At 34.4% G+C, this 144,179-nt stretch overlaps 5 protein-coding genes, 2 long non-coding RNA genes and 1 pseudogene across 7 annotated transcripts; 3 read left to right on the forward strand and 5 right to left on the reverse strand.

Annotated features, from left to right (window-relative positions):
• Positions 1–22,845: 22,845 nt before the first annotated feature.
• Positions 22,846–24,753, reverse strand: LOC120173876 (fructose-1,6-bisphosphatase class 1-like). Its single transcript, XM_039180923.1, has 3 exons — positions 24,349–24,753; positions 23,654–24,050; positions 22,846–23,282 (listed from the first exon to the last, which is right to left on the reverse strand). The coding sequence occupies exons 1-3, from the start codon at positions 24,751–24,753 to the stop codon at positions 22,882–22,884; spliced, it is 1,203 nt and encodes a 400-aa protein (XP_039036854.1). The 3' UTR covers positions 22,846–22,881.
• Positions 24,754–36,878: 12,125 nt separating this feature from the next.
• LOC120173877 lies at positions 36,879–38,508 on the forward strand (annotated as a pseudogene).
• A 153-nt stretch (positions 38,509–38,661) lies between these two features.
• LOC120173878 lies at positions 38,662–40,671 on the reverse strand. Its single transcript, XR_005521101.1, has 4 exons — positions 40,562–40,671; positions 39,471–39,643; positions 39,147–39,269; positions 38,662–38,765 (listed from the first exon to the last, which is right to left on the reverse strand). It is a non-coding gene; the product is annotated as an uncharacterized LOC120173878 (long non-coding RNA).
• Positions 40,566–44,802, forward strand: LOC120173879. The gene is made up of 3 exons (XR_005521102.1): positions 40,566–40,697; positions 44,661–44,663; positions 44,792–44,802. It is a non-coding gene; the product is annotated as an uncharacterized LOC120173879 (long non-coding RNA).
• Positions 44,803–66,485: 21,683 nt separating this feature from the next.
• LOC120173847 (transformer-2 protein homolog beta-like) lies at positions 66,486–66,876 on the forward strand. Its single transcript, XM_039180904.1, has 2 exons — positions 66,486–66,490; positions 66,552–66,876. Exons 1-2 carry the CDS (start codon positions 66,486–66,488, stop codon positions 66,874–66,876), a joined length of 330 nt encoding a protein of 109 aa, XP_039036835.1.
• Positions 66,877–88,974: 22,098 nt separating this feature from the next.
• Positions 88,975–94,341, reverse strand: LOC120173829 (MADS-box protein JOINTLESS-like). The gene is made up of 9 exons (XM_039180896.1): positions 94,064–94,341; positions 93,560–93,765; positions 91,922–92,003; positions 90,795–90,856; positions 90,439–90,538; positions 90,314–90,355; positions 89,908–89,946; positions 89,265–89,404; positions 88,975–89,159 (listed from the first exon to the last, which is right to left on the reverse strand). Exons 2-9 carry the CDS (start codon positions 93,739–93,741, stop codon positions 89,141–89,143), a joined length of 666 nt encoding a protein of 221 aa, XP_039036827.1. The 5' UTR covers positions 93,742–93,765; positions 94,064–94,341; the 3' UTR covers positions 88,975–89,140.
• A 20,358-nt stretch (positions 94,342–114,699) lies between these two features.
• LOC120173849 (prophenin and tritrpticin precursor-like) lies at positions 114,700–115,008 on the reverse strand. Its single transcript, XM_039180905.1, has one exon. The coding sequence runs from the start codon at positions 115,006–115,008 to the stop codon at positions 114,700–114,702; it is 309 nt and encodes a 102-aa protein (XP_039036836.1).
• A 24,416-nt stretch (positions 115,009–139,424) lies between these two features.
• On the reverse strand, positions 139,425–143,548 carry LOC120173832 (splicing factor 3B subunit 1-like). The gene is given in 4 exon segments (XM_039180898.1): positions 139,425–142,194; positions 142,197–142,385; positions 142,388–143,367; positions 143,474–143,548. Coding segments are annotated over 3 exon segments (3,801 nt in total). The 5' UTR covers positions 143,355–143,367; positions 143,474–143,548; the 3' UTR covers positions 139,425–139,549.
• Between the last annotated feature and the right edge of the window lie 631 nt (positions 143,549–144,179).

Consider the following 144,179-nt stretch of genomic DNA (forward strand, 5'->3'; position numbering starts at 1 on the left):
TGTGGAGGGTATTTTGGTGGAATGAGAATAACATCAAAAGTGCTTCAGTCTGGATTTTATTGGCCAACCCAGTTCAAAGATGCGCATGAATTCTACAAATCATGTGATAGATGTCAACGAACAAGAAACATCCCGAAACGACATGAGATGCCATGGAAAAATATTCTGGAAATCAAACTTTTCGACGTATAGGGAATAGATTTCATAGGACCTTTCACATCATCATTCGGATATTTGTATATTCTCCTAGCAGTGGATTATGTATCAAAATGAGTGGAATCCATCGCAACACCTAAAAATGATTCCAAGACGGTGCTAAAGTTTTTGCACAAAAATATATTCACCCGCTTTGGAACACCACGAGCTATAATTAGAGATGAAGGCACACATTTTGACAATAGATTGATTGCCAAGACACTGAAACTTTATGGAGTACGACATAGGATCGCTATGGCGTATCACCCATAGACGAATAGACAAGCCGAAGTTTCTAACCGGGAGATTAAGTAGATCCTTCAAAACGTGGTCAATCCGAATTGAAAAAACTGGTCGCCGAAACTAGATGAAGCACTATGGGCTTATCGAACGACATTTAAGACACCACTGGGAATGTCCCTGTTCAAACTGGTCTACGGAAAGGAATGTCATCTACCGGTTGAACTTGAACATAAAGCCTACTAGGCCATCAAAAAGATAAACATGGATGCTCAACTTCCTGGAGAAAGAAGACTCTTGGAGGTGAACGAGATGGATGAATTTAGAGCACATGCATACGAGAATGCCTGCCTTTACAAAGAGAAAACAAAACGATGACATGATAGAAAAATATTGCTGAGGCAATTTTATCTTGGGCAACAAGTACTGCTCTACAATTCACGCCTTAAGTTATTCCCAGGCAAGCTGAAATCAAGATGGTCGGGACCGTTTATCGTTCACCAAGTCTATGACAATGGAGCAATTGAAATTCAAAATCTAAACGACGATTCCATCTTCAAGGTGAACGGGCAGAGACTCAAGGAGTACAAAGGAGCCCCAATCATGTGCGACAAACGACATCATTGACACATGATGCCCAAGAATTTGCTTTATTTAATTGAGCAAAAATTCGTTGCCTAGGCAACGAAAATCTGAATTCTGTACATAAATGTTGAAAACATTTTGATATTTCGATATAACAAATTAAGTTAAATGTATTTTAAATTTTTCAAAAAGATTTTCTAAGTATATTCGATATAATTATTTCGAATATCAAAATATTACACCAAATCTTTCAAATGTCTTTTTTAATCCTTACTCAAGTGTAAAATTAAGTTTTAATCTTAAAATAATTTCAAAACGATTTTACAAAATATTTCGAACCATTTCAAAGCCAAAAATTCCAGATTGCTCAGAGGGATTTGATTCCCCCCAAGGGGGTACCGATTCCCCCTGAATGGTTTGACTCTGAGAATTCCAGTATACTCGGAGGGAACCGATTCCCCCCACTATTCAGCAGTCGAAATATTTGAATTTTACACTTAGGGAACCGATTCCCCTTAAGGGGTACCAATTACCCCACGCTCCAAGCAGAAATATTAATTGTTTTCACACTTAAACGGCTCCAAAAACTTCATTAATGATCCCCAACATTCAGAAGTGATTCAAGGTGTATTTAAGCAAGCTTAGAAGCCATTTATCAACAACAAGAAACAACAAGAAATAGAATCAAGAGAGAATCAAAGAGAAAGCATCAAACCTCAAGTTTGAACATTTCAAGCCTATTTTTCATTCATTATTCATTTTGCTTTCAAGAACACTTATTGTGCTCAATTGTATTCATTCTTGAGTGTTCTTTTCTTTATTCTAGAATTGTGCAAACAATCTGCCTTGTGAGGATTTCCTTGTAAGTTTGTAAATTTGTATTGTTCTCTTTGGGAGAGAGTGTTCTTAAGAATTTGGGGTATAATTCTTGAGGGTTTGTAAGGTTACTCTTTGTCCTCAAAAGAAAGACAAATTAGTGAATTTGTGGAAAATCCTTAGTGTGGATAGCTAAGGTAGTGGACGTAGATTTTGGTTGAGAAAGTCGAACCACTCTAAATCGCTGTGCAATTACTTTCAATTTTCTACTAAAGCTTCCACCAAAATTTTAATTGCCAATTCACCCCCCTCTTGGCCGATTCTGTCAATCGATTAACTCAACAATTGGCATCAGAGCCTAACTCATTTGAAGGTTTAATCACCTCTTGAGTCGATTCGGGAAGAGTTACATCGATAATCAAAGTCATCAATGGCCTCTACTTCAAACTTCGACTCCGGTCTCGATTCGATGCCCATCAACAAGCCTCCTTTCTTTAATGGGGCTAATTATGCCTATTGGAAAAATAGGCTGATATTCTTCATTCAAGCAAGTGACATGGGAGCATGGAATGTCATAGAAGAATGATACTTCAAGCCTCTCACTCATCCAAGATTATGGAGTGAAGGAGAGACAAAAATGTTCCAACTCAACTCCAAAGCCATCCATATCATATTTTGTGCTCTTGGACCAGATGAATACGGAAGAGTTTCATCTTGTACAACCGCCAAAGAAATATGGGACAAACTTCAAGTCACTCATGAAGGCACCGATGAGGTAAAGAAATCTAAAATTAGTATTCTAACGCATAGCTATGAAAATTTCAGGATGAAACCAAATGAAGATATCAAAGCTATGACGGATAGATTCTCAACGATTGTCAATGGTCTCAAATCATATGGAGAGATCATTTCAAATGAAAAGCGTGTGAGGAAGTTAGTCTACTCTCTCCCAAAATCGTGGCAATCAAAGAAGACGACAATCATCGAGTCTAAGGATCTAACGTCATTAACTCTTGAAGAGCTAATCAGTTCACTCCTCATTCATGAAATGATGCTTGAAGATGAGGTGGGCCTTGATAAGATTGAAGAGACGCCAAATGAGAATGAGAAGAAGAAAAACATTGGAGTTGCTCCCAAATCCACAAAGATGAGAGTGTTCGGATGAAGATGACAATGACGAGGAAATGGCATTGTTTGCCAAACGGTTCAAAAATGATGAGACCTTACCGAGGAAGAAATTCAAACGAAATGAAGGTCTCAAAAATGAACCAAAAGAGAAGGACCCGATCATTTGATATGAATGCAAAAAGCTGGGGCATGTCAAATATGATTGCCCATAATTGAAGAGAAATGGTCAATCAAAGAATAAGCACAAGGCTCATGTGGCTATATGGAGCGATGAAGAAGGTTCCGATGAAGAGGAACAAGAAGTAGCAAACTTGTGCTTGATGGCATTCGGGGAAGATTCTAAGGTAACCTCTAACTCATCTGATTTGATGATTTATCCTATGATGAGTTATTAGAGGAATATAATGGGTTGGCTTCGGATTATGAGAAATTGTTTTTAAATATAAAAATGATGTTTCAAAATTGAAAAATGAAAATAAACTCATATCCAAAACCAACAAAGATCTTGAAAGTAAAATCAAAGATTTGCAAATCAAACTAGAAGAGTTTGAAAAAAAATTTTGGATTTGCAAAATTTACTTTCAAAGGTCAATGATGATCATCAAAAGAAAATTGATGATCTTAAAACTTCTTTTGATAAAGTTGGAACAAAACGTTTTGAAAATGGAGAAAATTCAAAATCCAACTTTGTTAGAAAAAGTTTTAAAAACTACAATCATAGAGGTCCCCAAAGAACCTCTAATGGAAAAATCATTAGAAGTATATGGGTTCCTAAAGAGCTCATTACTACTAAAGATAAGGATATCCTACACAAATGGATACCTAAGGGGACTAGGATTTTGGAAACTAATGAATATGGACCCAAAAGAATTTGGGTAGCAAAAATTAGAAATTAATCTATGTTTGTAGTAAAAGGAGCATTGCTACAAGGCACGGGAAACAAATCCAAATTCATGGTACCTTGATAGTGGATGCTCAAGACACATGACCGGAGAAAAAAAATCGGTTCATTGAGCTTAACGCCAAAAATGGAGGAGAAGTGACTTTTGGTGATGATTCAAAAGGTCACATTGAAGGTATTGGTACTATTGGTAATACCTCTTCCATACAAATTAAGAATGTTTTATATGTGAATGGATTAAAGCATAATCTATTGAGTATTAGTCAATTTTGTGATAAAGGATTCAATGTCATGTTTGATATTAATGGTTGTAAAGTCATTGACATTGCATCTAATCAGATTATACTTGTTGGTCATAGAACAGGAAACATGTACATGGTTCATTTAGATTCTACTGATATGACTAATTTGTGCCTAGTTGCTAAGGATGAACATGATAGTTGGTTATGGCATAGGAGACTAGGACATGCTAGTATGAGTGTTTTGCAATGGCTAATTCAAGGTGATTTAGTTCGAGGGTTGCCTAAGCTTAAATTTGATAATGATAAAATCTGTGATGCTTGTGCTAAAGGAAAACAAAAGCGAGTTTCTTTTAAATCCATTAATGACGTACCAACTAGTAGTGTATTACAATTGATCCATATAGATCTTTTTGGGCCAACTAGGACTACTAGCTTGGGTGGAAAACAATATGCATTTGTCTTGGTAGATGACTATTCTAGATATACTTGGGTTATATTCTTAAGTACTAAAGATGAAGCATTAGAAAAATGCATCACATTTTCAAAAGTAATCCAAAACGATAAAGGTTACTCTATAACTAGTGTTAGGAGTGATCATGGCACTGAATTTGAAAATCTTGGATTTACTGAGTTTTGTAATTCTAATGGTATTAGTCACAATTTTTCAGCACCTAGAACCCCTAAACAAAATGGAGTTGTTGAGAGGAAAAATCGAACATTAGAAGAAATGGCTAGAACCATGCTTTGTGAAAATAATTTGCCAAAATAATTTTGGGCGAAAGCCACAAATACCGCTTGTTATATTGTAAATCGAGTAATGATTAGGCCTATTTTAAAGAAAACTCCATATGAAATTTTCAAAAATAAAAAGCCTAACATTTAGCTATTTTCATCCTTTTGGATATAAATGTTTTGTTTTAAACAACGGTAAAGAAAACCTTGGCAAATTTGATGTTAAAAGTGATGAAGGAATTTTTCTGGGTTATTCCGTAAATTCTAAAGCTTATCGAGTATTTAATAAAAGAACTTTAGTTGTAGAAGAGTCTATACATGTTGTTTTCGATTATAATCCCCTTCCAAGGAAGGATTCTTGTGTGAATGATGATGTAGGTGTTATAAATACAAATGACGTTAGAAATGACGTTGGAGAACCATCATCAAAGGAAGAAATGAAAAATGAGGAAACTCATGATCCTCTTGAAAATCCAACCATTGAAGAAATAGAAGTATCTTATCCAAGAGAGTACAACTATGTCAAGGATGGTGAGATTATAGGTGATCCATCCAAAGGGGTAACAACTCGATCTTCTCTTAGAAATATTTGTAATTATGTTGCATTTATTTTATGCATAGAGCCTAAGAATATTAAAGAAGCATTAAATGATGAACATTGGATTATGGCTATGCAAGAAGAATTAAATCAATTTGAGAGAAGTAAAGTATGGACATTAGTTGAAAGGCCTAGTAATAAATCTATTGTAGGTACTAGATGGGTGTTTAGGAATAAGATTGATGAGAGTGGTAATATAGTGAGAAACAAGGCTAGACATGTTGCTTAAGGGTATACTCAAGAAGAGGGCATAGACTATGATGAAACATACGCTCCCATGGCTAGGATGGAAGCAATTAGAATGTTATTAGCATTTGCATGTTTTCATGAATTTAAATTATATCAAATGGATGTTAAAAGTGCATTTTTAAATGGTTTTATAAAGGAAGAAGTGTATGTGGAACAACCTCTAGGTTTTGAAGATTCAAAATTTTTGGATCATGTTCTTAAATTGACAAAAGCGCTTTATGGTTTAAAACAAGCTCCTAGAGCTTGGTATGAAAGATTGTCAAAATTTTTAATTGAAAATGGTTTTTCAAAAGGGAAGGTTGACACTATATTGTTTTTAAAGCATAAAGGTAAGATTTATTAGTAGTTCAAATTTATGTTGATGATATAATATTTGGTTCTACTAATGATGTTTTTGCCAAGAATTTTCTAAGCTAATGCAAAGTGAGTTTGAGATGAGCATGATGTGGGAGCTCTCATTTTTCTTGGGACTCCAAATCAAGCAAAGAAAAGATGGCATCTTCATCAATCAAGCTAAGTACGTCAAAGATATGCTCAAAAAGTTTGAACTGGAAAATGGCAAACCTCACGACACTCCAATGAGCTCTTCAACAAAGCTTGACTTAGATGAAGGAGGTAAATGTGTAGATGTTAAATTATATAAGTCAATGATTGGCTCTTTGCTTTATCTAACTGCAAGTAGACCGGACATTATGTTTAGTGTTTGCTTATGTGCTAGATTTCAATCATGTCCTAAGGAATCACATTTACTAGCTGTTAAGAGAATCTTTAGATACCTTAAGGACACTCCTAGTTTAGAACTTTGGTATCCTAGAGACTAGCTTTAGCTTGCATGCCTTTTCTGATGCAGATTATGGAGGATGCAAATTAGATAGGAAAAACACCTCCGCTACTTTCCAATTCCTTGGAAATATGTTGATTTTTTGGTTTTCAAAGAAACAAAATTGTGTTGCATTATCTACCACTGAAGCCGAATACATTTCAGCTGGTAGTTGTTGTGCACAAGTTTTATGGATGAAACAACAACTTTTTGATTATGGAATTGAAGTAGGTACCATTCCTATCAAGTGTGACAATACTAGTGCTATTTGTCTCACTAAAAATCCCATCCAACACTCTAGAACCAAGCACATTGAAATAAGACATCACTTCATTAGAGACCATGTCGCTAAGGAAGATGTAGTTCTAGAATTTGTTGATACTTTGCACCAATTAGCGGATATCTTTACAAAACCTTTAGACAAGGAAAGATTTTGGACACTTAGGAGAGAATTAGGTTTGACCAACCTATCTTCACTTAGTGTTTAAAATAATTTTAGCACTTTTAAGACTAAATGAAAAACGCTTAGAATAGTAATTTTTGATTGCATTCATTGCTATTAGTTAGGGGGAGTTTATGATTCTTGATGAAAATTAACTTTATGTTCAAATATAGTTTAAAGATTAATTTGATTGTTTGAACATGATTAATTTTCAATATATGAGTTGCCAATACCACTAGAGAAAGTTAATTTAGCATTTTGTGTGTTTAAAATCGGATTTTAGCATTTTGGTATAGAGGGAATCGATACCCTCATGAGGGAACCGAAACCCCCTTTGAAGGGGAACCGATTCCCCCTAGGGGAATCGATACCCCTGGGGTTCTGGTTTTATCGGGCATAACCCTTGTTTTTGCCTCAAATCATCTCTTCACGCCGTTTCTCCCCTCCACTCTCTCAAATCTCCACTTTGCCTCAAAACAACGTTTTTAATCGGAATTCTCTTCAAATATCATCTTCTAAACCTACTAGCATCATTAAAATCGTGCAAACAACATCAAAATCCACTCAATCTCATATTTCAAGGTAAATTTTTCTAAATTCTCTATTTCATTGATTTTGAACATAAGACTAGTTTTAATTAGTTCTAGATAGAAATAGTGACCGGGCATTGATTGTTTAGTGATTAGAAGCTAGATATTACAACTAATTTCATCAAAAACACAAGAATTTTCCAAAATTTTTGAAATTTTTGAAATAAAAAAATTAGTTTTCAAATTATTGTGTTTTGATTGAATTATGTTGTTGTTATGAAAACTATACATATATTGTTTTTCAAAACCTTATTTTTCAATAGTTTTCAAAAACTTTGCCCATTAGGATTGGTTTAGAGAACCTTGAAATATTGTGGACTCAATTGAGTTTTGGGATTGATTGAATTGCATAGATGTGTTTTCTAAATTGCAGGTTATCCATTCTATTCTGACTTTCTAAACCATGTCCAATCCTAAACGTGCTTGGTCATCATCTAGTCGCTCACACCGTCAACCAAATCCACCTCCAAATCCTCCTCATATTCCTGAAATTCCAATTCCAATTCCTAATCCTAATCCTAATATGACTATCCAAAACTCGTGCTTCAATCATCCTGGTCCTAGAAATCATCGGTTTTGGTATTATCAATATTTTGACTCTTACAAAATTAGAGAAGAACGTATCCCTTCTCGTCAAGCTATGTTAGATATCGATTTTAGATATCTTCCTCTTTTACAAGAGTGGAAATTTGATAAACTTTGTGACCTTGAACCTATAGTTTACCATCAACTTGTTCGCATCTTTTACTCTAATGTCATTTGTGTCAAAGACCAAGCTCAAACTGAAATCATAGGAGTTCGTTCCTACCTCATAGGACAATTCTTACATATTAACTCAGCTTACATAGCCAAAGCATTAGGATTAGATAATGATGGTATATCAAATGAAAAACAGGTTTTAGGTTCTCGTTATAAAAGAATGGATAGTGCGAGTGTCTTAGACCTTCATGATCGTTTTCTTCATCTAATGATTTCTTGGTGGTTTCGACCATCCGGAGGTCGTTACTCTACTCTTCGTGCTTTAGATCTTTGGTGGTTACATTGTTTCCAAAACAATATTAAAATAAACCTACCTCAGATTATTTTTGCTGAAATCGTTGAAACCGTAAATCTTGTTCCTAACAAGAAACTCTGTTCATCTATAGTTTACGGTTGCATTCTGAGTAATCTTTTTTTGTAAAGCCGGGCTTAGAGTAGGACTAGATGTCTTCTTTCCTCTAAAGAAACAAATTAATCTTCTTTCCTTAACGAGAGCGGGATGGATAAAGGATAAGGAAACCGGTGAATGGGTTCGATCTTCTGAAAATACTCCTGGAGCTAGTTCTTCACGAGCTCCACGAGAAGCTGACGACGATCCCGAGCTTGAACAATTAATGCGAGACATCGATGAAGATGAAGATGAGCCTGAGCAGCCCGAGGAGCAAGCACAACAAACAAATCAAATGCCTCCATATTTTCAATCTTTTATGGAGACATTCGATTTCCGATATACTACCATAGATTCGCGCTTTACTTCTATAGAGTCTCATTTATCCACAATGGGAGCTCAACAATTGGAAATTCTTCAGGAGATGCGTGCAAAAAATGAAGCAACCAACGCTCGTATTAATGAACTCACTCATGAGATGACCGCTATGCGAGCTCGTTTTCCTCATCCGATCCTCCTACGGATGCTTGATTCTTTGTTTTGCTTTAGTACTTTGAACTTAAAGCTTATTGTTTCAACATTTTGAATATTTTGGAATGTTTGATTTTTGTGGATTGTTAAACTTTGGATTTGTTTGGATGTTTAAATATTTGGTTTAGTTAGATTTATTGCATCATTTACATCATTTTAGCAATATGACCAATTTTGCCATGTCACATTAATTATGAATATTGATTATGAAACTAATGGCTAACGTTTCTCTTGATTGTGATCATAGCAGCTTAAACTATATATATAATCAATTGGCTAAATGATTTCAAAATCTTGTTTAAAATCTTTTACGAGTCTTTTTGATTTAACAAAAAGGGGGAGAAATGTTATTAAAAGTTCTTTGAAGAGTTTTTGAAAAGGAGAAGTGTTAGAGTAAGGGGGAGTAATTTCAAAACTTGATTTCAAAATCTTAAAATTACTAAAATGTTTTGTTATATCAAAAAGGGGGATATTGTTGAAAATATTTTGATATTTCGATATAACAAATTAAGTTAAATGTATTTTAAGATTTTCCAAAAAGATTTTCTAAGTATATTCGATATAATTATTCGAATATCAAAATATTACTCCAAATCTTTCAAATGTCATTTTTAATCCTTACTCAAGTGTAAAATTAAGTTTTAATCTTAAAATAATTTCAAAATGATTTTACAAAATATTTCGAACCATTTTAAAGCCAAAAATTCCATATTGCTCAGAGGGAACCGATTCCCCCCCAAGGAGGTACCGATTCCCCCTGAATGGTTTGGCTCCAAGAATTCCAGTATGCTTGAGGGGGAACCGATTCCCCCCAGGGGGTACCGATTCCCCCCAGGGGGTACCGATTCCCCCCCAGTGTTCAACGGTCAAAATATTTGAATTTTACACTTAGGAAACCAATTCCCCTTAAGGGGTACCAATTCCCCCCACGCTCCAAGCAGAAATATTAATTGTTTTCACACTTAAACGGCTCCAAAAACTTCATTAATGATCCCCAACGTTCAGAAGTGATTGAAGGTGTATTTAAGCAAGCTTAGAAGCCATTGATCAATAACAAGAAACAACAAGCAACTAGAATCAAGAGAGAATCAAAGAGAAAGCATCAAACCTCAAGTTTGAGCATTTCAAGCCTATTTTTCATTCATTATTCATTTTACTTTCAAGAACACTTATTGTGCTCAATTGTATTCATTCTTGAGTGTTATTTTCTTTGTTCTAGAATTGTTCAAACAATCTACCTTGTGAGGATTTCCTTGTAAGTTTGCAAATTAGTATTGTTCTCTTTGGGAGAGAGTGTTCTCAAGAATTTGGGGTATAATTCTTGAGGGTTTGTAAGGTTACTCTTTGTCCTCAAAAGAAAGACAAATTAGTGAATTTGTGGAAAATCCTTAGTGTGGATAGCTAAGGTAGTGGACGTAGACTTTGGTTGAGAAATTCGAACCACTCTAAATCGCTGTGCAATTACTTTCAATTTTCTACAAAAGCTTCCACCAAATTTTTAATTGCCAATTCACCCCCCTCTTGGCCGATTCCGTCAATCGATTAACTCAACAATAAATAAGTTAAGTTGTTTTCTACTGTAATCCATTTTATTTTATTGGTTTTCTTCTTTCTTATTGTAGGCAAGCAAGGAACACGTGGCAGCATGGGGAGTGGAAGCATGCATGAAGAAAATGGCTCTTCGGTACAAGGATTTAGCGGCAAAATAAAAAGGGAAAGAAAACCTTTTCCCCACTTTACGTCCAATCGGATATTTCTCATTTAATGAGAAATCTTTTCCCCACCATGAAAGGACTGAATTACCCCGAAACCACTCATGACTTTCCCAAGAAAAACTACCCAACCTCTTTTTTTTCATCGTGTTTTCCTCTCTCTACAAGCAAGAAAATATTTTCTTTCTCTCAACAACACCTCCCCATCCCCACCACAAAAGTTAGCAAAGCACAATAGTGAGAACAAGGAAAGCCCAGCCCCAACACAAAGCTTCGAACATTTCCAAACAATCGAAGCAGAAGCACGCTTCAAGACCTTCCAGAAATGCCAAGTATATTTGGAAGATGGATTCATTTTTCCAGCCGAGGAAGAGAAGCTATTCGGACCATAGGTGATGGATGTGATAAAGAAACACAACTGGGAGAAGTTTGCCTGCAATCCCAAAGCCGTAGCACCGGTGATGGTACGAGAATTCTATGCCCATCTTGAATACCCATCTAACCACACAGTTTATGTTCGAGGAAAGCTCATTAGATTTTCCCCCTCTGCACTCAACTGATATTTTAAGTTGGGGAAAGTTGAAGAGAAACACAAGAGATTTGTGGCAGAGGTCGATCAAGAAACATACAGTGGCGTACTGCAGGACCTTTGTTTTGAGTGAGCCAAGTTCGAAGGGAGTGCCCCATTAAGGAAAAGAGTTGATCGTCGGGCACTAAAATCGCACATGAAACTATGGAATTACTTTCTCAAAGGCAAGTTGATGTCAACGTCTCACAACACCACTGTCCTCGTGTAGAGATTGATGCTCCTACACTCGATCATTTACGGGAGGAAGATTGACGTTGGATAACTCATTTTTGAGCATATCCATGACTGTGAAAAGGAACCGGGGTAACCTTCTGTTTCCCAACTTGATAACTACATTATGCAAGAAGAAGAAGGATCTTGAGGATCACTTCGAGGATTACATTAAACCAAAGGAGGGCATCACAAAGAAAAAGGTTCCCGAGTTGATGAGTTTCAATGACGAACGACCCAAAGGAAAGTTTAGAGCGAGGAGCAAAATCGATTGCCACGACTAGAATGGCTGTTGTGGTCACGCACACTCAAGAAACACGTGAAAAGATCGGTCGCCTGGAGGACCACATGGAAATTTACTTCGAATATGTCAAGGCTAGGGATATGCAAATCAACGCCTTCTTCAATGACTTGCTCCCGAACTCAAACATCAGACTACCGACCTTCCCCGCTGTCATCCTCAAATACAATACGGGCGAGAGCACATTCAATGCCTCGACATCACATGCACCTCCAGACATTCCCCCAGAAGACCCGTTGATGTGCCACTACTAGCAATGCAAGTACCACCTGTACCAAAGGAAAGCCAAGGCGACACAGAAGAATTCCTCAGCTCATCCTCCTTTTCAACCTCCGAAAGTAGTGATGATACTCCACCCCACTTCTTCTCTGATGAAGATCTTACTCCAACACTGTCACAACCCGAGCATGATCCTACTTAGTCCCCTGTCCATCCAACATCGTCAGTCCCAGTAACAACTACTAGTCCAGTACCAATCCTAGCATAACCGAATCCTACGACCAAGCAATCCACACCAGCACGAGCCTCATCCGCAAGAAGCGCTACAAGAGAACCGCAGGCCGTATACTTCAGCCATCTCCTTCTCAACAGAAGCAGTAGACTCCAGATCCGATAGTCATTCTCCTCCCAAACGATGCCGAATGAGGGCGTCTAGTCAAGCCACCCCACTACAGTGAATCTTTACTTTAGTTTTTTCTCCTCTTTTTCGCATATGCATTTAGAATTATGTAGTTAATTTTCATGCATTAAGGATAATGCATCTTTCATGTTTGGGGAGGTATTGTACCATATTTTGCCATACTTTGTTAGAAAGCAATCGATGTAAATTGGTTGAGAATTTTGGTTGTCATGACATAAGCATGTTGAGATTATTGTTAGGAATGAATTAGGGATGCCCAATGATGAATGCAGAATTTTATTGCCTAAGCCAGAATTATTGTTAAGACTGTCTAAAGAAGAGAACCAACCTTAGGCTTGATTCCTTGAAATTTATAAACACGATTGTAGGATGTTTTTGCTATAGGTAATCTGTAAATTTTTTAGGAAAGAACTTTCTATTTTTCGAGACTGCAAAAATATTCTAAGGGTAAAGTGGAAACTCTCTAGTGTTTAAAAACTTAAAAAACTCAAAAATACAAAGGGACACTCTTCTGTGCAAAGGCATGAATAAGAAAAACTCCAAAACAAATTATGAGTAGCCAAGGCATATTAGTGAATGAAAGTAGTCACAGGATGACTCTGCCTGACTAGCTTGGGGGTGGAAGGTTTGCTCCCTTTCACCTAGAGTGTGGGACGGTACGTGTGATGAGTTGACTCCCCTGAAAAAAAAATGAATAAAGAGAATAAAAGTTGATAAATAACTAGAAGTATAAACTAAGCCTGATGAATAATTTGTTGCCTTGACAAACCATGAGTGCTTACTTTAAGTTTTCAAATTACCTCTATGCATAGACTGGTTACAATCACGCACACACAACAGCAAGGGATCCTGACTAGGGAAGGGAAGTGACTGATATGACTGTCAACATGCCGAGGCCAAACAATTTTTACTAAAGGCTGAAATCTCAAACCAGATGATTTTCTTAATACTGCTTTACCATGACAATTTTAATTCTCTTCTAGCTAGTATCCATTGCTTGAGGACAAGCAAAACTTAAGTTTGGGGGTGTGATAACTCCGTAAAAAGACTTAATTCCTAGTATTTTCACTTACGTTATTGATCTTCTAGACAAAGTATGCATTGCATTTTTAGTTACATTTAGTTGCATATATATTATATTAGATTGTGGTGGATAAGTTTTGCTTAGGGAATATTTATTTGGTTTAACTGATGGTGCTAAAGAGAAATGGTTGTTTGGGTTGTGTTTGTGCATGAATCTTACAGAGGAAGAACATTTCAGTCGTGACGATGAAAATATGCAGAGGCCAACGGAACATATGAGAACGTGAGGAGTAGATTTATCTCGCCAAGGCAAGATTTATTTGAGGAAGTCTGAAGCAAGTGTGGCTGAACTGCCTATGTCACACTCCAGCTGGATGACCTACTTCAAGTACAAGCAAGCCTCAATTATTTTGACAGCCACCTTTCCTTTTTAAGTCCGGGCAATTAATAACGGCTAGTTAAGGAAACTCCAAAAGTAGACAAAGCCCTGGGAGATTTTCCTTATAAATAACCAGCCGTAGCCGCCAAGAAAAAAAGGCAAGGAAGAAGAGAGAAGAGCTTGACCTAAGGCGTAAGCAAGCAACTGTAGTGCTTTCCCACCGTCTACCCACCAACCTTCCTTGGTGTCCTCCATAGCCAGACGATAGCAGAGCAGTGATCAGGCCTCGAGAGAGGGTGATCACCAAGCAGGCGCGGTGCTGATCAGGATTGTCGCGACAGAGCCCCCGGTTTTGGGAGTTATTCTTCCTTTGTTTTTAACTCTTTATCTATTTGGGGTTGTAATTAAACATTTAATCTTGAATGGTCTTTGATAGCACCATGAATGCTTTACTTAGTGTTAAACTTTGTTTTGCTTGAACAATATTTTATGTTTATGAATGATGAAGTATGTTTCACTTATGATTGTTTTGTTCATAGTTTAAATATTTTACCTTAGCACTGTAAGAGCATCGAGAGATAGCCTTGGGTTTTGGTAAAACATGTCTTGGCATTGTAAGAGCATCGAGAGATAGCCTTTTGTCTAGATAAGTGATTCTTAAATTTGAGAGAATTAAAATATATCAACGTGAGCAATGGAATGAATCCGGGATGGTGAAGTTCTAACTTGGCTACCTTAGAGATAAGGAGTGAGTTTCAAACGACTAAAAGGGATAGATGCTAGAGTAGGAGAGACTACGTCTATAGTTAACGTCGAGACGTATTGCCATAGCAACCGTCTAAGAATACCTAGTAATCCTGTCGGACAGTTTTAGTGAGTCATAATAAGTCATTCTAAACTGAAAATATTTGTTGTCAAGACAATGGTTTAGCATAAGTGCTCTGTGACACGTCTGAATATGAGAGGTTGTTTGCATTATATTTAAATCATCAATTGTTTTATTAGTCTGCATATCAATTTTGCCTCAACCAAACTTTTCTGGAATCATTGAATCATTTTCTTAGTTTATTAATATTAGTTCTTAGGATAATACTTAGTAGGACTTAGTTTGTGACATTAGTTCTAGTTGTGGTGAAAATATATTTCTAATTCAATCCTTGTGGAGACGATACTCACTCACTACTATATTACTTGCATCGATTGTGTATGCTTGCACAGATTTGCTTGCCTTAGCATATCATTTACAAGCGATCAATGACTATTGATCTCTGTTGATTATCAATATCTAGGCAAACCATACAAAACGTGATCTGCACAATATGTTTATCAAAAAGCTTTACAGGTGACATAGAGCCTTTTTTCATTCGACATGATTTTAATTATTTATTATTTTTGATAATTTATTTATTCACCTTTGATCGTCATGTATGTCTTTGATCTAAAATAGAGAAAACTTGTTTGAAGAAATGTTACAAGAACTTGACGAGATTGTTTCTAAGAGAAAACGTACTCGAGAAACACTTCGAGTTCTCCAACAGTCATTTAGGTGGGCTTATTTCACTGCATGTCAAGATATCATGATCATTAGAATAGTTCTAGACTTTTAATCTGTTTGATAAAGAGGCCATGAGTTAAACGTCTTTACCCTTTGCATGCATAGCAATAAGTATCGTAATTCACATTTCTCAATGTCTGAATTCATACTAATTTACAGCTTCAACTAACATTTATCGGATTTATTTAATTTCAGTTTCCTAAATAAGGAATATTGGTTTTATTAACTAGGATATTTTGTAAATATGTTACTTCTTGTAATCCTTAACTTTGGGGGATTTATACTAGGTCAAGTATTCCTAGAATCAATCTCTTTCCTAGTTTAGAGTTTCCTAACCTAGGTTTATTAGGTCTATAAGTACCATTGTAAAATTTATATGAATCAATTAATTGAATCATATCACTTTTTGACATGGTATCAAAGTTTTTTAGTGTAATTATGGGATATTTTTCTCTCGATTTTGTTAGTAACCCCATCTTTCTCAACTTACCTTTGAACCAATAAAATCTATTAAAAAATGACATAGCTGGAGGTATTGAAACCAACAACATTGAGGCTACCTCAAAAGTCTCGAGTAATAGAGGAAATCACTCAAATTCAACAAGTGATTTACAAAATATCATGCAGCTTGTAGACTAAATGGACAAAACTACCTAAAGTTATCTCAACTGGTTCGCACGTTCTTTAAGGGGAGAGGAAAATTGAGTCATCTACTCGAAAATGGACCTTAAGAAGGAGATCCTAAGTTCAAAGCTCAGGATGAGCAGGATTCATTAGTGATGTCTTGGCTGTGGAATTCTATGGTGCCCGAAATCAGTGACTTTTGAATGTTCCTTAACACATCCAAAGAGATATGGGAAGCAGTGAAGCAAACATATTCAAAGGTCCGAGATGTTGCACAAATCTATGAAATCAAGAATAAGATTTTATCTACCACATAAGGAAGTCATTCGATCATTGAATATTCCAACCTATTGTAAGGCCTGTGACATGAAATGAATCATTACCAGTGTATCCAAATGTGATGTAGTGAAGATGCATCATTTATTAAAAGATTTGTTGAAAATAATTGAATTTATGATTTTCTTGCGGGACTAAATATTGAGTTTGATGTAGTAAGGGTTCAAATGCTTGGAAATGAGGACCTACTATCACTAAATGATACAATAACAATTATTCAATATGATGAAGGAAGCAGAGGAGTTATGTAGTAAGGTTAACCTTGGTTACAAACTTTGTAAATGAAAAAATGGTTTTGGGGCCTAAAACAGTAAACTAGTGACGACAATAGACAAATTGAATTCCCAAGGCCATTCAACAAAGACTCTTTGGTGCACATATTGCAAAACAAAAACCTCGCCATACTAAGGAGAAATACTGGAAACACCATAGAAGGCCACAAACAACAAATAAATTTTTTTAGCTAAAAATATGCAATCAAAAGGGCAAGGGCAGGCATACACAGTGAAACAGTAGATTGGAGAGAACAATTATCAAGAATCACTTATTAAGTTAAATAGAGTGGAGATTGAGAAGATAAAGAACCTATTGAGATCACTAGAAAAACTACCTTCAACAAGTACTTGCAGTTTAGCTTTTTCAGGTATATCTTCTTCTCAAACTTTTAAAGTCTTGGATATACCCACCAAAAGTTCTTAGATCATTCACTCAGGAGCCACGGACCATATGAACCACTCCTCAGAAAATGTTATCTCATATACACCCTGTCCTAATAATAAAAAAAATTACTATTGCTGATGGTTCGATAATTACAATGGCCGGTAAAGGAGATGTTGTAAGCGAAACCCTCACTCTTAAAAATTTCCTCCATGTTCCAAAGTTGTTTTCTAATTTTTTATCTATCCAGAAAATTACCAAAGATTCTAACTACAATGTGGTTTTTTACCCCACTTGATGTGTTTTTCAGGAACAGGGTACAAAGAGGATGATTGGACATGCTAGGGAAATAAATGGGTTATACTATTTCGAAGAATCTAGTGGGCAAGTTAGTGTTCTAAACTCTTCACCATTATCTTTCCTCTCTGAATCTGTTAAAACCAGTAAAGAGCAAATTTGGTTCTATCACGTTCGCCTTGGCCATTCGTCCTTTAGAGTCTTTAAAATCATGTTTCCTTTATTGTTCAAAGAGTCAAAAGTTGAAAACTTTCATTATGATGTTTGTAAACTTTGAAAACACAAACGTACTTCTTTCCCAACAAACAAAAAAATAATTTCATCTCTTATTACTCTTATTTATAGTGATATATGGGGATCATCCTCTATTCCTAATATTTCTGGGGCTTGGTGTGTTTTATCCTTTATTTATGATTTTGCTCATGTGTCTTGGATATTCCTCCTAAAACAAAAATCTAATGTAAGCTTTACCTTCCAAACTTTCTATAATATGTTCAAGACCCAATTTGGTGATGAAATTAAGATGTTTTGGTCATATAATACCAAAGATAATTTTAATCTATTCCTCTCACCAAACTTCCAAAAAAAGACATCATACATGAATCATCGTGTGTTAGTACACCTCAACAAAACTGTGTAGCCGAAAGAAAAATGGGCATATTTTAGCTATTACAAGAGTTCTCTTATTCTAGAAAAAATGTTCCTAAGCAATATTGGGGGAGGTTGTCCTAATTGCTACTCATATGATAAATAGACTGCCTACAAAGGTCTTTGAGTCACAAAGCCCTATGCAGGCTCTAACAACCTTCTTTCCTAATTTCAATGCCTCAAATAACCTTACCCCCAAAATATTCAGTAATGTGGCCTTTTTCCATGTACATTCTAAAGACAGGGGGAAACTTGATCCACGAGCAATCAAACGTGTCTTTCTCAATTATTCTTCTACCGAAAAGGGATACAAGTGTTGCCATCATCTCATAAAAAAGCACTTTGTATCTGCAGATGTTACTTTTACAAAAGGAGAAAATTACTTTACCCGTCTCTATCTTCAAGGAGAGATCACATTCACAGAAGATAATGATAAAGATATATTCCTCCTTGATTTTTCAGAACCTATAGCATCTAACCATCAACCCCTTATTACACACCAACCCCTTATACCCAATATCAGTAAAGGATTCAGGATACTACTCGCCCTTTACTAGTTTACTCAAGAAGAAAGGCACGGGGGCAAGTTCAATCATCCTCCTTTCCTATACAACCCAAGGGAATTACTGTTGAACCTAATCCCAATAATGACAATACCACTACCACTAAAAATCTTGATTTAAATGATTTTCTCATTGCTATTAAAAAAATAACTATGGCTTGCACAAAACATCCTTTATACTTATTCATGTCATACAAAAACTTATCCCCTAATCATAAAGTCTTTCTTACTAATATAAACTCTATTCCCATTCCCAAAACTGTGAGGCTTTAAATGATGAGAGTTGGAAAAATACCATGAAAGTTGAAATGGAAGCACTTAAGAAGAATAAAACATACAACCTAGTGGAGTTACCCAGAGGAAAGAAATCAGTGGGATGTCGATGGGTGTTCGCAGTGAAGTACAAATCTGATAGTTCTTTGGATAGGTACAAAGTAAGGCTAGTTCTTAAATGGTGCACTCAAATGTATGGAATAGACTACCTCGAAACATTTTCCCCTAAAACAAAGATGAACGCTGTGAAAGTGTTGTTGTCTCTAGCTGATAATTGAGGATGTGTAGCAATTTGACATCAAAAATGCCTTTTTACATGGTGAGCTTGAGGAGGAAGTCTACATGGATGTCCCACCAGGGTTCAGTCCAAATACTAGATAGGTGGTATGTAGGCTAAAGAAGGCTTTATGAAACAATATCGAAAAGCTTGATGTGGAAGGTTTACTAAGGCAATGCTCAAGTTAGGGTATAAACAGAGCCAAGGTGATCATACTTTGTTTTTAAAACACTCGACTTCAGAGGGAGTGACATCCTTGTTAGTTTATACTGACAGGAGATGATTTGGAATGAATGAAAGATTTGAAGAAATGTATAATAAAGAAATTTGAAGTCAAAAATACTTCCTAGGCATCAATATAGCACATAAATGGGAAGGAATCTTCATATCTCAGCAAAAATACATTGTTGACAGAAACATGCAAGTTGGGTTACAAACCAACAGAGGCTCATATATAGGTCAACCATAGACTTGGAGATGCATTAGAAGAAGCAATTGTTGATAAAAGTTCCTATCAGAGGCTAGTGGGAAAACTCATATACTTGGCCAGATATTACCTATGCAGTTAGTGTGGTAAGCCAATTCATGCACAACCCCAAAGAGTCACATCTTAGGGATGTGTACTAGATCCTACAGTACTTAAAGGGCACATTAGGCAAGGGAATCTTATTTAAGAAAGAGGAGAAGCTAGGTCTTGAGGTCTACCTGATCTAGATTATACAGGGTCTAAAGTAGATAGAAGATCAACCTAGGGCTATTGTACTTTATTAGGGGGAACCCTTATGACTTGGAGAAGTAAGAAACAATATGTTGTGGCTAGATCCAATGCAGAAGTTGAATTTAGGGCAATGAGACTTGGAATTTGTGAGTTGTTATGGCTAAAAATTATTTTGGAAGATTTAAAAATCAAGTGGGAAGGTCCAATGAAACTCTATTGTGATAATAAGTCAACCATCAATATTGCCCACAATCCAGCGCAACATGACCGTACAAAACACATTGAAGTTGATAGACATTTTATAAAGGAGAAACTTGACAATGGCATGATTTGTACTCCTTATGTGTCCACTTATGGTCAACTGGCATATATACTTACCAAAAAATTGTGTGTGAAGATTTTTCAGAAGTTAGTGAATAAACTAAGAATGAATGATATCCATTTCCCAACTTGAGGGGGAGTGTCATATTCCAGTTTCCTACATAAGGAATATTTGTTGTATTAACTAGGATATTCTGTAAATATGTTAGTGATTGTAATCCCTAACTTTGAGGTATTTATTCTAGGTCAAATATTCCTAGAATTAGTTTCTTTCTTAGTTTAGAGTTCTCTAACTTAGGCTTATTAGGTCTATAAGAACTAATGTAAAATTTCTATGAATCAATCAATCGAATCTTATCACTCTTTGACATTTTTTAACATATATTGGACGAATTGCCGTTGAAAGTTGAAACATTTGAGAGGGGATACAGTCTGGGTTCTGATACAGCAGGCCGGCCAACGTCATCAATGTATTCTATAATCATTGGCTCAAGTGATTCCTGCACAGCTTCTCCCAAAACCCAAAACCTCGCAAGTCATCTCACTCGGGGGGACTACAGCCACACTTGTATGCCAATGCAGATTCAAACGGAAATGGTCGCAGCTACATGTCAGGCCTCAATTCTACCGTCGATCCGTAAGCCGTTAAAACGTATAATCGTGTAGGTTTCTCCGAGCTTCTTTTATCAGCATGGAGGCGTCATATTCATTTGATTGCTTCGTCCAAACAATGCTAGGGTATGAATAAGTTGGTATTATGTTGCTTATATGCATTTTGTTTCTGGTCCATTCCATATATTTCTCTATTCTACTAGTATAGTATAGTGTTATAATTGGTATTGTTTGTCGCTCATAAAAGCCAGGAATTTCTTTCGCAATGTGTAAACTAACAGAGCCGATATTTGAGTGAATGTAATTCGATCAAGAATGTTACCAATGGAGTTTTCAGTGTAGAAATATTTTTTTCTGTCACCCAATTTGGATGTGATTAAAAAGAAAATTCTAGAATAAATTATCATATATTACGAATGCTACGTATTTAAAAAACTAAAACCCTGCAACCTTTGCACTGGAAGTTTAGTACTATCTACCTAAAGAAATTAAAATTAAATATTTTCACCTTCTCCATTTAAATATTCTAATACAGTTATTAACATTATCGTTGACATCAATATATTATAAATTATCAATAATACACTCATGCAGTCATAACAGCTTAAAATCTAAATCGTTGTTTATTATACTTGGTGATAAGTAAACTAAAGAATTTGTATTTCTTTTTCGAGTTTTCTTTTTGAAGGAGTGGTGAAAACTGTGAATCGGATTGAATTCGCGTAATTTTTTGTGCATTCATTTACTAGTGTTTCTTTTTCAACTTCTTTAATAATTTTCGACTACTCTTTTTCTATTTTGCTATTTCAAATGTGCTCCGAGTTAAAATGAATATTTTTAATGATGCCAACATTACCTTAAAAAAATTAACTGCAGGATTAATCACTAAAATTTGCATTTTGTCTACTCTGTCTCACTAATTAAAAAAAGCATAATATATGATCACATATATTTTTATTTAATTAATAAATTGTCATCATGAGTTAGTTTTCGTTAACAGATTAAGTGAAGTTGCAGTTAATATTTTGGTATAATCACATATTTGATCTCTTTTATTTATATATTTTCTCAATTTAGTCATGCCTTTAATAAATTAAAATAAATTTAATCCTCAATTTGAATGATGTCACGTGTCACCGGTGTCACATGTCACCATTCGGTTGGAGGATTAACTTTATTTTAATTTAATATATTTATTTTACATAATTTAATAGGTAAAGAGTAGGAACCAAATGTGTGTTTATACCAAAATATTTAACTGCCACATCAATTAATGTTAACGGTTGTAAAACCGTGATGACCACATCTTGATTAAATAAAAATGAAAGTGGTCATATCATAATTAAATAAAAACAAAAGTGACCATATATTATGTTTTTTTAAATCAATAAGGAAAAGTAGACAAAACTCAAACATAAGTTATGAATGATATAGTTAGCCCTTAAAAAAAGTTGGCGTGATTCATATAGAAGGCAAAATGGTGTATTTGATGAAGAAAACCAAAGAGTGAAAAAACAGCATTTAAAATAGCTTTAGAAAACTTAGGAGAGCAACCTCTTTCACTGAAGTATTTACCATTCCCTTTTCTCTTACTTTGAATCTGATGAAACCAACTAAACACATACATATACAAATCACTGTCAACAACAAGAAGGGAAAAAACATTCATCGTTAAACCACACATTTTTCACATGTTATCAACGAAGACCAAAACAGTCTTTTATGGTACAAAGCAGATTGCTGTATGCTGATATTCAAACTCCAAAACTACTGAATGTAGACTTTTAAGGATAATTACATGAACCGACAGAGATAACATCCAAGATTCGAAGATGATTTATTTCGTATTTATCATCTTCGGGCTATGATTCTGGGGTAAAAGTATTTAGCAGTGCAAAACAAGTGACAAACTGTTCGAAAGAACAAAGTGATCAAACTTCATACCCAGGGTTTACTTTCTGTTGAACATCTCCATAACTTTCTAGCTCATTTATATCTTCACAGCTACCCAAAAAGAGAGGCAATCTTTGATGCAATTTCACCGGTTGGATCGAAAGAATTCTACTTTTACCATCCGAACCTTTGCCTCCAGCTTGCTCCGCAAGAAAACTGAGAGGATTTGCCTCGTAAACCAGCCGCAAATGATCCCTTGGATTCATTGCTATTCCACCATACAACAGAGTCCTATGGAAATCAGCAACCAACGAACATATATATCGAGCTGAATATTTCATTGGGTATTTGCCTTTTCCTTGTCTCACTGTATCAATATATCGCCTTAGACCTTCAGGCCAATCGAAATACCGCGCATCGTTGACAGAATATATTTGGCCTGCAATCATTGATATAGGCAGTTCACTAATCATCGATTGGATCGAAAGAAATCAATATCACTTTCATACAGTAAAGAGTTCCCACTTAATCAAACTGGTAACGAAGAGTATCACCGGTATGAAATCCAAGGATTCTATGAAATTAATGAAGCAGATATCAGACATATCTCATCTAAAAGATCATTAAGTGGATTGAAAGGAATCAGTATCAGTTTCTTACTCTCAAACAATCTCTTGCTAGCAAACAATAAAGATTTCCCATTTAATCAAACTGCTAATGAAGACCATCACCAGTAAGAAATCCAAACAAATCTCATCTAAATGGATTCATAACAAGAACAATTTAACTGTCAAGACATTGGTACATTACCTCGAGGCGGAATTCTAATGCTTGGATGTGTGAGAATAAAGTCTCCTGTTGTATGATCCAAGGTAAATGCATGTGTCCCTGAGCCAAAGCTAGCGCATGGAATCGTGGCAGAAGAATAGAGGACATAGCCGGCAGCTACGAGCTTCGTCCCCCTTTGTAGCGAATTAAGCAATGCCTTCTCTTCCACGGGTTGATTATTGAGCTCCGTGAGCCGGTTATATACCCCAAAGATTGTTCCAGTAGGAATGGAAGCATCTATATTTCGAGAACCATCGAGGGGATCCAATACCACCACAAAGGGACCATCATCATTGATCCAAATTGGACCATCATCTTCCTCTGATGCCATGACTGAAGCTTTACCTGAATTTCTAAGAGATGACGATATGATTTCATTCTGCAGAAAAAAAAAAGAAAAAAAAAACTAAATTAGCAGATCACAAGACTTTAAGTCCTTTTTCCCTATACAATTGAAAACCAAAATTTTAACTGATTACATTCTTTAAAATCAAACTGTTTCTGTATCAAATTCAATCTCTCACCCTGAAATTACTTGCTCAAGAGTCTTGACAACGCACTAAAACCAGTTGCAATGATTTAATCATTCATAATATTAAAAGTTCATGTAACTTAAACTACTTAAGGGGTAAAAGAGAGCAAAATTTATATTATGAAATTAGCATAGTAAAATATACGGCCACAAGATCAAGCGGCTTCGGCTTATCCCTATCAGAAGAAGCGGCAGCGGTGAGAGCTGAATGTTTGGAGAGAGCAGAATTAAAAGGAGAAGCCACAAGAGCAGCAATTCTCTTGCAAGCAAATTGTATATGGTAAAGCAAAACAACTAAGTCATCTCCCACATCTAGTCCTCCTTTCCCAACAAAATCCATCAGCGAAGAAATACCATTTCCACCATCACCAACAGAAGTCATTTCCATCTGTGCCTTGGCTAAAAACCCAGAAAAAGAAGCCGTTTTTGGTGGGGTGTAAAAGCTCAACCTTTCTCTAAGAAAAAAGTGGGGTTTTGGAGGGAAAGGATGGGAAGTTATATGGAAAAGTGGAGATGGATACGAGATGGTGGGAGACAATAATTGTTGCATATTAGAAGTTGATGAACTGGTAATGGAAAATGGAATAATGAAATCATATCATATTGTTATGAATGGGGTAAAAGAAGAAGAAATAATCGAAGGAATGGTGTTTTTAGAAGCAGAAAGAAAAGATTACAGAAAACGTTCTCATTCATTCATTTCATAACTCCTCTTTCTGTTTACATTGCCTTTATTTACATACAATCATAATAGATTTTGTTATGCCAGTTGTACCTCTCTCTAACCAATTCTGTTATCATAACAGGAATTGGGCTGCTGCTGGGCTTCCTTTGCTCCACCTGTATCTGCTGGACCAGTCTGCTGATTCTGCTGGGTAATTACTTTAATTCCCCTCGTGCTCCTCACGTGCCCTGCTCTCAGGTAATTACTTCCCAATTCTATCTCAATCCCTAACCCTTGATTATTCATTTCCCCCAATTCTCCTTCGATACTCATATCTCGTCCTCTTTCTTCTCCCTCTCGTCTTCCCTCTCCCACTGTGACAATACCCACCCCATCAGATGATCCTTGTCCCCAAGGATCAAACGATGGAAACTGCCCTCGCAGCACTGAATAGTCTTCCCAAGTGTCGTGCATCTCGTCCAGGTTAGTCCACCGAACCAACAACTGTGTAATTGGTTTATTGTGTCGATTAACAATTCTTCTGCCTAATATTTTGTTGGGTTATATCCGAAACTGACCCTCATCATCAATCGTAGGAGGATCTGTGGAAGTTTCTGCATCAGGCCCAACATGCTTCTTCAATAAACTGACATGAAAGACTGGGTGCAACCGCGAAGAATCTGGTAAGTCAAGTTTATTGGCTGCTTCCCCAATTTTTTCAATAATCTTGTAAGGGCCATAAAACCTTGCTGCTAATTTCAAATTTTTCCTCAGGGCGATAGAAGTCTGTCAATACGGCTGTAGTTTCAGGTAAACGAAATCCCCAATCTGAAATACTCTTTCTGATATGTTTTTATCAGCTTTCTGTTTCATTATATTACTTGCTTGTTGTAATTGAATTTTCACCAATTGTCGAATGTCTTCCCTGCTTCTCACTAACTCTGCCACTGCATGTACTTGAGTGTCTGTATACCAAACCATGGTAGGGGGCTTGTATCCATATAGAGCCTGAAAAGGTGTTAGTTTTAAGGCAGTATGGTAGGTAGAATTGTACCACCACTCAGCATGTGGCAACCATTTAGCCCATTGCTTTGGTTGGTAAAAACAAAGCCCTCGGAGGTATTGTTCTAAGCACTGATTTACCCTTTCTGTTTGTCCATCCATTTCAGGATGGTAAGCAGTGCTAAAGAGGGTCTTAGTCCCTAAGAGCTTCATTAGTTCTCTCCAAAAGAGGCTGGTGAAGGTCTTGTCTCTGTCTGAAATGGCCATTTTAGGCTGGCCATGAAGCTTATATATGTGGTCTAAATACAATTTAGCCACCTCAGCTGCTGAGTAAGGGTGTGATAGAGCTAAAAAGTGACTATATTTAGTAAACTTGTCAACCACCACAAGAATACAATTATTACTTAAAGATGTAGGCAAGCCTTCAACAAAATCCATAGTGATAACTTCCCAAGCTTGTTGAGGAATAGGTAATGGCTGTAGCAGTCCTGGTTTAGCAACATGTTACACCTTAGTTTGTTGGCAGACGACACAAATTTTAACATAATTGACCACCATAGCTTTAAGTCTAGGCCAATAAAAGTAAGATTTAATTCTCTGATAAGTTGCTTGACTTCCAGAATGACCCCCATGAGGTGAGTCATGTAATGTCTGAAGAATTTGTAGTCTAATAGATCCAGCCTCCCCAATATAAACTCTATCCTTATATCTAAGGATTCCCTTTGAATATCTCCACTTATTATCAGCAGTAGAATGAACAGCCAATTTAGTGATCCACTAAGTAGCCAATAAATCTTCTTTATAACTAGCCTCCACCTCCTGCACCCAACTTGGAATAATTAGAGTTGTGCCCATGGCCAAACACTTTCCCTGATCCTCCCATTGTCTAGATAATGCATATGCCACCACATTTGATTTCCCTTTTCTATATTGTATAATATAATCCAACCCCAAAAGCTTGGTCAATCCTCTTTTTTGAATTGTAGTGGTCAACTTCTGCTCTAAAAGATACTTTAGAGGTTCATGGTCAGTCTTAATGATAAAAGGATTACCCTCTAAGTAATGTCTCCATTTAGATATTGCTAATAGAATAGCTAAATATTCTCTTTCATAGAGAGAGTAGCATTTCTAGGACTAAGGGCCTTACTAAAAAATGCTATAGGTCTGCCATTTTGAGATAAAACAGCACCTATACCTCCTGAGCTTGCATCTGTCTCTAAGTAAAAATTCTGAGTAAAATCTGGAAGAGCCAAAACAGGAGCAGTGGACATGGCTCTTTTAAGATTTTCAAAAGCAGTCAAAGCTGCAGTAGTCCACTTAAAATTGTCTGCTTTAAGCATTTGTGTCAGTGGCTTGCTTATAGCACCATAATCTTTAATAAATCTTCTATAATAGCCTGTTAATCCCAAAAATCCCCTCAAAGACTTCAAAGATTTAGGGAGAGGCCAATTCTTCATTGCTTCCACCTTACTGGAATCAGTAGCAACCCCTGCTGCTGAAATAATATGTCCCAAGTATTCTACTTGGGTTTGTCCAAAAAAACATTTAGAGAACTTTGCAAACAATTGATTAGCTTGTAACACCTCTAAAACTTGTTGTAAATGAGCAATATGAGCTGCCATAGAACTGTTGTAAACTAAGATGTCATCAAAAAACACCAACACAAATTTTCTAAGGAATGAACTAAATAGTTCATTCATTAATGCCTGAAAAGTAGCTGGGCATTAGTAAAGCCAAAAGGCATCACCTTAAATCCATAGTGGCCTTGATGAGTTCTGAATGCAGTTTTGTGAATATCTGCATCCTTAATTCTGATTTGCCAATACCCTGATCTGAGGTCAATCTTTGAAAAATAAACAACACCATGTAATTCATCTAATAAGTCCTCCACAACAGGAATAAGAAATTTATCCTTAATAGTCATGTTGTTTAGTTGCCTGTAATCCACACAGAACCTCCAAGAGCCATCTTTCTTCTTAATTAGGAGGCATGGAGAAGCAAATGGACTTTTACTAGGCTGAATAATAGAAGAAGATAACATAGTAGCAATCTGTTTTTCCACCTCAGCCTTCTGGTTGTGTGGAAATCTGTAGGGCCTGAGATTGACAGGAATTGAATCAGGTTTAAGGGAAATACCATGGTCATGGTTTCTTACTGGTGGAAGACCTCTTTGCTCCTCAAAAATATCTTTGTAGCTTTCTAGGAGAGACTGAATAGCTGCAGGAATAGGTTTAGAGGCTTCTATCATAGAGAATAATACAATATCTCCCAAAATAACAGAATCTGAAACTGTCATTTTCAATAAAGAAGCTCCTGAAATTTGCTACAAAAATAAAGATGGTTGTTGACCCTGTATAACAATTTGTCCATCTTGGTGAACAAAACTGAGTGTCATTTTGTTGAAGTCCATCAAGATTGGACTAAATAATTTCATCCAATCTACTCCCAATACCATGTCACTCCCTCCCAACTGTAAAAGTCTGAAATCATGAACAAAAGAGTGTCCTTGCATTTTCCATTCAACTCTATTACACCTTGTTGTACTATATAGTTGTTGACCATTAGCTACTGTAATAACCAAAGGATAAGGTGTATTTACCTGTATACCAGCCTCAGCCCACTGTGGCGTTAAAAAACTGTGAGTACTACCACTGTCAATTAGAATATTCAATGGTTTGCCTAGGATACTGCCCTGAATTCTTAAGGTGTTATGACCAATACACCCAGTGATAGCATTCATAGATATTTCTAGGCTCTCTTCCTCCTGTATAACTTGCTGTTCTGAATCAGTAGGTAGAATATCTGAAGGCAGAATAGTATCATCTTCAATCATCATGTTCAGTTGTTTTGTTTTACATTGATGGCCTGGAACAAATTTCTCACCATATTTAAAGCACAAATTGTTTTGTCTTCTGTACTCTATTAAATTCTGTTTTGGTGGCAAAGTGGTTGAATTCTTTTGTGGAATTGGTAACTGAGTTGGCTTAGAAACAGGTAGGGAATTTGGGTAGGGTGGGTTTCTAAAAACTAGCCTCATTCTCTTGCTTTCAAATTCAACAGACAATTCATACAGTTTAGCTTGCCTGTATGATTCAGATAGTGTCTTAGGGTCTAGTTCTTTGACTCTATGTTTAATATCATCCCTTAGTCCACTAATAAACAGAGGGACAAAGAATTCCTCACCTAGTGTAGGATTCTGTAAAAGCATATGAGGCTGTAGTTCTTCAAATCTATCTTGATACTCCTCCACAGACCCTTTCTGTACCACCTTAGTAAACTCTTCCACTATATCAACAAAGGCCTTATCACAAAACCTATGACATAGGTCTGCCTCAAACTCATGCCATGTAACATGATGTTTTTGCATTATGTAGCCATCAAACCAAATTTCTTCTTTACCTGTTAAGTACATTGTAGCTACTTCTACTCTTTGTTCCTCAACAATACTACATAATGAGAAGTATTTAAGGCATTTATGTATCCAACCTCTGGGATTACTACCTTCAAAAAAATGTAACTCGATTTTAGGCCTGTGCAACATAATCCCTGAAGTATTACAAGACCCCCCCTGTGCCTCTTCTATCCATATCTAAACCCACTGTATTGTTCTTAACAACACTATTCTCCCCCACTTGAATATCATTTTTGAAGCTGGTTATGTGAGTAGGCAACTCATTTGGCTTAGATTTTAAAATTCCAGGCTCATCAGGTTTATAAGTAAACCTCTTTTTGTCATTAACCACTGTAACCTGTACAGCATGCTTCCCACTCAAGTTAGATGAATTAGGGGTCTGTACCTGTTCCTCATCAGGTTGATTTTGATCTCCTTTCCGACCCGTCAAAATCCTCAAAAGCTCTTCTACGTACCCTTGATTTGTAGTCATTCTAGACTCCACATCAATGATACGCTCCTCTTGATTCTCCCACCAGTTAGGAATCTTGGTTTCATCCTGAGATTGCTTGACCAAAGCAGTCAAATCTTCCAATTGTTTCTGTAGTGCTACAAATTCTGATGATTCAGTCATGGTCTGGTTTTTCTTTGTCATTACAACATCAATAGCCAGGAAAAATCAGGTTCTCGATACCAATTTGTTATGAATGGGGTAAAATAATAAGAAATAATCGAAGGAATGGGGTTTTTAGAAGCAGAAAGAAAAGATTACAGAAAACGTTCTCATTCATTCATTTTATAACTCCTCTTTCTATTTACATTGCCTTTATTTACATACAATCATAATAGATTCTGTTATGCCAGCTGTACCTCTCTCTAACCAATTCTGTTATCATAACAGGAATTGGGCTGCTGCTGGGCTTCCTTTGCTCCACCTGTATCTGTTGGACCAGTCTGCTGATTCTGCTGGGTAATTACTTTAATTCCCCCCGTGCTCCTCACGTGCCCTGCTCTCAGGTAATTACTTCCCAATTCTATCTCAATCCCTAACCCTTGATTATTCATTTCCCCCAATTCTCCTTCGATACTCATCTCTCGTCCTCCTTCTTCTCCCTCTCGTCTTCCCTCTCCACCATGACACATATCAAAACTTTGAGGATTAAAGATCGAATCTTTCAAAGGAGTTTAAGGATTTTGGTCGGAGAAACGGTGGAATGACAAAAAGGTTTGAAAAATGTCACACCCCAATATGGGGTTAGATTTCTTTAAGTTTAAATATATGAAATGATATGAAGTTAGTTGGCAAATAATTATTTTATCATATCTTTATATTATTAAACAAATTGATGAGGATAAAGTAGGTAAAAGAGGACAAGTTGTTGGGTGGATTAGATTAATAATAATGACATTGTCTGGAACCTTATCGTTACCCTCACCACTCAAAATTCCAGCCTGTACAGCAGCTTCATAAGGAACAACTTCATCGGGGTTAACTTGGATCCTTCTCTACTACCTGAATCAAGATTCGAGTTTGGGCAGCATTGATTTCATTGAAGATGAACATGTTCTACTGTCACAAGTCAAGGTTAGACAAGAATATGAGATTGACCTCACTACTTTTACTGGGCTATACCAATATCGACTAGGGGATGTGGTGGAAGTGAGCGGATTTCACAACAGGACATCAAAGCAGAATTTTATATGCAGGAAAAAGCTAATATGGGTTGTTAACATCGACAAAAACACCGAAAAGAACCTTCAGTTAGTGGTCGAGAGAGGGTTCGAGCTGTTAAGCAATCACCGAGCCGAGTTCGTCGATTTCACGAGCAGTGCCGAAGTCATGCGTAAGCCGGAACAGTAACGAACGTTTTTAATAGTTGACCCAAGATAAGCCTTGTCAATCTCTTTAATCGTCGTCAGGACCATGGAGCAGAAAAAGGTTGAAGAAGATGCAAAGAAAGGAGATGAATCTAAAGGAGAATCTGCTCAATAACCTCAAGAGGTTATCTTGAAAGTTTACATGCACGGTGAAGCTTGTGCTCAAGAGATCAAGAAACATATCAAAAGAATGAAAGAAAGGTGTTGTTCAGACCTCGTGTGGCGTTGGATCTGGATCAGGCACGAGACAAAACAGTGAGATAAGGAATTGAATCAGACTCGCGGAACGATTGACGGACATATTCGTTGATGAAAACGATATGGATTTGTTACTTCAACAGAGCGATAGAGATGATAGGGTTCTTCAATGGTTACAAGCTTTAGATATGCAATTAATCGGCGATTGTTGAACCGATGAGAGGCTAAAACCTTTGTTGAAAGTCAACGTATCAAACGGCATCGCCGAGGATCGATTATTAGCTCATTTGAGTCGGTGCTTTGAGCCATCGGAAATTAGTATACTGGGGAGGTATTCTTGCATTCCATTGGTTTCAGTTTGAGTATGTGATAAAATGAGGAAGGCGAAATTACTAGGTTAGTCATCCAAGTTTGTTAAAAAAAAACTTAATCTTGTCTTTTAGCTTTCGTATTATTATGATTATGGCATAATGGTTTAAATAAGAATAATTTAGTCCATGGTGTTAGTAATTAAATATTATTGGCTCTTCAAGTTTTTAGTTTTGCAAATTGAGTCCCCAAATTATTAATTAGATTCTAATAATTTATTTTTATGGAAAGGAAAATTATTTGAAGTCGTATTTGTACGGTGGATGGTCTGTGTTCATGAGAAAAAGATGGAAGTTAGAAACCAAGTTGGTGAGATTAAATTTAAGAGTCATATTTTGGGTTTTGTTGACGTCCTGAATCTGAATCTGAAGTTTGTTTCGTCAAATTCGAACTCGGTAAGCTATTTTTGACTGATTTATCACCCGATTCGATCCGTTTTTCGGAATTAAGCTCTGTTTTTTTTTGTAATTTCTGTTGATATGCATCTGAGGAATTATTGGAAGTTGATTTCAAGATTGAGGGCGTTCAAATGGAAATTAATGGTCGATCAGTATGACACGAAAATCGAGGTAATACTTTACTACCTCTTTATGCTTTATGGAACATGTTGATATTGGTAAATGCATGAATAAGATAACGTTGGTCACTTTTGTGGAGTTGAATAATTTATTCACTCGATATGAATGTGGTAGAAATTCTATAACTGAATACGGATCGAATGACTAATATAAGAGATTGAGGAATTGTTAGAATTAAATTACAAGTTTGTGATAAGTGATAAAGAAATCAGCCCTGGATTTGTAACTTATATTTTATATCATCAAAGGTTAAATGTTAAAGGTACTTATATGAGAAATTATGAGAATATTTCGATTAGGTAAAATTACGAAATTACCCTAATGTTGGAAAATGACAAGAATTGTCCCTGGAAGTGGATTAGTAAATCTGAAAAGACATATTGATCTGATAAATTTGTTGATGTGCATAAGAAATGTTAGTTTTACTTGGAAATTTTAGATAACCGGTTTTTAACCTCAATAGGGATTTTGCAAGATACTAGAAGTATGTTAAGGAATCATTTCAAGATCAGAGAATGTTCGAGAAAACAACTAACCATATGATCTTTAAATTATAAGTATGCTCGTTAAGAGTTAATACCGAAATCATCTGGTTAAAAAATTACGAAAATGCCCTTGAAATGTAAAAATAGCTCGAGTTGACCCTGAATGAGAAAGTTCTTGGAGGATTTGTACTTAACTCAATGAATTACGTATTTAATTGTTAAGATCCTGTCTTTGTACATAAAATTTATGATAACCTATTGGTAACATCTGAGAAGACAATCGATCTGAAAATCTTCGAGTTAAGAATAAATTATCGAGGGTGCTCTTTTGTAAGAATTATTTGAAAGGTCTGGAATAAATGATAAGTTGGAATTAAATAATAAGACAGAATTGAAGGAAATAATTGAAATACACCAGATCTTTAAAATGATCAGAATACCCCTGTAATGAAAAAGACTCAAGAATATTACCAAGCTCAGGAATGATTGGATATCCTCGAGCTCTGAAAATAATGGAATAAAACTGGGCACCAGAATGACCAAAATACCCTTATGACCTAAAATTAGTAGAAGTGTTGGATTAATTAAAGAATCCAAATAAACATGGATATGGTACTGCTCTTAAAAGTTATGGATCACATATTAGGCCGAGCAATCAATGCTAGTGTATATGTCAGTACCTGAAATGTATAGATGTTACTTGAATGCGTGTTCGTCTTCTCAAGTGTGGTTCAATGATAATTTTGAAAGTACTCAGCTCAACTCAACTCTAGGTTGCATTCGATAATAAGAAATGAATATTTGTTAGACAAATCAACCACGAAGACAAAATTAAATTAAACGGAAGTACAATATATATATGAAATTCAGAAACGTCTGGATTATCTAGAAAGCTCTGAAGTAATCGGGATAGACTTGACTGATAAACGAACTGAGTAACCTCAATGACTGAGGATTAAATAGGTGATTTGATGAGTTTGGGAACACTGTTGAACTTACATGATGAATTATCCTTATGGGTCATAAAACATGAATCAAGTACGTATGTATTTCCTGATATCGTTGAAATATGGAAATGAAATAAAGACTATTGGAAGATCTATTCAGCGATGATTACGAAGATGATTTATGGACAAGAATTTTGGTATTAAAGAGTAAATACTCTGAAAAGGCAATAAATTGACGGGTCAACATGCATTAGTTCAGAGAACTTGTTCAGTTCGAATTGTTCGATAAACCGATCGATTAACATGGATTGTAAATGTCTTGAAGCTTCGTTTCTCCTTTATTAGCTCAAATCACTCTGGGCATTCTGGAACGCTTTCCTGATGCACATGAATCATAGTGAAATTCTAAAGTATCAACTTTAAATGTCTGATTAGATCGGTTAATAATCGATTCTCTCCAATAGGACCTTGTTCTTAGAATCCGATCAAAATGCCTCTGAAAAATACTTGGATCCTCTAGTGTGTTCCCTAATTATTACTGAACTATTTTATTGGTTTTAATATGAGGTACATTGAGTTCTTTGGTTACTATTTTATTGATGCACCAATTTAATGTGATGATTTATGGAATTTATGTCAGGGTGCAATTGAACTTTTAGATTGAATTACAATAGTATAGCTCTGATCAAGCTAATAAACAGAATGGGCCTAATGAGACTCTTGGGGCCCCAAGATACATTAGGTTGGCTTCCCTTGCTGTGTGCTTAGGGTAAGCTATATGGACTTGGACTTACGGGCTTAAGGATACAAGCTATAAAGCTTATCCTTAGGTTGGCTTTCTTTTTGCTGTGTGCTTAGAGTAAGCTATATGGAAAATAGTTTTGGAAATTACTGATGGTGTACAAGAAAAGAGTTTAAACTATGATTTCCAAAAGTTAAATTTCATTATGATTTTATGAGATTTATTGAACTATCATTTGATAAGTGTACCTATTATGATTTTATTATACTGTTGGAACACACTAGACATCCTATTCGATCTCTTGAAAATGTCATACTTTGAAATGTTCCTTATGAACTGAGATTCATGGCTTCTACTCGATGAACTTCTAAGGGAACCCCAAATTATTCTGCAAACTGGTATACGTATGATTCAATAAGGAAAATATATGGCTTTCCATTTATCTACATGTCATGTAGCATCATCTGGTAGTTCTGTATTACTGAGCTTTCCGAAGCTCACTCTATTACTCAACATTGCAGGTTAAAAGAATTATACCAGTGCAGCTATCAACATCAGTAAGGTAGTTCTTCCGGCGTTGCTTGCAGAGAATGGTACATGTGATTAGGGGGCATGTGAATTGTATTTTGTTTTATATTTGAGTTTGAAAAACCTATTTTATTTCTGAATAATAATAAATCATTTATGATTTTACATGTTTTAAGAAAAGTTTTAAATTTTCTGCTATTTTTACAGTGGGTCACTCCGGTGGCCCTAATGTGACACTCCAGATCGGATCGGGCTATCCGCATCGGTCTGAGGGGGTTACAAAAAACGTCAGCTGTGGAGTTACGGTTGTCTTACTTCTTTTTAAGATAACCCTATCCAAATATGTATTAGGTAAAAATTGTGAATAAGTTTTTGAAGTATTATGGGTGAATATTTGTTAGGGTCATCTTATAAAATTTTGAGTTTTTTAATTGATCATTCTTGTTTTATAATTTAAATTTCATCATAAATAGTTTTAAGTCAAATCGAATTGAATTATTTGAATTTTTATTTAAATTTAAAATTTAATGTTAATATAAATGTTCAAATTAACTTTAGGGGTTTAAAGAATATTTCGTTAAAAATAAACATATAATATTAAAAATGTTATCATTTTAGGTGTTCGAACCGTAACCGCCGTTAAATAATTCCGTTAATGATACACCGTTAAATAACTTATTATATTTATAAAAACTCCTAGCTTATCTAAAATTACAAAAAAGAAATCCCCGAAATCTCGGCCCTAACCCTTATTTCTCCCTTTTTTTTGCCGTTGCCTTTCTTATTGTCAATTGTACCATTGGGCCTTGTAGAGTCGTGCAAAGGTCGTGTTTTTCCTTTGATGTCATCAGGTTTAAATCATGATTTGAAGTTCTTCGATGGTTGTTCGTCAAGTGTTGGTTGTCAGGTAGAGTTGTAGTTAGGCTTAGGTCCAATTGATGGAAACAACGACATCAAAGGATGGCGGTCGATATGAGTACAGGGATTAAAATTAAGATTTTTTATTGGGATTCTTTAAGATTTAAGAAGAATTTGAGGGTTTTTTAAATTACATTTTATGTTTTTTTATTTTAAATAAACAATCCTAAAATTATCAGTGTGTCACTTGACGAATTTTTTAACGATGATTATGATTCGGATACCTAAAATGGTAATGTTAGAAACTTTACACTTATTTTTAACGAAAATTCTTTAGACACCTAAAGTTAATTTTGGGTATAATTTGACCACATATTTTTATATTAAGACTAAATTTAATTATAAATATTTATATTATTAAGATACTAATTAATTCAAATTTAAACGATTTTTTATAACCATATACGATATATTTATTTATTTATTTTTATATGTGATATACATATATTATACAAAATTGAAACACTCAAACTTAAACTTGAAAACAATTCACTAATTAATAAATAATTAAATTATTTAAAAAAAATTGAAGCAATCCAAATCGAAATTATTAATATTGAATCAAACTAAAAAAATAATAACTTTCTTGAATTAAATTTTACGCACCTTAAAAAATAAATTAAGAAATTATTTAAGAAGCTATGACCAGATAAAAGTTTGTACAACTCGCAGTAACTTGTAGAAATTTAGAGTAGTTAATTCATCAGCACCTTCTATGTCTTCATTAAACAGGGCTTAATAAAGGATATTCCAACATTTGTTGGTTGATGGCTTGAAGTTTTAAATCGTTGAATGAAGGTGATTAACCATGACCCGAATATTCAACGTCTGTACGTCACTAAAAATGCCATTTTCATTTTCCAAAGTGGAGTTTGAAACTTATTTTTGGACGGATCCGCACCTCTTATCCCAAATGCATCAATAATTGAGACTCTGCTTTAAATATCACAATCCTCCTCTGAAAATTCACTGCTATAGCTGCCTGTGCAAATGGTGTCCCAAACAATTGAGCTTTTGAAGGAGGAGCTGCCTCTGGATCAGGAATTTGTGCTTTTTCCTGAAGATGTTGTTACTGGTCTTGTGCTTGTCGACGTCATCAATGGCTTCTGCACTGTCGGTGCCGGAAACCTGGTAAACCTCTCTCTTAAACTTTACTTTTTGTTTTGGGGGATTTTATAGCAGTCTAATATTTTGGGTTTTAGGCCCCGAGAGAACCCAACAGGCAAATTTCGGGGGATGATCAACGAATCGGCAAGACTGGCAAGACTTTTCTGCGACAAGAAATTGCCGGTTATGGCGTTTCTGGATTCTCATCAGCCTGACAAGCCCGAGGATCCTTATCCTCCTCACTGTATTGCCGGCACCCCTGAATCAAATTTGGTTCCAGGTGCATACATACATATCTACAAGATTACATACATGCATACAAGACACATCATACATGCATGCATACAAGATATATGCTTAATTTCTATTTTGATTATTCAACTATAATTTTTTCAAAATCATCCTAGCTTTACGTTTTTATTTTGTATTGATTATTCGTAGTTAAAAATTAATGGTGATAATGACATCATAATATTTTAATTTTTCAGTCTTATAATACATAGCATCACCATTACCATTAATATTTTAACGATAGTTAACCAAAATAAAATTAAAACATAATATTTGTTGTGAATTTTGAAAAAGAATAATAGTAGATTATCAAAATAATAGTGGATTACCAAATAGGTAGTTTACCCTTAAATTTATGTAATGAACTTCTAAATCAAAATCTAAAAAAAATGCCAGCTTTGCGATGGATAGAAAACGAAACAAACGTGACAATCAGGCGGAAAGATTGCTACGATGGATATTTGGGTTCCATGGAAGCTGATGGTTCGAATGTTTTCGTGGACTGGGTGAAGAACAATCAGATTAAGGCTGTAAGAACTCATTACAGAGAAATCTAGTGGGATTTCAATTGCACCCATGTTTTCAGCTGTGGATATGATGAGTTATTTAAACCATGATTTTGATGGTCACAGATACTGGTAGTCGGGGTGTGCACTGATATATGCGTGCTGGATTTCGTGTGTTCAACGTTATCGGCAAGGAATCGAGGATTCCTGGCTCCTCTCAAGGATGTTATTGTCTATTCACGTGCTTGCGCAACCTTTGACGTTCCCCTTCAGATTGCCAGAAACACCAAAGGGGTTTTGCCTCATCCTCAGGTAATCACATTCATGTTCTTGGGATTTTTAGTTTGGTAAAGCTTTAGATAGAAACTGTAGAAGGGGCCAGATTTATCCTGACTAGATATGAATCGATGTAAACCAAAAATCACTCGAGTGATGCTGTTTTTGTTGTTGCAGGAATTCATGCATCATGTAGGACTTTACATGGCAAAAGAAAGGGGAGCCAGGATTGCAAATGAAGTCTCATTTGGTGCTCCAAAATAAGGCATAAGCTGGTTGTAGCTTTGAGATATATACGCCTAAGTATAAGGTCAAGTAATGTATAACTATGAAGTTCAACATTTACTAATAGCGTGTATTTGTATATGCCCACTTTTGACAGCAAGAGCAAGAGGACTAATGGCAGCAATATAACCTTGTTCCAACTTATCTAAACTAGAATTCACAAATGCAATATAACCTTGTTGAATTTCTAAAACCAAGGACTAGCATGTAAGATAACTCATTTTCGGTTCTTCTCAGATGAATTTCGGGTTTTGAGAGTAGTTCTTTTTTACCTTATTTCCGCTTCTTCTTCCCTGATGCATTTTAGATTTTCAGCAAATTTTGTCAGCCCTTGTCTCAATGCTCCCAGACTAACCCCATTATCAACACATATGCTCGTCACTCCCATCTTTGAAACCTGCCATTATTATTACAGATAATAGTAAATGAAATAAGAACGTAATTCAAGCAGCATTTCCTCGATATCCATAATCTATGTGACTCTAGACTCAAAAGTGATCATGGGATAAGTATGTGCCTTAACACGAATATGCTTTACATAGAACCAGAGGATCGTACCTCATACACCTTTCCTAATAAGCTTCAAACACAAGTGCTTGATCGGAAAAAATGAAGATGTCCAGCAACATAAACCAAGATATAGAAATGGTAGAGAAGGTTCTTACAACCACAATGTATAAAGGTAAAGATCCAAATACCCAATGCCATGAAATACGAAGCAATTGACTAAGTCAAAAAATAGGAGGCAACAAGAGAATGTAGGAAAAACCATTCTTACAGCTTGTATGTTCCTATGCTCATATCGTCAAAAAAAAAGAGCATTGAATTGAAGGGGATCCCAGTCTTTGAATGATTTTTCTGGAAATGATCCGTCTTGTTCTTCCAGCTGGAAAAAAAATTCCTGAATGATTGAACCTAAAATGATCAACCTTCGATTACCATGAACTATCTGTCTTTTCTATTAAAATTGTGTTGAAAAATAAACCTAAAACCAAGTGTCCAACAAACAGCAAAATACCAACTTTGCATACGAACAACTTGTTCTAAACAAGCTCTAATACAGGCCAAGAAAGGCATCCATGAATGGTTCTAACAGGCTCACCTTTGTAACAAACATAGAATCGACGCTCAATTTGTTAAGGAACGCATTTGCTATATCCGGGGTCGGAGATCTAGATGCGATTGCTAAGTTAATCCCCTTGTCCTTGAGTGCAGATAATATGCCTTTAGCATGGGGGGTACAAAGATGGCATTTCAAGTTTGGAGCGACACTCGCTGAAAAATGAACCACATGAACTTACACTGTTAGCAGAAAAATATGCCAAGCCCTAGAACAATAAAAAAGCCAACATAAATTATCATATCATTTCATGTACGTGGGGATGTGCATGAGACCCGAACCCGACGGATTCTGATCCGGTTTTTTTATTTAAATTCAGGTTCAGGTCGTGTTCGGGTTTAGGGTAAAAAAATCCGACCTAATCCAACCCAAAAAAATATATAATTTTACCTTATATATTTAGGAATAATTATAATAATACTCTTTTATATATTATTTTTTTCAATTAAATCACTATTTTTATTGAATAAAAATATTTTTTTATTTCGGGTCGGGTTTTTAAGTTATATATCGGGTCGGGTCAGGTGAAAACTTGTTTTGGTAGGATCGAGTCTCGAGTGGAGGACTCCTTGTTCTCGGGTAGGGTCGGGTGGACCAAAAACCCGACCCATGCCCATCCCTATGTATGGGTTGGGAAATACAGAGCAAGTGCACATAAGCTAAGGTCACAGCCACTAAAGTTTATTTCGATGCAAGGGGGGTTGGACTTGGCGGGTGGTCGCGCCTCAGGTATTTTCTTTGTGTTTTCTGCTGATAGTTTATTTTTCGTAACCTAAAATATTATAAATTCGTCTTTGTTTCGATGGTCTAAGCATCAGTAATTCGTGATAAATCATAGACTGATGAAATGAATAATTGAAAGCAGAATCATGAAAATTAATCCTGTTTCACTAAAAACACCCAGATAGAATTTAATAATCATCTCAACAAGTATAACCATTGTACATTGTTAACCTCAGAAACATATACAAAGCTAAGATCAAATCAATGAAATGAAAAGAATAAAGACAAATATTTTGTGGGTATTCTCATTTGGAAACACAAATCATATAAAGAAAGAAAAGAGAAGAAACCAGTAGAAAGGCCAGAGAGTGTAATCAAGATCGAATACGACCAAACGGGGAAGAAGCTAGAAGATCCCAATAAGCCGCATTGCCTCTTCTTTCACCTTCTCTTCTCCCATTCTATATCGACCTCTGGATATTGAGAGTCGAGTGGTGGACGATCAGCATGGACTAATCATTCTTTCTTTCTTTCTTTTTACTTATTATTTTATCTTAGGTTAAAATGTACTTTGAGTCCTTGTATTTATTGTATATTCGAAATTCAATCCTCATACTTTTATTTTTGAAGAATTTAATCCTTTGCTTTTTACTTCTTTTATATTTCACATGGAAGCAGAGAGTTATACCATTAGTGATGTGATATGATGCGACTAATCCAACCAGAATTTTGGTGAAGAAGCTGATGGAGGGCCTAAAACATTGAAATAGTTTCACTTCTTTTATATGCAACACCTCAATAATGTCATCCAAATGCGTGGGTAAGGTGTTTTCATTTATTTTTAATTGCTTTTGATAATAGTACAATAAAAAGAGAGATTTGTTAAAGAGTTAAGGGTTGAATTTCTTTATAGAAATCATAGCTTGTGATGGATGCTTTTTATGTTTTCTCATTCCTTTATAGAGCATTTGGAGACATGGGCCATGTGGATTGAGGAAAATGTTGATCCTAAACTTTTATTACATAATCTGTCATCTCATTGTTCGAATGATGTACTTAGCTTCTGCCTTAGAAACAGGAGTTCAGGTTGGAACAATTCAGATCCAATGTGCTAAGGAAACGCTTCCGGTGGCAAACATGCTCAAGCTACCAAATGTCAGCACCAACTGTGGGCAAATGCGACTAAGTCCATGAAGCTTCCGGTCATCTTCCTCGAGGTTACGACACTCTCCAAGTATCGAAAAGATGTGTATACATTGATTTATACCATGAGGCAGGGGTAGTTGATAACCACTGGACAGCAGCCCGTCAGAACGACGTATGCAGACTGTATCCATTGGTGCTTATCGAGTTGGCTGATATATGAAATGAGCTCCTATTTTCACATTATATATATATATACACACACACACGCGCGTGCGCATATAAGCATGACAGACATCTCCATTATATGTTTCATTTTCTGACAACTGCATCTATATTTTGACAATAGGCGCACCTTTAAGTCATTCAATACATTGTATAATTTACATTTATCACCAACAATAAATAGAAGAGATTTCTTAACTGAACTTACCCTGCCCTGCAATTTCAGTCAACTCCAGTTGCCATCCAATTTCCGACTTGGACAATCTATTATATACCTACAAAAAAAGACAGACACAACAGGGGAATGAAGATGACAAAACATGATAAGCAACCATCACAAACTATAATTCTATAAAGAAATTCAACCCTTAACTCTAACAAATGTCCATCTTTTTTAATGTACAAAATTACCCTAACTAGAATCACAAACAGAAGATTAATGTTCAAGTTGGAAATTTAGCTATGCATTTGGATTACATAATTGAGAAGTAGCAAGAGCATACCCAAAGATTAAAATAAGTGAAAGTATTTCAATCTTTTAGGCCCTCCACCCCTTCTTCACCATCATTGCCAAATCTTCTTTTGTCACCGTGTCTCATTTCTGCAGCAAAATCAATACTCTGGTTGGATTTATCACATCTCTAATGTTATAACTCTCTACATCCACGTAAAATACATGAACACCCCATTTCTTCACTTTAACTTCTTCCTTACGGTAACTATTTTTGATGTAGAATTCAAATGATGCCTCCTCATAATCATTGTCCATTATAATCATATTATCACTGAACAGAATGAACACATGATCACCCTTGTACTTGTATATTGCTTTCCAAATCTAGGGAACGTGGCACTTGCTTGTGAACTTTTCACCACCGGCGGCTGTCAGTTGGTATTCACATATAAATTCTATGTATCGATTTGCAAGTTTGAGATCAGTCACAAGGCAGATTGCAAAAGCCAAGAATCTTCTCCCACTGCACCCATTTGGGACCATCTTCAAATGTAACCGATAATTTATGCTTCGATCCTCAAACTCGGTTGTTGGAATTTCATTTCCTGGGAAACAACAAAACAATTGATTTTGAAAAGAATCCTTTCTATGCTCCTCTATAGATATCCCTTTCCTCTTGCCCATCTCTGTGCTAGGAGTTGAATTTGAAGCATGGCATTTGCACCAATGTTTTTAACTGAATCTTGATTCAAGCTTCTGCAATTCGAGAATGACATGAAAACTTTTTCTTCTCATGCATCATCGTCAATCAAGTGAAGAAGGGAATGAATTGAAATTATGATCGGTGAGCGATACTTTTTCTAATGGCGTGCACTCATCTGCATCCAAGCACCACAGACATCGTGGGAACCCTGAGAGTGTTTTCATAACATTATCTATTTATTTTGAATCATATAAAAAAGTAAAAAATAAAATACCTGATCATCTTCATTCCAAAGTTCACTATCTATTTATTTTGAATCATATAAAAAAGTAAAAAAAATAAAACACCTGATCATCTTCATTCCAAAGTTCACTACAGCAAAACAGGTTTTTAGTGAAGCTTTTTCAGTCATATAACAACGTTGTTCTGTTCGACCAAATCATAATTTCAACACAATAAGATTTTTTGGATTGAAACTCGGTGATAAAGATTTGAAGGGGTAATCCTCCCAACAAAGATACCTTAACCCATCAGGAAGAGATATACTATCAACTCTGTCTACAAGTAGCCTCTCATTCTCCGACAAAAGCCAAGCATAGAGATGCATAAATCTAAGATTAAGCATGTTCCATTAGAGTAATGTGTAGTTTTATTCCTTCAATTGATTTATTTACCTAACAACAAACTAAAAACAATTTATGAGCATTCCATAAATTCGTCAGTAAATTAATCATTGAAAATGTATTTAAATTAGGAATGGCTTAGACTAACTGCTCGCACCTTTTTATAGACAATAAAGAATGTATGCTTTTTATGAGCAATGAATTAGATATTTAACTAAACCATAAAACATTGGTTATTATATGTATGATAAGTGAAAAAATATTTTCTGAAATAATAAGTAAAAGGGTCAATATTTCATACATAAACTTAAATGATTTTTGCATTGATAATATATCTAGCATACATTCTAATTAAAATCACACAAATATATACAAAAAACAAATATGAATACAATTAACGCGTACTTTATGATATTTGAGTACTTGATTCACGTCTTTGAGACTCCATAACCTACTGCGTTTTTCAGGATCTATAGATTCTTGACGAACAATATCCTTACCCATCTCTTCAAGCATTCATGCATAGAAATTTCTTTCAAGGGTGTGACCTCAAGTAGGTATTCATCAAGCAAGTTGCTTATTGCGCACACAGCCCCCACATACAAGTATTGGAAAACTGAATCAAACATAAAATAAATGGAACAGTAATGAATTTCTTTCTTCACTTTTCTGAACTACAAGTACACTGGTTTTACAGCAGCTTCATAGCTAATCTAACCGTATACCTAACTCTAACTGCTCAGCTAACTGTCTTAACAACACCTCTAACACCTTAACAACTCACGTGCATCTAACTCTTCCAACATTTCCACTACTTCTTCCTCCTGTGTTAACAAGGTAACACACAAACCTTGTCCCTGAATACTTTAAATGCAACTTTAGTCAGAGGCTTTGTGAGACCGTCTGCAACCTGACAGTTGGCCATAACTTAGCTGACACGTAACACTTTAGCATCAACCTTTTCTCTAATAAAGTGAGCATCCATATCCACGTGTTTAGACTGAGCATGGTAAATCGGATTCACACTCATGGCAATGGAGCAGGTATTATCACACCATATAGCTGGCTCTTCACATTGCTTTACACCCAAATTAGCTAGCAACGCACTAACCCAGGTTACTTCAACCGCTGCATTTGCGACACTTCGATATTATGCTTCCATGGTCAACCTCGAAACAATATTCTACTTCCTCGAGCTCCAGATCACAAGACACTTTCCGATGAACATTGTATGACCAGAAATCAACCTACAAGAATTATCCGACGATCTAGAAGACTTATGATCATAGTGGTAACTAGAGTTAGTGGATTTGCTCGAACCCGTACTTAGGGCAACATTCGCACTCATAGGAAACAAATTAAGTTGATCACCAAAGCCAGCTAGTTGCGTTTCTACATCCATTAGCATGGTGTATATTGCATCAAGAGTAAGAGATTCTCGTGTGGTAGTTATAACAGCCACAAACGATTGATACTCACGAGGAAGACCCTTCAATATGCTAGCAACATGCTCAGCCTGTGAAACCATGCTGCCACACGATGCCAAGGCATCACAAGCCTCTTTTACACGAGTAAGATACACCCTCATCGAATCATCACCTTTCTTGAGAAACTGCAACTTATAGTTCAAGCTAATAGCAGTCGTCGTGGATTGATTTCCAAAGAATTGGAACACCGTACTCCAAACCGCCAATGTTGTTTCTATACCCACAAACTGAGACAGGAGTTAAGAACTGATTGTGGAAAGTAACCAGGATACAAGAGCACTGTCTTGAGCCACAAAATCCTTATAAAAATCATTCGGTATGATTTCACCATCATCATTGACCACTGTTTCAGGCGGAGACCTCATCGTACCAGTCAAGAACCTTTCAAGACGATGACTGCGCACCGTCAGCAGAACTTGCTGATTCCAAAGAAGAAAATTTATCTCATCAAGAACTACATTCACCTTTTTATTAGAGAATGCTTTGGCATTTCTTGCAGAGAATTTCACCAACGAAGCAGAACCACCATTCAACATGGCAAACATCAAAAGAACAACAACTTTAGGCAGAAAAGAAACTCTACGCAGCGAGAAAAAAGAAAACTGCCCCAAGAGTTTTAGCGAAAGATACCACATTGGAAAACTGAATCAAACATAGAAGAAATGGAAGAGTAATGAATTTCTTTCTTCACTTTTATGAACTACAAGTACACTGGTTTTATAGCAACTTCACAGCTAATCTAACTGTATACCTAACTTTAACTGCTCAGCTAATCACCTTAACAACACCTCTAACACCTTAACAACTCACGTGCATCTAACTATTCCAACAACAAGCAACTTAAAATTTCTTCACTCTTTCCTGGATTACCCTTTAAAGAAGCATGCTATGTCAATAAATACATTCTTTTTTAATTCATTCGATCCATCAAAACTACTCTTTAAAATATTTGAAATTTTTGGTTGGGTATATTGCTTTAATCTATCCACCTCACTTTACCACTCTTTTCTGGACTTCGTATATAATTTAGAACCCAAGACTTTAAGAGTGGAGTTGGGCATACTCCAAAAACTTGTTCGATAGATCTCGAAAACCAGGAGCAGTGTTCAAAAGCTTAAATGCAAATGTAGAAAAGAGTGAAAGAGAGTCCTTCTCATTTAACTTGTTTACCTCATGTATTTTGTCGGCTCCTCAATTCTTAAGCACTTGTCTATCTTTGGATGTTACAATGATTTTACATCCATCACAAAAATGTTTAACACCCATAACATCTATTTGGTCCGAGTCATTAACATCATCAAGAACAACAAGTACTTTGGTATTTTTGAGCCTCTGTTGGGTTAAAGTGGATACTATAGAGGGGGTGTCTATTCAAATTTTCAACTTTAATAGTTAGGAAAGAAGTTCATTTCGTAAAGATTCTTTTTGCCGGTTTTTATTTTCTCTTTAATATCTTGGAGGAAGTTATAATGACGTTAAAAGGTCGAAGAGATTTCATTATAGACAGCTTCGGTACCACCCATTCCTCAAAGTCCTATTACTCGACTGTCCTCTTGCTTGATCAACTGCAAAATCATCTCTTTTTTTATCATCTATTCCACCTATTTCTTCGGAAACACTTCTAGACTTGCTATTCAACTTTCTTATGACATACTGAACCACATCTTTAATATATTCAGTATCAAATCTGAAAAATAAATTCCAAAAAAATTGATAGTCAAAAGAAGGACAAGTGAAATATAAGAATGATGAAATGTGCATAAGGGTATATAGTTACTTATCGAATTTGCCCCTTTTATATGCCACCCTTTTAATTTGCCGATTTCAACGAAAGCAACTTTCCATCGCTTCACCTTGTCAAGTTAAATTAGAAACCCTAATCTGAGTCACATCTTTAATTTACTTATCGAGTGTGCATAAGGGTATATTTTATCGGATTTATACATTAAAAATTTGGGTCATGTCGGAGTCGAGTGAATAATATATATTTTTTCGAATAGGATCGAGTTCATGTGGAGGATGTATATTTTTAGGTCGGGTCGAGTTGATCAAAAACCCAACTCTAATCGAACCTGTTGACATCCCTAATCTGAGTCTTGATCCAGCTCTAATTTAATAAATGGTTATTATGTTAATATATATATATATATATATATATATATATATGTTAAATTAGAAATAAACAATGATACTCGTTTATATCCATGTTACATGTTCAACCCAACAAGCTCAAGAATTGAATAAGACCCAATGCCCAAACGACCCAAATTAAAGATATAAGCAGAAACCCTAAGAACCTAAGCAAATCAATGCCGTCAAAAGAGATATGAAAATTTCATCTTGATCGTTAGATCTAGGTTCTGTGATCTAACAGTACATGGTCTCCATCATCAAGATTATAGTTTGAGTGAAACCCTAACGGAAGCACCGCCAACATGTCATAGCAGTTGGATCCAACAAACAATCCAACGGTTCAGATCCATCTAAAAGGAGTGACCATTAATTTGCCCCGCGTTTGATATACGCACAGTCGATCAAGCTTCCTCCACATTGTACTAAATTACGGCCAAACATCGTAACGTTTTTTTAAGTTACCGCGATGCAATATCGGCGTAATACAATAAGAGAACCGCATCATAATTGTTGCAGTAAAAAACCGTTAATAACACCACAACACGCTATAAATTGCGTCGCAACGCCGCAACAAACTTTAAGTTATCTGAAATATAAAATTACATAGATAAATTATTATAATTTTAATTCTTAAAATTGGATTATAAATATATATCATTAATAATATCGTAATAGTTATGTTTAAAATTAGTTATTTATATTTGAATTAATTAAATTATTTATTTTGGTGGTAAACTGTAAGATATATAATTTTTATATTTGTAGTTATGTATTTTTTTTTCTTTTAAAGTTATGTAAAATGAACATTTTTATGTTACAATATAAAAAAAAATTGATATGATTTTAGTGATATTGTTTATATGTTATTCATTAACATTATAATTGTTATTACCCATTATCCAATATAATAGCACTTCTATGGTTTATATTTGTTTTTAATAATTTTTTATCTATGAAATTAAATTTTCAAAATAAAATATTAAAAGAGTATATTAATATTAGTATATTAAAAGATAACTGTAAAATGTATAAATATAATATTTTAGACGTATTGTGATTTTTGAGGAAGAGATCAAGCCCTCGACTACCGCAACTCGTTACGTAATGTCCGCAAAAAAATCCGCAACCGTAATTTGATACTATCTCCCTCCATGCACCATTTGATGATCTTCATAGCCACGACGAACTTCGTCTGATCACTACATCAATTCACTCGCTCTCTCCAAACCACCTTGGTTACCAGTAGCACATACACCGTTGTGCGCACTACCAAGGCCTCCTCTGACACAATGACAACGAGGAATTAGGGCCTCCTCGCTAAAAAATGTCAAAGGTATTTTGTTGAAAGATTTGAGCCTTCGATCGAGCCACGATGGGCAAGATCAACAGGGAAAGGCACCTCCTTCCCCTTGTCTCACATGCAAGGCTAAAGACAAAACAAAAGTTAAAAGAGGGCCTTTTTTCATTCATCAAATGATGGTTATATAAACGAAAGAAAAAAGCGCAAAGGGGACAGATTTTTTTTAATATTCAAGTAATACCCAAAAACCCACAAAAGGAAAAAACTTAAAAGAAAATCATACATGTTTCGAAAGGGATAAGCTTTCATCTTCATCATCGAGACAAGCAAAACATTCAAAGAATCGAAAGTAACCCTTACATATTTGCATTTAGGGTTTAAGTTTAGTTATTTGGGGTTTAAAGGATGAGGTTTTCAAAGCTTATGGGTTACAAAGAGCATTTTTTGGGTTTCGGGGTTTAGAAGAGTCTTTTAGGGGTCATGTGGTCCTTCTCCGGTGTCAATATATGATAGATGAGAGGGGTTCTTGCTCTGGTTTGCTCTCTAAGGAGAATGGGAGACAAAGGGGTCTAGTTGTCGTCTGTTTTGTTAAATTCTAACATGAAAACTTCCATTTACCATACATATTAATTATTTAGACTTTTCTATTGTAATTGTTATTTAAAAATTGTCTTATTTCTGATTAATTGTTTGTGAATGTGACCCGATCTCTCCCGATCACTAACCAAAAGACTAGGATTCATCTTATCTTGTTCATATAAATCTTGTTTATTCGACTAAGTTTACATGTAACATAATCTAACCTTGAAACCGTAAATTCTTATAGTTAGCATACAAGTTGTTTTGGTTATTAATATAGTGTTTTAAATTTTTAGGTTCTAACACGGATGGACATAGTGTTACCGAGCATGAGAAACGCGTTGTAACCCCTTTTACCTGACTTTGAAGGAACATGTCAAATTCGGAAAGTCCACATTGTATTTTGTCCACATTGAATTTTGTCTCGTAAGAATACCATGCTCAATTTCGATGCTAAAAAATACCTTTCAAAAAATTTAAAAAATTCATGTAACACCCCAAACATCGGGTCAGTGATTAAAATGTAGGAATTTAAAATTTAGTGGTTTAATTAGAATAAGTTGCAACGTTCAATGACTAATTTTAGAAATTTGTGTTAAGGACTTGTTAGCAAAGATGTAATAATGGAAGGGCAAATAGTTCTTTTAGCAAGATATGAATTTAAAATTCATATTAAAAGATATCTTAAGCTTATTAAGGTTAAAAGAAAGGGAAAAGAATTTTCTGGAGGCTTGGTTTATTTCTCTACTTCTTCTCTTCCCGTGACTCCTTTGATAAGGTGAGTTTGTTTCAAGTTGACGATTCGTTTCGTTTTTAAGTTGGTGTTGAGGCATGGAGTGATATAGAAGCTTAAGGAAAGCTTCAAGTGGAATAAAACTAAGAGATTTGATGAATTAATGATGAATTAGTTAAAGGTGTTTTTAAGGGTTTTGATGATAGGGTTTAGTAATTGGATTTCTAACGATAAATTTGACTTGTCAAGGGTCTAATTAAGAAGTTACAAGTATTAGAAATGATTAAGAACATGTTTGAATAGTTAGTGTGATTTTTAGTTATAAGAGTTTTATGGAGGAATTTAGATGTTATAAGAGGATTAATGGACAAAAGTGGTGTGGTATAAGTGCTAAAGAGGTTAAGGGTTTATTTGGAGTCATAAGTATGAGATTTAAGTGAAATATTTGAAAAATTCAAAGTGAACTAAATGAAATATGGACAAGGGTATCGGTACTAAAGTGTTAAATCGAAGGAAATAGGTTGAATTTGATGAACAATATCAGTACTGATTGAATTAGTATTGATACTGAAGTGGGGTGTCGATACCAAGAGTAAGGTATCGAAATTATTATTAAGTATGAAATTCCAAAATTCCAAAATGGTATCAATACTGAAGGGGGTATCGGTACCATAGAAGAGAAGTATCAGTACTGTAGGAGAGGTACCAATACTAATGTGTCTGAAATGTAATGTGAGAGTTTTAGTTTCATTTTTTGTAAATACTAATTGGTTATACGTTAATGTAAAGTGGTATTGATATTGGATATATCTACGTGTGGATTTGGATCAGAAGCTTATTGATCAAAACGATATACCAAAGAGATTTAGCGAATGATAAAAGGATTCGTTTAGAACTTACGTGAGGCAAAGGTGAGTGCAAGTCATTTATTTCATACTAGATATGAGGACAGCTTGTGATAAGTCAACCTCAAAGTTTTCGATCAAAAATTGTTTTATTTCTTTTATGCAATATTTTATAATGTTTTACTTAATTTATATTTCTAAGATTTTATTTTATGGATATATGTACATGAATGTGAACATGTGATATGTGAATATACTTTATACGAACATGCTCTACGTGAAAGTAAACTACGAGAATGTACTCTATACGAATAAGACACACTTTAAATAGTGAAAAAAAAATAATTATAAAGTTAAAGCCCAATGTATATGTATGAGAATTATAGGTATAGTTGGTGTAACATCCCAAAAACAGGGCTAGTGACCAAAGTATAAGATTTTGAAAATTCGTGATCAATTTAGATAAATTAAAAAGTTCAGAGATTTAATTAGAAATTAATTGTGTAGGTTGTTTAGTAAAGATTGAAAGCTGGAAGGGCATAATGGTCATTAGACAAGGGAATGAATTAAAAATTCATTGTTGGATGTTATATATCCATGTGGAAAATGAAAGAAAGGGCAAAGGAAATCTAGAATTCTCTTTATTTTTCTTCCTCCTCTCCACTGTGAGTTCCTATCTAAGGATAGTATGTCTCAAGTTGATTATTCATTTCATTTTTAAGTTGGTTTTTTTGTCTTTGGGGACTATATAAAGTTAAGGAAAGCTTAAGTTTGATCAAAGCTATGAGAAGAGTAAATTAAAGATGAATTAGTAAAAAAGGGGTTTTGAGTGAATTGATGAGAAAAAGTTAGTAAATGGATTTTGAAGTGAAATTTGACTTGTCATAAGCTGAAATAAAAAATCTAAGGTGTTGGAATAGGATTTGGGGCATATATATAAATTCGTATGATTTTTAGTTTCAAGTGATATTGTGGGATTTTGATGTTTAAGTGTGTTAAAGTGATATCAGTTAGTTTTAATAAGTGTAGTTAAGTTTAAAAGCTTGAAAGGAGGACAAAGTGGAAGATTTAAGTAAGTTTTGGTAAATTTTTGGGTTAAAATGAGTAAGTTCTGGGCATAGGGTGTCGGTACTGGATGAACAGTATTGATACTTCAAAGCAAAAATAGTTAAAATATGGGTTTGGGCATCTATACTGGAAGAACAATATCGATAACATAAGATGCAATTGTTCGAATAAGAAGAAATAATATCGATACTGAAGGATTATAATCGATACTAATAGTATCGACACCAATGGACAGGTATCAATACCATTTTTAGAAATGAAATTCCATAATGAAGAAGGGATATCGATACTGAAGTGTAGTATTGATACCATAGTGAGGAAGTATCGATACTGGGCATGGGGTACCAATACTATTCAGAATAAATTTGGAAATTAAATGTTTCTTTTAGTTTAAGTTATTGATGATTGTTTCATAGTGATCCGAATTTTGATATTCATATCGATCGTATTTTTGTGTAGATATTGAACGAAAGAAAGTTACGAACGAATCAACGATATAAGATCGATCAAGAGATAGATAAGGATTTTGCTTTGACTAAGTGAGGCTAAGGTGAGTGCATACTATTATATATATATATTGTCTTATGGAAAGAAGACTCGTGATGAGTCTATTTCCAATGTTTTGATTACATGATTACATGAATATAAGCATATTTTTAACTATGTTACTATATGAACATGCATTTTTATATTTTATGCTATATGATATTGACCTATGTGATTACATGAAAATGTGAAATAAGCTAAGTGACAATGAGCTATGTGATTATATGTCTATGTGATACAAGATATGTGAAATGTGTAAATGGTAAAGCTAATAAGTATGTGATATAAGAGCTAAAGATATAATTGGCATGCTAAGAGTCGAGGGTTCTACACGGGTCCTTCGGGACAATTCTACGTGGTCCTTTAAGACATTTCTACGCGGTCTTTTGGGATAATTATATGTGGTCATTCGGGACATTTCTACGTGTCACTTCGGTACATATTCTACGCGGCACTTTGGTGCAATTTATACGAGCTATGGTGACAGTATTAGTGCCCAACCCCAATGCACTCACATACCTTAAGTTCTCAGTAATGTACCATGGGCTATTAAAACAAATAACCTATATGTAGGTTTAAAGAAGCAAGAAGAGAAAAGCTAGGATCAATAAAGACAATATATCTCTACAAGAAGATCATATCAGAAGTAATTTACACAGTATGCCATTTTTGTTGTATTAAATGTGTTGGCATGTAATTAAATGTTTGAATGGCATATACTCTGATCATTTTTGTAAACATGCACTCTTATATTTATGTAAATTATTGAACTTCTATTTTTCAAATTAAGTTGAATTCCATTTATTTATTTTTGATAAAAGGTTCCACCATTTTTATACAAATGAATATTTAAAATTTTAACTATCTTTTAAAAGTAAAGGATTTGGAAAGTCAATGTGACACTTTGGACTCATATATGGGTTGGATACGAATTGGGGTGTTACAGTTGGTATGCCATGATTCGAGGGTTCTACGTGGTCCTTCGGGACAAATCTATGTGGTCCTTCAAGACATTTCTATGTGGTCATTCGGGACAAATTCTACGTGGTACTTCGATGCAATTTATATGAGAAGTGGTGACTGCATTAGTGCACAACCTCAATGTACTCAGATACCTTGCGTTCTCAGTATTATGCATTGGGCTAAAAAAATAATAAAATGATACAAATTGAACAATGAGAAACGTTATATGTTTTATCATAAAATATATTCCGATTTCAGTATGAAATGTTTTATATGGATTGAATGAGAAATGATTTTAAATGTTTTCTTTTATACTCCTTATTACCTCACTAAGTCAATGACTTAGCATGTGAATGTCTCACATGTAGGCTCAAATAAATACGAGGATTAAAGCTAGGAGATAACAACATACTTCTGCAGAAGATCATATCAGAACCATTTGGAAATTGTAGGTTTCTTTTCACTTTGTAAATATTGTTGGCATGTATCACCATGTTTTAAATGGAAATGCTCTGATCAGTTTTTGTAAACATACTTTTTTTTATTATGCAAATTATAAAGTATTTCTTTTCTATGTGAATTTGAATTTTCACTACTTACTTTCATTTATGGGTTTCACCATTTTAATACAAATAAAAGTTTAAATGTTCAACTACTTTTAAGACTCAATGATTTGAAAGGTCAATGTGACACCTCGGATTCGTATCCGGGTTAGATATGGGTTGGCGTGTTACATTTAATGGTATCAGAGCCATAGTTTAATTGATTTTACGTTCGAAATGAAGCAGTTTTTGTTTTAAAAAGTGTACAAGCCAACTGAAAATTGAAAATCTCTGATATGATAAGGTAATTAGTATGATATCCTTACTGATAGAATAATGATATTGTTTTAGTAGATGTCTGACTACAAGGGCTCCCTAAGTGAAGCGAGAGAGGGACATGAAGAAAAGTAGTAATTCACCTACCCCAGTTATGCAAGGAGAATAGCAGACGTCTCAAGGGGTGTCTGTACAAGATCATGGATCATTTTTCAGGACGTTGGACGTGATTCTAACGCATTTCCAACCGTCTCTTCCCTCAGCTCCTAAAATGAATGTTGCTAAAGAGTTGAAGAGTTTAGGAGCATATGAGATTAGAGGATAAACTGAGGAATATCCTGTTTCTGTGGACCTTTGGTTAAATGATATGAAGATAATGCTAGACGGTCTCCATCGTTCTAAAATGGATGGAGTAATATCATTGCTACAAGGACAAGCATGGATATGGTGTCCTAATGTGACAATGAGAGCACCTAGAGATCAAGTGACATGGCAGTTATTTTTGGAAAAGTTTTAGAATAAATATATCGGTGATCAATTCATTCATCAAATGAAGTAAGAATTCATGAGTTTGAAGCAAGGGAATCGCACTGTGTATGAGTACGAGTGTAAATTCAACAAATTGAGTAGATTTAAAACTGAACTGGTTCCTACAAAAAAAAAGATTCATGTGACTGGTTCGTGGAGGGTTTACGCCCAAGATTGAAAGAGTTATTGTTAGCATTGAACCTTTCCTCTTTTCAAGAGGTAGTGAACCGTGCTAAAGCCTTAGAGAGAGCTCAGAATGAAATATTTTGGTAATAGAAGACCAATTGGAACAAGAGAGTTTGTTTCTCGTCGATTGCGTCACAATTAAAAAGTCAAGGTTCGGGTTTTCAACCTCAATCAATATCTGAATCAGTTGCATCATCATGTACAGGATCCAATCTTGGAATAGACAGGCAAACTCAATCAGTGGAATCAGGAGCAGGAAAGTCAATTCAATTTTAGCATTTTGGTAAGCACTATAGTGGCATATGTCAAATGGTATTCAGAGCATGTTTTAGATATGGGGACACCAAACATTTTATCTGGGATTGCCCATTGATGATTGGAGAAGATTCACAATCTGAGAGATCTGCTGTTGTACCTTACAGAGGTAGAGGACGGGACAGAGGAATGAATCAATCTAAATTTACCAGTCAACCTGAAATACGCTCGACTGCTAGGGTTTACAATCTCAAGGCTAATGAAGATTGCGATGATCCGGAGATCATTCTAGGTACTTTTCAGTTATTTGATAAATCTATTTTGGTTTTGATTGATTCGGTATCAACCTATTCTTATATATGTAGTAGGTTGGTGAGAGAACTGAAAATCCAATTAAGAGCTATAAGTAATGATATGATCGTGATTAACCCATTAGGGTATAGTGCTCGAGTGAATCAATTATGTCTAGGGGGTCTCATAAGGATACATGGAATTGAATTCCCTGCTAATTTGATGGAATTACTCTTTGACGAGTTTGAGGTTATCTTGGGATTGGATTGGTTGTATCATTATCACACCAATATTGATTTTCGATTAAAGTGAGTTGTTTTGAGAAATCCCGATGGATCGAAAGTTAGAGTGGTCAACGAGAGACTCAATATAACATCTCACTCATCGGGTCAGTGATCAAAATGTAAGAATTTAAAACTCAGTGCTTTAATTAGAATAATTTGAAAATTAATGGATTTATTATGGAAATTTTCGGTCAGGATTTGATATTAAATTTGGCCTAGTAGAAGGGCAATATAATCTTTTCACCTGAAAGATTTTATATTCTCTCTTTTAAGGAATATAACACGTGGAAAATAGAGGAAAATCTGGAAACTTTTCTATCTTCTTTCTCCTTTCCCGTGGAAGTCATTGCAAAGGTAAGTTTCTATGATTTTTGTTGGTTTCTAAATTATTTAGTTGGTGTTGATAGCTTGGGTGTTATTAAAGCTTAAGGAAAGCTTGTAATTGATTAAAACAACAAGAGGAGGGTATTAGAAAGGGATTTGTAAAATGGGTTTTGAAATGAATTTTTGATATGGTGTAGTTTTTATAGTTTTATGGATAAATTTTACTTGTCAATGGGCTATTGGAGGAGATAGAAAGTTTAAAATATATTAAGAGTATGATTGAAAACATGGTATGATTTTTAGATGTAAGTGTTCTAATAAGATTTTGTATGTTAGGGAGTAGTAAATGAAGACAAGTTGGTCTGGATGCATAACTTTGAGTTTAAAGGCTTAATGAGATATAAAAGTAAGAGAGTTAGAAAGATTTTGGTTGATTTTCGATTTAAAAATGATAATTATGGGCGTGGAGTATCGGTATTAGAAGAACATTACCGATACTTTAAGGCAAAATCAGCTGAATTTGAAGAGTTGTATCGGTACTGGTTGAGTAGGTATTGATATTGAGTTAGGAGTATCGATACCAAGGGTATGATATCGGTCTATTTCCGAGACAAATTTCCAGAATGTCAAAATGGTATCGGTACCAAATGGGGGTATCGATACATAGGATGGAGATATAGGTATTATAATGGTAGTACCGATACTACTAAGCATGAAATGAGGAAATTGAGTGTTTCTTTCAGTTTAAGTATTATGATTGGAGAAAAGTAATTTGAAGTATGATATTGATTCTCGACAGTTTTGTGTAGACGTTGAACAAAGTCAACTTCCATTCGGCTCGACATTTTAAGTTTCGATCAAAAGTATTAAGGACTTCGTTTAGGACAGCAATGAGGTAAAGGTGGGTGCAACTCATTGGTTTTATGAGATTCGAGGGTGTCTTGCGATAAGCCCACCTCAAAGTTTTTGATCGAAAACCTTTTAAATTCTTTTATGTTATATTTTACATTATTTTATGCAAGTTATATTATTTAAGCTATGTTTTGATTTTTATGAATGCATAACTATGAAAATATGGAATATGGAATGTGAATACAAAGATATTGATGTGAAAGTGCCTATGTGAACAAGATATACTTTGAATAAGGAATGATAAATAATTATGTGGTTAAAAGCCCAAGGTATATGTATGAGAATTAAAGGTATAGTTGGCATTCTAAGAGTCGAGGGTTTTATGTGGTCATTCGAGACAATTATGTGGCATTTCGGTGCAAACCTATGTGGCATTTTGGTGCAAACCTATATGGTCCTTCGGGACAATTATGTGGCACTTCAGTGCAAATTACGAGCTGTGGTGACAACATTAGTGCACAACCTCAATGTACTCAAATACCTAGAGTTCTCAGTAGTATACATTGGGCATTTGAAAACAAAGTTATAAATCGAATAATATACAAAAGTATACATTCTTGTTGTGATAAATAATTTGGAATTCTTGATACAATATTTTGATAACAAAAATAAAGACTTCGTTTATAAGTTTAGTACTCTTTTGTATTTGCCTCACTAAGTCATTGACTTAGCCTGTGATTGTTTCACACGTAGGTTTGAACAAATCGGAAGAATAAAGCTAGGAGAGGATAGCGTACACCCTTGAAGATCAGATCAAGACAAATTGAATGTGTGTTTTCTGAAATTTTGTAAATTGTTGGCATGTATTCACGTTTAATTTGAAATGCTCTGATATATTTTGTGAAATCATACTTTTGTATCCATGTAAATTATTAAAGTTTTTATGTAAGTATGAATGTGAATTTGGTTATCTTATTTTAAATTAAGGGTTCCACCTTTTTATTTTGATTAAAATTTTAATTTTTCCTTATATATTAATAGTTTATGGTTTGAAAAGTCAATGTGACACCTCAGATTCATATCCGGGTCTGGTACGTGTTAGGGGTGTTACACTCAATCCTTTAGCTAATGTAATATCGGTAATATCAGCTAAGAAGCTAATGTCACAAGGGTTTCTAGCTTTCATTGCCAATATGATTGACACTCAAGTCAAGAAGAAAGGACTAGAGGATATTCCGACACTTTGAGAATTTCTAGATGTATTTTCATCTGAGTTGTCGGGATTACCTCCAGATAGAGAGGTTGAGTTCCAAATTGAGGTAATGCCTGGAACAACACCGATTTCAATGGCTCCTTACCGAATGGCTCCAAATGAACTGAGTGAGCTAAAGACTCAATTGCAAGAGTTATTGAATAAAGGATTCATCAGACCTAGCGTGTCACCTTGAGGTTCTCCAGTGCTATTTTTAAAGAACAAAGATGGTTTGATGCATCTCTATATTATTATCGACAAGTTAATAAGGTGACAATAAAGAACAAGTATCCTCTCCCAAGAATCGATGACTTATTTAATCAATTTAAGGGAGCTTCGGTGTTCTCCAAAATTGATTTGCGCTCTGGCTATCATCAGTTGAAGATTTAAGAAAGGGACATTCCAAAGACGACTTTTAGGACTAGATATGGTCATTATGAATTTGTAGTTATGTCGTTTGGGTTAACCAATGCACCTGCCGCATTTATGGACCTCATGAATAGAGTGTTTCAACCCTATCTTGATAAGTTCATGGTCATCTTCATTGACGATATCTTGGTGTATTCAAAAACAAACGAAGAACATAGCATACACCTTAGAGTGATTCTCCAAACACTTCGAGACAAGAAACTTTATGCTAAAATGTATAAGAGTGATTTTTAGTTAACTGAAGTAGCATTCCTTGGATATGTGGTATCGGTAAAGGGGATTCGGGTAGATCCTCATAAGATAAAAACTATATTAGATTGGGAAATTCCAAAGAATGTTTCAAAAGTTCAGAGTTTCCTAGGTCTTGCAGGATATTATCGAATGTTCATTAAAAACTTTTCGATGATAGCGTTACCTTTGACCAAGTTATTAAGGAAAGATGTATCTTTTGTTTGTACCCGTGAATGCCAAAAGATTTTTAAAGCGTTGAAACAAATTTTGACGGATGCTCTGATATTGGTCCAACCAGAATCTGACAAGGATTATATATGGTTTACAGTGACTCATCCCATAATGGTCTAGGATGTGTATTGGTGCAAGAAGGTAAAGTGGTGGCATATGCATCGAGATAATTGAAACCTCACGAGAAAAACTATCATATGCATGATTTGGAGTTGGCTACAGTAGTGTTCGCTTTGAAGATATGTCGTCGCTACTTATATGGTGAGCGTTGCTATATCTAAATAGATCATAAGAGCTTTAAGTATTTGATGACTCAAAAATAACTAAACTTGAGACAATGTAGATGGATTGAGCTTCTTAAGTATTATGATGTTGTAATTGATTTTCACCCCGAGAATGCAACTGTTGTTGTTGATGCTCTAAGTCGGAAGACGTTCTTAGCTTTGTGAGCCTTAGATGTGAGATTTTCATTAAGTGGAGATGGTACATTACTTGCGGAGTTAAAGCTTAAGCTGACATTATTGGATCGAATTAAAGATTTACAAGGTAAAGATGATAAATATTTGAAAAGAATGGAGAAAGTGAAAAATGAAGGGAATAAGGATTTTGAAGTTAAGCTCGATAACAATCTGTATTATCGTGGGAGGCTTGTTATTCCAAATGATGAGGAGTTGAAGAATGACTTTTTTTCAGAAGCTCATTATAGTCCGTTGACTACGCACCCAGGCAGAAGCAAGATGTACATGGATCTTAAAATTCGTTATTGCTGGCCATGAATGAAAATAAGGATCATAGAATTTGTGTCCAAGTGTTTGATGTGTCAGCAAGTTAAAGATGAACATCAGGTTCCTTCGGGATTGCTGCAAGCAATCTCCATTCCTCAGTGGAAATGGGAGAATGTTATAATGGATTTCGTAATGGGGTTACCCTTGACTCCAAACAAAAGAGACTCAATTTGGGTGATAGTTGACCAATTGACCAAGACATCACATTTCATTCCCGTCCGAGATGATTTCTCTATGGACAAGTATGCTGAATTATACATCAAAGAGATTGTTCGACTTCATAGTATGCCTACTTCGATAGTATCTGACCGAGATCCACGATTCTATTCAAGATTTTGGAAGACTTTACATGGAACATTAGGGACTTGGAAGATATGCTAAGGGAATGTGTTATAGAGTTCAAAGGATCTTGGGAGAATTATTTGCCTTTTGTTGAATTTTCCTATAATAACAGCTACGAGTCGATCATTGAGATGGTTCCCTATTAAGATTTATACGGGAGGAAGTGTCGTACACCACTGAATTGGTATGAGCTCAAGGATCGGGATATTCTTGGTCCTGACTTGATCAAGGAGGTAGAAGAGAAAGTTCAATTGATTCAGCATAATCTTAAAGTGTCAGCCTATAGACAGAAGTCATATGCTGATTTAAAGAGAAAAGAGATTGAGTTTGAAGTTGGAGATAAAGTATTTTTTAAGGTCTCTTCTTGGAAAAAAGTGTTATGTTTTGGCAGGAAAGGAAAACTTAGCCCTAGATTTATTGGCCCATACGAGATTATTAAGAGAGTGGGACCAGTGGCAAATCAGTTAGCTAGCCACCAGAAATGGAAAAATCATAATGTTTTCATATTTCAATGCTTAGAAGATATCGATCTGATCCTTCTCATATCATTACACTAGAATAGATTGAAATTCAAGCAGATTTGACTTATAATGCAAAACCGGTGAAAATTTTAGGTCATGGAGTTAAGGAACTTAGGAACAAGAAAATTTTGTTAGTCAAAGTTTTGTGGAGTAATCACAAAGTAGAGGAAGCAACATGGGAGCATGAAGATGATATGCATAGACAATTTCCCCACATCTTTGTACAGTAAAAATTCGATGACGAATTTTCTTAAAGGGGAGATTTGTTACACCCCAAACATCAGATCAATGACTAAAATGTAAGAATTTAAAATTTAATGTTTAATTGAAATAAGTTGCAAAGTTCAATGACTAAAATTGGAAATTTGTGTTTCAGACTTGCTAGCAAAGATGGAATAATAGAAGGGAAAAGAGGTATTTTAGCAGGATATGAATTTAAAATTCATATTAAAAGATATTTAATGCTTATGAAGGTTAAAAGAAAGGGAATTTTTTTTGGAGGTTTGGTTCATTTCTCTTCTTCTTCTCTTCCTGTGACTCCATTGATAAGGTGAGTTTGTCTCAAGTATTCTTTTCGTTTTTAAGTTGGTGTTGAGGCATGGAGTGATATAGAAGCTTAAGGAAAGCTTCAAGTGGAATAAAACTAAGAGATTTGATGAAATAATGATGAATAAGTTAAAAGGGTTTTTAAGGGTTTTGATGATAGGGTTTAGTAATTGGATTTCTAATGATAAATTTGACTTGTCAATGGTCTAATTAAGAAGTTAGAAGTATTAGAAATTATTAAGAACATGTTTGAGTATTTACTGTGATTTTTAGTTATAAGAGTTTTATGGAGGAATTTAGATGTTATAAGAGATTAATGGACAAAAGTGGTGTGGTATAAGTGCTAAAGAGGTTAAGGGTTTATTTGGAGTCATAAGTATGAGATTTAATTGAAATTTTGGAAAAAGTTGAAGCGAACTAAATGAAATATGGGCAAGGGTATTAGTACTGGAAGAACAATACTAATATTATAGTGTTAAATCGAAGGAAATAGGTTAACTTGATGAATAATATCGATACTAGTTGAATTAGTATCGATACTGAAGTGGGGTATCGATAATAAGAGTATGGTATCGATATTATTATTACGTATGAAATTCCAGTATGCCAAAATGGTATCGATACTGAAGGGGGTGTTGGTACCATAAAAGAGAAGTATCAATACTGTAGGAGGGGTACTAATACTAATGCATCTGAAATGTAATGTGAGAATTTTAGTTTCATTTTTGTAAATGCTAATTGGTTATACATTAATGTAAAGTGGTATTGATATTAGATATATCTACGTGTAGATTTGGATCAGAATCGTATTAATCAAAGCGATATACCAAAGAGATTTAGCAAAAGATAAAAGGATTCGTTTAGAACTTACGTGAGGCAAATGTGAGTGCAACTCATTTATTTCATACTAGATAAGAGGACGACTTGTGATAAGCCAACCTCGAAGTTTTCGATCAAAAAATGTTTTATTTCTTTTATGCAATATTTTACAATGTTGTACTTAAGTTATATTTCTAAGATTTTTTTTATAGATATATGTACATGAATGTGAACCTGTGATATGCGAATATACTTTATATAAAAATGCTCTATGTGAAAGTAAACTAAGAGAATGTACTCTATACGAATAAGACACACTTTAAATAATGAAACAAAAAATAATTATAAAGTTAAAGGCAAAGGTAAATGTATGAGAATTAGATGTATAGTTGGCATGCCAAGAGTCGAGGGTTCTACACGGTTCTTCGGGACAAATTCTACATGGCACTTCGGTGCAATTTATATGAGCAGTGGTGATTGCATTAGTGCACAACCTCAGTGTACTCAGATACCTTGAGTTCTCAGAATTATGCATTGAGCTAAAATAGTAAAATGATACAAATTGAACAATAAGAAACCTTATATGTTTTTATCATAAAATATATTCTGATTTCAGTATGAAATGTTTTATATGGAATGAATGAGAAATTGTTTTTAGATGTTTTCTTTTATACTCTTTATTGCCTCACTAAGTTAACGACTTAGTGTGTGCAAGTCTCACACATAGGTTCAAAGAAATACCGTGATTAAAGTTAGGAGAGGGCAGCATACTTCTGCAAAAGATCAAATCAAAACCATTTGGAAATTGTAGGTTTCTTTTCACTTTGTAATTATTGTCGACATGTATCACCATGTTTTAAATGGAAATGCTCTGATCAGTTTTTTTAAACATACTTTGTTGCATTATGTAAATTATTAAGTATTTATTTTCAATGTGAATTTAAATTTTCATTACTTACTTTCATTTGTGGGTTTCACCATTTTAATACAAATAAAAGTTTAAATGTTCAACCACTTTTCAAGACTCAATGATTTGAAAGGTCAATGTGACACATCGGATTCGTATATGGGTCGAATATGGGTTGGTGTGTTACAATTCAAACCTCGTAATTTTTAGTATCAAAAAATTTAAATTTGTCAGAAGTAATAAATAAATAAATATAATTAAATGCATGCTTAAACAGTTCAATAATAATAATAATAATAATAATAATATAATAATATAATAATACATAATAATAATAATGACCAAAGTTCCATTTACAATAAATAATTCCAAAATATAAACACATGTCCGACAAAGGAAAAGTATAATAAAAATCATATTGTAATATTAATTTATATGAAAATAAATGACGAAATCCTCCAAGTATTGGATCACCTAATTATGAGTATCTGAAATAAAATTTGTAGAGGTGTAACTATTATACATATATGTCTCTAAAGTGCAACAAGCACAAGTCAAAACAAAATATGATTCAAATATAAATATTCATTGTCCGTGTCTTAATATTCATAGTCCTGAATGAAATGCAAATGTAAATACACCTATACGCCTTACACATCATCCGAAGAGTAGGTTCACCAAAACCACTCTAACTACAATGACACCATACGAAGTGAGGTCCGCCACAAAGGTAGAGACCACTGAATCCGAAGTGATATTCACCCGTCGAATAAATGCATTGAACTTCCCTTATCAATCCCAACTCAGTATGACATGAAATCTTGATATATATATATATATATATGCTTAACATATATCTAGATTCTAATATGATCCGAATGTAAAACTATTTGCGTAATCACATAATCTGAATTCTACAAACCAACATAGCACCAATACAGACATACTTCAATAAAATAACTCTAATGACGAACGACGAATCTCATGGTTACTCTATCAATAGGTCGACGAATCAACTCATACTTAAAAAATTCATGTAAATCACTAATCTAACAAACCAACCAAAATAAATTACTCGAACTAATATATAGTATTACTCACTATCCATCCTCGAAATACAAGTCAGTAAAAAATTAACGGGTAAAGGCAGAAGGGACAGTAATTCGATTCTGGTTTGATATCACCTGCAAAAATTATGACAATGAGGTTGCCGGGGACGTCCACTGCCACCCACGGTGTGGCCAGCGGCGGGGAACGAAGACAAAAGGCTGCAGTTTCCAAAACACGAGTTGACAGTGGCTTTCACGGCCAACCAAGGTCAGCTGGCCACGACAATGAGAGAAGCTGCATGACTCTCGGTTTCCCTTCTAAAACAGTACGACAAATGAAGGCCAAGGGGAGAAGGGACGACGGGGAGCAGCGTCGACTTACCAATGACTTTCTTCAACCGACGGCAAGACGCAACGTGAAACGGAGGAGCGGCGCACTAGGGTTGAGCAGAAAATTAAAGAAAGAAAAAAAAGATTGCAAAAGGCTCGCGCGGGAGAAGAAATAAGCATGGGATTGTGAAATAAAAAAGCAATGGATAAATCGCAACATAAATCCTTGTATTTCGTAAGATTTTGATTAAGAAAAATGTGACCTTGCCTTTAATCAAGATAACCCTAGCTCCACCACGGATGAAAGTGAAGAAGAATCTTTTGCTAATTCGATGCTTTGTGACTTTAATTCAAGGTTGATCCCATTTGAGTTTTCAAAATCTAATTACACTGGTAAGTAAAATTTCTTGATTTATATTTCTTGTTAAGCTCCTAACAATTTAATTAAAAATAGAACTCTGTGAAAGAAGGAAATTAAAATTCATTTTCTTTGGTATGTTTTTGAAAAAGAAAAGCTTTCGGTGATTCAATTATGAATGGTTTTTTTTTTTAAATCTTTTAAAGTATATGAAGGATTCAATGTATAAGATAATGCAAAAAAGGAAATGGAACAAATCTAACCCCAAAGACAATCATTTATGTCAAAAGCATTAACCCCATTAATACAAACCATGCCATGTTTTCTTTCTCAGTTAGCTTGTACGAAGGGGGATTGGGTGGAAAGAAGACAGATTTGACAGCCATTGATGATGCCACCCCACCCATGTTTTCTTCTTCAATTTGTTCCCGAGTTTCACAAAACTATTAGGGTTTTTGGACTGAAACTTGGCAAAGATATAATTTCTCTGGACATTGATGGAGTTGGAAGGAGTGATGGAGAGGGTAAAGAAAGTTTGGGAGAGATTAGGATACAAAATGGAGAAAAGGAAAAGATGAGTGTTGGTGTTGGGAAAGGGAGGGTGGACGGTGAAAGAGCAGAAGAGGGTATTTTTGACATATTATATAATTTTAATTTCTTTATATAAAATAAATTAAAATTAAATGGTGACGTTGTATGTTCTGATTGGTCTGTGAATTTCTTTTAACGGAGTTAACAATTTAGGACAAACGGGATAACAATTTATAATTAAGGGGTAAAACGTTCTGAAAAATTTAGGACAAATGGGATAACAATTTAAGATAAACGGATAACTCGATACAAATAGTATAATTCAGGGGTAATGGTGTATTTAACCCTAACATATACCGAATTCTGATACATAATCACATATTCCGAATATATCATATAATATGAATAGAACAAACCAACATAATCAAATATTCTTAATACAAAATATATTTACAAATCCGACATATCAACATGCATCACATGACAATTTCCGAATCGCATTTATTTCAATCAATTTCACCGAATAAACTAACTCACAATTTAACAGCACATATCAAACAAATAAGCACATAAATAAATATAGACACACTTCGACAAAATAACTCTAACAACAAATGACAATTCCCACGATTATCTCTGTTAATGGGTGGAACCGAATCAACTCTTACACTAAAAACTCATACCAAAATCACTAATCTAACGAACCAACCAAAATAATTACTCAAATTAACATATTATACTATTACTCGTGATCCATCGAGTTGGTACAAAATTAGCAGGTAAAGAAAGAGAGGATAGTAATTTCGATTCTGATTCGATATCACCTGCAAGAATAACGAACCCACTTCAAATCCCAATAAACCACAACTGCCAGCCGAACACCACAACTGCCATGGACAGCCGCAATGCTATGAACGACGACGACAGATGCTGCATGACTCACGATTTCCCTTTCAAAACAGTAGGATGGTTAAAGGCCAAGGGGAGAAGGGACGAAGGAGAGCAGCGTCGACTTTCTTCAACGGACGTCGAGAGGCAACGTGAAACGGAGGAGCAGCGCACTAGGGTTGAGCAGAAAATAAAAGAAAGAACAAGATTGCTTATGGCTCTCACGGGAGAAGAAATAAGCCAGGGGATTGTGAAATAAAAAGAAATCGGTAAATCGAAACATAAATGCCTTTATCTCCTAGGGTTTCTGAAAATATCCAAAGCTGTTTCTTATTTTACAAAAAGGTCACTAACATTTCTGAAACTTTCAATTCAGTCCTAATAAAAATTTAGGAATTTAAAGAAAATTTCTCAATTTTTAGGGTTTTAAATTTAGGAAAAATTCAAGGTTTTACATGTGTTTATCTTTTGGCTGCTATAGTTGGTTAAAGGTGTATTTCTCGATTAGTGCTTCATGTGTTTGTGTAGAAGGTATGATATGTTGTGATTTTCGTATTTTTTTACATAATAGCTTAAGCATGCAAATGTAATGACCTGATGGCTTGGATATACATGGTTTATGTTCACCGATGTACGCTTTTGTCAACTACCGAACTAAGTTTGTAATGAACAGAGCATGATATGTTTCTTAATCTTGTAAGAAATTTGAGACATCATGAGGTGAGATGAGCTCCCAAACCTTGAGATAGTCGGGCTTCACGATTTTTGTTAATTATGTTAGCAAAAGGATTCACGTTTCTTCTCTCAAGGAAGTGTTTCAAGTCTATGGTGTTGTTCTGGATGTGTTCATTGCGTATAAGAGTTTGAAAAGGAAATCTGTGGGTTTTACTTTTGCTTTCGTTAGGTTTAGGAATAGATTTGAAGCAAACTTGGCGGTTAGGAGAGCTGATGGTAGGGTGTTGGATGGTTTCAAGATTAGAGTTTTCCATGAATATAAGTATGATAGGCTTAGTATAGATGTGGTAAGTAGTCTTAATAAGGTTTGGAAGCCAGTTTTAAGGGATGCTAGGTCGGTTTTAAAGGATAAGGATGTGCGTTGGGAGTAGGTGGTTTTCAGTTCAGAAGTATGTTGGTCAGTAGACTGGGTCTCATAGTGATTCTGCTATAGTTGTTCATGTTAGGGTTACTGATGTCTGCGAACCAAGCTCTTTTTCTATACCTTCTTTGGATAGTAGGAGTGTTGAGATTCAAGAATATTGAAGTAATACAGAAAACATATCTTATTTTTTTCATTTATTAGCTAGATCTATATATATATACATTTATTCAGCTGAGCTCGCTTAACAGCCTTAACCAACTCTTAACAACTTGCTAACAGCCCCTAACCAACTAACCAACTCACACAACCATATCAGCTCAACAACACACGCCTATATTCACACACAATCACACTCATGCATTACTAATATTCCAATATTCTTCCTTCCTTGACCCTTTTTTTAACGACAGGGTAATACACACAGTTGATCTCTGAAGACCTCAAACGCTCCCTTTGTCAGCGACTTGGTCAGCCCGTCTGCCACTTGATGGCACGCTGGAACATAGTTCACCTGATGTTGTTTAGCTTCAACCTTTTCACGAACGAAATGCACGTCCATGTCAACATGTTTTGACTGAGCATGGTACACTGGATTGTACTCAATGCAACAGCGCTTGTATTATCACGCCAAATGACATATGGGATTCGATTTTTCACCCCCAACTCACCTAATAACAAGCTGATCCAAGTAACATCAGAAACTGTCTCAGGAACACTTCGATATTCAGCCTCCATCATAGACTGGAGATAGTCTTTTGCTTCCTCGAGCACCAAACTACAGGACACGCACCAAGATATACTACATGGCCAGAAACCGATCTTTGATCATCAAGACTGCCTCCCCAATCTGCATAGCAAATGTCACAACATCTAGTGCCTTGCTAGCACCTGTAAATGTGAGACCATAGTCCAATGTTCCAGCTAAATACCGAGTATCCTCTTTACTGCAAGCCATATGTAGCTCACGTGGAGCGTGCTGTACTGAGCAGTCTTGTTAACACTGAAGGCAACATCCGGTCGTATATGACACACATACAAAAGAGCACCAACAATGCTACGATACTCTAGAGCATTTGTTAACAATTCACCAGCATCCTGTGTTAATTTTGGAGCACCAATCATCGGGGTAGCAGTGGGTATAGCACCTAGTAAATTTGTTTTCTCTAACAACTCAATTATATACTTCCTCTAAGACAACACCAAGGACTCATTTTTCTTGTAACTTCAATGCCCAAAAAGTAGGATAGCTCTCCTAAATCTTTTAAAGAAAATTGCAGGTTCAATGTTCTCACACTTCATCAATAACATGAGAGGAGCCACCAGTAAGGATTATGTCATCAACATAGACAAGATATAAGTAAAGAATATAAAAGAAAGATCAAATCCATCCTGATCAAACTGGTTTTAAGTTTATCATGTCAGTTCCTTGGTGCCTGTCGAAGACCATATAATGCTTTGTTAAGTTTACACACAAGCAAACTTCCATCAGCAGCATACTCCTCAAACCCAGGTGGCTGCTGCATAAAGACATCCTCGGTTAGATCACCATTCAAGAAAGCATTATTCACATCGATTTGTCATAATGGCTAATTCCTTGCAATATCAATTGATAATATTGTATTCAATGTGGCAAACTTAACAACAGGACTATAGGTTTCTTTAAAATCGCAACCAGGTACTTGCAAGTATCCCTTTTCCACAAGCCTAGCTTTGTGTCTTTCCACAGTTCCATCAGGCCTCCTTTTTATTCGAAATAACCATCTACAACCAATCACCTCACGATCTGTAGGCATCTTCACAACCGACCAAGTATTGTTTCTTTGCAGTGCATCAAACTCGCCTGAACAGCTTCTCTCCAGCTAGAATTTTGAGAGCCTCATAGACATTGTTCGGGACTTCACTCACAGCATTAGAGGTAAAAACCTTTGGTCTGAATATGCCACATTTACTCCTTGTCATCATCATATGACTATTAACTTGTGCATCACTCAAATTTTCTGCACCTTCTTCAGTGGTATTCAACTCTTGAGTCTCATCATGTGTACTGACAACCTCAACCTGCTCAGTATTACTAGTATTTTGACCAGTGACTGAAAAATCACTCAACAGTTGTTGCTCAGCACTCGACACATTATCAGCAGTCTCCACCCGATCCTGAACTTGCAACAGGCAAACTACTTGAATCATCATTTGCATTATCTACTAAATTATGTTGAGACCTGTGGTTCACCTTTCTCTTGAAGTCTGCTAACATCAGTAACAATTTCGATTGAGCCAGATGGTTTGTTGGTGGTCGATGTGGCAGCAGGTAACTGAGCACATTTCTTTGCAAATGAAAACTGACTCTCATCAAACACCACATGTCTTGTGACATAGATTCGACCATCATCAGCAAGACACTGAAAACCCTTATGCCGAGTACTATAGCCTAAGAAGGTGCATGGTTTGGACCTAAAGTACAACTTGTGCTTCAAGTACGGTCTCAAATGAGGAAAGCAAAGGCAGCCAAATACTCTTAGCTATCCATAAGCAGGTTTTTGATGAAATAGCTTCTCGAACGGTGATGCACCATGCAACCCTTGTAGACAGTCTGTTAATTAAATGGAATGCAGTAACAACTGCATAAGCCCAAAATTTGACAGGCATCGACGCTTGAGCAAGCAGCACAAGGGCTAGCTCTATAACATGACGATGCTTGCGTTCCACACTCCATTCTGCTCAGAAGTGTGTGGACATGTAAGCCTGTGCAATGCCTGCTTTCAAAACAGCTCGACAACCTTCGATATTCACCTCCCCAATCGCCCTGAACAGCCTTGATGGGAAAATCAAGCTGCACCTTAACCATCTGCTGGAACATTTCAAATGCACTAATTGTTTGAGCTTTGTCTTTCAGTAGGTAAAGCCATGAGTGTCTGGTACATGCATCAACAAAGGTGACATAGTACTTGTAACCAGTCGAAGCAACATGTGAAGGTCCCCAGAGGTCTGTGAAAACTAACTGAAAAGGAGCATCATATACTGTTGTAGAAGCATGAAATGGCAATTTATGGCTCTTTCCCATTTGGCATGCAACACACATTTTATTAACACTTGAAGGAAGAATTACATTTATTTCTTTACAAACTTTCAGAGCTATCATGCGAAGGATATCCCAAACGCTGATGCCACAAGTCATACACAGCTGTAGACAGTTGTGTTGAGTAATTCTCTGACTTGGAATTATCTTCAGGTGTTGAGCTAACTACAAAGGATATAAGCCCCATTTTCCTTCCCTTGAAGTAAAATTGAATCGGTTTTCTCATCACGTACACAGCACTCATGCGCATGAAATTCAAAGAAAACGTTGTTATCCCTAGCAAGCTTTGACACTGATAGAAGATTCTTGGTTATTCTTGGCACATACAACAAATCGGTTAACAACAGTACACGCGATGATGTAAATAGAGAAGAGCTACCAACAGTTTGTACATTTAAAACACCACCATCACCAACTATTAATTTACCTGGATTATTAAAGTCCACTGTCTGTGAGATGTTTGTGCCATCAGAGGTGACATGATGTGGCACCCGAATCCACCACCCAGTGTTCACGAGCAACCTGTGACTTGAGCTGATGGGCACTAGATTTTTTACTGGTATTGCAATCATACGAATTATCCTTGGCAACATAGTAAGCATTTCCTGACTCAGCCTTTGAATAATTGTTGTTGTTGGCTGTAACACCAGGGAAGTCTTCATCAAACCAATGCAAACACTGGTCGACTAAATGGCCATTTTTGCCATATAATTGGCATTGCAACCGAGACCGACCTCGACCTCGACCAGTCGATTGACCACATGAGTACATTTGACGATACACAGTGTTACGATCAGACGGATCCACAATCTTACTTGACATTTACCCTTGAATCATATGTGCACTCATAGGAAGTGAATCAAGCGGATCACAAAATCTTGCTAATTGAGTCTCCGCATCCATCATCATAGTGTAAATAGTGTCAAGAGACACCGACTCACGCATGGTTGTTATGACAGCCACAAAAGGTTGGTACTCACGAGGTAACCCCTTTAAAATGCTCACAACATGCACTGCCACACGATGCTAATGCATCACACACTTCTTTAACGTGAGTAAGATAAACTCGCATGGACTCGTCTCCTTTTTTAAGAGACTGAAGCTTGTAATGCAAGCTTCGAGAAAAATTGAAGCACTGTGCTCCACACAGCAGAGGTTGTTTCAGCACCCACAAACTAAGGTAACAATTGTGGACTGATTTTTGACAGAAGCCAGGATGCAAGAGCATTGTCCTGAGCCACATATTCTTCATATAACTCGTTTAATACTTCCTCACCAAAATCACTAACCACCATTTGTGACGGAGCAGTCATGGAGCCAGTGAGAAGTTGTTCAAGTCTATGGCTGCGAACGGTGATAAGCACATGTTGCTTCCACAACAGTAAATTTGATTCATCCAATACGACATTGAATCTTTTATTCGAGAAAGCCTTAGCATTCCTCGAGACCCCCTCAATTGAAGAGGCAAGCTGATCAACGCTCATTGTGGGGACTCTTGTCAAGCAGCAGAAACAGAAGCAAGTCGTCCGGATCGTCTAGCGAAAGATACCATGTTGAGATTCAAGAATATTGAAGTAATACAGAAAACGTATCTTTTTTTTTCATTTATTAGCTAGATCTATATATATATAAATTTATTCAGCTGAGCTGTCTTAACAGCCTTAACCAACTCTTAACAACTTGCTAACAGCCCCTAACCAACTAACCAACTCACACAACCATATCAGCTCAATAGCACACGCCTATATTCACACACAATCACACTCATGCATTACTAATATTCTAATAAGGAGTGTTCTAATCTCAAAGAATGATCTATGTTGGAGAAAAAGTAGTTTGGTTGGTAAAGTTAAGAACAGGTATAACACGAATGATATTAAATCAGCTTTCAGATCTGAAGGCTTGTATGCGAAGGTTAGTTTTTGGCATGACCTGATGTTGATTATCCAATTCAAGAATGTCATAGACCGTCAGGCTTGTTGGTTAAAAAAAGTTGATTGGATTCGTCTATGGTTTGATGAGTTGGATTTGTTGGAGGATTATGAAAATATGCTTAGAATTAAAGTTTGGGTCTCTCTGATAGATGTTCCTCTTTCTATTTGGAGTGTTCAGCTTTTCAAGGATATTGGAAGCTTGTGGGGAAGAATGGTTAAGATAGATGAAGAAACTTCCAATCGAGATAGGTTTGATGTCGCTAGAGTATTATTGGAAGTTTAATATAAATCATCTATTCCAGAGAATTTCTCCATTTTCGTTGAAGGCCTTTATTCTCCATTAAAGTTCAATCTGTAGTGCAGAAGAGGCGTGTGATTTTTTCGATGGAACCAAGGCGGATGGTGGAACTGGAGGTGATGCTACGAGTTGAAGGTGGTCTCGAGGGGGCTTTGTCGAGCAAGAACAAGGGGAGGTGTGTCAGAGGCGTGATTTTTCCAATGGCTTTATGGAAGGTGGGCGGGAGCATGCAGATACAGTTGTCTATAGGGATACTTTTACAGTTGGGTTTCACGATGCGCCTATATCTACTTTTATTGGGCCAGTGAGCAGGTTTTTTGACGATAGTGCTAGTTTAATTGAAATTAATAGGGATATGAATCTTGCTATGGCGACCAAAGTTATCCCCACCAGCTCTTGGTTTTTCGATGTGCCGATTGACGAGGTGTCTTCTCTCCTTGTCTTGGATAAGGATCTTTTGGATGCTCATCATGTTATTAGTTCTGGGCAGTCTCTGAAGAGACCTATTTTCCCTCTGATTTCGGGCGATGGTAGGTCTTCAAAGGCAAGCTTGAGGGGGGCTAGTTGGGTCAGTCTTAGAGCGTCGTCGAGGCTCCTTTTTGGGAAGAGGAAATTCCATTTCCGTTGTGGTCGGGTTTGTGGGGAAAAGGTTAGCAGCAGACACAATCTTTTTGGAGACAAAGGCGAAGTGTATTCTGAGGGAGTTCAAGGCGATTAGATTGAAGAGGAGATGGCTCTAGCGGCTGCAGTTGCCTTGGGATGGAGTTTGCAGTGCTGAGAAGCATTTTGTTACTCAGGCTGGAATCTCTTGTGATTTTTTGTCTTTGAGGTGTAAGAATTAGTTAATTTGTCTGTGATTGTGACTTTTTAAGGTTTTTCGTCAAGCAAATAGGAGGCCAGGTCGGATCTTTGGAATCTTTTTTCTTGGGGCTGGTGTCATTTGTTGGAATTGTAGTATTCCTTTCAAATTTATGGGGTTTCTTTGCCGACTATTTTAGTTTTTTCATTTAGTTTAGCTGTGGGTTGGAGTTTGAGTGCTTTTATTTTGGTTGTTGGTTGATTTCAGTAGTGATCGTTCTGTGTGTAACCTGGTAGCGACCGTTCTCCTTTGGTGTTGTTTGTGTTTGCTTCTATTCGTGGTGGTTATTTTAGTCCTCTGCGATTGTGTTTAGTCTGAACCGGGTTAGCTGAGTAGTCCTCAGATTTCTTTGAGCTCTGTGATTATATTTAGCCTCTCAGTTTGTCCAATGAAATCTTTTTTTTCTTCGGGAGTTTCAGGTTCAAATTGGTATGTTTCTCGATGGGTGTATTTTCTTTCTTAGTATACGAATTGGGTCTGTTGGGTAGGCTCACCTAATCAGTGATCTCTGGTGCTATGCTTCGATACATGGAAGAGCTTGTTGGCAGCTACTGTTAATTGGGAGTTGTGTTTTATAGCAGGTCGGCTGGAAATTGTTTCAATAAGTGTGGTTCTCCATGTCACAGTGAGAGTCTACGATCAAGGCCTGGTTGCGATTGTGCTGGTTGATGCTTTGGTTTCGTTCTTTAGGTTATGATGTCTGAGTTCCGATCTCTTATTAGTTTACTACTCGTTTCAATGGTTTGCTTGTGGTGTATTACTCTTGAATTGGTGTGGGGTTTGTTGTAGGGCTGGGGTGTAAACTGTGTAATGTTACAACTGTGAGTTTTTTTCTTTCGATACTTACCACTTCAAGATACACTCTTTTTTCTCCATGTAGGATTAGGGAGATTTTTTAATGAGATCCTTTAGGTGGTGTATTTTGTTACCTTTCTTAATGCAAAGTACCCTCTTTCGAAAAAAATAAACAGAGCATGATAAATCGATTTTATGACAATTTCTCTTTTATATGAACATACTTATTATTATATCACTTTGCATGTTGCATTGAGATAAGATAGCGTCACAAAAATGATCGAATTACCGATTGGTTCATCCATTAAGATGATAAACTTAATTATCGTCTGGTTCATTTGTGAGGTTGATAAATTCAATTACTGATTTGTTCATCCCTTGAGATGGTAAATCGAATAATTGCATTGCGACGTGGTAGAGTGAACTGGGTTATATTTCATTGCATTCATACCTTATACGATGTGATATGTGCTCGATATGTTTACTTTGTGAATACTGTGTGATGCTCAAATGATATGATTTTCATCTATGCTGATTGAATTGCACTTAGAGGACACACTAACTCTATAGTTTCTTTTTCCTTTACAGATTCCTGTGACCAATAAGATCTTCTCGTACTTGGAGTATTGGCTAGCGATATTTTAATATTTTCCCTAATATGATTATTTTTAGATTACTCTTATATTTTCTACTTTTATCGAACTTGAGGTTTGTTTTGTATTTGGACTTATAATTTGTCGTGCATTGATTTACAAATTTATGGATTTGTTATTATATCATTATGATGTATCTATTAATACTTGTTTACTCTAAATATTTGTGAATCGTTGACGATTCTTAACTAAAGATTTCATATTTGTAGTTTATTAATAATATGACCTCTGAGACTTGATCGTAACAGCTAGGCCCTGATCTAGGGGTTACAGTTTTAAAGGAATATTTGTACAAAATCATATCCTTTTATTTTTTTTTTTCTAAAAAAAGACATAATTTAAAATTTAAATTTGTAATTTTAAATGTTTAGATAATGTATAATCGCTTAGATGCCAATTTTAGACACTGTGAGAATGCTCATTTTTCTAACGTGTAATCGACTCCCAATTTTTTTTTCAAAATAAGTTTTTGTTTAAACGCATGCTATTTTTATCTTTTAAATGATTTTTCTTAATTTTTTTAAAAAATATAATTTTATTTGCTCAACCAACCTAACTAAAAGGCCAATGGTGACTCTATATTTGTTTTTTTAAACCCTATTTCTTTTTTTTTTTAATTTAAGTTGGATTGTTCCCATTCGTCAAAAAACTTAAGGACTATTTCGACATCCGTCTAAATGCTTTTGTATTTGAATTGAAAAGTAATTTTTAAACATATTTTCCATCAAAAGTTATAGTTTAATATTGTTTATGGTTTCAAAAGTACTTTTTAAATTAGGATTGAGTATTCGATCTAATCGAGTAGAAAAAAGTTGAATTAGTCAAGTTTATGAGCATTAGTTATCATTCAAACTTTATTTGAATTTTTTTCGAATCAAATCGATTATATTTATTTTTCTATTCAAATTTAAATACAATTATTTATAGTGTTATGATACTGATTGATTATAATTTAAATGAATTTACCTAATCATATATTTATATATATATATATATATATATATATATATATACATATATATGTAAAAATAAGATTTGTAATGTTATTTAATAAATTAAATATCATCTAAAATCATATAATATATTTATAATATTATTCTCTAAAAGAATGAATTTTGAAGAAAAAGTATTAACATGAGTAAAGAAATTAATAGGAAAAAAGAATTTATAAAGAGTTGTAATCCGATGATCAAACTGAATAAAATGTAAAATTGAGAGATTAAATTGCAAAAGAGAAACTTTATTGTCAAAAAATAATTGAAGTTACACATGTATTATATAGGGTTGAAGAGGATGTGGTTCAAATTTGGTAAAAAAATAAAACAAAAGAAGGAATTAAGAAATAAGGAAACCATGGACCAAATCAAGTTACTTAGATAAACACAATAAATAATATCATTTTAATTTTCAAATTTTTTATTATTCAAACTTTACAAATTTAAACTCAATTTGAGTTCAAAATTCGAACAAAAAATTAGAAGGGATAATTAAGGTGATATTCGGGTTTATTTGCATATTTGACAACAAAAATAAGGTTTTAAGTGGGGTATTGAAATAGATACTTGTTGGTAGTTATGTAGTTTTTGCATGGAGAATGTATAAATTATTATACCCAATTTAAGTTAGTCTTATGGATATCAAATAACTTATTCACTTCCAGGGTTTCAAATCACGGTCCGAAAATGATAGTGTATGCGAAATAGTGTTTTCGCCACGGTCCGAGCTACTCACTACACCCACAAGAGCATCCAATAGTGCCCGCGGCAGCCACAATCATAATAAACCTGAAATGACCGAAAACGCGACCGCGACCGCAATTTAAAACCTTGTTCACTTCTATTAAACATCAATCTTAAACTTAGTAATGGAAGAGGAGAAAGACAATATAAAAAGAATTATACTCGCTCTGCAACTGTTTTAGTGGTTCCTACTCCTGGAACATAAACTAATGTTTTCCAATACTTGGCAGTTTCCAAGAAGGAATTGAAGGCGATGAATTGATTGGTTTGCCATTAAAGGAAATCCTGAATTTGGGTTTCAAATTATGGGGTTGAGGACATAATTCGAAGCAATTGCAATTTGTTCATATGAATTTTCTACTAACTTGAATTTGGAAAATGTCAGTGTATCCCCGGTCAGTGATTTCACTATTTGAGATTTCTGAATTAACGATTTTGAGACATGTATTTTTAAATTATGTTACTCGGATTGGAGAGTTGTTGATCATAAAATAAGGATTTATGACTATTGTTAACAATTTATTTATTTTTTATTTGGTTGTATAATCGAAACTGATAAGAATATACAAGAGAGAAAGCGATATGTCGAGGAAGATGGTCATCTTTAGCTTAGAGAGGAAGGGGAGCACAAGAGAGAGAGCACCCTTTTTGAATCATGAATGGTGGCTTAAATATTGCCTCTAATGCTATCAGATCTAGAGTCTATTCGTAAGTTGACAAGCTAAAGAGTTAGCTATGAGATATAAGGCTGTAAAAAGCTGATCCGACCTGCAAAACTGACTGAAACCGACTCAAGTTAAAACTGTTTTTTACCGGCACTGTGGCGATCCGAAACCGACTCGAGTCGAAACTGATGTTGACCTAAACCCGATTTGGACCTGGAAATTGTGGATCTGAACCCGACCTGCATCCAACCTGAGAAAGACCTGAACCCGAATTGAACCAAAAATATGATACCCGAACCCGAACTGCATCCGACTAATATGAACCTAAACCCGAGATTGACCTGGTAAATAACTGGTATTACCCGATCTGTTTTCAACCTGACCTGTTTTCAACCTGACTTGTTTTTAACCTGACCTGTAAATGATCCGACTTGTTAATGATCTGATCTGATATTTACCTGACTTATATATTACCATGGACAAGATTATAAGATTTTAATAAAATTATAAGTTTTTTTGCTTATGATGTAATTAAAATATTAATATGATTATTTTTTAAATGTTATAATAAAATATTTATTATGATAATTATATTAATAAATAGAACTATTATATAAAATAATTTAATAAAATTAATAAAATTATTTAAATGTAAATTAGATAAAACATTATTAATACAAAGGAAAATTAATATAGTTTAATTTATATAATTATATAGTTTAATTTATATAAAGAAAAAATAATATTATAAAATAACTTGAGCCTCTATATTAGGAAAATAAAGTAAAAACTATAAAAAAAGGCCCACAACCCATAACCTAACTTCAACAATGTAAATGAAACTAAGAGACTAAATGACTAACCCAAGTTCATTTTGATTTTAGCTTATCTTGTAAGACAGAAAACTATAAGGAACAAGAGATTGAAGACGAAGAAAAGTGAAAGATTTGAAGGATGATTTATAGTTGGAGAAGTGATGAAAAACAAAGAGTAGACACCTTTTAATGCTCACTTTCTATACTACACATGTGATACCGTAAAAAAGTAATGATAGGAATTTTTGGTGTAAAACTTTCATCATATTAGAATTAGATCAAAGAGTTCTCATTGTTCTAGCAATTCCTATCTATACAAACACATATACACCGAGTCTACCAGTTTTATCCACAAGAAAAGACCTCACAAATTGATGGTGTAACCTAATCGACAATGAGGTCTCTCATCAATATTCTACTAAGCCTCAACTGACGAGAAACTATTGGTCCCCCAACTGAGACATCTCCTACCCTCCTGACAAACTCTTCATCCAATACAAGAGTTGCTTCTAAAGTTGGAAGCCAGTTGAGTTGCTAAAGCCAGTGTCTTAATGAAAGCTACCATGGTACTGCAAAACATGTATACATAAAAACATAAAAAAAAAGTAGTTTTAATACAAGCCTCGAAGGCATAACAACAGTACATGAAAGAGATGCATTATATATGAAAAAGAATAGTACTAAAGAGTTAAATGGATACATACCCATGGACAAGAGTTAATGAGCTATGACTGCCACTTTTATGTGATGATACATAACCATAAACTTGCATGGAGTAAGAATGGTAGAGGATTCTGCGACCAACAAGCTTTTTCAACACCTGCAATATATTCAAACACAAGGAATCAACATTCAACACAAAAAGAGACTGAACTTTGGGGTAAAAAATTACACCAATTGCTGCACAGACCTCAATTGCACGTCTTCCCTTGCGTTGAGCTTGAGCAGGGTCAATCCTGATATTTTAAAGGTCCTAGGCAAAATTCAAGAATAAATTTCGGTAAACGTCAAACAAATTTTTTCATTAAAAAATATGCAAGTAGATCTTATTAAACCAACATTATTTGGGGCGGGTCGTACCAGTGTTGGGCACTTCATTTTGAGTTGACAACGGTCCTGCAGTTTCAAATACACGAATTTCTCTTCCATGTTTCTCTTTTACAGCAGCAAGCTTAGCCTAAAGTCAATTCAAGGAAGTAATAAATAAATAAATTGAGTAACAACATCCCGCAATCTGCGTACGGCATATCACACAAGTTAAGCAGTCTACAGTCAAAGTTCTAATGAACGGTTTCAACAAATATAATTGCATAAAGGAAAGCCAAAGTTGTGTCTCTGACACTTATGATAACCATATGAAATAATATAAAACACTGTCCGAGAATGTACTTAAAATGTGCACTTCTTAAGACCATGATCACGAAGATTCAAATATGATAAATTTGAGTTCTCTCCATACATCTACTTATCTATTCTACAAACACTAGAGGAATCACAACACACGATGGAAGCTAGACTTTAGTAAGATTCAACTTCATATGCACGATATTCCTTATATAGGGGTACTACAGAAAGCCGCTCAAATATTCAAACAAAGAAGAGAAAGAAATAGTTTTCCCTTTTTTCTAAGTACTTATATTAACTTTTTAACGGCAATTTCACCCAAAAACAAAGAACTAAAACGGAAGCTACTGAGCAACTTTCCTGGATGAGCAAGTATTCTTTAATAAAGATTGCAAAAGAAACCATGATGAAGCTTCATTCCATCCAAATTAAGCTAATAACAGTTATCTTTATTGGAGCTCAACTAGAAATATAATGAACCTAAATTCTCTCCCAAATCATTACGCGGAATACCTAGTGGCATCTAACATCAAGAAAAGGAAACAAACCCAGTTGAATAAACAACAATAAGAACCAGACCCATCACATGAATAAAAAATCAGAGTAAAAACCCGGATCAATCCATCACTTAAAATAAGATTCTGGTCACCAAATACAAATATTAAATCAAGAAAATTAAAAGAAAGGGACAAACTTTAGCTGATGCAGCATCCATGGAATCAATATTCGTGAATCTTCTCCTCTTCAAAGGCAGTGGCGAATAACCATATACAATCATCAGCTGCAGATGAAATTTTCCACTTTTCTTCCCTTCTTGTTTGTCCATTGCTTGTGTAAAAGCTCCTGCTTGGGTTACCTCTAGGAATTACTTTCAAGTATTCGTTTCAGTTTTCCTTTTATTTTTGTTAGGTTTGTTTATTTGGCGATAAATGATGTTGATTTTGGCGCCACATTTGGCAAGGCTTAAGCGGGAGAAAACCCGCTTGTTTTTTTAACTTCATTTGATATTGTAATATTGTCTCTTAGTTTTAAATTTATTCAATTTAGTCCAAATTTAATAATTTAATATATTAATTTAAGCTTCATATTTCAACTTTTTTTCAATTTAATCCAAATTTAATGTTATCATTTATTAATTTAAGCTTCATATTTAAATTTTGTTCAATTTGATCCTTATATATTTTTAAATTCTTTCAATTAATATATATGTTTATATTAATAAATTAATATATAGTTTATATATACTATATAGTTTATATATACTAATGAACTATATAATATAGTGTATATACTAATGAATTATATATAATGTATAGTTTATATATACCATATAGTCTATATATTATATAGTTTATATATACTAATAAACTATATAATGTATAGTTTAGGGTTTAGGATTTAGGGTTTAGAATTTTTATATATAGTTCATATGTAAATTATACTATATATTATATATAGTTTATATATATAATATATAGTATATAAATATAAACTATAGTATATATATAGGTCATATGTAAACTATATAGTATATAAATATCAACCTTAGTGTATATATATATTTATATATATAGTTCATATGTAAACTATAGTTCATATATATATAGTATATAAATATAAACTATAGTTTATATAAATAGTATATAAATATAAATTATAGTATGTAGTTTATATAAATATAAATATAAACCCTAAACTCTAAACCATATATACTATATATATATATAAACTATATAATTTATATCAATAAACTATATAATTTATACAATATATATTATTTATAATTATACATAATATATAAATATAAATTGTATAGTTTATATATAATTTATATATAAACTATGTAGTTTCTACATAGTTCAATAGTTCATATATAAACTATATAGTATTATAGTTTATACATTGTATATATAATTTATACTTTATACATAATATATATATAAAGTATATAGTTTATATATATAATACATATACTTTATATTATATATATATCTATATTAGTTGTTTTAATTTTTTTTCTCAACTTAATACTTATTTATATTTATTAATTAGCTCATAACTTTTTAAATGAGTATAATTTAGTACATTTTTGTATTAATTTCAACCTCAAAATTTAAAATTATTTTGATTTGATCCCTTTTGTGTTGTTTATTATATTTAAATTTTTATTTGTAATTTCATATTTGTTCAATTTAGTCATCCAAATTTTATTTGCACCTAAAATTGACCCATACTTATTACTTATTTCTATTTTTAAATTGGCCCATAACTTTTTAAATGGGTATGATTTAGTACTTTTTTGGTATTAATTTTAACCTCAAAATTTAAAATTATTTTGATTTGATCTCTTTTGTGTTGTTTAACATATTTAAATTTTTATTTTTAATTTTATATTTATTCAATTTAGTCCTCCAAATTTTATTTGCATCTGAAATTGACCCATACTTATTACTTATTTCTATTTTTAAATTGGCCCATAACCTTTTTAAATGGGTATAATTTAGTACTTTTTTGTATTAATTTCAACATCACAATTTAAATTTATTTAGATTTGATCCCTCATCAATGTGTGTTGTTTAATTTATTTAATTTTTTTTTAAATTTCATATTTTTTCAATTTAGTCCTCCAAATTTTATTTGCATATGAAATTGATCCATACTTTTTACTTAATTCAATTTTTTTAATTGGCCCATAACTTTTTAAATGGGTATAATTTAGTTTTTTGTATTAATTTCAACCTCACAATTTAAAATTATTTCGATTTGATCCATCATCAATGTGTGTTGTTTAATTTATTTAAATTTTTATTTGTAATTTCATATTTGTTCAATTTAATTCTTAAATTTGTATTTTTCATAAAATTGAATCATGATTATTTATATTCTTAGTAATTTACTCTAAATCATATACAATTACAAATTGCAATTCAACGTTCGCGAAAGACGAAAATAATTAATCCAAAAAATAAAAATTAACCCGATTTGAACTCAATCCGTATCTGATAGAGATACGACCAGAATATTATATGCCAATGATGTGACCTGATCTGAACGAGATTCGCTTGAAGTCAATCCGAACCTGAATTAACCTGCTTTTTAACTGCTTCGGACCTGAACTGTTTTGACCTGAACTGGCAACGATCCGAACTGAAAATGACCTGACCTGAACCCGATCTAGATCTGGTGTCAAATCAACCTGAAAATAACCCGAACTGATTTGACCTAACCTGAACCCGATCTGGATCTGGTGTCAAATTTACCTGACTTGACCTGTATCCGATTTTACCCGACCTGCCAGGATCCGACTGAAACCTGAACGATTACGCGATTTTACACCCCTAATGAGATAGCATATTATCTTTGGTAGATCACATAAGCTTACTAAGGGTCATGTCAAGAGGTTGTTAACTACTCGAAGGGTATTACATTTTAGAGACTTCAAAGAATTTCAGAAGATGTCTTTCAAAGAACTTCAAAGATTTCAACACTCGATGTAACACCCTAAACATGTATGGACTTAATGTGTCACATTAGGCCACTAAAGCAAGAACTATTAAAAAAATTCCATTTAAAACATCATAATATGAATTTTTCATAAAACAAACCCATTAAGTCATAAGCATTCTAAAAACAAGTTTATAAATTCAGAACTCCTTTAAATGATAATTTAAAAAAATTAATCCAAAATATAATAAAGTTGACGGACCAAATAAATGTAAGAGTCCTATGGATATTAAAGCTCACTAAAGTACTCAGTAACTTTACCCTAATAAAGGGTGTTGAAATCTTGCGATAACGGTGTTCTACGTATGCTAACAAAATATTCAATAAACCATTTGTCAATGGAACAGTTAAAGAAATCAATGGCACGATAAGAGGGAATAATATCATGATGAAAAGTTAATTAGCGTTAGCAAATGGGAAATTTGGAAATTGGAGAAAAATCAAAGATGGCTCAGGGAGAATAAATATGTTTAAGGAGAAAAAGTTAGAGCAAATAAAGAATAAACATAGAAACCAGGTTTTTTTCCCAATACGGCAAAAAAATACTTATTTAGCCCAATAGGACACAATGTAGTTTATTTTAGGACCTATAACATTAGCTACAGTGTAGGTAGAACTCATCACCTCGAAGTGACAAGTTCCGTTAGAAATAATTTTTAAATTGACATATTAATATTTAATTATTTTCACAAAACTCGTTACGTCGAGGTGACGAGTTTCATTAGAATAATATTTTTATCTTTTTTTTCGATTATGGTGTTTCTTAAAAAAGTATAAAAAAAGAACTCGTCACACCGGGTTGACGAGTTCCAACTGCCATACGAATGTTTTATTTAGTTCAAAGTATAAAATGCTTTGAGGTTTTATTTAGTTCAAAGTATTTGCACTAAAATACATTTTGTAATAGATAAGAACAACATTACATTAAGAAGATAAAAACAACAAAATTAACACATTACGTTAATGACATAAACACAACAAACCTTACATACAACTTAAATAGTAAAGTAAAATCATAAGCATACAACTTTTCTTTATGATGTTTTAATCCTCATAATCAGTATACTCATTAGAAGTAATATTAAGTTCTTCAATTCTCCGTTACCTTTTTTTGTTGGCATTCACGTGCAAATTGGAACCATGCTTCTGGTTCTCCATCATCTACATCTGTTTCTTCATCCTTATTCTTAGTTGGTGGGATATTCGAGCTGAAAGTAGCATCCTCAACCATACGAGCAAGGTCGACATCAACGAACTCTACAAACAAATTGACATTAGACATAGAATGTAGTAGTATGTCTCAATTATATCATCAAGGTTGACCTCATCACTTATCTGAAACCTCGTACAAGATAGTGGAAATCCATAATCTAATGAAGATATCATTCTATTGTTTTTGAGTTGGACCCTTCCTTCAATTTTGAAATTCAACTCGTTTAGTTGAATTTTTTTAAAGACATGGTTAAAATTTTGCAATCATAAAAGACAATTGCAAGAATAGTAGCCATGTTAGGAAAAGAGTCAAGTTTTGAAAGTGAAAGACTCAATTTTTATAAGATATTTTTTGTTTCACCTCACACATATTTATAGGCCCTCGGGAAGCGTTTCCTATAGGATGAGCTGATATAAAAAAAATAGGTTTATATAAAAAATAGGTTTATGTCCGTCATTGTCTGATATAAAAGTAAAATAAAGTGATATATCACTGAAAAGTTTATACAATAAATTGATTTATCACTGAAAGGTTTCTACAGTGGAGTGATATATCAATGAAAAGTTTTTGAAGTGAATTAATTTTTGTATGAAAAAGTTTCTGTAGTGAAGTGATATATCAATTACAAGTGTTTGAAGTGAATTATTTTTTGTTTGGAAAAGGACGTTTTTCTAAAATGAATTTATTTATCAATGAAAAGTTTCTGAAATAAAGTGATATATCAATGAAAAGTGTCTGAAGTGAATTAATTAGCCACTGAAAAGTGTATTAATTAGCCACTGAAAAGTTTCTGAATGAAGTGATATATTACTGAAAAGTTTCTGTCACTAAATTGATTGGTCATTGATGATATGAGAAAAAGTCGTTTTGCTTTTAAATTTGCTTAAACTTCTATTTTCTAAAATTTCATTGAAGCACTAGAAAATTTTTCTCAAACAATGGCTAACAAATTTTCACAGTTGTTCATTCAAATGGTGAAATTTTACAAATCGATGATGGTGTTGTGTTTACGTCATAGAGACCTGTAAACACGATGTTTTTGATAGATGTTTCTCATCGTCACATGAAGCAGAAAATCGAAAGAAAACTTAAAGCTTCAATTTTGTGTTTGAGTTATCGACATACAATTCATTGACTCCACTCACATATGGAGCGATCCAGCTTGAGGATGATGGTGGTGTTGTTGTGATGGTTGGATTGCATCAATCTTCAAATAATCAAATGATCGAGATATAAGCGAAGATGAAAAATGATATGGATATTTCTACCTCATCAATAGTGTTGTTCGTCATTGAAGAAGCATGACCATCAACTATTGACAACCTTTTTGGGTGATTCAGTGAAAGCCTTGCTGAGTTTAACGATGATGATGAAACTTTTATTCCAATGATATTAGACGATGACACACCAATAATTGTTGATTCTGATATCGCTGAAGCTGCTTTAGAGGGACAAGGTTTTTATGTTGAGGGTGATGTCTGGGAGGCAATGATTTCATGGGGCCCATGCCTTGTAGAATGATCCAAGGGGTTGAGCCTATTCAACAACACCCCCTTAGCACCAAATGGCTTAAGTTGAGATGTCTCACTATCACCCTCCAGTTGCAATGCATAACATAAACTAAGATGCCATGAGGAATCCTAAGATTCCTTATATGTCAGCTACATGTACAACACATTGGGGTACCTTCGACGATGGTTCAACAGAGTTGGTAGTTGGGTCCCAATTTGAAACTAAGTAGGATGCCCAACTAGCAGTGAAGGAATTGCATATCAAAGTTCATATATAATCCTATGCGGTGGAGTCTGATCAAAAGATATACTTTTTCAAGTGTATTAACCATAATGTCGGTTGTAAGTGGATGATACATGTTTCATACTTACAGCTTAAGATGTTGTGTTAGGTAAAAAAGGTTTCATATCTCACACAGCTGTACATTAAGCTCATTGACTCACGACCACAAACACTTAGATTCTAATGTCATATGCTCGTATGTGAAGCTTTTGGTGAAGAAAAATCCAAGGATCTTGGTTTCAATGATAGTTCCATCCATCGAGAATGATTTTTGATATATTTTTGTCTTATTACAAGTCATGGATGGCAAAAAAGAAGGTGATGAAACTGTTGTACGGTGATTGAGATCAGTCGTATAATGAGCTACTACATCTATTGCACACCATAAAATTTTTCATCCACAGAACCATTGTACGATATTATACTCATTCTGCGATGACTATTGATGGAGAAGTTATTCCAGGGAAGAGAGTTTTTTAGGCTTGTTATGGGCTTTCAAGTCACATATTGAAGGTTTTCGGTATTGTAAAAAAATGGTTCCAATGGATGGCACATTTTGTATGACGTATACAAATAAGTCCTAATGATAGTTGTTGCACAAGATGGTGACAGAAACATTTTCTCCATTGTCTTTGCCATTGTTAAGAATGAGTCGAAAGAAACGTGGATTTTTTCTCTCTCCAACTTGCGCTCCCATGTTGTCACTCAAGATGGGATTTGTATGATATCTGACTGTTCACCTGGGTTATTGTCCACGATTGATAGACCGGGAAGCAAATGGTCGCCTCCCCATGCATACCCGGTGTATTGCATACGTTATATTGTTTCTAATGTTATGGCGAGATTTATGAACAAAAATATCAACAAAAAAATATTATTAACATGGGTAACTTATTCTTATTTTTTCGTTCATGATTTTTGCATAATTTATGTTCTTCTCTAATTATTATTCTGAAATATAACTTTTTTAGGATATGTTTTACTACAATTGAACTTTCGTGCAAGGCTGAAAAATTTGACGAAATACGGAGAAGATGTTTACAACTTTAGAGTTGAAATACCTCAGAAAATATGGTCACAAGCATATGATGATCAGGGTCGATGTTACGACTATATAACCACCAATATTGCCAAATGTATAATTTTAGTGCTTAAAGGGGACTAAACATCTTTCGGTTGCAAGTATTGTTAGGGAGACTTACTTTTGGTTGGGTAAAGTTTGGGTGGACAAAGGTGCACCAATAGAGGCAATGATCAATGATGGTAGAAATTGGGCTCCAGATTTAGAAAAGGCAATGAACAAAAATCAAACACATGCAACATCAATGTTTGTCCATAATTTTGCCAGACTTGATTCTGACTATGTTGTCCAAGCACTTGTTCGACCACATGAGGGTGGTAATTCTGCCACATAAACTGGTAATCTGAACAGAAGATGGTGTGATTGTAGACATTTTCAAGCTTTCAGATACCCTTGCCCTCACGTTATTACTGCATGTATATATGTTAATATTGATCCATACTCATATGTTGATGATTGTTATAGCATGCATACTAGTTGATCATTGTTATAGCCTACATAGTATTATGCAGTTGCGAGTTTAAGTATATCCCAAACGATTCTTATTGGCCACCAACAACTTTTGAAGAATGGTTGCCAAATCCATAATTACGAAGAAAGTTGAAGGGTCGGCCTGAATCTACTCGAATTCATATTGATATGGATGATCCTCAACGAGAGCAAGGTATGTTAAAACTTTGTGGCCACTTTTGAGGTGAAGGCCACAACAAGAACCATTATCCATTTCTTCCTAAATATCAAACGGACCGATAAAACCTTTGTAATGAAAATTCTCATGTTATTTTATTGTATCAATCGTCGGATAATTTGTTTATAAACATCATTATCCATCTACATTTTTAATTTTTCATTTATAATTGCATACTACTTATAAATAACTTTTAACTAAACACAAAATTCATACATATATTTAAAACATTTCATCAACATACAAAATGACTTTTTCTCTCATTCTTCTTCTCAATTTCTACACAATTTTTTTTCATTATTCTTTATAAGATGTTTGCTATGTTGGATCGATAACTCTTCATACTTCTTCTTCTCTTCTTCAAGTTTCCTTCTCTCCTCATGTTGATCAAGTATTGACTTCATAGCTTCTTTTACCCGCTACTCATTTAAAGTTAGCTCGAATCTGAATCATTTATGTCTGAGTAATCAAACCCAAATATATCATTCGAAAATTTTAATAATATTCTTCACACAAATACATGAATTCAATCTCATATACACTCAACTCACCCACTCCTATTTATAATTAAATTTTGTAAAAATAATCATTGGAACCTTCACCTCGACGTGATGAGTTCCATCAATTCAAAAAAAATCATGTTGTTAGTTTGTCAGCTACTATAAACAGTTACTAAATTTAAAAAAATAATATTTTAATGAAACTCGTTACCTCAGCATGACGAGTTCCACTTTTTTATTTTTGTAAAAAAAGTACTCGAAAAGTAAAAAAACAATATTATTTTAATGAAACTTATCACCTTGACGTGACGAGTTCGAGAAAAATGATTAAATATTCATGTGTCTATTTAAAAATTATTTCCAACAGAACTCGTCGCCTCGATGTGATGAATTCCAACTATATTGTAGCTAATGTCGTAGATCCCAAAACAACTACAATGTCCCCTATTGGGCTAAATAATTTTTTTTTGTCGTATTGGGCCAAGAAAAACCTAGTAACCATGCTAATCAGGCGAGCCCAAGTAAGTATAAGAACGAGCAGATCAATCAATTGAGCTGGAAGGATGTGAATAGAGATGGCCCAGTAACAAACCCTGTCTGCCAACATGAGAGAACCAACAAAGAAGCTTACCATTAGTTTGTTAGATATTACAACTTTTGTAGCTGCCAAAAATGTATTGTTGAATAACTATAAGCATTTATTAAGCATTTAGAAAGATATTATTAATGAATTAAATCAATTTTTCTGAATTTTACTTCTCTCATCTTCTTACTTTATTTTTTTAATTCTACTTAAAATTCTTCCCAAATTCGTGACAAATTAAAAGAATATACAAACCGTGAATAGCATCTAGTGAGATGAGATAATAGACTTCTAAATGAAATAAAAGTGAGAAGTTATATTTCTAATAGATTTATATGCAATATGTTAGTAGCCGAAAGTTGTAAAATAGAGCCCACGGCAAATGCTAGTGTCGTCTGGCGGAGATCTTAACGGAATAGTTATTGTTTTATTTTAATGATTAATATATGATTTATTGATCGATTAATTTAAATCGAATATTGTAAATACCTATTTTAGAGCTATCTTTGACTATATTTTCACTACTGGAAGCAGATAGTGTTGGATATCCCATTTTCACTATCTTCCCTAATCATCAATAAAAATTAGTTATCTCGAGAAGATAGATACACAAGTAGATTAAAATAAATAAGTCGTGTTCTATATTTACTTGGAAAAAATGGCCCTTTAAAGATGAGACATCATGCTGGAAGATGATCATTTCTTCACAACATCCCCTCTAATCTTTCTATCAGTTAGGGAAAGGTAACCTGCAAAATGGCATTGGATGATACACTCAGGTCGGACTATACCAGATACATAAGCATATATTAGCAATAAAGTACAAATAACCCTACTTTTTTAGGACTACATACCCCAGTGTGAGGGAAATATCAGAGCTATTATTGTATCCATGAGGCCGAGGGTTTCTAGATGTGTGAACAAGGGCAACTGGCTCTGATGGCTGGCCTTGATGCCCTACAATTTCTTGGACCGCATGAGGTAAATTCTCCACCTAGCATATTAGACTTGGTTGTGAATACAATATTGAAAGCAATGCGATGGACGAGTCTACGATACATCCAGTTAATATAAGGCTAAAAAAACGATAAAAATCAATTGTAACTGAAAAAGTTATCAAGTGCATAACTTATTAAATTGGACAGAATAACGTTTTAAGTTGAAACTGAAAACATTATATTCTCCATAACAAATTATGTAAATTACATAACTATCCGGTTGCAAACCTAAAAGTTACAGCAAATACATTCTCGGTTGTAATCAAAATTATTACCAATTATATTACCTTTTAGAGTAAACAAATAATATTTAGGTTAAAAACCGATGTAACGTAACATTTTTCGTTGTAACTGAAATTATTATCAATTTTATAATTTTTTTGGTTAGACAAGATAACATTTTACATTAAAGTCCACTGTAAGCTAAACCGCTGTGCAACAAAACTACCCTAAAAACGAGAAACAACAATCAAGTTTCCAAAAATGATTCAACACTCACTTGTTTCAATTTCTGGTTTTCTTCCTCGAGTTCTGCTCCCTTCAAATTCAACAACGATGAGTAGTAGGTTACTTTTTCAGACAAAAGTTACTGAGAAAACAATAAAGTGGATCCTTTTGCTATTAAATTATTTGAATGCAGAAGCATATGCTTTCCATAGTCTAATAATCAGAGTTCATCTCAACCTAAGTGATAAAAGAGAGCGTTGTTCTTTCTAGTGGATCCGAGTTCGGACAACTGTACTTGTAAGGTGTATGCGTGTGTTGTCAATAACTAAAAATATATATGAATAAATAATACTTTATAATCACTCGAGACTATCAAAAATAACCATTGAAGAAAAAGCCATGACATGCATGTACAAGAATACGTATAAACCCTAGGAATGGTTAGCTATTTATATCACCTTCCTCTTAAGTATGCTGATTTCTTTCAAAAATCGATCATCCTGAAACATGAAATTAAACTTCACCATTAGCAATAAAACTTTTGAAAAGCAAAGATTAGGGGATCAGTTGGAGTTTGAAAAACCTTTGTTTCTGTGACTCGGGTTAGGCCAGTTTTGAGTAATTTCTCTAGATGTTTCAACTCTTCAAGGTTTAATCCTTCGAGTTCTTCTCCCCTCAGCTGTCTGTCACAATATCATCATGATGAGACAAACACTCCCAAACTGATACTGAAACAAACACTGCAGCCAAGACTGAATTTAAAACCTAATATAAATACCAACAAAAAAACACGAAAAGATTCAAAAGCAAAGCACCTGTCAGTCTGTCACCTATTTAAACTCTATATACAACCAGACAATCAGAAGAATACAACAATACAATCGAGTCACATCCAAGATCCCACAAACTGCCAACCTACTATACTAGAGAAATATTTACCTCAGTTCTCGGGTCTTTTCTGCAACTTCCTTGCTCAACATGTTACGTGTGGCGCTTTCGAGCTAAAACAAACCAGAATGAAAACTTGTTCGTTAAAATGGGTTTCGGTTTCCAAGTAAATAGTATACAAAATGGGCTATTAGATGTCACTATTTCACAATAATACTATCAGGTGGGTTCGATGTTAAAGAATATGTTGTTCTCTTTAGAGGTTTTGAGTTCAAACAATATCTACATGTATATGATGTATTGTTAATGACTAAAAAAATTCTGAATAAATACTATCTTGTAATCATTTTAGATTATTGAAAATGAAAAAAAAAACACGAACGTGGTACTTTCACATACTCTAGACAAAAGATTCTTAGATGTGCGTAATTCATCTGATTGATCTATGAAACACATTCACCTTTTATTTTACGAATAAAAATAGATGACTTTGCATGATATGCGAGTAGTTACTTAAAGTTTTATACTAAGATTTCTCTCCCTTAGAGATGGTTCTAAAGTTTACTCAAAATACAAAAAACTATTTTAATTTATATGTGCGCAAAAAGAAAAACTTCTCATTAGAATTGCCGTTGCTTATACCAACCTTTATTAAAAAATCACTACATTTAACCCAATTCATGTTTAGAATAAATGTCACTCAAAACATCATCTGACACTACTTCGCCGAAGTAGAAAAGATGAAAATAACCAGAGAATATGACACATTACTTTAATTTGTGTCCTAATGAATGTTAGGTGAACTGGACCCGACAAATCAAATGTGTAATCTCCCAGTGGGGATTCTCTATATACACAATGACTCAAACATGAGATCTTGCTTAAACGATATCAAGCTGCTTACTACTTCAATCAACCCGTTGGTAATAATATAAACTCCTTTTAATAAATCGTTAATATATTTTTTTGGGATAAGTGATAAATCATTAATATCTTTGTAACTGAAAGTGTTTTTTCATTATCACCATTCAATACCTAATTTTATGGTTCTCATTCTCTACACCTACAAATAATATATTCCTTTTCATTTGTTTGCAACGGCTTATCTCCTTATCGAAGAATCCTTTAAGATATGATATATTCCAATAAGAAAATAAGGAATTAAAAGCACCATTAACCTGCAGATCAAGTGATGGAGTTGAATCCAATTTGTCAATCCTTTCCGGTAGTAAACCACGCCTTTGAATCACCTGCCTCGTACTAGACCAAAAAAAATGCAGTTAATGAAATATTTTATAATACGTTCAATAAAAACAATGCATCCAATATAAAAATTAATTAATACAATAAAGTAATGTTTAATCAGTTCTTATGGAATCACTTAAGAACATCATAATCTTTGATATATAGCATGGTGATCTAAGGAGCAATTTCTCGTTACTTTGCTTGGGATTCTTGCAATGTAAAGATTATAATTATGTTTTCAACTTTAAAAATATTATAATAAGTTTATCAAACTAATTTAGTGATTTCAGTGGGTTAAAAATTGTTATTCTCTCTAGAGAACTCGGATTTGAGAATATGCATCTTCAAGGTGCGTAAGTTCTTAATAGACTAAAAAATATTTTAACAGATACTACCTTATAATCACTCTAGACTATTGTACTTAATGTAAAACTAAAAAACATTTTAAATAAATCCACATGCGAATAGCAAGGTTGCAAGTATCTATTAAACCGAGTGATATCATTAATAAAACATGAATTTATTCGTTGGGAAAAAATGTTAAGACGAAAAATATAAGGGGAATTAATAACTTGTAAATTAAAATTACAAGGAACCCTAGAACCTTGAACTTGAGCAAGCAAGGGTACATCTTTGCAAAAGTTGAGACTAGCCTTTGTATGAAAAGAAGAGAACCGGCCTTGTTTTACATATTTATGAGTATGCATCATATGTAATTAGGGAATTGTCTTCCCATGTTTATTGCCCATCTGATGTATTCTCTTTTTTAAGCTCTTTCGCTTTTCTTTCTACTACTCCAGGACACCCTTGCATTCGGGTTTTCATTTTTTATTTAATGGGTTGTCTTAGTAATATATATATTACACTAGGTGTAAAATTAAAAGTTATACATCTTTTAAGATAGTTTGATGAGTGGAAATAAATATATGAATGTATTTCTTTTTTTTTTTGTGAATATATTTTCATTTTATACTATTATTCTTAGATCTATTTTCACTCATTCAACAATTATTAAAATTTAAAAACTACAAAGTCTTGTATAATAAGAGCGATTAATTGATTGAGTGATCAATGATGTTCATATTGGCTTACTTTGTGTGGGTTTATTGGGATGCATCCTGAAATTACATCAACTTGGAGTCAAAAGTTCTTGTAATGGAAGTGGGTAATTGAAGATACATGGAACGCTTGAAACAAGGTTTCAGGAAACTAGGAACTAGAAATCATCAAGTTGATGAAACAATCTCTTTTCTCAGTTGCCAGGCTCCCAACCCTAAGACTCCACTCAGTTTCTGACATGAATTATTTAAACAACTTTTTGTTTTTTTTTTAATTTTTTCATAGAAATATAAGATTCAAGAACATCTAGTCATTATGAAATTAGACGTTTTTACAGTTCTCTCGATTCTGCAGATCTTGTTCCAAAGCAATTAACCTTTCTCACCCCCACAGTTCATCTCAAACCAAATCTACCATAGAAAGCAAGCAGGTACGGAACACATGAATATGATACAACTATTCAAAATATATATAATATATGATACAAAAGGAAAGTGCCATAGATTATAAACCTGGTGCTGGAGTACTCAAAGAGCTTGCCGGTGGCTGAAAACACCAGAAGAGCTATCTCAGCATCGCACAGAGTGGAAAGCTCATGAGCTTTCTTGAAAAGCCCTCTTCTCCTCTTCGAGAAAGTCACCTGCCTCGCGGCAGTGTTGTCTATCTTCTTTATCTCAATCTTTTGTCTCGTCATATTGGACAATAATTTATCTAAACCCTGAAAACAAAGAACAAACCCAAGTGTTGTTCAAGTAAACAAGGACAGCAACAATAATTTTCCTGGGAAATCAAAATCTGAACTTGAAAAGGAAGTTCCTTTACTATGCTACGAAGCAGATAAACAAATTGGTGCTTAGTCACAAGAAATCAAACCCAATATACATAGAGATCTCAGCTTCTCAGCTCAAACAAAGGAAATACAACAGAAAAGGTAGTTCCAAGTATCGAGAAAATGTATATGGGAAAGAGATAAATAGAAAACATATGAACTGTGATCAAGAGATTAGCTGCATAACTGTTTTCTGCTTTCCGAAGTATGCCAGCAGAATCAAATACTATAAAAAAATGACATCAGGAAGGAACCATTGAAACAAACCCTAGTTGCAAAAGACAAGAAAAGGACTTTCCGATCGTAGCTCATTTAGGATGAAAAATGGAAGAAAGTGGTGGGTTTTGATTGGTCGGAATTTATGAATTTTCCCTAATTAATTTGCTTTTCTGGGGTAATGTGAGTGATGGTGGTGGTACTTGAAAAGAAGAAAGAAAAAAAGCAACCAAATTATAGAAACAAAAGAGAAGCAAGGAGATAAGAGATACAAAGATTCCTTTTATGTCCCAGATAAGGAAGGGCTTGCCAAAACAAATAAATAAATATTTGTCAAATTGTTTTCTATTTGATTATTAGAAGAAGAATTAAATTTTACGGGAATGGATAAAATAGGAGATGGACTAGATTTTTATTGTTTATATATATGATTTTACGTAGACGTAGTAAATTTGATCCGATTCTGATTACTTAAACCAAGTTATTCGAATCGAGTTTTGAAATAAATCCAAACATGATGATTTAAATTTGATCCGAAACTCGAAAAAAATAGAATCAAACCAAAATCAATTAGAATTTAGTCAAATTGAAGGTAACCCGAACCAGAACTGAAATCGATCTGAATTTTAATTAAACAAAAAGTAACCTGAACTAGAAAAACTCGAAATGAAAGCAACCAAAACGAAAGTAACCCAAATTTAATTTTTCCAAACCTGATATGAACCAAACATTGCCCCGATTTTAATCCGATAATAGAGTTAAAGTGTATAAATATTTTATTTTTATTATTTTCTATTTTATTAGCAATGTGCTAAATAATAAATTAGTAAGATAAAATCCAAGTGTGTGTATATATATTATTGGCTTAATATCAAAATAAGTGTCCAAACTATATCACTTTTCTCAAATAGGTGCCTAAAGTATTTTTGGACACATCCCGGTGGCTAACGTTACAAACCTTACCACTTTAGGTGCCTGGATTATCAACGGTGTTAATTTTCCCGTTAAGTGACACGTGTCACAATCTGGTAATTTTAAAATTTTATTTTTTAAAAAAATATTTGAAATATTATTGTATTTATAAAAAAACCATATTTTCTCTTAAATTATAAAAACCCCCAAAATCTCTAGAATCCCCAAATCCTAACCTTAACATGTCACCACTGTCCTTTTCAACCATGATCACCACTGCCAACGTAGTCCCTACCATCTTACTAGTCATACAATGTCATAGTTGTCGTCGATTGGCAGTCGAAATCGCGTGGGATCGTGATTTTCATCCTAGGGTTCACGAAGTATATGTAACACCCTTAACCCGTACCCAACCCAGATATGAATCTGATGTGTCACATTGACTTTTCAAATTATTGACTCTTAAAAAGTGGAGGAAAATTTAAACTTTTATTTGTATGAAGATGGTGGAACCCTTGAATTAAAGTAAATAATGAAAACACACATTCACCTTTAAATAAAATATTTAATAATTTACATAAATACAAAAATGTTTGATTACAAGACTGATCAGAACATTATACTTTAAACTTAATAACAAGAACATAAGATTTAAATTGGTCTGATCTGATCTTTTGAGGGAGTATCATGGTTATCAAAATTGGACCGGAACGGCCGGTTCAACCGGTTGAACCATGAACCGGTGGCCTGTCGATCCGGTTACCTCACAAAATCGGTCTGGCAATGAACCGGCTGAAAACCGGTAGAACCGGGATGAACCGGCTGAAAATCGACAAAATCGGTTTGAATCGCCGGTTCACTTTTTTTCTTTTTAAAAAAAATTAAACCAAACGACGTCATTTGTTCAACAAGCCAAGTCAAATTCGAGTATTGTTGAGCTCGACTTGAACTCGAAAACTTTAAAAGTAAGCTCAACTCGACTCAAAAACTCACGAGCTAAAAATTATCAAGTTTAACTCAAACTCGAAATATAATATTAAAACTTGAACTCGAAAAGGCTCGAACTCAAAAAAAAAATTAGAAGTTTGATTGAAGCCTAAAATTAGAGCTCAATTGAAGCAAAACAATAGTTCGCTATGTGCTCACCAAAAGGCTCTATGATTTTGAATGTCAAATTACCTCTATTATTTATAGAAGTAAGTTGGGATGCTCTTCTATGTTTCTTAGCCATGTGGGATTACTTTTTTAAAAATAAAAATTAAACCAAATGAAATCATTTGTTATGATTTTTTTAAGCCCCAATTTTATTTTTTTGATTATAGTTATATAATTATATTTATTATTTAATATGTTTTACCTTAAATATTATGTTGTAGTTGATTTGAATCATTTTGTTTCACTTGATTTTACGGTTTTTAATTTATATATGTTATGACTTGTGATATTTTGATACCTTTTAATATTGTAAACTTAAAAAAAGTGTTACATATATATTAATATTGCTTTGAATATTATGTAAAATTAAAAAAAATATTATTTTATATAAAATCCGGTTCAACCGCGGTTGAACCCGGTTGAACCAGTGAACCAGTAGCTTCACCGATTCAATGTCCGGTCCGGTTTTAAAAACATTGGGGAGTATGTTGTCCTTGCCTAGCTTTAGCTCTCTGCTTTCTTCAAACCTATATGTGAAATAATCACACGCTAAGTCATTGACTTAGTGAGGCAAATACGAGTCACATAAAACTTTATAAAAAATTCTTATTTATTTCATAAAAACATTTAATAAGAGATTCAAATTTCTTTTCATAACAATAATAGATTCTTTTATACATTGTTCGATTCATATAACAATGTTTTCAATGGCCCAATGTATATTATTGAGAACTCTAGGTATTTGAATACATTGAGGTTGTGTAATAATGTTGTCATCGCAACTCATATAATTTGCACCGAAGTGCCACATATTTATCCCGAATGACCACATAGTTTTGTCCCTAAGGACCGCATAGTTTTGTCCCGAAATACCACATAAGATTGTCCCGAAGAACCACATAGGATAGAAACCTCAACTCTTGGCATGTCAACTATACCTCTAATTCTCATACATATACATTGGGCTTTTGACCACATAATTATTTATCATTTCATTACTCAAAGTGTGTCTTGTTCACATAGGCACTTTCACATCGAACATTTTCACATAAGCATATTCACATATCACATTTTCATAATCATGTACAGATAAAATTCAAAACATAGCTTAAGAAATATAACTTGAATAAAACATTGTAAATAAAAGAAATAAAAATGGTTTTCGATTGAAATCTCTAAGGTTGTCTTATCGCAAACCACCCTCAAATCTAATATAAAAAAATGAGTTGCATTCACCTTTGTCTCACGTAAGTTCTAGCAAGATCCTTATCAATCTTGATCGATAACTTATAACGTCGAATCGTCCAAAATTTGCCTTCGTTTAACGTCTACACAATAATACAATCGAGATGAATATCGAAATTCATATTGCTATTAACCAAACATTAATAACTTAAGCTGAAAGAAACACCTAATTGACTATTTCAGGCGCACTAGTATCGATACCCTTCCTACAGTACCGATACCCACTTCGATACCGATACCATTTTGGCATTCTGGAATTTCATACTTGATAATGGTATCGATACCTTACTATAGGTATCGATACCCCCATTTCAGTATCGATACCTTCTTCAATCAGTATCGATACCTTCTTCAATCAGTATCGATACTGATCCTCGAATTCAACTAGTTTTACCTTGAAGTATCGATATTGTTCTTCTAGTACCGATATCCTTGCCCAGAATTTAGCTATTTCATTTTGATAATTAACCAAAAACTCACTCAAATCTCCAATTTTATCTCATTTCATGCCTTTAAACTCAATTTCACTTATCAAAACCAACTTGTCTCAATTTAATACTCATAAATATCCAAAATCTCACTATAACAATTGAATCTAAAAATCATACTGTTATGATTTTCGGAAGCTCGAAACGACAACCGGAACGATTTGCAAAGAGGGGTCGGAACGGTTTTGTGTTTAGGGAGTAAGGAGATTGAAAGATAGAGAATTGGACAGCGATTTATAGTGGTTCGACTTTCTCAATCAAAGTCTACATCCACTACCTTAGCTCCTCACAAAGGATTTTCCAACAAATTCACTAATTTGTTCTTTCTTTTGAGGATAAAGAGTAACCTTACAAACTCCCTAGTTTTTCCGGGCTAAACTAGAACCTTTCCCTAGCTTTTACACGGGCTAAGCTAGAACCTTTCCCCTTTACAAAAGGATAAAAGATGTAAACAATAAAACCTCTCTAAGGTAGGTGTTTACAAGAATTAAGCTCAGAAGAACAAAATATTTACAAGAGAAAGATGAAATAAGAATGAAAAACTCTTCTCTTGTGTTTGATTACTTGGATAGTTGTTCTCTTACTTCTTCAAGTGTCCTTAGCTTGTATTTATAGCTTGGAATGTGTTTGAAGTCATATCTAGCCGTTGGGGATGTTTTGGAGCCGTTTGGGAATGATTTTCTGCAAAAATAAGCTGCCCAGAATGGGGGGAATCGGTACCCCTTCATAGGGAATCGATACCCTTCATAATATTCAAATTATGACCGTTGGGCTGATGAACAGTGAGGGAATCGGTACCCCCTTGGGGGGAATCGGTTCCCCTTTACATACTGGAATTTTGAGCCTCGGTTCCCCTTTTACATACTGTTCAAATAGTAAATTACTATTCATAAAAACATTTTGTGCTCAATTTTAAATTAAAAGAACTTTGAATTATTTTTTAAATTTTGAATAAATTCAATTAAGTCCAAATACATTTTGTAAATTCAATTCAAGTCCAAAAACCATTTTGCCTTAAATTGTTATATCGAAACATAGTTCAACAATCTCCCCCTTTTTGATATAACAAAATATTTGAAAAATTGTTTTTGGCAAAAACTCCCCTTAATAAAATGTTTAATGAAAAAGATACTTGTTGTTGGAAAACATATGAAAATGTTAAGCTCCCCTTTTTCATTAAGAAATTGAATTTTTCAAACTAAACTTCTCCCCCTTTTTATTATATCAAAAATAATTCAATCTTTGAAGTTTAAAATAACTTTGGAGAGTAAGTAGTAAATTTTACATTTAAAAATAATTTGAAAAATCAAAGCTCCCCCTCAATAAATGTATTCCAAGCAAAATTAAGCTTTTAAGATCTTGACACTTAAACAAAATATTGAATTTCTAAAAAGAATAACAAACATGTTTGTAGCACATGAAATTCAATATATCCAAGTCTAAAATACTTTATGCAATACCAATTGTTGAAATTTGATATTAATACCAATTGCTAAAATTAAGTGCATTTGCATAAAGTTTTCCAAAAATGTTATGCAATTTTAAAAATTTGATATCAATTGCTAGAGAGATATCATTTTCATTTAGCCCACATGCATAAACATTCAAATTTAGGCCAAAAATTAAAATTTCTAAAATCAAAGTATTTTGAAATTTGATATCAATTGTTAGAGAGATATCATTAGCATTTAAAACCAATTTTGACCAAAATTCATCATGATGAAATAAAAATTCTCAAAAATAAATGTTCATCATAATCATCTTTTCAACATACATGAGATTAAAACAATGATGCATAATCATTTAAAACCAAAACTCATGCATGCTTAAAATCAAATGAGCAACCAAATAACCAAAATTAAAAGCATTAAGCTTAGAGGTTACCCATTCCTTTTTCATGTGTGGCTAGAGCATCTTGAATATCATAATTTTCATCACAATTGCTTTCACACACCTACAAGAGACATTTAAGTAGATTTTGGTATCCAAATTGCTTTAGATCCTTGAACGTTAGTTACAATGCCCCTTGTTCCTTTTGGAACCCATACTTGCCTAATTTTAAAATGTTTTCCTTTCTTCAAAGGACAAGTATGTTCCATATGACCATGATAATGGCAATGTGAGCATTTTGCCATTTTTAAACAAAATAGATTGTTTTTTATAAATTAATTCTTTTTCTTTTGTTAAGCTTTCAAGCTTAACTTCTAACTCAAAATTTTTCTTTTCTAAATCATTTATTTTGATTTTTGAAAGTTCTAAATCATTTTTCAAAATTTCATTTTGATTTTCAAAATCAACTCTAGCTTTCAAAATCGATTTATTTTCAATTTTGAGTTTTGAAATTAATTTCGTATATTTGGAATTCATGGTCTTAAATCCCAAATACAACCTATTATAAGCATCTTGTAACTCATCAAAGTAAATGAATTAAATTCATTTGAGTTAGAAGATACCTCGAATTCTTCTTGAGTGGTCATGAGGCATAGGTTGACTACTTCATCTTCATCATTGGAATCATCTTCATCACTCTAAGATGCAACAAATGCCTTCTTCCCTTTTTTTAGAAGAGGACATTCATACATGACATGCCCCTTTCTTTGACAATCAAAACATACCGGGGGACTCTTCTTCTTGGTTGATTCATGTTTCACTTCCTTGGAAATCATGAATCTCTTGAGTTCCTTCAAGAGCTTGATCATCTCTTTTTTTTGTTCATCATCGTCTTCACCCACCTCATCACTTGAATCTTGATGGCTTTCATTGATGCCTACGTCCTCATTCTTCTTCTTCTTCTTCTTCTTCTTGTTTTTCTTCTCTTCCCTTTCTTCATCTTCCCTCACCATCATCTCATGAGTGAGAATGGAACCAATTAGCTCGTTGAGAGTGAGAGACTTTAGGTTTCTTGCTTCGATAATGGCCGTCTTCTTTGATTGCCACTCCTTTGGAAGAGAGTAAATCATCTTCCTCACAAGCTTCTCATTTGGGATTACTTCTCCATATCCATTGAGACCATTGACAATCATAGAGAATCTATCCGTCATAGCTTTGATGTCTTCATCGGGTTTCATCTTGAAGTTCTCGTAGCTATGGTTGAGAAGACTTTTCTTTAATTCCCTCACTTCGTCGGTTCCTTCATGAGTGACTTGGAGCTTATCCCAAATCTCTTTGGCACTGGAACAAGATGAGACTCTTCCATATTCATTTGGGCCTAAAGCACAAAATAGAATATGTATAGCCTTAGAATTAAGCTGAAAATTTTCTGCTCTTCTCTACTCCAATCGTTGTACTTGCCGGGTGGAAAGGAGTAATCGTCCATGATTGAGTACCAAGCTCCTAGATTGTATGATTGAATGAAGTACATCATCTTATTCTTCCAATGTGCATAATTTGCTCCATTGAAAAAGGGTGGCTTGTTGACTGGTTGTGAATCCATAATAGGATATTTCTCAAGATAATAAGCACCGGAGGAAAAGTCATTCTTTGTCGGTTGCGTCAGGAATTGGTAGAGCTTCTTCTAGGATCGTCTCAAGGTGGTTAAACCTTCTTAATGAGTTAGGCTCTGATGCCAATTGTTGGGATTTTCGGAAGCTCGAAACGACAACCGGAACGATTTGCAAAGAGGGGTCAGAACGGTTTTGTTTAGGTAAGGAGATTGAAAGATAGAGAAAGCTTCTTCTAGGATCGTCTCAAGGTGGTTAAACCTTCTTAATGAGTTAGGCTCTGATGCCAATTGTTGGGATTTTCGGAAGCTCGAAACGACAACCGGAACGATTTGCAAAGAGGGGTCAGAACGGTTTTGTGTTTAGGGAGTAAGGAGATTGAAAGATAGAGAATTGGACAGCGATTTATAGTGGTTCGACTTTCTCAATCAAAGTCTACATCCACTACCTTAGCTCCTCACCAAGGATTTTCCAACAAATTCACTAACCTTTCCCTAGCTTTTACACGGGCTAAGCTAGAACCTTTCCCCTTTACAAAAGGATAAAAGATGTAAACAATAAAACCTCTCTAAGGTAGGTGTTTACAAGAATTAAGCTCACAAGAACAAAATATTTACAAGAGAAAGATGAAATAAGAATGAAAAACTCTTCTCTTGTGTTTGATTACTTGGATAGTTGTTCTCTTACTTCTTCAAGTGTCCTTAGCTTGTATTTATAGCTTGGAATGTGTTTGAAGTCATATCTAGCCGTTGGGGATGTTTTGGAGCCTTTGGGAATGATTTTTCTGCAAAAATAGGCTGCCCAGAATTGGGGGGAATCGGTACCCCTTCATAGGGAATCGATACACCTTCATAATATTCAAATATTATGACCGTTGGGCTGATGAACAGTGAGGGAATCGGTACCCCCTTGGGGGGAATCGGTTCCCCTTTTACATACTGGAATCGGTTCCCCTTTTACATACTGTTCAAATAGTAAATTACTATTCATAAAAACATTTTTGTGCTCAATTTTAAATTAAAAGAACTTTGAATTATTTTTTTAAATTTTGAATAAATTCAATTAAGTCCAAATACATTTTGTAAATTCAATTCAAGTCCAAAAACCATTTTGCCTTAAATTGTTATATCGAAACATAGTTCAACACATACCATATTTTCAAACATGTTCTTAATCATTTTTAAACCTTCTAACTCCTTAATTAGACCCTTGACAAGTCAAATTTATCAATAGAAATCCAAAAACTAAACCATATCAACAATTCCCTTAAAAACCCACTTTACAAATTCATCATTAATTTACTCATCTCTCAGTTTTAATCAATCTAAAGCTTCTCTTAAGCTTATACATCACCCAAGTTTTCAAAACCAAACCAAAATTTGAAGAAACAACCAGTTAGAAATCACTTACCTTTGCAAATAAAGGTTCACGGCAAGAGAAAGAAGAAGAGAAAATGACCTAGAGTTTCTAGACTTTTTCTTTTTCCCGTGATTTTCTTACTCTAGGTGTTTAAATCTCTAAAAAGGGGGATATAAAATTTATTTTCCTTTAAAAAGACCATAATTCCCCTATAATATATCATCTTTGATAACAAGTCCTAATCAAAATTTCCAAAATTAGTCATTGAACTTTTCAATTTATTCTACTAAAACCATTCAATTTTAATTTTTTACATTTTGATCATTGACCCGATGTTTGGGGTGTTACAAATCTCCCCCTTAAGAAAATTTGTCCTCGAATTTTCACTGTACAAAGAGGTGGGGATATTTTAACCTCATATATTCTTCACTCCCATGTAGCCTCTTTTACTTTATGATTTCTCCAGAGAACTTTAACTAACGAAATCGTCTTGTTCCTTAGCTGCTTGATTTCATATGCAAAAATCTAAAAATTATTCTTCCTCATGGTCAGATCAGATTGAATTTTTATTTCATTCGGTTTGATGATGTGTACAGGATCTGATCGATATCTCTGAAGCATAGGCACATGAAAGACATTATGGATCTTTTCCATCTCTGGTGGCAATGCTAACTGGTATACCACTGGTCCAACTCTTTTCAAGATTTAATAGGGTCCAATGAACCTAGGACTGAGCTTTCCTTTATGCCCAAAACGAAGTAATTTCTTCCAAGGTGATACTTTAAGAAACACTTTGTCGCCTACTTGAAATTCAATTTCCTTTCTCTTTAAATCTGCAAATGACTTTTGTCTGTCGATGCCACTTTAAGGTTGTGTTGGATTACTTGAACCTTTTCTTGTACTTCTTTAATCAAGTTTGGACTATGAACTTCCCGATCATTTAATTCATACCAATTAAGTTGTGTTCTACATTTCCTTCCATACAATGCTTCATATGGTTCCATTTTAATACTTGGTTGATAGCTATTATTATATGCAAATTCCGCAATCGGCAGATACTTTTCCCACGATCCATGAAATTCAATTGCTCTTGCTCTTAACATATCTTCCAGTACCTGAATCATCCACTCTGATTGACCACAGTTTGAGGATGAAAAATAGTACTAAAGTTTAATCAAGTACCCAAAGCTCCATATAAAGACTTCCAAAATCTTAAAGTAAATCTTGGATCTCTATCATATATTATTGAAACTGGTACTTCATGTAGTCAAACTATCTCCTTGAGGTATAATTCAGCATACTTGTCTATCGAATAATCCGTTCAAACAAAAATAAAGTGATCTGCCTTAGTCAATATATCCACAATAACCCAAATTGAATTATTTTTGTTGGGTGACAAAGGTAATACAATTACGAAATCCATCGTAACTCTTTCCTATTTCCATTGAGGAATAGAGATCGATTGCAATAGTCCTGAAGGCACTTGATGTTCAACTTTCAATTGTTGACAAGTAAGAAACTTTGAGAAAAATTTGTAATGGCTATTTTCATGTATGGCCGCCAAAAACACCCATTCAAATCTTTGTACATCTTATTCTCTCCTGGATGCATAGTCAGTGGACTACAATGTGCTTGAGAAAGTATAACTTCTTTCAACCCATCATCATTGGAAAAAAAACTCGGTCTCTATAGTATAAACATCCATTTAACTTAACTTTAAAGTTCTTGATTTCATCTTTTTCTATTTACTCCAATCAGGTTAAACACTTATCATCATTCCTTTGCAAATCTTTTATCTGCTCCAATAATAACGATTTTAACTTTAATTCGGCCATTAGAGAACCATTATCCTTTAACACAATTTGGGCATTTAACATACGCAAAGCGGTAAAAGTCTTCCGACTAAGAGCATCAGCTACTACTTTAGCTTTCCCAGGACAATAATCTATGATCGCATCATAGTCTTTGAGTAACTCGATCCATCTTCTTTGTCTCAAATTAAGCTCATTTTGCATCAATAAATACTTCAAACTTTTTTTATCAGTGAAAATATAGCAACGCTCACCATATAAATAGTGGTGCCACATTTTCAATACAAAGACCACCGCTGTTAATTCAAGATCACGTGTCTGATAGTTCTTCTCATAGGGCTTAAGTTGTCTTAGAGCATAAGCAACTACTTTTCCATGTTGCATTAATACACATCCCAAACCATTAAGGGAAGTATCACTATAAATTGTATAATCCTTGCATGATTCTGGTTTCACTAGCACATGAGCCTTCGTAAGAACTTTCTTTAAAGTTTAAAAACTCTTTTGAATTTATCCGTCCATTCAAAAGGCACATCTCTCTTTAACAAATTGGTCAAAGGGGAGGAAATCATCGAAAAGTCCTTTACGAACCTTCGATAATATCCTTCTAAACCTAAGAAAATCAACATTTCATAAATATTTCTTGGAACTTCCTAATCCAATATAGATTTTATTTTCTAAAAATCTACCTGAATCCCTTCTTCAAAAACCACGTGTCCAAGAAATGCCATTTTAGTTAGCCAAAACTCGCACTTAGAGAACTTAGCATAAAGCTTATTGTCTCGTAATGTTTGAAGAATCACACGAAGATGGGCATCATGCTCCTCCATTGTCTTTGAATACACTAAGATGTCATCAATGAAAACGATCACGAACTGACCAAGGTATGGCTGGAAAACTCTATTCATAAGGTCCATAAACGTTATAGGTGCGTTAGTTAACCCAAATGGCATTACTATAAATCTGTAATGGTCATATCGAGTCCTAAACGCCATTTTTGAAACATCTTTTTCTTGTATCTTCAATTGATAATAACTGGAGCATAAATTGATTCTAGAAAACACCGCAACTCCCTTGAGTTGATCAAATAAATCTTCGATTCTTGGGAGAGGATACTTGTTCTTTATGGTAACCTTGTTGAGCTGTCGATAATCATAACAAAGATGCATCAAACCGTCTTTCTTCTTTACGAAAAATACTAGAGCACCCCAAGATGACACACTGGATTTGATAAATCCTTTATCCAAAAGCTCTTTTAACTGTATCTTTAACTCTTTCAGTTCCTTTGGGGCCATCCTATAGGGAGTCATTGAAATCGGTATTGTTCCCGCCATAACTTCATTTTGAAACTCAACCTCCCTATCTGGAGGTAATCCTGGTAATTCCTCAGGGAATACTTCTGGGAACTCTCGGACAGTCGGAATATCTTCAAATTTTCTTTCCTTGGCTCGAGTATAGATTACATTGGCGATATAAGCTTGACATCCTTGTAGCATTAACTTATGAGTCGACATCATCGATATCACATTAGCTAATGGATTGATTCTCTCACTGACCACACTAACTTATTATCCATCAAGACTTCTCAACATAACTCGCTTAAGTCAATAATCATATTGGCGTGGTAATGATATAGCCAATCTATTCCTAGGATAACCTCGAACTCGTCAAAGGGTAATTTCATTATATTAGCAAGAAATTTAATTCATTAAATCCTTATAGGACATCCTCTACAAATTTGTCTCACTCGAGCACTATGTCCTAATGAATTAGTCACAATCACCTCACTACGAATATGTTCTAATTGAATTCTCAAGTCTTTCACTAGCTTACCACAAACATAAGAGTAATTCGATCCGGGATCAATCAAAACTAAAACAGGTTTACCAGCTATCTGAAAAGTACTTGCAATGATTTCAGAATCATCACAATCTTCACTGGTCTTAAGGTTGTACACTCGAGCAGTAGAGCGTACTTCAAGTTGAGTGGTCGACTAGGATTGATTTCTTCCTCGGCCCCATGCTTTACCTCTTAGAGGTGCAATATCAAATTTCTCGGTTTGTGCTGGCTCTCCAGTCATCATTGGGCACTTCTGAATAAAAGTTCGATCTCGCTACACTCAAAGCATGCTCTGGAGACTCTACAACATATGCCACTACGTTATTTACCACAATGCTGACATTGGTTGGACTTTTACACTCCTGATTTTACTGAGTGAGTCTGTCAGGCTCTTCTAGGATTTGATCCTCTACCTGAGGTTGTCGCTAACTCTGATCTAGTCTGAGGTCGAAAACTCAAACCTCGACTTTTCTTCTCTTGCGATACACTTGACGAAGTACCAACTCTCTTATTTCATTGCATATTCTGCTCCATAAATATCTCATTTTGAGCTCGCTAGGGATTTGGTTCGATTTACTACCTCTTGGAATGAAGAGAGATTCAATGTTAATAGTAGCTCTTTTAATATGGGGCATAAACCCTTAACATACTGATCACATGAATCTTTTTTTGTAAGGATCAACTCCGCTACAAATCTGCTCAGCTTGTTAAACTCGCACTCGTACTCATACACAATGTGATTTCTTTACTTCAAACTCATAAATTCTTGTTTTATCTAAAGGGTGAACTGGTCTCCAATGTATTTATTCTTAAACTCTACTAGAAAGAAAAACCATGTCACATGGTCCCTTATAGCTCGCATCGTCACATTCGTCCACCAATTTTTTACTTGACCCTGAAGTAATAAAACTACCCTATCCAACTTCTTCATTTCATAATAATGGAGACTCTCTAGCATGATTTTAATGTCGTTTAACAACATATCAGCAGTAACTGGACCTTCCTCAGCTTCTCATTTAAATTCAGGTGCTCCCCAGGCTTCAAAGCTCCTTAGCCACATTCATCTTAGGAGCTGAGGGAGCAGATGGTTGGAAATACATCAGAGTTGCATCCAACGTATAGAACAATGTCCCTTGATCTTGTATAGGCACTCTCTGATGTGTCTGCTCCTCACCCTGCCTACCTGAGGCAGGTGAATTACTACTTCCCTTATTCCTATCTCTCGCTTCACTTTGGGAGCCCTCAAAGTCTGACATCTATTAAGATTAAATCATTATTTATTAGTAAGGACAACATACTAAATACTTATCAGATCAGGAAGACTTGACTTTTAGTTGGCATGTACACTATTTAAAATAAAAACAACTTCATTTCAAACTTAAAATCAATTAAACCATAGCTCTGATACAATTAAATGTAACACCCCTAACCCGTACCCAACCTTGATACGAATCTGAGGTGTTACATTGACTTTTCAAATCATTGACTCTTAAAAAGTATAGGAAAATTTAAACTTTTATTTGTATTAAGATGATGAAACCCTTGAATTAAAGTAAATAATGAAAATGCACATTCATCTTTAAATAAAATATTTAATAATTTACATAAATACAAAAATTGTTTAATTACAAAGTTGATCAAAGCATTATAATTTAAACATATGATACATGCCAACAATTTACAAAATAACAAGAATATGTGATTTAAATTGGTCTGATCTGATCTTTTGAGGGAGTATGTTGTCCTTGCCTAGCTTTAGCTCTCTGCTTTCTTCAAACATACGTGTGAAACAATCACACGTTAAGTCGTTGACTTAATGAGGCAAATATAAGCCACAAAAAACTTTATAAACCAAAATTCTTATTTATGTCATAAAAAAAATTAATAAGGAATTCAAATTTCTTTTCATAACAATAAGAATAGATTCTTTTATACATTGTTCGGTTCATATAACTATGTTTTCAATGGCCCAATGTATATTATTGAGAACTCTAGGTATGTGAGTACATTGTGGTTGTGCACTAATGTTGTCACCACAAGTCACATAATTTGCACCGAAGTGCCATATATTTGTCTCGAATGACCACATAGTTTTGTCCCGAATGACCACATAGGATTGTCCAGAAGGACCACATAGAACCCTCGACTCTTGGCATGCCAACTATACCTCTAATTCTCATATATACCTTGGGCTTTTAACCACGTAATTACTTATAATTTCATTACTCAAAGTGTGTCTTGTTCACAAAGGCACTTTCACAGCGAACATTTTCACATAAACATATTCATATATCGCATTTTCATAATCATGTATAGATAAAATTCAAAACATAACTTAAGAAATATAACTTGAATAAAGTATTGTAAATAAAATAAATAAAAATGGTTTTCGATCGAAAACTCTGAGGCTGGATTATCGTAAGCCGCCCTCAAATCTAATATAAAACAAATGAGTTGCACTCACATTTGCCTCATGTAAGTTCTAGGATAATCCTTATCAATCTTGATCGATAATTTATAACGTCGAATCGTCCAGAATTTGCCTTCGTTTAATGTCTACACAATAGTTCAATCGAGATGAATATCAAATTCATATTGCTATTAACCAAACATTAATAACTTAAGCTGAAAGGAACACCTAATTCACCATTTCAGGCGCACTAGTATCAATACCCTTCATACAGTACTGATATTTCCCTTCTATGGTATTGATACCCACTTCAGTACTGATACCATTTTGGCATTCTGGAATTTTATACTTGATAATGGTATCGATACCTTACTATTGGTATCGATACCCCTATTTCAGTATCGATACCTTCTTCAATCAGTATCGATGTTGATCCTCAAATTCAATTAGTTTTGCCTTGAAGTATCGATATTGTTCTTCTAGTACAGATACCATTGCCCAGAATTTACCTATTTCATTTTGAAAATTAACCAAAAACACACCCAAATCTCCACTTTTATCTTATTTCATGCCTTTAAACTCAGCTTTCACTTATCAATACCAACTTGTCTCAATTTAATACTCCTAAATATCCAAAATTATAACATGTTCTTAATCATTTCTAATCATTCTAACTCCTTAATTAGACCCTTGACAAGTCAAAATTATCAATAGAAATCCAAAAACTAAACCATATCAACAATTCCCTTAAAAACTCACTTTACAAATTCATCATTAATTTACACATCTCTCAGTTTTAATCAACCTAAAGCTTCATTTAAGCTTATACATCACCCAAGTTTTCAAAAGTAAACCAAAATTTGAAGAAACAACCAGCTGGAAATCACTTACCTTTGCAAATGAAGGTTCACTGCAAGAGAAAGAAGAAGAGAAAATGACCCAGAGTTTTCAGACTTTTCTTTTTTCCCGTGATTTTCTTACTCCACGTGTTTATATCTCTAAAAAGGGGAATATAAAATTTCCTTTCCTTTAAAAAGACCATAATGCCCCTCTAATATATCATCTTTGATAACAAGTCCTAATCAAAATTTTTAAAATTAGTTATTGAACTTTTGAATTTATTCTACTAAAACCATTAAATTTTAATTTCTTACATTTTGGTCACTGACCCGATGTTTGGGTGTTACAGTATAAAACGCCAATTCATCGATGAACGTTCACGTTTCATATAGATTTGGTCATCGGAGAGATGTGAGGTCTAGTGGAGCTTCGTCGATGGCAAAGGGTGGTGGCCGATGTAGGTTTAAGGGTCAAAATGAAGGTTTTCAATGTTTTTTAGTTTTTTTCAAAAACTTTTATCTATTTTTAAATATATAATTTTAATTTTTTAATTTTAAATTTTCAAAATTTTCAGATTATAACACGTGTCACTTAACGGGAGAAATTAACACTGTTGACGGTCTGAACATCTAAAGTGATAACGCTTGCAATGTTAGATACCAGAATAAGTCAAAAATTACTTTAGACACCAATTGGAAAAAACAATATAGTTTGAGTACTTATTTTGATGTTAAGCTTTAATTTTTTTATTTGAACTTTAATTATTTTTATTAATTATAAAATTAATATATATAATTAAATATCTAACAATTAAATAAATCTAAATTAACTTTAATCTATAATTAACTCATTAATTAATTAATAATTATGATAAAATTATTTTTCTATATTAAACATTTTTTTATATAATTTAATTATAATTTCATTAAATAATAATAACTTTATCATCTCATAATTATGCTAAACTTCATTTAATTTATTAATTTATTAATTTTTAATTTAATAATAATTTAATAATTTTGATATCTATTTTAGATTCCATTAATTAATGAACTATAATATTAAATTAATATTTAAGTAAACTAAATAATAATGTATTAGTTCAATATTTCATTTTAGATTCTATTACCTAATGATTCAAAATTATTAAATTGGTTTTCAATTATTTTAAATCGAATTATGAAATATTAATTTCATATTTTACTTTAGAACTACTAAAATAATTTTTTTAAAACTATTAAATTAATTTATAAATTATTTTAATTTCTTTGTATATTAGAAAATAAAATTATTTAAATTTAATATAAAATAACATATTTTTGCACTACACAAATGATTTATTTTTACAATACAAAGATATCTATTTTTATTTATAATAAAATATTATCGATGATATAATAATATAATATATTTATAAATATATTTAAAATAATATTTATTCAAACACAAATAGTATATTATTATTACTTTTAAATTTAACAAAAATATTATATTTATAATTGAACATTAATCATCTAATTTAAAATTTAATTTATAATAAATTTATAATTAACTTTTTTATCTTTTTAACTAAATAGATTGTACCACAAATTTTTAGTCCGGTGCAATAAAAAAATTTCACATATATATCTTATAAGTTTAGTTTGAGTTAAACTATAATCCCTAAATGATAATTGAATTTAAATGAAATTGGACACAAATAATATGATTTAAAAAAAGAAACGTCTTTTTTTTTTTGTAAAAAGTATCAATAATTCTATATATACTTGATTTAACCCATACCTAACTTAACTTGAATTGACCCGAAGATCTAAAATTGACTTAAACCAAAAATAATTGATCAAATATTTACCTAATCCGATATTAACCCGAACCGAAAATCATCCGATTTGTTATTGACCCGATCCAATAACCGAACCGCCTCAACTCACTATAGACCCAAATAATACCGAAGCTTGAAATAACCCGATCTGACTCAAACCTAGCCCGACTTATTATAGATTCGAATAAAATTAAAACCAAAATAATCTGATCTAATCCGGATTAAGTCTAAACCTAAAATAATATGAATCAAAATAATCCGAACTAATAATGATTCGAATGACCGTTTAACTCCTAGTTTTCCGTACGGACAGACCATTCTTGAAGAGAGAGCTGGGTTTTTACCCTCGTACTAACTGGTGTTGTCTTCAAGACTCAATGACCCTCAACTTGCTTTCTTAATATTTAATTTTTTGTTGGATGGGGTAACTTTGATTGGAATCCGATACGACGGGAGCTTATCTACATATTCTATCTTATGTTTCAACATTTTATTTTAATTAAAAAATAATTAATTTTAACAATTATCAAAGATATAAGTGTTCGTTATTTGTACTTCGAGTTGGAATCTAATATATATCTATATACAAAATAAATAAGGGACCAACAATAACTAGTTAATTTAGTAGGATAAAAAATTAAATTTTTTAAATAACATTAGGGGTTTGAATCTTGAAAATTGTGAATGGAGTAAAATAGGTTTGAAAGGTCTGCCTCGCCTCTATAATATATGATCTGGATTAGTCGATCAAAAGATTAGATACCGATAGTTATCAAATAAATAAAGGAGGGTAGTTGTAGGTTTGGTAAGTAACAACAGCGATGGAAACGTGAAAATTTGAGTTGAGTTCAATTTTTTTTATAGAATTCGTAAATTGTAAACAGGGAAGAACCATAACTAAATATTAATAGGTGTCAAAATATTGGATTATTTTAAAACAAATATAAAGATTTATTAAATATTTAAACTCAAAATTCAGCATGAACTAAACAACCTTAGTGATTAAGATATTGTTGTTATCCTTGAAGTCTCGAGTTCGAGCACTGCTCATGTGGGGGTATGAGCATTCATTGTTAAATGTTGAGTCTTTGTACATATATTACCTTGTATTCACCCTAGATTTATATTTAAAAAAAAACTCAAAAGTCACAAGATAACACTTAATTTGTGTAATATTAAGACTTACAATTACCTAAATTGTTATTTGACCCAAAAATTTTGAGAACACGTGGTTATCGTTCTTTAGTTCGATCCTACTTAATTAAATATTTAATAAAATTTTATATTTTTTAATTTAAATATTTATTTTTACATAAATAAAAATACTATTAAACTAAAATTATATCAAATATATAAATTTAACAGGAGTTTGGCTCCTTTGGGACCTCACTAGGCTCCGCCCCTGTTTGTAACAATTCGATAATTTGAGATAAAATTTTATGCCAACTCTAAATTCTCCGTTACCTATGATGAATGCTTTTGGTTTTGGAATCGAATCTATATTTTTGAAAACTATAAATTAAAGTCTGATATTCTGCAAGAAGCTCACAATAGTTCCCTTATTATGTATCGTGGAACTGCCAAGATCTTTGGGAACAATATTGGTGGTTGGGATGAAGAAAACTATCACCCATTTTGTTTCCAAACGTCTGATTTGTCCATTGTTAAAAGTTAAACACCAATTTTTTTAACAGAGAACTATAACACTATCGAAATACCTTAATGAAAGTGGAAACAAATCATAACAGAGTTCGTTTTCAATTTACCTATGATCTTAAAAACGAATGATTTTGTTTGGGTGATAGTTGATCAATTAATCAAATCTGCATATTTCATTTCGGTTCGAACCAACCTCAATCATAAAAGATTAATCAAACTATACGTCTAAGAATTTATTAGAGTTCATGGTGTCCCAGTTTCCATCAACTCTTATCAAGATTCACGATTTACATATCGGTTTTGTAAATCCTAATAAGAAGCCATAAGAACTCGAGTTAATCTGAGTATTACGTACCACTCACAAACTAATGGACAATTTCAAATCGTTATTTAAGTGGATTCTTCGTGAATTGAATGACCAAATAATTCACATACCAGTTCTCATATTCTCAAATCATATTGACGCTAGAAGATATGCTTTGAGCACGTGATATTGACTTTAATGAAATTTAAAAGAATTAATCTCTATCTCTAAATTAAATTTGCATACAACAATAAATTTCATTCTAATATAAAAACCGACTTTATTCTAAACTTTGTATCTAAAATAAAAAGTGTCTTACACCGTTACTTGAAACTCATAGGGATTTACACACGTATCACTAACAATAGACTTTAGCAACACATATCACTAAAATAGAGATTTTGTATATATACATATATTTATTTACTGATATCTTAGTCCTTTTAGGTTTTAGAATCTTAAATTAGGCTTATTGAAAGAGTATACATCTTACCGACGCAACTGCTCGAATTTAAAACTTTTAGGGAAAATAATATTTTATTAATCGGTGAGGTTACTTAATAAATTCTATAATAAATCATTTTAAATAATAAAATTTGTTTATATTAACTGTTTATATAATAATTGGATTTAAGATAAACCTTTTTGTACTTGGTTATAGTTTGTTATTATATTGCATATTAATTAGATAACTGAAAACGAATAAAACAATGGATGAGAGAAATTTTATTTATGAAACTGATCATAAAACATAATTTGAGAGATTTTGACTTTAGATATATTATATTTGGTAATATATTGAAATTTAAAATGTGTATTAATTATTTGATTCATATATGGATATTAGGACAGTTATATCCTATATAATTTAGATATTCTTTCTATGTTTTATATTAATTATCTAATTTTATAGCTTTAAATTTTCAATATTATTTTTAAAGATTTGTATCTCTAACGTAATATCATTCGTCCATACATATTTGGTTAACCCGAATAATTACCTAAAAGAAAAGATAGAAATATTAAGATGAAACCAATATAAAATTAAACACAATAGGAAAGATGTAGATACTCATTCCTTGTACACACATAAAATTACAAATACGGGTAGAAGCAAGACCATGTTTTTAATACATTAACTACCAACGACATTAGTCAATACTATATAACTTATGTTCTTATTATTAGCCAAACCAAAGCTTCCACCATAGCTATTCAAAACAGAATAAAGATTGAAACCTACACACATTAAACTTTAACCTTTATTTAGCACTGGTTATATAGAAATTTCACGCATGAGTAATAGCTTTTAAATCGGTGGTTTCAAGGGGAAGGGTTGGGAAACGTTGGCGGAGCGGGGAATATCGGGAAAGAGCCGGGAAAGCCAGGAGCTGAAGGAGGAACATTTGAAATGCCCGGAAATGGCGGCAACCTATACTCCGGGTAAGGTCCGTTGAAAGGAGGGAATGGGAAGCCACGGAACGGTCCCGGAGGCACATTTGGAAATACTGGTGGCGCTGTGGTGGTTACCGCCTGCAAAAGACGGCGAGCCTGAGCTACATCCATGGCCGAAAACGACATCGACAGTGCAATGAAAATAGCTAAAATAAGGAGACGATGAGAATTAGCCATTTTACAAGCAAAGATTGTGTAGATAAGGACATGGAATGGAAATGGTGTTTGTTTTATAGAGTTGGAAAAGTGGGGTTTAATGCAAGAAGTTGGCCTCCGGTTTTGGTGAGATTGGTTTCCATTAGTAGCCTGTAATTCTTCAACAGAAGTGGAGTTGGAACGGAGGCTAAGTACAGCTTTTAATGGCTTGAAATGTTGTTGTATTTACTGCTGTTTTCTTAAGGCTAGCTCTGTAGATTCATCCCCAGGTCGCAAATTACATGGCATTATTAACTGTAGATAGGAAACTGTTACCTCTACTTCTACTTTTGCATTAATATCTTACAAATTGTTGTTGTCTGTCATTGTCAAAATTAGAGGTGTACATTCTATTAAATTGAGTAAAAAAAATTATTCCACTTTACTAATCTTATTTTGTAACTAAATTTTTATTTAAAGAATTTTCAAATCGGGCTGAGTTTATGAAAGTTTTTTCGAGTTGAGTTATTCGAATTTCTATTTTAATTTAATTGAAAAAAATTATAATGTTACGATACTATTTGATTTTAATTTCAACGATTTCCCATACCTGTATTCAATATATATATATATATATATATATATATATATATATATATATATATATATATATATATATATATATATATATATATATATATTCCTTTATATTGTTTTCAAATGTGATTTGTATATATCATGTACAGTTGAGAGACTCTACTTAAATTTAAAAATCAATCAACTAATTATTAAAAATGTTGAGTTATATTTTATGTCACGATTTAAATTTATTTTTTTTCCAAATCAAATCGAATCTATAAAATTACGAGTTGAATCGATTTTGTACCCCTAGTCAAAATATCGGGCATAGCTCTTCTTGTTATTTTTTGATTCATTGCTTCTTTAATATTGCCCACAGTTAAAAGTGGATTGCTTTTTTAATATAAGGTAAATTATACAAATGTTCACTGATATTTGATTAAATTTTGTTTCTCCAACTGAAATTTTAAAAATAACAAACTGATTACTGACGTTATCAATTTGTAACAAATTAATCACTTAAATGTTAACCGTCATTACTGAAGTAACAAAATACTGATGTGACACATTAGTTGACTTTTTTGACACTATATAGCCACGGGAGACCATTTTGACCGCCTCTCACGCCTTCTCCCCCTCTTCTTCTTCACCTCACAATTTATTTTCTTTCTACGACCACATCCTTCTCAAATTCTTAAAGTTTTCTCCTTTTTTTTCTTCATCTCCTTTAATTAGAATCTCAGGTGCACAACTTCCAACATCAAATGTGAACAAACTTAATCTGAGTGTTGGTGCATTGCACATGAATGAGAAGATTCATGATATGATTTTTCGTTTTCTACTATTTGAGATATAGATGATATAGTTGAATGGTAAACAACTACAAAAGTAATTTTTCAGCTCTTAGATGATGAGAGTAAACGAATAAAAGCTTTGAAAAGCGTACCGTCTTCCATCCATCGGGATCTAAGCATGGCATGACCTTGGTATTAACTCCAAGGTCCGGGTTCCCGAATAATTTTTCCGTCAAAAAGTTTAATAGCCTATGCAGTTTTGTAAACATCATATGTGTCAATCGCAATCCGAAAAGATGCAAGTTGTTCCCATTTGTAAGAAATTATTGTTCAAAATAACAAAGCATGATCATGATGCATATATATAGCACATGCAGTTCCCCTTTGCAAACAAAAGAAGAAAATCTTTTCAACATTGAAGGGAAAAGAAAAGAGGAAACATTACTACGTGAGTAGCCATTTCCTTTCTCATAATCAGTGGCTCCGTAGTTATCTTCATGTCTATAGCCCATCACGGCTATTATGTAATAAGCATATGTGAGCGCATATATCTAAATCACTAAAAACTCTTAAGTAAGCTAATCCCTTTCTTGTAGGCTTTTGGTATGAAGCCTCTTCGCACACAAGATAATTCAGGGTACAAGGTAAATAATATTGTCTTGATGCAGAATCCCTCACTTTCTCCTACTCTGCTTCTTCACCTCACCATTTTTTTTCGTTCTCCAAGCCCATCAGTCTCAAATTCTTAAAGTTTCCTCATTGTTTTCTTCATCTCCTCTAATTAGAAGCTCAACTACACAACTTCCAACATCACAGGTAAGCATACTTGCTTTGAATGCAAGTCCATGTGAGACAGCGAACTATAAAGTGAGGTGGTATTACTGTAATGCATTTGTTGAGGATCTTAAGTAGCATCAGATATAATCGGCAAAGGTTCTGCAACAACTCTCACATTCTCATAAATTTTTTTGGAACGATCCATATCACTAACTCTGAGTATTACTTGGAAAAAGGGTTGAGCAGGTCACATTTCAATTAGCTCAAACTTGTAACAATCAATATCCTCAACAAAGGCATTACAGTAATACCACCTTTCACTTTATAGTTCGGTGTCTCACATGGACTTTATAACACCCCAATTTAGGGGCTAAATTTTAAGAAATTATAAAGTATTTGATTTAATTTGGTATTTTGTAAGAAACAGAGGATTAAATTGTAAAGTTCTAAAGTTGGCAGACCATTTTATAAAGTGCAGGAAATTCAGTGGCTAAACTCATAGTTTAACCATTTTTCTTTTGGAGATATTATAAACCCATTCCCCGTGTGTTATGCAGATTATTTTCCAGTTTTTCTTCCCCGTTCATCCTACTTCGATCTCGGATTTACTCGCCGTCCAACCTTCAAACGACGAGCCGAAACCACCATCGTGTTCGTTGTCAACCGAGGAACAAAACCCCTCAAATCTTTCGTCGTGAATCATCTTCGTTCGTCGTTAATTTCAGTCGGAAGTATCGTCAGTAATAACTCGGTTTAGTTGCTTTTTCATGGATTCACGACGATCGGGTCATCCGTTTACGACACCTCCCGCACCATCGTGTTCGTTGCATCGTTCCGAGTTCGCCGGTGTCATCCTTGGTCTCCGTCGACTTCGGCGCGTAAGGAGGTGAAGCGGTCAAAGTTTCCGATTTGTTGAAATCGAGCTCTCCGCCGTTCAAAATTGTGAACCGAGCTTTGTAAGTATCTCGAAATCGCTCAAAATAATTTTTAGAAATTTTTCCGGGATTTTAGCACTGTTCACGCGCCGCCACTGCGCGTGGGGAAGGAAAAAGTGACCGGTTTGACCGGTCACAACCCGACCCGACCCGTTTACCCGACCCGTTGACTCGACCTGTTGACTGGCGTTGACCACTGTTGACAAAAACTTTGACTGGCTTTGACCGAGCATTAAACGACCTTTGTTTTTGACCGAGTATAGTTATCCTGACAATTTTCGACGTTCCAAATCCGATTCCGCAGTCCGTTTCTCGAAATTCGGACCCGAAGGCCTCGAAATTTGCAGTCAAACCCGTTGACTTTGATTTTGACCGAAAATTCCAAATTTTTGAAAAGTCATATGTTATGCTTTCGACGTCCTGAATCCGAATCCGAAGTCTTGTTTCACCAAATTCGAACCCGATAAGCCGTCTTTCACTGATTTATCACCCGATTCGATCCGTTTATCGCAATTATGCTCCGTTTCTGATATAATTTATATTGATATGTATCTGAGGAATTATTGGAAGTTGAATTGAAGATCAAAGGCGTTCGAATGGAATTTTTATGGTCGATCAGTATTGCACAGAAATCGAGGTAATACTTTACTACCTCTTTATGCTTTATGGAACATGTTGATATTGGTAAATGCATGAATAAGATAATGTTGGTCACTTTTGTGGAGTTGAATAATTTATTCACTCGATATGAATGTGGTAGAAATTATGTAATTGAATACGGATCGAATGACTAATATAAGAGATTGAAAGATTGTTAGAATTAAATTACAAGTTTGTGAATAGTGATAAAGAAATCAGACATGGATTTGTAAATTATATTTTATATCATCAAAGGTTAAATGTTAAAGGTACTTGGATGGGAAATTATGAGAATACTTCGGTATGGTAAAAATACGAAATTACCCTTATATTGGAAAATGATAAGAATTGTCCCTAGAAGTGGATTAATAAATCTGAAAATACATATTGATACGATAAATATATTGATGTGCATAAGAAATGATAGTTATACTTAGAAATTATGGATAACCGATTTTTAACCCCAAGAGGGTTTATGCAAGATACTAGAAGTGTGTTAAGGGAATTATTTCAAGATCAGAGAGTGTTCAAGAAAGCAATTAATCATAGGATCTATAAATTATATTATTTTCGTTAAGAGAAAATATCGAACTTATCTGGTTAAGAAATTACGGAAATGCCCTTAAGAGGTAGAATAGTCTGAGATGACTCTGAATGAGAAAATACTTAGAGGATTCATACTTAACTAGATTAAGTACGGATTTAATTGTTAAGATCCCGACTTAGTGCAGGAAAATTCCTGATATTCCGTTTGTAAAGTCTGAGAAGACACTTGACCTGAAAATATTCGAATAATGAGTAAATACTTGAAGAGTAATTTATTGGGGGTATTCTGCTGTCAGAATTGTTTGAAAGGACTGAAGTAAATGATAAGATTGAATTAAAAAATAAGATCGGATGGAAGGGAAAGATTGAAATACCGTAGATCTGTAAAATGACCAAAATACCCCTGTAATGGAAATGACCCAAGAATATCACCAAGCTCAGAAATGATTGGATATCCTCGAGCTCTGAAATGAATGGAATAAAACTGAATACCAAAATTTACAAAATAACCTTATAGTCTAAACTAAGTAGATTTCTTGGATTAATTAAGGAATCCAAGTAAGCATAGGTATTGGACTACCTTTAAAGGTAATGGAGAACAATTTAAGTGAGTAGATCAACCCTAAAACTATGTCAATACCTGAATGGCATAGATATTACTGGAACATGTGTTCGTCTTCTCAAGTTTGGCTCGATGATAAATTTTGGAAGTATTCAGCTCAGCCCAGCTCTAGATTGTATTCAGTACTAAGAATTGGACGTTTGTTCGACAATCAACCACGAAGACCAAATTGAATGGAATGGAAGTACAACATGTATCTGAAATTCAGGAACGTTTGAATTACTCTGGAAAATCCTGAAGTAACTGGAATGGAGATGACTGCTAAATGAAATAGGTAACCTCAATGACTGAGGATTTAGTAAGTGATTTGGATAAGTCTGGAAACTCTGATGAGTTTACGTAGTGTACAATTACAATGGGTTACGAATAAATTAATCAAGTACGTCAGCATTTTATGATATTGTGGAAGCGTGGAAATGAAATAAAGACATCGGAAGATCTATTCAGCGATGATTCCGAAAATGATCTATGAACAAGAATTTGGGGTATTAAAGAGTAAATACCCTGGAAGAATAATGAATTGAACCATCGACAAGCATTAGTTCTGGAAACTATTCATCTAAGAGTTGTTCGATAATCTGATCAATCGACATATATTGTAAAAGTCATGAATCTTCGTTATTCCTTATCAGCTCAAATCACTCTGGTCATGTATGAAAACATAAGTAACTCATATGTAAAGGATTTTGAATACCCTTCTGATTACGTAGAGCTTCCGATAAATGTCCGAATAAGATGATCATGATAAGTATACTTATGAATAACTGATGATTTTTTCAGTTAACAAACTCTTCTAATAGTGTTTCTAATTTCTGACATTCTATCGGTAAACTAAAGATTTGTGTTTCTCTGCCCGATAAGATTATCCTGTATCTCTAAATAATATCTAGAAACTCTAGTGTGTTCCCTACTTATATGAATATTTTATCTGATTTCTGATTTGAATTATGTTTTGACATCCGATCTGAAATCTGTTCTGATTCCTAACCTGGATTCTGTTCTGATATCTGATCTGAATTATGTTTTGATTTCTGATATCTCTGTTTACCGACGGAGAAATGTTTTATCTGGGGGTTTATTGTTGGAGGAATATTATCTGAAGACTCCTCGGCTTTGTGCTCAGGGTCTAAATGGCATGTGCGGTTGGGTGTATGGTTCTGGGGAACCTACACATTTATGATGTGAACGGATGGGGGTATATATATATATATATATATGTTTTAAAAGATCTGTATCTTTTTATTGATTTTTCGGGAACACACTAGAAAACCTATTATGATCTCTTGAACTCAGCCATACAAAATATTTCTCTGAATTGAAAGCTCATTGTTCGTTACCACCTGAAATATCAGTAGGATCTCTGCTCAGCATAAAAATATGTAAATGATCGGAAACAATAAGGAAATAAATATTTATATGTATCTGCACGTTCATCAGCATCATCTGGTAGTTCTGTATTACTGAGCTTTCCAAAGCTCACTCTATTACTCACCTTTTCAGGTTAAAAGAATTGTACCAGTGCATCTATCGACTTCAGTAAGGGGGAGTTCGTCCGGCGTGGTTGCAGAGTATGGTACATGTGATTAGGGGGCATGTAATTGTATTTTGATTTATATACGAGTCTGGAAATCTGTTTTATTTTTAAATAGTGAAAACTGATTTTATAAGTTTATATGTTCTGATAAAAAGTTTTAAATTTTCCGCTATTTATACAGTGGGTCGCTCCGGTGGCCCAAATGTGACACCCCGGATCGGATCTGGTTACCCTTATCGGTCTGGGGGGTTACATTTAGTGGTATCAGAGCTATGGTTTGAGTCAAAATTTTCAAGTTAGACCGGCCGGTCGAATGTCAAAATATGTCTTATCAGTACATGCCCCTAGACTGCAATCGTACCTCTCTGAGCCGGAACTCCAAGGCTGAGTCCCTATCTGTAACGAATAAACCGAAGTTTCTATCTGTTAAGGCTATACTTGTACAAAAAGGAATACCAGTAACATCTGTCTAAACGATTTAAAGTACCTCACGAGCCATGTGAGTTAATTATCCGAAAAATGCTAACCCGACTCCAGAAATGAAATTGGGATATGCTGCTGCTCTATGAGCCTATTCTCTTGACAAAGACTGAATTGATTACTCAAGGAACTTTTCGTTCGGATTCTTTTATTTAAATGAGGAAAAGTTATGATAAGAATGTATGCTCAGCTGGTTAAGGATTAGTGAATGATCCATATTTATATAAAAGTTACGTGAAGATATGAAATAACTTATGTAAGTTTTATTTCTGCAATTATGTGACATGAATAAATTTCGAGGACGAAATTCTTTTTAAGGAGGGGAGAATTGTAACACCCCAATTTAGGGGCTAAATTTTAAGAAATATAAAGTATTTGATTTAATTTGGTATTTTGTAAGAAACAGGGGATTAAATTGTAAAGTTCTAAAGTTGGCAGACCGTTTTATAAAGTGCAGGAAATTCAGTGGCTAAACTCATAGTTTAACCATTTTTCTTTTCGAGATATTATAAACCCATTTCCCCGTGTGTTATGCAGATTATTTTCCAGTTTTTCTCCCATTTTCATCCTACTTCGATCTCGGATTTACTCCCCGTCCGACCTTCAAACGACGAGCCAAAACCACTATCGTATTCGTTGTCAACCGAGGAACAAAACCCCTCAAACCTTTCATCGTGAATCATCTCCGTTCGTCGTTATATTCAGTCGGAAGTATCGTCGGTAATAACTCGGTTTTAGTTGGTTTTTCATCGATTCACGACGATCGGGTCATCCGTTTACGACACCTCCCGCACCATCGTGTTCGTTGCATCGTTCCGAGTTCACCGGTGTCATCCTTGGTCTCCGTCGACGGCGGCGCGTAAGGAGGTGAAGCGGTCAAAGTTTGCGATTTGTTGAAATCGAGCTCTCCGCCGTTCAAAATTGTGAACCGAGATTTGTAAGTATCTCGAAATCGCTCAAAATAATTTTTAGAAATTTTTCCGGGATTTTAGCACTGTTCACGCGCCGCCACTACGCGTGGGGAAGGAAAAAGTGACCGGTTTGACCGATTTTGGAACTGTTTTGACCGGTTTGACCGGTTACAACCCGACCCGACCCGTTTACCCGACCCGTTGACCGGCGTTGACCACTGTTGACCAAAACTTTGACTGGCTTTGACCGAGCATTAAACGACCTTTGTTTTTGATCGAGTATACTTATCATGACATTTTTCGACGTTCCAAATCCGATTCCGCAGTTCGTTTCTCGAAATTCGATCCTGAAGGCCTCGAAATTTGCAGTCAAACCCGTTGACTTTGATTTTGACCGAAAATTCCAAATTTTCGAAAAGTCATATTTTATGCTTTCGACGTCCTGAATCCGAATCCGAAGTCCGTTTCACCAAATTCGAACCCGGTAAGCCATCTTTCACTTATTTATCACCCGATTTGATCCGTTTATCGCAATTATGCTCCGTTTATGATATAATTTATGTTGATATGTATCTGAGGAATTATTGGAAGTTGAATTAAAGATCAAAGGCGTTCGAATGGAATTTTTATGGTCGACCAGTATTGCATGGAAATCGAGGTAATACTTTTCTACCTCTTTATGCTTTATGGAACATGTTGATATTGGTAAATGCATGAATAAGATAATGTTGGTCACTTTTGTGTAGTTGAATAATTTATTCACTCGATATGAATGTGGTAGAAATTCTGTAACTGAATACGGATCGAATGACTAATATAAGAGATTGAAAGATTGTTAGAATTAAATTACAAGTTTGTGAATAGTGATAAAGAAATTAGACATGGATTTGTAAATTATATTTTTATATCATCAAAGGTTAAATGTTAAAGGTACTTGGATGGGAAATTATGAGAATACTTCGGTATGGTAAAAATACGAAATTACCCTTATATTGGAAAATGATAAGAATTGTCCCTAGAAGTGGATTAATAAATCTGAAAAGACATATTGATACGATAAATATATTGATGTTCATAAGAAATGATAGTTATACTTAGAAATTATGGATAACCGGTTTTTAACCCCAAGAGGGTTTATGCAAGATACTAGAAATGTGTTAAGGGAATTATTTCAAGAACAGAGAGTGTTCAAGAAAGCAATTAATCATAAGATCTCTAAATTATATTATTTTCGTTAAGAGCTAATATCGAACTTATCTGGTTAAGAAATTACAGAAATGCCCTTAAGAGGTAGAATAGTCTGAGATGACTCTGAATGAGAAAATACTTAGAGGATTCGTACTTAACTCGATTAAGTACGGATTTAATTGTTAAGATCCCGACTTAGTGTAGGAAAATTCCTGATATTCTGTTTGTAAAGTCTGAGAAGACACTTGACCTGAAAAAATTCGAATAATGAGTAAATACTTGAAGAGTAATTTATTGGGGGTATTCTGCTGTCAGAATTGTTCGAAAGGACTGAAGTAAATGATAAGATTGAATTAAAAAATAAGATCGGATGGAAGGAAAATTGAAATACCGTAGATCTGTAAAATGACCAAAATACCCCTGTAATGGAAATGACCCAAGAATATCACCAAGCTCAGAAATGATTGGATATCCTCGAGCTCTGAAATGAATGGAATAAAACTGAATACCAAAATTTACAAAATAACCTTATAGTCTAAACTAAGTAGATTTCTTGGATTAATTAAGGAATCCAAGTAAGCATAGGTATTGGACTACCTTTAAAGGTAATGGAGAACAATTTAAGTGAGTAGATCAACCCTAAAACTATGTCAATACCTGAATGGCATAGATATTACTGGAACATGTGTTCGTCTTCTCAAGTTTGGCTCGATGATAAATTTTGGAAGTATTCAGCTCAGCCCAGCTCTAGATTGTATTCAGTACTAAGAATTGGACGTTTGTTCGACAATCAACCACGAAGACCAAATTGAATGGAATGGAAGTACAACATGTATCTGAAATTCAGGAACGTTTGAATTACTCTGGAAAATCCTGAAGTAACTGGAATGGAGATGACTGCTAAATGAAATAGGTAACCTCAATGACTGAGGATTTAGTAAGTGATTTGGATAAGTCTGGAAACTCTGATGAGTTTACGTAGTGTACATTACAATGGGTTACGAACAAATTAATCAAGTACGTCAGCATTTTATGATTTGTGGAAGCGTGGAAATGAAATAAAGACATCGGAAGATCTATTCAGTGATGATTCCGAAAATGATCTATGAACAAGAATTTGGGGTATTAAAGAGTAAATACCCTGGAAGAATAATGAATTGAACCATCGACAAGCATTAGTTCTGGAAACTATTCATCTAAGAGTTGTTCGATAATCTGATCAATCGACATAGATTGTAAAAGTCCTAAATTTCGTTATTCCTTATCAGCTCAAATCACTCTGGTCATGTATGAAAACATAAGTAACTCATATGTAAAGGATTTTGAATACCCTTCTGATTACGTAGAGCTTCCGATAAATGTCCGAATAAGATGATCATGATAAGTATATTATGAATAACTGATGATTTTTTCAGTTAACAAACTCTTCTAATAGTGTGTTCCCTACTTATATGAATGATTTGAATTATGTTTGACATCTGATCTGAAATTTGTTCTGATTCCTAACCTGGATTCTGTTCTGATATCTGATCTGAATTATGTTTTGATTTCTGATATCTCTGTTTACCGACGGAGAAATGTTTTATCTGGGGGTTTATTGTTGGAGGAATATTATCTGTAGACTCCTCGGCTTTGTGCTCAGGGTCTAAATGGCATGTGCGGTTGGGTGTATGGTTCTGGGGAACCTACACATTTATGATGTGAACGGATGGGGGTATATATATATATATATGTTTTAAAAGATCTGTATCTTTTATTGATTTTTCGGGAACACACTAGAAAACCTATTATGATCTCTTGAACTCAGTCCATCCAAAATATTTCTCTGAATTGAAAGCTCATTGTTCGTTACCACCTGAAATATCAGTGGATCTATGCTCAGCATAAAAATATGTAAATGATCAAACAATAAGGAAATAAATATTTATCTGTATCTGCACGTTCATCAGCATCATCTGGTAGTTCTGTATTACTGAGCTTTCCAAAGCTCACTCTATTACTCATTTTCAGGTTAAAAGAATTGTACCAGTGCATCTATCGACTTCAGTAAGGAGTTCGTCCGTCGGGTTGCAGAGTATGGTACATGTGATTAGGGGGCATGTAATTGTATTTTGATTTATATACGAGTCTGAAATCTGTTTTATTTTTAAATAGTGAAAACTATTTTATAAGTTTATATGTTCTGATAAAAAGTTTTAAATTTTCCGCTATTTATACAGTGGGTCGCTCCGGTGGCCCAAATGATACCCGGATCGGATCTGGTTACCCTTATCGGTCTGGGGGGTTACATTTAGTGGTATCAGAGCTATGGTTTGAGTCAAAATTTTCAAGTTAGACCGGCCGGTCGAATGTCAAAATATGTCTTATCAGTACATGCCCCTAGACTACAATCGTACCTCTCTGAGCCGGAACTCCAAGGTGAGTCCCTATCTATAACGAATAAACCGAAGTTTCTATCTGTTAAGGCTATACTTATACAAAAAGGAATACCAGTAACATCTGTCTAAACGATTTAAAGTACCTCACGAGCCATGTGAGTTAATTATCCGAAAAATGCTACCCGACTCCAGAAATGAAATTGGGATATGCTGCTGCTCTATGAGCCTATTCTCATGACAAAGACTGAATTGATTACTCAAGGAACTTTTCGTTCGGATTCTTTTATTTAAATGAGGAAAAGTTATGATAAGAATGTATGCTCAGCTGGTTAAGGATTAGTGAATGATCCATATTTATATAAAAGTTACGTGAAGATATGAAATAACTTATGTAAGTTTTATTTCTGCAATTATGTGACATGAATGAATTTCGAGGACGAAATTCTTTTTAAGGAGGGGAGAATTGTAACACCCCAATTTAGGGGCTAAATTTTAAGAAATTATAAAGTATTTGATTTAATTTGGTATTTTGTAAGAAACAGGGGATTAAATTGTAAAGTTCTAAAGTTGGCAGACCGTTTCATAAAGTGCACAAAATTCAGTGGCTAAACTCATAGTTTAACCATTTTTCTTTTGGAGATATTATAAACCCATTTCCCCGTGTGTTATGCAGATTATTTTCCAGTTTTTCTCCCCGTTCATCCTACTTCGATCTCGGATTTACTCGCCGTCCGACCTTCAAACGACGAGCCGAAACCACCATCGTATTCGTTGTCAACCGAGGAACAAAACCCCTCAAACCTTTCATCGTGAATCATCTCCGTTCGTCGTTAATTTCAGTCGGAAGTATCGTCGGTAATAACTCGGTTTTAGTTGGTTTTTCATCGATTCACGACGATCGGGTCATCCGTTAACGACACCTCCCGCACCATCGTGTTCGTTGCATCGTTCCGAGTTCACCGGTGTCATCCTTGGTCTCCGTCGACGGCGGCGCGTAAGGAGGTGAAGCGGTCAAAGTTTCCGATTTGTTGAAATCGAGCTCTCCGCCGTTCAAAATTGTGAACCGAGCTTTGTAAGTATCTCGAAATCGCTCAAAATAATTTTTAGAATTTTTTCCGGGATTTTAGCACTGTTCACGCGCCGCCATACGCGTGGGGAAGGAAAAAAGTGACCGGTTTGACCGATTTTGGAACTGTTTTGACCGGTCACAACACCCGACCCGACCCGTTGACTCGACCCGTTGACCGGCGTTGACCACTGTTGACCAAAACTTTGACTGGCTTTGACCGAGCATTAAACGACCTTTGTTTTTGATCGAGTATACTTATCATGACATTTTTCGATGTTCCAAAAAATGATTCGCAGTCCGTTTCTCGAAATTCGGACCCGAAGGCCTCGAAATTTGCAGTCAAACCCGTTGACTTTGATTTTGACCGAAAATTCCAAATTTTCCGAAAAGTCAAATTTATGCTTTCGACGTCCTGAATCCGAATCCGAAGTCCGTTTCACCAAATTCGAAGCCGTAAGCCGTCTTTCACTGATTATCACCCGATTTGATTTTTATCGCAATTATGCTCGTTTCTGATATATTTATGTTGATATGTATCTGAGGAATTATTGGAAGTTGAATTGAAGATCAAAGGCATTCGAATGGAATTTTATGGTCGATCAGTATTGCACGGAAATCGAGGTAATACTTTACTACCTTTTATTCTTTATGGAACATGTTGATATTGGTAAATGCATGAATAAGATAATGTTGGTCACTTTTGTGGAGTTGAATAATTTATTCACTCGATATGAATGTGATAGAAATTATAATTGAATACGGATCGAATGACTAATATAAGAGATTGAAAGATTGTTAGAATTAAATTTCAAGTTGTGAATAGTGATAAAGAAATTAGACATGGATTTGTAAATTATATTTTATATCATCAAAGGTTAAATGTTAAAGGTACTTGGATGGGAAATTATGAGAATACTTAGGTTGGTAAAAATACGAAATTACAGATAAAAATGATAAGAATTGTCCCTAGAAGTGGATTAATAAATCTGAAACGACATATTGATACGATAAATATATTGATGTGCATAAGAAATGATAGTTATACTTAGAAATTATGGATAACCGGTTTTTAACCCAAGAGGGTTTATGCAAGATACTAGAAATATGTTTAAGGGAATTATTCAAGATCAGAGAGTGTTCAAGAAAGCAATTAATCATAGGATCTCTCTAAATTATATTATTTTCGTTAAGAGCTAATATCGAACTTATTGGTTAAGAAATTACAGAAATGCCCTTAAGAGGTAGAATAGTCTGAGATGACTCTGAATGAGAAAATACTTAGAGGATTCGTACTTAACTCGATTAAGTACGGATTTAATTGTTAAGATCCCGACTTAGTGCAGGAAAATTCGAGTGTTCAAGAAAGCAATTAATCATAGGATCTCTAAATTATATTATTTTCGTTAAGAGCTAATATCGAACTTATCTGGTTAAGAAATTACAGAAATGCCCTTAAGAGGTAGAATAGTCTGAGATGACTCTGAATGAGAAAATACTTAGAGGATTCGTACTTAACTCGATTAAGTACGGATTTAATTGTTAAGATCCCGACTTAGTGCAGGAAAATTCTGATATTCCGTTTGTAAAGTCTGAGAGACACTTGACCTGAAAATATTCGAATAATGAGTAAATACTTGAAGAGTAATTTATCGGGGGTATTCTGCTGTCAGAATTGTTCGAAATGACTGAAGTAAATGATAAGATTGAATTAAATAATAAGATCGGATGGAAGGGAAAGATTGAAATACCGTAGATCTGTAAAATGACCAAAATACCCCTGTAATGGAAATGACCCAAGAATATCACCAAGCTCAGAAATGATTGGATATCCTCGAGCTCTGAAATGAATGGAATAAAACTGAATACCAAAATTTACAAAATAACCTTATGGTCTAAACTAAGTAGATTTCTTGGATTAATTAAGGAATCCAAGTAAGCATAGGTATTGGACTACCTTTAAAGGTAATGGAAAATAATTTAAGTGAGTAGATCAACCCTAAAACTATGCCAATACCTGAATGGCATAGATATTACTGGAACATGTGTTCGTCTTCTCAAGTTTGGCTCGATGATAAATTTGGAAGTATTCAGCTCAGCCCAGCTCTAGATTGTATTCAGTACTAAGAATTGGACGTTTGGACGTTTGTTCGACAATCAACCACGAAGACCAAATTGAATGGAATGGAAGTACAACATGTATCTGAAATTCAGGAACGTTTGAATTACTCTGGAAAATCCTGAAGTAACTGGAATGGAGATGACTGCTAAATGAAATAGGTAACCTCAATGACTGAGGATTTAGTAAGTGATTTGGATAAGTCTGGAAACTCTGATGAGTTTATGTAGTATACAATTACAATGGGTTACGAACAAATTAATCAAGTACGTCAGAATTTTATGATATTGTGGAAGCATGGAAATGAAATAAAGACATCGGAAGATCTATTCAGCGATGATTCCGAAAATGATCTATGAACAAGAATTTGGGGTATTAAAGAGTAAATACCCTGGAAGAATAACTTCTAGAAGACCCCAGCCGCTCCACGTTGCTGATTCAGCTTCCAGCCACCTCGCCAGAAACCTCTACGTCGTTCTGTCGTTGCCATGACGCCAACAGATGACTCCAGGAAGCCAGCTGCCCCCCCACACGTCGTGGCTATGGGGTGAGTCACCACATAGCTCGGTGACTCACCGAACTTCCCCCTCTGGACCGGTCTGAGTATGGCTCCGTGGTAGCTATAAAAGCCACCAGATCCTGCAAAACGAAAGGAGGACGACATCAAACAGAAAAAAAAGAAGAACAGAAAGGAAGGAGAACCATCAAAACCACAAGCAGCAACACACCAACACAAATCAACCATCAGCCGAGAAAAGAGAAAGAAGAACTTACCTCGCCGGAGAACTCCAAACGTCGCCAAAGAAACTGAAATACCGTGGGTATTTCTGTAGATCTAGGTAATTTCTGGGATGTTTAAGAGAAAAAGAGGCCGGAGAGCAGTGGCCGGCGGCTGCCGGATTTCCCTCAGAGGAGGGAAGCTAGAGAGAAATGATATCTCTCTTTTTTTAGAGAGAGATGAGAAAGGGAGAAAATGAGAAGCTGACCCTTTGGGTCAGCCATTTTGGGGTATTTAAACACCTCCCCAAACGGCGTCGTTTTGGGGAGGGTACCTGCGTAATTTCACGTATGAAAAAACCCTTTCCGCAGTCACTCCGAGTTTGTAACATTAAAAATTAGTCACTGAAAGCAAGTTTTGATTCTTTTAATTATGTCATTCAATTTTATTTTATTACATTTTAGTCATTATCAGTTTATATATATATTTAGGGTAAATAACTGATTTAGTACCTTATAATTTTATTAACATTTATTTTAACCCGATTAATTAAATAAGGCTAAATTACATTTTTAGCATTAGAATTTTTATTTATTCGAGATAGAGCCTTTAAACTTGATAAATTTTATTTTAATCATGATTAATTAATTAAGGGTTAATTACATATTAGTAATTTTATTTTATGATGATTCGAATTGTTCATTAATTTAAATAATTTTATTTATTATTATTTTATTTATTTAGTCATTGTTTAGTTATTTTAACTTAATTTAATTTTATTATTTTTTTAATATTTTAAATCATTACTTTAATTATTGTTTTACTATTATATATAATATATTATTTATTATTTTATAATGTTATTTATTTTCAATATCAAAGAAAATGGCAGTCTTAATACAACTGGATGTCCTATCTGGTATTTTAAATAACTAAATATAAAATTATAATTTAGTTTTATTACATTTTTAATATTTATTTTTATTTATTAATATCAAATGAAAGAGATGTCTTAGGGTACCTAGAAGCCCTTTTCTGATATTTTAAATAATAATATCTTACTGTATTAAAATAAATTTTTTGTTATTATCTTAAGAAAAATGTTTTTATATTTATTTATTTTTAATATCAAAGAAAAGAGCTGTCTTAAGTCACCTAGAAGCCATTTTCTGATATTTTTAAATAAATAAGTATCTTATTTAATTTTTATTTTTTAAGAAAATGTTTTTAGTTATTTTTTATTTTTTAATATCGAAGAAAATAGTGTCTTAGGTACCTAGAAGCCCTTTTCTGATATTTCTAATAAGTAATATCTTATTTTGTGTATTAATATATTTTCTTAAAATTATTTGAAATAGTAGAATTATGAATTAAATATATCTTTGAATTTTAAATTTCCATAATAGGACAACTTATAATTAAAAAGTACCAATTTTGGGCGTTGTAGGGGTGCTAATCCTTCCCTAAATGTAACCGACCACGAATCCCTTTTTATTATTAAAAAGAACGAATTTTTGGTTATAAACGCAGATCAGTTCATCTTTTGACTGATGTTTTCTTAAAACTCTTTTAAAAAATAATTTTTAGGTATTTGACTTACCTAACCCAAAGGCCGATGGCGACTCCCAAATTATTTTCAAAACCATTTTTCACATCAATTTTCCCGTCAAGTAAAATTCGTGCCCACGAAAACCGGTTACGACACCCATAATAGGGGGTATCGGTACCCCTTCATAGGGTATAGGTACACCTTTATTAAATTCAATTAAACTAGTTGTTACTAGCCGTTATAGCCAGGGGGTATGGATACCCCTGGGGGTATCGGTACCCATAGGGCATTCTGTTTTTGAGAAGTCATAGGGTATGGATACCAGGCAGTGGGTATTGGTACCCAGGGTATGGATACCCCTGGGGGGTATCGGTACCTCTTTGCATTTTTGCTCAAATCCGAATTTAATGGACTTTTAATTATTTTTGAAACCTTTTGGAAACTTTGAATAAATTCAATTCAAGTCCAAAAACATTTTGCCTTGAAATTTGTTATATCGAAACATATTTCAACAATCTCCCCCTTTTTGATATAACAAAACATTTGAAAAATTGTTTTTGGCAAAACTCCCCCTTAATAAAATGTTTAATGAAAAATGTACCAATTGTTTACAAAATTATACCAATTGTTAAAAAGATACCAATTGTTGAAAAAATATGAAAATGTTAAGCTCCCCCTTTTTCATTAAGAAATTGAATTTTTCAAACCATAACTTCTCCCCCTTTTTGTTATATAAAAAATAATTCAATCTTTAAAGTTCTAAAATAACATTGGAGAGTAAGTGGTAAATTTGACATTTAAAATTCATTTGAAAAATCAAAGCTCCCCCTCAATAAATGCATTTTAAACAAAATTAAGCTATTAGGATCTTGACACTTAAACAAAATTGAATTTCAACAAATAATAACAAACATGTTAGTAGCACATGAAATTCAATGTATCCAAGTCTAAAATACTTTATGTAATACCAATTGTTGAATTTAAGATCATATGCATAAAGTTTTCCAAAAATGTTATGCATTTGAAATTGTTTTATATCAATTGTTAGAGAGATATCATTTTCATTTAAACCACATGCATAAACATTCAAATTTAGATCAAAAAATTTAAATTTGTAAAATCAAGTATTTGAAAAGTTGATATCAATGTTAGAGAGATATCATTTGCATTTAAAACCAATTTTGACAAAATTTTATTATGATGAACTAAAAGTTTTGAAAAATCATTAAAACTTTAAAATGTTCATCATAAAACCTTTTTAACATACATGAGATTAAAACAATAATGTATAATCATTTAAAAACAAAACTCATGCATGCTTAAAATCAAATAAGCAACCAAATAACTAAAATTAAAAACATTAAGCTTAAAGGTTACCCATTCCTTTTCATGTGTTGCCAAAGCATCGTGAATATCATCATTTTCATCACCATTGCTCACACACACCTACAAGAGACATTTAAGTAGATTTTGGTATCCAAATTGCTTTGGATCCTTGAATGTTAGTTTCAATGCCCTTGTTCCTTTCGGAATCCATACTTGCCTAATTTTAAAACGTTTTCCTTCTTCAAATGACAGTATGTTTCATATGACCATGATAATGGCAATGTGAACATTTTTCCATATTTAAACATAATAGGTTGTTTTTAGACATTAATTCTTTTTTCTTTTATTAAGCTTTCAAGCTTAACTCCTAACTCAAAATTTTCTTTTTCTAAATCATTTATTTTGATTTTTGAAAGCTCTAAATTATTTTTCAAAATTTCATTTTGATTTTCAAAACCAACTTTTTCTTTCAAAATCAAATATCTTTAATTTTGAGTTTTGAAATTAATTTCGTATAATTAGAATTCATGGTCTTAAATCCCAAATACAAAATATTATAAGCATCTTGTAACTCATCAAAAGTAAATGAATTAAAATTCATTTGAGTTAGAAGATACCTCTAAATATTCATGAGTGGACATTAGGCATAGGTTGACTACTTCATCATCATTGGAGTCATCTTCATCACTCCAAGCTGCCACATATGTCTTCTTCTTGGAAGATCCCTTTTTTCATAGAAGGGGACAATCATACTTGACATGTCCCATTCTTTGACAATTAAAGTACACCGTGGGACTCTTCTTCTTGGTTGATTCATACTTTACTTCCTTGGAAGCCATGAATCTCTTTAACTCTTTTAAGAGCTTGACCATCTCATCTTCTTGTTCATCATCGACTTCATCCACCTCATCACTTGAATCTTGATAGCTTTCATTGGTGGATTTGAAGGCAATGTCTATCTCTTCCTTCTTCTTATTCTTGTTTTTCTTCTCTTCTCTTTCTTCATCTTCCTTCACCATCATCTCATGAGTGAGAAGGGAACCAATTAGCTCGTTGAGAGTGAGAGACTTTAGGTTTCTTGCTTCGATAATGGTTGTCTTCTTCGATTGCCACTCCTTTGGAAGAGAGTATATCATCTTCCTCACAAGCTTCTCATTAGGGATTACTTCTCCATATCCCTTGAAACCGTTGACAATCATGGAAAATCTATCCGTCATAGATTTGATGTCTTCATCGGGTTTTTTCTTGAAGTTCTCGTAACTATGGTTGAGAAGACTTTTCTTTGATTCCCTCACTTCGTCGGTTCCTTCATGAGTGATTTGGAGCTTGTTCCAAATCTCTTTGGCACTAGAACAAGATGAGATTCTTCCATATTCATTTGGGCCTAAAGCACAAAAGAGAATATATATAGCCTTAGAATTAAGCTATAACTTTTTTCTGCTCTTCTTTGCTCCAATAGTTGTACTTGCTGGGTGGAGAGGAGTAACCGTTCATGATTGAGTTCCAAGCTCCTATATCATATGCTTGAATAAAGTACATCATCTTATTCTTCTAATGAGCATAATTTGCTCCATAAAATAAGGGTGGCTTGTTGAGCGGTTGCGATTCCATAATAGGTATATCTTCAAGGTAATAAGCACCAGAGGTTGAAGCCATTTCTCTGTCGGTTGCATCAGGAATTGGTAAAGCTTCTTCGAGGATCGTCTCAAGGATGTTAAGCCTTCTAACGAGTTAGGCTCTGATACCAATTGTTGGGATTTGCGGAAGCTCGAATCGATAACCGGAACAGTTCACCAAGAGGGTCGGAACGGTTTTTGTGATTAGAGAGTAAAGAGATTGAAAGATAAAGAATTTCACAGCGATTTATAGTGGTTCGACTTCTCAACCAAGTCTACATCCACTACCTTAGCTCCTCACCAAGGATTTTCTAATAAATTCACTAATTTGTTCTTTCTTTTTCAAGGACAAATAGATAACCTTTACAACTCCATAGTTTTTCACGGTTAAACTATAACCTTTCCCTAGCTTTTATACGGGCTTAGCTAGAACCTTTTCCCTTTACAAATGATAAGAAACGTAAACAAGAAAACCTCTCTAAGGTATGTTTTACAAGATTGAGCTCACAAGAACAAAATATTTACAAGATAAAGATGAAATAAGAATGAAAAACTCTTCTCTTTTGTTTGATTGTCTGGATAGTTGTTCTCTTATTTCTTCAAGTGTCATCAGCTTGCATTTATAGCATGAAATGAGTTTGAAGTCGTATATAGCCGTTGGGGATGTTTTGGAGCCATTTGGGGATGCTTTTTCTACAATAATAGGATGCCCATAATAAGGGTATCGGTACCCCTTCATAAGGTATCGGTACAACTTTATTAAATTCAAATTAACTAGTCGTTGCAGCCAAGGGGTATCGGTACCTATAGGGCATTCTGTTTTTGAGCAGTCATAGGGGTATGGATACCCTGGGGGATATCGGTACCTCTTTGCATTTTTGCTTAAATCCGAATTTAATGGATTTTGAATTATTTTTGAAACCTTTTGAAAACTTTGAATAAATTCAATTCAAGTCCAAAAACATTTTTCCTTAAAATTTGTTATATCAAAATATATTTCAACACAATTAATACATTACCTTAAGGAGTAAATAGGAAAAACCTTACACACACACATAAACAGTAAATCAAATCATAAATTCATAAACATCTATTGCATTATTCGTTATGATGTTCTACTCTTCGTTAGTAGTAGACTCGTCAGAAGTAATATTAAGTTCTTCAATTCTCCATGCTTTTTCTTCTTATTGTTCACATACAAATTGGAACTATGCTTCTGGGTCTCCATCATCTATGTTTGTTGCTTCATCATTTGTCCGAGCTATTGGGATGTTCGAGCTGGAAGCAATATCCTCAACCGTACGAGCAAGGTCGAGATCATCAACTTACAAACAATCGACATTAGACAAAGAATAGTTGAAGTATGTCTCAATCATACCAGCAAGGTCTATATCATCGCTTAGATGAAACCTAATGCAAGATAGTGGAATTCTATAATATAACAATGATAATCTTCTACGTTTTCCCAGTTGAACCCTTCTTTGCATATTGAACTTCAACTCGTCTAGTTGAATGTTTTTTTTGAAATACATGATTAAATATTTGCAATCGTAAAAAATAGTTGCACGAATAGTTTCCATGTCGCAAAAAATTCAAGATTTAGAAGTGAAAAACTGAGGTTGTTCTAGACCGGTAAAATAGATTTCACCATACACGTATTTATATGCAAAAAAAAGTTTGCGAACTAACAATTTTATGGGATGGTGCATTATTTTATATAGCTGTTGAAATGCAAATTGTACCTGATATGAAGTGATATATTAATACTAAAAATTTTCATAAATGAGTTGATATTTCACTGAAAAGTTGCTGAAGATGATTGATGGGCCAATGAAAAGTTGATGGTGTTTTCTGGCATCCTGCATTATTAATAACAGGGAATGTGACATGGACTGAGTGTTATAAAATAAAGACAATATCCTTCCCCTCAAACAATCATCAATACTCAATAGCATGTGAATAGGAAACACATTTTGCTCAAACAAGGTTGGTTCAACAATAACTAAATAAAAAAACACAATAGACTATTGAATTTATCTATAGTTCTTTTTTATTCTATGAATTTACAAATGGTAAAGTTATAGATGAACTTACTACAATAGCATTTGACAGTTCTTGATGAGCACCATCAAGTTTAACGGCCATTTAGCAACTTTGCCTGAGAGAAGCTTTTGGCGGGTAGTCCAATCTGCATTCTTCCAAATCCCCTTTGGGATTTCACAAAGACCAAAGCCAAGAAGAAAGGCACCAGTAACAAGCCCAAAAGTATTGGAGCAAGCCATTGCCAAACCAAGAATGCCTCCACTCCTATACCCCAAAATACAAAATAAATAAGTAAATAAATAATGGATCAATCAAAACAAAGGATGCTACACCAGTCACTAGCCAAAACCACAGAAGCGGGTATTTTAATAAAAACATAGTAAAAGAAAAGGCTGTCAAAATTCACACACTAATATCAATATGGTATGGGATGCATACAAATTGATAAATGCATGAATATAAGACAACGGTGCCAGCTAAAGGGTCTAAGAACCAAAAAATGAACCATCGGAAATACCAATATCATAAATCATTCTAAAACAAGCACTCAAAATGCTAATTTAGCACCTACGACCACAATATCTAAAGGAATAATCATGAACAGACACACACGATGAGAAACAAACAGTCAGTCAAAAGCGAGAAAGAGCAATTAGTCAATAAGAAAAGAAACAAACCAATTTCTGCGGAAAATAATGAATAAAGAGACTTCAACAAGTCCAAGAGAACCAACGCAGAGGTAGAAAACTAAGTTTGCATGTATGCTAGTCTTCAATCTTCTGCCATGGTGAAATCTCCAGCATCTTCATAACCCTGAATAGTAGGCACCACAATCCTGCTTAGAGAGATAATTTAATGCAAATCTATGAGAATACATATAATTTAGGGGAGGGAACGTATTGTGGATTCTTTCTGGATTCATACCATGTTAGAAGAAATGTACTCCAATAATGACCCACCATTGTCTGCCAGATGAAGAAAGCAAGCAATTCAATATGCATGCATAATTTGCAAGCAACATATATGCGCATAAATAGGAAATCATGAATCGATTAGGAGAACGAAGAAAGAAAGAAATCACCGTCCAAATATCAGCGGGGACAAGGATGATGATCGAGAAAGAACAAAACCAGGTATATCCAACCGTTAGAAATACATAAATAGGAACAGAAGGACCCGCGAAATATCTCAAAGTGAGAATGAGCATCCCCAATGTTAAAGGCAACGAGATCATATAGAAAACCAACACCTTTCTTTTTGATACCTTCTTCCTCTGTCTATACTCTTTAGATAAAAAGAATACAGTTTATATGGGGTTAAATTTCCCTCTCATTCTCCTCTTGGTTCTGGCTGTTGTCTTCCCGGGAAACACTAGTAAAGAGAAAATAAAGGTTGGCTGTAAAAAAGCCATTGTTTGTTCCTCTTTTAGAGCCTACAATTTTAAGGGAACCTAAATTAACGCAGCGAATTGCTAATTGCGGGTCAAGAGGAGCTTTTCTATGTGTTTTCTGGGGCTTTTTTTTCCCCTGCCTTTGTCATCATTCTCATTTTCAACGGAATCTCATTGTCAAGAGTTGGCTCACCACAACAAAGTGCTCCGTTTTTCTGATCATCGTCCATTATTCAGTGCCAGATTTTCTACCTCTTCCCTGCAAATTCAGTTCATGAGGGAAATAAAGGAAAACTAAATAATTGGCAAGGGAAAGGAAGATTAGCCATGCAGATTTTCTGATTTATGGATGGCTTTTTCATTGACATTGATTTTTTTTTAATTTCCTTGACCAACAAATATGAGAGAGAGCTCCTCTTTATCTAATAGTCATTAGTTTTATTTATTAATGATGAAATTTTTTTGTTAATTAATTATGAATAAATTAATTTTATAAGTTCAATATTTTATATATATAAACTAGATAACTAAGAATAATAAAAATATATAAAATAAAGATTAAAATTTCAAACAAACAATTCGGATAAATGATTGATACAAACAAACATCGGATAAATGATTGATACAAACGAACATCATTGTCGAGATATATCAACCTGTTAGCAAATTGATTAGCGTAATTTGATTGTAATCTATCTTCAATACAATTGATAAGTGTCTACTCAAAACAGTGATATATCAACCTGTTAAATTAAGAAAGGAGTTACATAGATAAGAGAACTGCTAGAACAAATCTGGGAGTTGACAGCTTATACTGAACTCTTTTTTTATTAATAAACAGGAGAGAGTTAAATCACTTGGAATATGTTCCATTGCATACAAATCATTCCATATTTGCTTCACCCTTCAAATTTACTATGCTGAAAATGTAAAAGAACAATCGTGACAATACCACTTTCATTTTAATGGTAGAGGAAGCTGGCCGCATTGAAGACCTGCTCAACCGATTGACATCAAAAGCCCAGCCAGGGCCTATACGACCAGACATTGATTACAATACAAGCTTAGCTAATACAGATACACAAGATTTGAATCCAACAGCTTTGACGATCAAAATGCTTGCTGCAACTATGAACCTCTTCTGAACCACCACATTTATTGGAATGGGTAATAACATAAAGTTCTGCAAAATTATCATTTCATAGCATACAGCTACATCACACAGTAAACCAAATAAAAGCACTAAAATAATCAATGTCACAATCCCCCATTATAAAGCGTACGAGTTCTAATTTCAACTACCTGCTGCATTAGCAAAGGAGAAAATTCAGTCTTACCATCACTTCCCAAGTGATATCTGCCTACCCCCCAATTTATACGAACATCATCAACTCTGGCCTACTGTATATGTTGTTCTGCTCACTACTCTGCTCATCCTCTAGAATAGGATATGCTGCAACTAGAGCGTCTTGAGCTCCGATATACAATGAATTATATATCTTCCAATATACTTCCCTAACCTTTCTAGCAGGATGGAAGAGACCCTGCAGACAATAGTTCAGTACCACTGCAGCACCTAAGGCTACCCTCATCCCTTCAATGGCCTCCGTGACAGCATTTATGACATGAGGCGAAGTCTCGAATATGTTGGGCCAAACATAGTTCATCAAGTGGACTAAAGCATCCTCGCAACCTAACCCGGCGACTCCCAAAGCCATGTGCTTCACAGCTGAGGCTGCAGTTTGCCTGTGAACCAAATCTCTATCCATGAGAGCATCCTCAAGTAATGGAGTCACAGCATAGATGTAATCTTTGCCCATTTCACCAATATACTCAAACAGGAAGGAAAGAGATTTCAAGACACCATTCTGCACATTAAGTTCCGGCACTCGGTACTCATTCATCAATGCTGGTAAAACTGTGAAAGGAGAACATGTTTCAGCAACAATTGCAATCGCCACAGTAGTACAAACACGGTTCTGACGTTCTTGTACTTTGAGATTGTTTAATAGAGTGGCCAAGACATCTTGTGGGCCAATGGCTTTAGCAATATATCCGAAAGTATTGACAGTAGCTCTTCGAATACCCTTCTTGTGAGCTTTAAGCATCTCAAGAAGCTCAAAACAAATCCTCATCCACTCCCTAGCTGGTACAAACTCTGCACCTCGATCAGCAATACGGCCAACCAGATCAATGCAGTTTTCCTGGACCTTCTCATGCCTATTTTTCAAAATAGGTGTTAACCTTGGAAGCAAATCCTTGATTGGAGGCGTCATTTTTGTCATACCAATAACATTGACAATTGCCTTGAGGGCTCCTAAAATAGATCCCAAAACTTCAGGGTACTCCTCACCGAGATACTCATATAGAACAACCCCAAGATGGCCCATCAATTGTTCCTCTTGGCATTGTTTCATAACCACAGCAATTCTTGAAATAAGATCAGCTGCCTGCTGCCTGACCTTGGCACTCTTGTTATTCAATCGCCATTTTATGGTACCACAGATCTGGGGAAGATAAGGTTTCACTCTCTGCCCAAGTGAATTCACAACAGCACCAAATCCATTAAGCATCACATTGGCATCATCACTGGTCTGCTCTTGGAAAGCATAAAGAATACCATCAATCAGAAGTTCCTCCAACCTGGCATCAATATCAGATGCACCCAAATTTGCAACCACCTTCTCAATTGTTTCCATTACCATACGCCTGTAGGGTTCACTCTCATCCTTCAGATCCTCCACTATTCTCCCTACAATGTCAGCAACACCTACTTTATTTGCCATCTCAACAGTTGTCTCCACAAGCTGCCGATAGTTTCTCCTATCTAATGCCATCCTTCTCACCCAAAAATTCCTGAAGAACTCGGGTAGAATATCATTCCTGATGTACTCGGCTTCAACACCCTCTGTGCTCACACATTGCTTCACCACCTTGAGCACAATCTTCTTCATTTCTTCATCAGGAGACTGGAACTCACGGATAAGAATGAACATAACTTCCTTTGTATAGTAACTAGCATAAATCGCATCCATCAAAGGAATGATAAAACCAATGGCCTTCAAAAATGCAGCCAATACTTTACCTCGGTGAGACCTGATACCCTTCCACAATGGTTTTAAAACTGAGTCAAAACTTTCAATACCATAGGGGGCAGCAGCCTCAGCAAGAGCAGCCAGAGACAAAGCAGTAATTGTCCTCACCTTCTGATTCTCATCATTCAAACCATGTTCTATGATTTCTACTAGGGACTTTAAGTGAGGAAGAACAGCACAACCAATCAAAATAGCAATCTGCTGAACAATCTTGATCCCAGTATGCCTAGCTTGCCATGACTTCTTACTCTGACACACAGCTTTCAAAAATGGCAGAAGTGCAGGAATCCCAAGTGCAGAAGCAACAACACTAAAAGCTCTAGCAGTTGTATTCCTAACATATTCATCAATGTTGTCAATATCAGGACGCATTGCAGCAATCATAGTAGCCAAGCCAGCTGCCTTACTGAGATTAGAAATGATTTCTCTACCCTCCACACGTGCATAATAATCTTCATCAATCAACAAGGGTTCGATCACAACAAGAATCTTGTGCACATAAGGCCTAACCAGCTCATCCAATTTATACAGAACCCTGTCAATAACCTTAACCAAGAGATGCCTCTCTTGATCTTCCAATGTAGGTTGCATAAGCAATGGCAGAATCCTATTAAATAATGCATTAGCACCAAATTCCCTTGCCTTATCAGTGAGCTGCCTCAGAGCAGTTTTTCTCTGTGGTGGTGTTCCATTCTTTACCTTCAACAAAAGTTTCATGATCTTCCGTTCCTTCTGCTCTTCTGGAGACAGCTCATCCTCATTTTCCTCATTCAACAATGACCCAAAATACTGATAATCCTCAGGCTTCATAAATGGCAGCCCACCAGGTGGTTCCTTAGGCACATCAAACTGCTGCCCACGATTCTCCTCGGGAATAGCATAAAGTGGAGTTCCCATAGGAGTTGGAGTAGCAAGAAGCTTCGAGCAGGTGTCCTAATAGGCACATAAGATGAAGGTGGTTCCAAAATCTTATACCCTTCTTGTGGGAACATAGCATCAAGCTCCTCATCAGTCAATGGCCGATTCCTATCCTCAATATCTTTCTCCCACCTCAACAAATTATAGTGCTCCGGAGTCATAGGCCCGCGAAGATTACTTGGAGTTGGTGTTTGCAATCAGTACCACCAAAAGGAGTAACCCCAGGTGTAAGAGGAACATTTGGTGTAGCCCCTGCCATTGGAGTCGCACTCCCCATGGTTGCAGGAGTCTCATCCCACCTAGATCTCTGTCGTTTTGGCGTAGGAGTAACCAACCCTTTTGGAGTAGCATCCCATGTAACCCCAGCTGGGGTTGCACCAGGGGTAACTCCACCTGCAGGGGTTGCATCTGAATCAGCCACCCGCCCAGGTGTTGGTGTCTCATCCCACCTATTCCTCCTCCCAACTGATGGGGTTGCATCAGAAACTCTCCCAGGCGTAGGTGTAGCATCCCAACGCCCAATACCAGGAGTCGCATCAGGCAAATCCCAATCAGACGTTTTAGCCTTCTTTGCAGCAGAACTATCGTCATCTTGGGACTGGTCCCATCTATTCCTCCTCTTAGGCACCGCAGCAGCTGTACCACCACTCTCTTTCTCTACCATAGCCGCCTCCTCTTCCTCCTTTTTCTTCTTTGCTATAGCTCTTAAAGTCTCTTCCTTCTCCCTCTTCAATGCCTGCTCTCTCATCACATCGGCATAAGTCCTCACGGAGGGATCCGGCGTCTTCTCTCCAGCGGCAAATGCATCATGTCTATCCGGAGAAATGACTTGGTTCAACCTCCTCCTCCTATAATCATCTTCACGATCAATAATTTTCGCGGGTTTCCTAAACCCTAACGAGTTATCATCTTCTTCACCACGGGGCATCTCCTTGAGGAGTGATTTGGGGGCCGTATAAGAGGCGAGCTTCCGAGCAACCTCAGAATCCATGGAATTGAGATTCGCATCATCGTCCTCGTTGACAGGGATGGAAGTAACGTAAGCATCCCTGTCTGTCCCGCCGTAAAGATCCCGGTCGAAAGTTAGGGAGGTAAGCGAGGCGAGTTCCTCCTCTTTTCGCCTTCGCTCTTCTTGGGTTTTCGCTATCTCGCTATCTATGTCCATAATTAGGGTTTTTCTACAATTTTTTTAGAGAAGAATCAATAAAAACCTAGAATAAAAAAAACGAAAGATGAAATCAAATCAAATAGTTAAGATCGAATCGAATAGAAACGACGACTGACCTGAAGGTGTTGGTTTATATGGCTTGCAGATCTGTGGATGTTCCAGTGCTACAAAATTTTGAGCCCCGAGTGATTTTTAGGGATTATTTATATAGAGAGAGCCGAGATGGATATAATCCCACTTAGAAAACTGAAACACGTCGGTTTTGGTTTTGGGTCAAGTCAGATTTAAGTATGGACCCCGGCCCAATACTACTCTAAAACAATCTTCTAAGCCTGCTTTTTTTCTTTAAATCATATATACTTTCATCACATCCATGTGACTGAAGTGTATTTTTTTTAACTAATAAAATTTAAGAATAATTTAAATTAATTTCAATGATATTTATTTATTATAAAATAAAAATTAATATTATGACACTATACATCTGTACTTTATTTTATATTTCAATTTTTTATTATTTTCAATTGATTCAATGTTGCTAAGGTAAGTGAAACTAAACTCAACCATAAATTTTGAAAATGTATGGATTATGTACACTCATAATGTGAGTGAAAGACGTCGACGAATGTTGGTGTAAGTGGTTGAGATTCAAAAATTTGAGCTTATAAGGTTAAGTTCAAATTCTATTATCACTACTCTTAGGGTGTGTTTGGTTCACGGAATGTAAGATTACCAGTGGGAATAAAAGATTACCAGGGAATAGGATTACTAGGAATGTTGTATTTTGTGTTTGGTTGGTTTAGCAGGAATGTAAGATTACTG

The sequence above is a fragment of the Hibiscus syriacus genome, unplaced genomic scaffold (assembly GCF_006381635.1).
Source record: "Hibiscus syriacus cultivar Baekdansim isolate YM2019G1 unplaced genomic scaffold, ASM638163v2 tig00111989_pilon, whole genome shotgun sequence".
Lineage (NCBI taxonomy): Eukaryota > Viridiplantae > Streptophyta > Magnoliopsida > Malvales > Malvaceae > Hibiscus > Hibiscus syriacus.

What these genes read in the sequence shown, in the direction of transcription:
- LOC120173876 (XM_039180923.1), bottom strand. Translation starts at nt 24,753, where the DNA reads ATGCAACAATTATTGTCTCCCACCATCTCGTATCCATCTCCACTTTTC. An exon ending in AGCCGCTTGATCTTGTGGCC is followed by an intron (nt 24,051 to 24,348) that starts GTATATTTTACT and finishes TTTTTTCTGCAG; the next exon opens with AATGAAATCATATCGTCATC. An exon ending in CATTAGAATTCCGCCTCGAG is followed by an intron (nt 23,283 to 23,653) that starts GTAATGTACCAA and finishes CAATGATTGCAG; the next exon opens with GCCAAATATATTCTGTCAAC.
- LOC120173829 (XM_039180896.1), bottom strand. Translation starts at nt 93,741, where the DNA reads ATGACGAGACAAAAGATTGAGATAAAGAAGATAGACAACACTGCCGCG. An exon ending in GAAAAGACCCGAGAACTGAG is followed by an intron (nt 90,539 to 90,794) that starts GTAAATATTTCT and finishes ATATTGTGACAG; the next exon opens with ACAGCTGAGGGGAGAAGAAC. An exon ending in CCCGAGTCACAGAAACAAAG is followed by an intron (nt 90,356 to 90,438) that starts GTTTTTCAAACT and finishes TTCATGTTTCAG; the next exon opens with GATGATCGATTTTTGAAAGA.
- LOC120173849 (XM_039180905.1), bottom strand. Translation starts at nt 115,008, where the DNA reads ATGGCTAATTCTCATCGTCTCCTTATTTTAGCTATTTTCATTGCACTG.